At 39.9% G+C, this 144,179-nt stretch overlaps 2 protein-coding genes across 9 annotated transcripts; one reads left to right on the forward strand and one right to left on the reverse strand.

The window, feature by feature from the left end:
• Nucleotides 1–643: 643 nt before the first annotated feature.
• Nucleotides 644–64,151, forward strand: LOC139459552 (early estrogen-induced gene 1 protein-like). 7 transcript variants are annotated; one of them, XM_071241088.1, is made up of 9 exons: nucleotides 644–1,359; nucleotides 24,985–25,105; nucleotides 40,242–40,432; nucleotides 42,425–42,579; nucleotides 44,311–44,470; nucleotides 46,929–46,991; nucleotides 52,278–52,338; nucleotides 55,284–55,401; nucleotides 56,325–64,151. In XM_071241088.1, exons 1-9 carry the CDS (start codon nucleotides 1,211–1,213, stop codon nucleotides 56,378–56,380), a joined length of 1,074 nt encoding a protein of 357 aa, XP_071097189.1. In that variant the 5' UTR covers nucleotides 644–1,210; the 3' UTR covers nucleotides 56,381–64,151. The 7 variants fall into 7 exon arrangements, with proteins under 7 accessions (XP_071097189.1, XP_071097190.1, XP_071097192.1 ...); XM_071241089.1 differs by having other exon boundaries at nucleotides 52,278–52,326; XM_071241091.1 differs by having other exon boundaries at nucleotides 44,311–44,404.
• A 9,573-nt stretch (nucleotides 64,152–73,724) lies between these two features.
• On the reverse strand, nucleotides 73,725–110,570 carry LOC139459553 (cytosolic phospholipase A2-like). 2 transcript variants are annotated; one of them, XM_071241095.1, is made up of 17 exons: nucleotides 110,523–110,570; nucleotides 96,751–96,823; nucleotides 95,251–95,275; nucleotides 94,303–94,384; nucleotides 93,735–93,881; nucleotides 92,835–92,950; nucleotides 92,363–92,400; nucleotides 90,775–90,907; nucleotides 90,046–90,182; nucleotides 88,807–89,029; nucleotides 87,491–87,605; nucleotides 83,007–83,144; nucleotides 80,592–80,693; nucleotides 78,985–79,311; nucleotides 78,194–78,372; nucleotides 77,698–77,884; nucleotides 73,725–76,097 (listed from the first exon to the last, which is right to left on the reverse strand). In XM_071241095.1, exons 2-17 carry the CDS (start codon nucleotides 96,768–96,770, stop codon nucleotides 75,769–75,771), a joined length of 2,298 nt encoding a protein of 765 aa, XP_071097196.1. In that variant the 5' UTR covers nucleotides 96,771–96,823; nucleotides 110,523–110,570; the 3' UTR covers nucleotides 73,725–75,768. The 2 variants fall into 2 exon arrangements, 1 of the variants encoding a protein (XP_071097196.1); XR_011652695.1 differs by lacking the exons at nucleotides 92,835–92,950; nucleotides 93,735–93,881; nucleotides 94,303–94,384; ... (1 more) ...; nucleotides 96,751–96,823; nucleotides 110,523–110,570 and having other exon boundaries at nucleotides 73,725–74,180; nucleotides 74,420–76,097; nucleotides 92,363–92,394.
• Nucleotides 110,571–144,179: the final 33,609 nt, after the last annotated feature.

A 144,179-nucleotide genomic window follows, 5' to 3' on the forward strand; every position in this document is an offset into this window, starting at 1 on the left:
TGATATTGGTGGAATATTGCTAAAAGCGGCGTAAAATCCAACTCACTCACATATGACAGGCATTTAAAGTGTGTCTCAGTGGGATACAGAAAAGCACCAAATGTCAAGTTGCCTGTTGCCCCTAAAGCTTCAAATACTTTATTAGTAACGGGGACTCAGAAATTGGAATAAAATAATAAAACAGATAGTATAATATAAAATTTTCCTAGTTTAGAATACATGCCTCTTATGATACATCCAGATTATTTGCACTCATGTGCGCGAGGATATATATTCTGGTTCGTGCTAGTTTTGCGCGACGTCACGTTTATCACGTTTGCCATTCTCTTTGCAAACTACTAAAAAAATCCTTTACCTTCTGTTTACGCCTGGTGAAATTAAATATTAAACACTCGATTTATATCTGACATTGATCTAGATGAACGCTTCTATCATTTCTCTGATATTTGGGAATAATCTTCCAAATATGTTATACCAAGTATGACAAGTTCGTATTACCAGCATATAGGTCACGAGATATTCCTGATATAATATCAGGTATTTTGTTCCAGTACTAAGAAGTGCGTAGATACATTGGCTCTGCTGTAAAAGATACACAGGAAGCGGAAACTAAAACAAGCAAGAACGCATGCGCGGTAGTCAATTGACCAACGTATCGATTTGTGTGTTTCGCACTGGGATGCACCTTCAAGATAAGATTTAGTAGTCAATTCTGCAATAATCTGATAACCATTGAGGGGACATCAAAACGGATACGACACAAACATATCAGGCCTTTGGCAACTTGGATTTACCCTTCAGACAGTGGCAAAACAGTGTTCTTCGAACAGGTGCCCGCTTGTGAGGCGGATTTGACAGCAGCTGACAGTGAAGAATTTGTGAAACGTGGGCAATTCAGCCGTGTAGTCTTTTCAAGTGACGCGCGCCCTTGGACATTTTGCCCTCCGAAATGGTTAGGCAGCCAACACGGAATGATTCATACTAATTTTGAGGAATTGGATCACCTTAGAACCATGGGCAACGGCTGAGTCTTTGAGGAGGGCTTCTGTATATTTGACAGTTGTAACGGTTGTAACAGGTGGCTGGCAGTGTATACAGTCCACTATTGTTTACAGTGGGTGACCCCCGCTAGGGTCAGCCCTTCCGCTGTAGTACTGCTGTCACCGTGTAGATTGTAGTTTATTCGTTACATTATGGTCCTGGTGTCAACATGATGTCCTTCATGTCTAAGAAAAAGAAGTATAAATTTCAAGTTACCCTAGTAGTAGAAGAACTATCATCAATGACATTCCCAAATGGAATATTCTTTGCCAAAGTCAGACTGCATGAAGGAGGGAATTTCTTGGATCACTCTTCTCGGTAAGACTTGAGTTTCTTCTCACACATTTTGTGAGCATAAAGAATTTGTGATAGATATCAGTACAGGATGTTTACCTGGGAAGACATATTAGATCTGGATCTACCTGTTTGTTATTGGGTTTCAGTATCTTCTATCATGTCTAGCTTGAGACAGATCTACACATTAAGAGACATGTGATTTTTATACATGCAGATAATCACATTGTGAGAGAGTTATTTTTTTTTATATGCCATTATCATGATCATTTTGTTAGGATATAGCTAATGATATTTTCTACTAACAACTGGCTTGTCTGATCCATCCTCAAGGACAGTGATGTGGCAGTCATTCATTTTGCTGCTCACTCACTCATGAACTTCAGTTGTTGTTGACACGACAAATGAAGATCGGCTCAATGGCTACTTTGCTAGCTCATCACACAGAAGGCTGGAGTTTGATTCTTGACAACATTCTTTAAGCACTCACACACTCACCCACTCACTTCCCACCCATCCAGCCACTATGTCACTCACTCACTCGCCCACTCACTTCCCACCCACCCACCCACCCACCCAGCCACTATGTCAGTCACTCACTCGCCCACTCACTCACTTCCCACCCACTATGTCACTCACTAACTCGCCCACTCACTCACTTCCCTACCACCCACCCACTATGTCACTCACTCACTTCCAACCCACCAAGCCACTATGTCACTCACTCACTCACTCACTCACCCACTCACTCACTTCCCACCCACTCATGATTAATAATATGTGGACCAGCTGTAGTTTTTCATCGAAGTTTGTATATTGCAGCCAATCAAGTTGATGGCCAAGATAATTACACAAGGTGTAATTGATTGGATCTGTTTAATGTAGTTACATGCCACAAACACTGCAAATACCACCTAACGTGTTTGTTGTTAGTTACAAATTGCTAAATGACACTTTATTGTTGCTTCTGAACAAGCTTGTGTGGCTGGAGTAATGAGATGCCACTGAGTGTTCTCCTTGTCTTTTACTGATCAACACTCACACTAGGGAGTTTCAACATGAAAGTGCAATGTTAAGTCACATTTTTAGGCTGTTAGAGAAACATAGAATGACTTATGAAAGTCAAGGGAATAAACTAAATGTTTTATGAGCATGATAAGGAAGAGAATATGGATGTCAACTTCTATATTATGAGGAACACAAGGTTTCGGAGTACATGCTTACTCCTTCATGTCCTCCGAAACGTTGTTTTCCTCATATATAATAAACATGATAAAGAAGTTGACATCCATAAATTCTTTTCCTTATGTGTATCACTTCTAAATGCCTTTTAAATTGAAGACTTTGTTTTATGTTGACAAATAAAGATTTAGGATTGCTTTGAAAACAAATCCTGATACAGTAAACTATGGTAATAACAAACTCAAAGTGACCACTAAATTTAGTTATTATAGTTTGTTTTAAGCATATATACAGCAAATGGATGGGACAAAAAAAACCAGTTTGTTATATCTGTCAGTTCGTTAAACATTTGTTAAAGCATGTTCGTTGTAAACATAATTTACTGCATATTAAATGTTTTAAAGCAGAAAATCTCAAGGACACCAGATTCCCTCTTGTTTCTAAGCAACTACAACTGTATCTCTTATTGTTATCATGTTGACATTAATGCATCATTAATTAACAGCATAAACAAATAAATGCTTAGATCATTGTAGATTCCAGTTTCCTGGGTTTAGTACACATATGTAATAATTTTGTCAGAATACTGAAAATGCAGAGAAATAGCCTGATACTATATACCATAATCATCATAATCTCTGAGTCCTCAGAAAATGACTGGTGGGGGGGGCTCAAACCGTACACCACAAACTTAATTTGTTTTCAGAAATCAAACAGTAGTGAACAAATTTCATTCAAAAGTTGATGGAACTAAACCTTTTTTGATAGTAATTACTAGGCAATTATATATCTCACCTGCACTGCTGTTTTCTGTAAGAAGTATATGATATACACAAGGAAATATGAACTGTTATATCCTGGGAGGGACCGCTTTTAAAGATTACTTACAGACTGGTCTACAAGTTGGTCGCTTTTGAGAGAACGGAGCTTAATACGGCAAATATGGTAGGCTGACTAACAGTAAGAAATATTCTCTGGGACAGACCTCATTCTGTGTGGTGACATTATTTGGGGTGAGTGGGAGAGTAATGATTATTCTCCCTCGTTTTGTTATACATGTAATGAAATTCACTTTAAGGTTTATGAAGCCTTTCAACCATCCACTGTTTCATTACAGTAACTTAGCTGCAAACTGCCATCTCATATTTTACCCGGCGAGCCAATATTCATCACATGACAGGTCAACACTGAATACCGATCAGGGGACTTATCAATATTCGATGTCAGTGTCAGTCACGTGATTTGGGGGTCTACATTGAAATGTGTTGTTTTGTCATGTGGCACAGATACACATTTTTTATTTTCATGAGCCTGACGCCTCTACTGAAAGTTAGTGAAAAGCACCTGGAAAAGAAATAAATTACATGAATTAAGCATAAAACAATTTATTTTTGTTATGTTTCACTCTTGTAATATAGACCCTCGTATGCTATATAAAATGTTATAGAGAAATTCCATGTCTACATCACTTTTAATGATTCAAGAAGCCAGCTGCACATGCTGTAGTTTTAACTCCATTACAGAATGAATTTCATATTTACCTTGTCAAGAGTAATCATTCATTTTGTTATACCGAAATTCGCTTTAGTTTTTATGAAGTCTTTAAAATGTCCTCTATTCATTACAGTAACTTAGCTGTGGACCGTGAAGTGTTCGTACAAGACATCATCTTAATTTCTGTCAGATGAGTCAATATTCATCACGTGACAGATTAAAACTGAATACTGATCATGTGACAAGTCAATATTTGAAGTCAGTGTCAGCACATGATTTGGGGTTCTACATTAAAATGTATTGTTTTGTCACATGGTACGGATTAATCAATGGAATTGGAGATTCTTTATCATGTTTATAGAGGTTTAACAACATATATTCTTAAAGCATTGTTAGTGAAAGATACGGGAACTAAATTATCACTCTTCAAGAATAGACAGAGAAGCATGTACTACATTGTTTTATGCATGCATTTTGAATCATTGTCCACAATAAGTGTTAGGCTAAAAAATAATAGTCTTGGTTCTCAGGCACCGCCCGCATCATCATAAAGTTCGCCACACGTTTTGTTTTTATTTCCATTTTTTTTAAAAAACCCACAAAATCCTTAAATATTCCAAGTCCAACGGTAGACAAATACTGTATTCCATTATTTTACTCATCAAGCAATACATTTATGTAGGGAGGCCCTTTGCCAGGTTGATTGTACACAATTTATTGATTAAACAACTGTTTATTGGTTTGAACAAAAAAAAAAAAAAAAATGTCCCCTGCCTCTGTGAAATAATTATGTTCTATTCACTACCATCATTACGTAATGTGCTGAACATCAGCAATGAATATCTGTATAACGCTCTTTCCTAGAATGGGGGTCCGGATCTTGGATCCCGATGACAGCGGTATCTCGAGGAATCACTGTATTTAAGCATGCTTCAGTTGAGTTATGCCTCAAACATATTGCTAAACGATACAAGTGTTTAACTTAATATATGTGTGATGCCATTAAGAACTATAGGTACACAAGTTTAAAAGGTTACCAGGGGTAATTATGCTGACTGTTGTTATACATTTGGGTTTTTAATTTTTCATGCATATTTGTAAGCAAGCAAGTTGCGGGAGTCCCAAGATTCAAACACTACAGAAACCACAAGACCCACTTTAACTTCTGACACTGTATGCATGGTGTGAAATTTGATAGTTTCGTTTGTCATTGTTAAGTTATTTGACCCAGGGTTACGAAATATGTTTTGTTTGGTGTCTCCCTTTGCTGAATAAGGAGAGCTACTTAACCTAGTCAGTGTCAAGTTTATTGTGTTTCCATATGTGTAATCAGGGGGCAGGGCTCGATTTAGCAACATATTATTGAAAAATGATCAATAAAATCTAATATTGATGTCTACATGCACCAAGTGCATGTAAAAATGTCCGACAAACCCAATACCTGTAAAGTTTATTCACCATACTACATCACTAATCCCTGATACGTGTAATTTGCTATGCTGTCTTACTTAGGATTGATGTCATCCAACTGTGGTTACTTCAAGATTATGTGCACTGTTATCATGGTTACATTTTACAGCAATTCGTCATTAATTTATGTGAAACGGGCAGCAGACCAGATGGTTTAAACTTTGATAATTTTTTGGGACCACGGAGCAACCTGTGATTTTCAGAGCAACTTGGTTTTCATGTCAGCCAGCACCTGGTGCAGGTTAGATCAAGTTTTTAATCGAGCCCTGCTACCATATTTGCCGTATAAACTTACCAAGCACCCTGGTCCAAATAGCCTGAATGACCAATCTGTAAGTATATTTTAGAAACATCCCCTACCAAGACCAAAATTTACATGACAGTCCATATTTTCTTGTGTATGTTATAGATAGTTTTAAAGAAAACAGCAGTGGACATGTGGAGAAGGGGTACATGTTTGCCTTGTAACCATGGTAACAATTAAATAGTTTTAGTTTCAATGAACATGATGAAGTGGTTCACTACCGCTTGATCATGTCAACCTGTACCTCATGCAAGTTAAATCAAGTTCCTTAAATCAAGCATTTTTAGAGCATACTAATTATGCTAACATATGAAAACATGTGATTTGACCAATTGGTGAAATTGTTTCACAAAAATTACAATTATTTGACTAAATTTTGGCTTAGAAACACAACTTGCTTCCCTAACGAATTATTTCATCATTCATTTTTTTTATTTCAAGTGTAGCCCCTACCTCCCTGTTTTTTTTCAAAAGTTGTGTTGAGCTTGGTGTTGTACACTGACCGATCTGCAATTTGTATAGTGACACTGCCTGGGCCTACATGGTGACCCCATACACTGAAACAGCAGGCTAACATAGCCATTACTTACAGTTTAGTGCTAACCATATAAGACTGGATTTATTTAGTTCAGCCAGAATTAGATGCCCAAGCACTTAGCTGTAGCTGTTTTGGACAGCATTGAATTTGCAAGCTATCGATCCCAGTGTTGTTACATAGACCAGTGTGTGGTGACTCACGACCAGCTGTTTGTTGGCGAGTGAATACGTATGTGTGTTATTCTAACTTACATATACTTGGTACCTATACCTCAGGGTAATCTGTCTACCAGTTTGTTTGTTGTTTGACGCCACACTCAGCAATATTCCAGCTATAGTATATGGTCTGTAAATAATCAAGTCTGGACCAGACAATCCAGTGATTGACAACATGAGCATCGGTCCACGCAATTTGGATACATTGACATGCATCAACCAAATCAGCAAGCCTGACCACCCGATCCCGTTTGTCGCCTCTCACGACAATCTAGTGGCCTTTTACAACAAGCATTGGTTGCTGAAGACCTATTCTACCCCAGCTCTTCAGGAGCACTAGCTGCCAGACCCTAAAGAACGCATTAAACAAGGAGTCCAACTCAAGTCTAGATTGCCTCAGTTCTAGGAATTAATCTGAAATTAAGGATTGTTCTGGGCTCTGTTTGGATTTTATTATTTTTATTTTGTACCTATAAAGTTTTTAAAAAGATGTAGAGGTTATCAAATGAGTGTCTTTGGGGATGATAAATACATTTATCATATAATGGGTAGGTTTCTCGGCAGGATAAAGCCAACGGATAAAAACGATATCCGTTGGGGTCATATGCGGATAGAGATGGTCAAGTAGGGACTACTTTCACTGTTTACAAACAACATTGCGTCGCCCTTGTCATTCGGCGATCGAGTCAGAATTAACCATCTGAAATCTGGATAAACTAAAGGGATAACTGCTATCATTATCAAAAGAACAGTCTAATATACTGAAAATCAGTGTCTAACTGTGATGTAGCTAAGGCATTTTATAACTTTTGGCAACTTTGGAGATATAAATTTCGAAACAATTTTGCGAGGGCACTAGGCCCAGCCAAGCAGGATCAGTAGCCATATCTGTGCTTGTCGACCTCTGCGGCTTGAAACCTTTTCCACAAATTGAAATAGTTGGATTTGGCCTAAATATGTTCGAATTGTTACCTTGTTTCGTTTTGTCGCTCTGTGTACATCTGACTGTACTTGACGTTATGATAGGACAGACCGACTGTCAACAAAGTCTGAACGTGGCCGTGACGTCTCAAAGACTAGGGTTTGAGTAGCTTCCCTTTGGCAAAGGGCAGTTACTCTAGCGGACAGACTGATGGATTGCCGCGAAATGCAAGTGCAATTGTTGTTTTGCGTATATGTTGCTTTCCCACTGTATAAGAATCAGATTTTAGTTGGAGCTATATTGGCTACTGTCACAGTCCGACTGACACATCACTTACCCTGTGACGTAATAAATATTAATGCGCACATTCCAGGAAAACTCGCAATGTTTCGGTAATGTTTGTGAGAGAGGGAGAGCTATTTTCAAGCACAGAATTAAAGAATGACATTATATGATAAAGAGGTTATCACGCTTGTGTGTTTGGGGATGGTAAATATCCTGTATTAGGAATAAACACTATGTATTTAGCTCGCCAAGGCTTGCTAAATACAATGTTTATTCCTAATGCAGGATATTAACCATCCCCACCCACACTCGCGTGATAACCTCTATATATCCTGTTTTAGGAATAAACATTGAATTTAGCGAGGCTTTGATACAGGATATTTACCATCCCTTAACACACAAGCGTGATAATCTCTGTATCATATTATGTCATTCTTCAATTGTTCTCGAAAAATCTCTTCTCATCTCTCACAAACATTATCTAAACATTTCAAATCTTCCTGGATTGTGCGCATTATTATATATTATGTCAAAAGGTTTGTAATGGGTCAGTCAGACAGTGACAACAGTCAATATAGTTCTAACTAAAACCTGTTTCTTATAGTATACAGTGCATAACTAACTAATCGCATACAACAATTGCCTACACAAATTGTTTCTACTTGCCATGCTTGCCTTTTGCATAAATCCATCAGTCTATCGGCTAGAGTAACTGCCCTTTATCAAAAGGAAACTACTCTACTCTAACCCTAGTCTTTGAGATGTGACGTTTGTTTAGAGTCTGCCTGTCCTGTCATAACGTTATGAAGTGCAGCAGTCAGATGTACACATTTCGACAAAATGAAACAATTTGGATATATTTCGGCCAAATCCAATTGTTTTAATTTTTGGAAAAGGTTCCAAATCGCAAGAGGTCCACAGATATGGAAACTGATCACGCTAAACATGCTAAGCTAGTGTCCTCGCTATATTGTTTTGCAATTTATATCTCCAAAGTTTCCAAAACTTGTAAAATGCCTTAGCTACGTCACAGTTGGACACTGATGAATGAATAATTTGGAAAATACTGGTATTCTGTGTTTTCCAAAATCTGCACATTTTCAAACTCTTGGAATTTGCTGATCATGTTTTATGTCTACATTTCCATGTCACTGTCATGTAACCTCAGCTCTGTTTGTACCCTCTCATAAACATTAAGTTAGTCCTGTTGTTATGCCATCTAGTTTTAAAACATGTTCATTGTATTGCAGGATTTGTGTTGACATCTGTTACATTAACTTTCATAAAAATTTAATGAAATATTGTTTACATTAATTTTTGCAAAAGGGAACTGGTTGGCAAATCGCACCAACTCACTGTTATTTGCAGCAATCACAATCAGATTACCATGATTACCGCTATTGATGCCTTGAAATGAACCTTTGTTGTCCGAGAATGGATACATGTATCTTAAATGTCATACTTTGACTTGTACATGTTGTAATAAAAATAAGCAAAGTTGTCATTTGACAATTGTATATCAATGATTCTGTATACACTAGAAATAGCAAATTGCAGGATTCCTTCATGTAGTGATTCCTGATTGGTTGATCTTAAACATTGACTCGTCACTCGTGTTTCCCAAACAGGTTAAATCTTGTAATTGGGGAAGGTACAGCATCTCAGATTTTATATATGAAGTCCAAGGGATTGTATGATATTTAAACCTGCATCCCTGGAATATGACCTCGGGATAGACACTGGAGATGTATAAGACATGTCTTTTCTTGACTGCATAGTCTTGTCATTCAAACCCTGAAACAAATATATACAATACAGCCATGCAAGTTTAATATTTGTCAAGTGTATATTACTGAAGCATCTGAAAATGAAGAGAGTCTCTGGGCTCCTTTTTAATATATTCATAACTATAATTAAACAGCTGTTTGTATCCGTAACATATGTCCATTTCAGAGATTGGATGTTAGTCAAAGGTAGGCCAGGAATTGAATATTGACAAATGTTCAGCAGTCTATTGAAATATTGATATCCAGACCACAGCTTTCCAGAGGTTACTGGTAAAATTAGGAATGCATGAAAGGCCACCATCTCCATGGTGTATGACAACCATAACAATGTCCTTATTAAACATGTTAAACATCAAGTCATGTATATTTTGTGTAATATTGTTGGTTGTCTCTCAGTGCTCTTATGTCAAGCAAACTTGTGCTCCAAACCCACATAAATCTCACCTTTTGAAAAATTCAAAACCTGTTTTTGAAATTCCTGCTTTTTTAAGAAGTATGTACATAGCCAAGCAAGAGGTAAACAATGGTGAAAAGGACAAATTATTACCTCAACTTGACATGAGCTTATGTCTAGGATCTGAAAGATGTCCATTAGGCTTGCTAGAACTGAATTTTCCTCCTCAGAGCCACTGAACTGTGAAAGAAGGAACAAATACAACATTGAACAGGTCAATATCCTTTTTCAAAGACCTCGCTACAGCACAGAGTTTTCAGTGTAAAAACTTCTAAAGGACTGCACCTAAGCATATTTTGGCATATGCAGCTCTCTTGCCATAGTCTTTTTGCTTAAAACCATTGGACATATGTTCAAATTCTCAGGGTTTGATATAGATTCTTTTCCTCTATAATATTCTATACACTCAGGGTTCGAAATTCCATATGTTACACTGGTGAAATCACAATAGCACTGTTAATATCTGGTCCTTGTGCCTGGAGGGCACACTTAGAAATTATACTTTATTAGCCCAAATCTTTAATATATTGAGTGATAATTGTTCTTTGCAACATCACCCAGTCTGAGGATTTTAAAACAGACAAGGGTTTCTCAATTTTACTGGAAAGGAAGGGCAGGCTACCTCATGGTGAAATGACATTTGCCAAATTTGAAGATGGACTAAAAAGATTCTTCTCATTGGCACACTGACATTCTAAAGGGCACATCTATACATGGTTATGAGTGCCTGTGGCACAAATCCCATTTCTATCCCTGAATTTTAACAAGCATGGAAATGATAAATGGGATAATGTAAAGGGCAAAAGGAGATTTTCTGAAGTTCCAACTGACCATGGTAACGCTTGACAGATTTCTGGGAATGTTTAAGATGAATCAGAAGTTTCTAAAAGTTTTTAAAGTATTATAAAAAGGCCAGTATGAACATGTTTAGGAGAGCTAGAAGAGTACATGTGTATTGTGTTTTGTTTCCACGAGGGTGTTTGAAATGAGTAGACCTGTACACCATGACAAGTGAACACTTTAGCTACTGGGCAACCCTGCAGGCACGGTAATGGGTTATTTTTTCAGACAAACAGTCTGATATCGAGGACTTCCTTTAAACCAAGCTAATTAGATCTTTGGATCATGACAAGCTGTCTAATGTATTTTATATTTGTTTGTTTGTTATTTAACAATATTCCAGCTATATAACAGGACCTGTAAATAATCGAGTCAACACCAGACAAATTCAATATAGTGATCGATATTGTGAGCAACTATCCGCGCCCTCAAGGTACAAGGACGCACTAACAAACAAGTCGCCAATCCTGACCACCCGATCCAATTGGTCACCTCTTGCAGTGGGATTTACTGACCCAGAATCCCCATGAGAGTATTTGATGTTGATGTAGTCAAAAACTGAAACAGATTCATATTGTATACTACTTAAAAGAAGTAGAAAACCACCAGATTCTTTCATATTTCTGTCATTAAATGACAGATTAACTATGGTAATTTGAAAGAATCGGGTGTTCTTTAACTTCTTTTGAGTAGTATATCGTCTATTCTTTCACTGATGGATAAGATTTAGTAGATTGTTGTGATGCACATTGAGAAAACAGACTATTCCTGTTGCTGGGTGTACCTGGATTGTATGTAAGAGATTACGCCTTCTGTCAGGTCACCGCGACCTGGATTACCTGAAGATTTCACTGTCAAAGTGTCATTTGTCAGGTTTGCAACATTTACCTGGGGTTTAACAAGGTTTTCTCTCAGAGGCTGATCGTTGTCCCATGGGCCGTCATTATGAACATTCCAGTGTATGTTGCCACATCAGTTTCGAGAATATTACTTTAATTTAATGGATTGTTTTACATTAGCATGATTAGTAGATTTGATGTATTGACAGCCTCTGAATTTAACAAAATAGGGGTTAAAAAAATCATTGTTTTGGACAAACAAACCACTGCATCGCTAATGCTTATGTCCCAAATTCCCTACCAGGGACTATTGTTTGAAAATCCTAGATAATTTCCTGTATCAAGAGCAACTGGGAATTACATTCCCCATGGGCTGATATTTGGTAAGTACTGTAAAACGTGCAAAAAGATTTTGAGAAATGCTAATTTATATATTGGTACTTCAGGGGGTAGATTTAATATCAAATTTGTACGTAGCCAGCAGGGCTTGCTCCTTTTAAAAGTTACTGGCCCTTCTCCAAACTTACTGGCCTACAACTAAATAATGGAGGCTGCAAAGCGGCCAAACCTCAAGTCGTGTAGCCACCTAGAGGGGCGCCAGAAATGTTTAGGACTCCTCACCCCTAAAACTCCTTTGAGAAACGCCCGCACTCTGAGATTAAATCTTGACGTCCATTTGCTAATATGGACCGGACTATGGACTATTACAAACATCCTGGAGGACCCAAGAACACCCTGGACATGTGTACACTGCTTATCTTCTGCATCATGTGCATATGGCCAGTCATCTGTGTAACAACAGGAAAAACCTGCGCTGCGTTCGTGTCTCAGCACTCGGCATTGTTAAGTTTGGTCGTTTATTCAGTAGATGTAATATGTTATGAAAAAAGATTCTATCTTTGAGGAAAATTTCTACAAATCATATTGCCACAGGCATTATGTCAGATTCCTGCATACATTTCAAGGCTGAGAGGTAATCATTTCTCTTGTTCACATGTTGTTGGGCTGCTAGGGTGAAGCATGTGAAGTGAAGCACAAGGAAGCAGGGTAAAGTGTACTGTAAAGAGATGCTTACAAGAAATGAGAGTTTACAAAATGTCCAATCATCTAGAGAGCATATGATAAAAGCCAAGGTCAGACTAGGAACAACGGTTATTGTTATCATCCTAATATTGAAGAGGTCAAGTATTTTGTTATGCAATCCACCGACTCTCCTCAGGAAGGAAGCAGATGTCCAGAAGAATTCCTTGAAGCCTGGACATCTGGCATAGTATTGCTAGTGTCCCCAGTCTAGTTGCGAAGACGGTGATGGTACTTGACAATGGGGATATGGCCTCAAGGAGCCCACGACTACCTATAACTTCCATCTTCCCCTGGGGATTCAGAGAATAGAACTGGTTCCCCAGTAACCTCTGCCTGTTGTCAGCCAACTAGGCCTGGTGGCTTGGTTGATTCTGTATCATTGCATCCCAACTCATCTTCCTGAGACAAGGGAGTTACCTCACTATAAAAGTCCAGTTTCCACCCTTGCCGAACTAGGCTGGTATTATGGAGTTACATTTTGGCTGGACTAACAAGTCAATGCATAGTCCAATCAAAATCGCGCACTGAAATCGAAATCCGGTTCGTAAACTGTTGTGCAGATTTCGGTCGATTGCAGGATTTGCAAAGCATGTGCACCGCAAACTCGTTGTCAGCAGATATTTTCCAAATCTTTTCATGTTTTTAATCAAGGTGCTCACGTGATTTGATGCATTTCGCGATGTAGGACTCGTTTTTATCACAATATAGATCTTGATTAACGATCAGATCGTTCTGATCGTGCGCAACCATTTTGTGTGAAGCAAACGCAAGTGATACGAGAGGCTTAGAAGGGACATAACTGGTAATAGTCACTGGTAGCGCTACGATTGAGCCCAGTAATTCCAGCCTAGTTCGGCAAGGGTGGAAACTGGACTTTTAAAGTCAGTTAACTCTCTTGCCTCGGGAAGATGATCCAACTAGGCCTGGTGACTTTGTTGATTGTGTATCATCACACCCCTACTAGACTTGGTTTTTTCTGTCTCATGGCTTGGCGACTTGCTTGATTGCATGTTATAAGGGATGTTGTTCATGCTTGTCATAACCCATTAATATGCTGAGATAAGGATGTGTGGTTTCAGTGTGTGGCCTGGCACGCTAAGTTGTGCAATTGTGATTTAAGTTAGTGTTAACTCTACATGGAAATACATGACATGTCCATGATAGCTACAAGAGATCCCAATTCCTAAGGGCACACACCTAGACATCCTTATTAGTGCCCGGTGACAGAAAATACATCCTTTCTCATTATGAGCTAAGCTGAATCTAAAGTTTTGGCAGATGCATTTTTTTCGGAATAGCATGATTTACCTGAATAATGGCTGACATAGTCTTTTCATTTTTTTAACACAATAAATCTAAACCGTGTCAATAAACATGGTGATAAAACATCAATATGACTTTCCAGATGTGTGTTAACAAGGATAGTGGTTATGTGATACCACTGGTGTATATGACTCATAACATCTGTCAGTGTCAGCATATCACACAAGCTGCTGGTTGGGATTGGTGCATTTCATATATATTTCATACGGTCAGCGTGGTAATATTTCATTTGACATTTAATATTTCAGTTGGGATGAAAAGACACTGCAGGGAAATCTCTTTTATTGGAACCCCATTAACTCGGGTGATGGGTTATCATATAAGTCTGTCATACAGACCCTGAAACAAATATGTCCAATACAACCCATGTGAGTCTATAATATTTAGCAAGTCAGAGACAGACAGGGAGTGTGAGGCAGACTAGTTAGATGTCTCAGGGTCTCTAGTTACAGAGTGAGTGAATGATGTTTGATGACAGTGTGAACATAATTCCAGAGCTACATCAGGCTGGTAGGTATGGGCAAGGCAAACCAGTGATTGACAGCATGAAGGTATGGTCCAAACTGTACAGGTACAATAACACAGAGTCTGACTGCAAGACGACACATTGTTACCACATGTAGCTCATTTGGTCAGGCAGACTGGAGTAGTGGATAGAGCATCTGCCCCGAGAGTGGAAGGTTAATGGTTTGATCCCTGGCCCCAGACGTTTAAAGATGGTACTTCTTGTTACCCTGCCTGGATCAAGGCATTAAGAGGATAAAACATGGAGTCATTATGATGTGTCTGAAGGGTATCCATGTTAAACTGAGACAAGGTATCCCAGTTGGCTGGCCCATGTAAAACCGACATTAATCCGCACGCACGCACTCACGCACCCTGCATGTCGCTATATAAGTGCAAGCATGTCACCTCATTTGACTGGCTCTTACCACAAGTTTGGTGGGGTCCAGAGAACGTCTGATAAGCAGTTGTTTGCTCAGACCCACCCACTCACACATTCAACAAGCAGTGTGTCTCTGTGGGACAAGCCTTATACGCCTTATACCACATGCGCAGGCACTGATTGATCGATCAGCAATCAATGATTAATCCTATCAAGAGGTCAAGAAATCAGCTTGGATTAGTTGTTGTTGTCTATCTCTCTCTGATGGTTGCTGTGCTTGGAGAACTCATTCAGGAGATTTGCAGCAGGTACTGTCACCTTGCCCTGCACTTTTATGCAGGAGAGCTGCTGAAATATGGTGCTTGTTGTAGCCCTGCCTGACACTCTGCTTTAAGGGAATCAGACATGGATTGGTTGGTTTGTAGTCAATATGACACCACCAACACACGCACACCACCAACACACGCACACCACCAACACACACACACACACCAACAAACACACACCACCAACACACACACACACCAACCAACACACACACACCAACACACACCACCAACACACACACACACACACACACACACACACACACACACACACACACACACACACACACCACCACCACCACCACCACACACACACACACACACACACACACACACACACACCACCACCACCACCACCACCACACACACACACACACACACACACACACACACACACACACACACACACACACACACACACACACACACACACACCACCACCAGCACACCACACACACGTTCATGTACATCACTATATAAGTGCAATAATCTTGAACACTGAACCCCGCTTTATCACTCGAGTCACACACCGACTCCAACCCCAAACCCACAACACGTTTTCCAAATAAAATCCCATGTCCACAGCCCTGCTCGGGCCAGATGTCATATCCAGGGTTAACTGCCTGCCCATTATCTCTGGCCATTAGTATTCTCCACAGACTGGTCTTTCAAGTCCCTATCTCATCTGTTATGAAGCAACCTCCCAGCTTTGAACTCTGAGTAGTAGAGACGGCAGAGGATAGGCAACATATTTCTTCCTAAACTGACTGACTCCTTGACCAGTCCCCCTGATGAGGGACACGTCTATCTGGCATGCTGCAAGCTCGAGCTGCCAAGAGTATCTCCAGCCACAGCATGGCTATAGAAGTTAAAGAGGGGTTACATGCTTGGAAAATAGCCAGCCAGTCAGATTAATTCCAGGAGTCTAACACCACTTTGTTTGTTTACTCAAATACATTTATCAGTTTTACAGTTAGACTGCTTTAATTACATCAATACAGTTTCCAGCTTCAGTTTCCACAAAGCTCTAATGACTGTCTGGACCTACACTGTGTATGAGTGCCCGAGCTTGGACCCCTGAAGATCCGGAGTAGAATAGGTCTTCAGCAACCCATGCTTGCTGTAAAAGGCGACTATGCTTGTCGTAAGAGGCGACAAATGGGATTGGGTGGTCATTGTTGGCTGACTTGGTTGAAGCATGTCATCGATCCCAATTGTGTAGATTGATGCTAATGATGTCAATCACTGGATTATCTGGTCCAGACCAGAGGCCCCTCTGTAATTGGTGCTGTTCTAACATGTCTAATATGCCATTTGTGGGACTGATGGTCCTTTCTTGATTTCAACATGTATATCTTCATTCTGTTATGGGGGGCACGGGTGGCCCAGTCGTCTAAGGCGCCGCGATTCGCTGTGCAGAGTTGCGTCCCTTAGGCACGCCAGAAACCTATGATTGTGGGTACGAATCCCGGTTCGCCCCGATTATGTTTCTAGGTTTGTCAGCACCATACTCGTGCTCGTGGGTTTCACCGAAGTGGTAAACGTCTGAGACCTGCATCACTTCGGGCTTTCCTCCCACATTAAGCTGACACGCCGTGATATAACTGGAATACTGTTAAAAGCGGCGTTAAACCAAACTCACTCACTCACTCACTCATTCTGTTATGATAAATATGAATATGTTAAATACCCTCGACTTATTACTTTGTATAAGCTAACAAAGCTCAGTTTGGAAAGTGAAAGAACTCTCACCATCTCTTGTATCATCAGGCACAGCATTACTCTCCCACCTGTGTATATTTTGATTGGGTGTCATTTGTATCAGACTTAATATGGTCATGTCAGTGAATTAGTGCAGGGCTGTTCTTAATTTCCTCCATTAGTGTTTGAATCGAGGGACCCTTTAAATATCTAGCTTTCAAAGGGGGCCCAGTCGTCTAAGGTGGTGTAATTCACTGTGCAGAGCTGCGTGGATAAGGCGTGCTAGATCATGGGTTTGAATCATGGTTCGCCCGTAGGTTTCTCAGCACCATGCATGGTCATGCTCGTGGATTTCACCAAAGTGGTAAACGTCAGACCTGCATCACTTGGGGCTTACCTCCCAAGGCTGACAGACCGTGATATAACTGGAATACTGTTCAAAGCGACTTTAAACCCGACTGACACTCACCCACTCACTTAATCTCGAACATATTTTCATCTGTTTCTGTCAGAAACTATTTTCTGTTCCACCACTCTCTTTTAGCACTGATATTGATCACAACACAGCCCCTGTTTTGAAAAGCAATTTGTTAGCGTTATCTCAAATGTCTTCCATTTTAGAATAAAACCTCTGGAAGAAATCCGAACCAATTCCCTCCAGTATTGTTAGTTTTGATTAGAGCTATTTCTGAATGTTGACACAAACATAATTGCAAAAATATTGACCAAGCAGTAATGGTGGTAATAGGGTGGTTGTGTTTGTAATCATGGTAATAGTGTCTGGGTAAATTGTATGCGTGTTGGATGTACTGTGCATGGAACATTGTGTGCAGCACTGAAAGTCAACAGACAAAAGCACAAAGTTTGGACGAAGATGCCTCCATTATAACACTATCAAGAAAGCTTATAAGCCATTTGAAATGATGTTTTCCTGTCAACTAAAAAGTGGCACATCAGCATTTGAGGAGAAATTGAAATGATAAGTGGAAATGTAAATGATAGTTATATTTATGAAGAGCCTGTGTGAATAGAAAAATGTCTTTTGATGAGAAAAATTCATGAAGACGTCCATTAACTCTTTTTAAGAATGGTACAAAACATGGTTGATGTTTGTATGTTTTGGATAAAGGACTAATGTTATGTAGTTTGGACTACGATCAGTCCAGTTTGCAATCCTTGTCAAGTCCCTCAAACACCACTTTGTCTGCGAACTCAAATTATATGATGAAGAACAATCTTGCTGTAACTCTCATTACGTAGATACAGTGTGTTATTGTCACACATCAAGTACAACGTCTAGACTTGGCTTGAGATGGGCACAGGAGCATGAGGGCCTTGTAAGTAATACGAAGTCTCACATGGGTTAGGAACTGTTAGGGGAGAAAGAGGTAATGTTTATTTGAGCGTCAGACTGCAGTAAATGTAATACAAGACAAAGACAAGCCAACAAGCAGCGCTTATGAGACACTGTATCTACTGCTATAAAGTACACATGCACGCACGCACACACGCACACACACACACACAAACACCAGAAATACATAAATATTAATGTAATTAGTATTTTATTTTAGTTGATAGTTTATTGGATAAGCAAGGATATACTGATATAATCTAGTAACATAAATTGCATCATTGTTCAAGTCACAAATAACAAGTACAGTACAGTACAGTTTCCACTATTATACAATTTAAAGACTAGTGCTATTACTTATACATGTAATAGTTTTTTGATAAAAGATAATTTCAAATGCTTTTGGCTACCAACACTTTTGGCTTGACTTATTAATTTCACCACTAGCTACCTAGAAAAAGATTCTTGGAGCCATATGGCACTTGGTAAAAATTTAAAATTTGAGGCCTGTAGTATTGATTACTCTCATTCATTGTTCTTTTTAGGTTAATACTGGTGATTAACATACACCCCATCCCCACCCACCATCTACATGCTTGCACACAGTCCCACCGCAAAGCAACACACACATATACACAGACTGATTATCTCTCTCTCTCTCTCTCTCTCTCTCTCTCTCTCTCTCTCTCTCTCTCTCTCTCTCTCTCTCTCTCTTTCAACAGTTTGGTTAGGCCAAACTGCCACTCAGCTAATCAGTTCGGGGGTTTATCTACATTTCTTTACTAAGTGCCCCTGACTAGTAATTCGTGCAAATGAATCGTTATTTGGGTCCAATATTGGCCTCTGAGCAGGTCTAGATAATCCCTGCAGTTACCGTTTCTTATCACGACATGGCTGCATGTAAGTGGGAGAGACAGACAGGCCAGGAATACCACAGTGTCCATGGAGTACAACATGCCAGCAGGGGAAGGGTGTTCAGTTAACAATTTCACCTTGCGTTGTTGTATATGTTTTTTTATCTGGTTTGTCTTCTGTCAAAGAGAATATTGTGCTTAATCAGTGATCGTTACAAGAGGTGTGGGGGTCCAACATTAATGAACCCGAGATTCGTAGCTTTGTTTTATTCCAGTTAAAGTGTTCAGTGTACCTGGTTACACAAAACATTGCCCATGATTCTGGTTAGAATTGGGGGCACGGGTGTCCCAGTCGTCTAAGGCGCCGCGATTCGCTGTGCAGAGTTGCGTCCCTTGGTCACGCCAGAAACCTATGATTGTGGGTTCGAATCCCGGTTCGCCCCGATTATGTTTCTAGGTTTGTCAGCACCATACCCATGCTCGTGGGTTTCACCGAAGTGGTAAACGTCTGAGACCTGCATCACTTAGAGCTTTCCTCCAAAATTAAGCTGACACACCGTGATATAACTGGAATACTGTTAAAAGCGGCGTTAAACCCAACTCACTCACTCTGGTTAGAATTTGTTTTCAGCAACCAATGTTTGTCGTAAGAGGCTCCCCCACAACACCCCATCACAACCACACCACCACCCCCTCCTCCCTCCTTCTTCCACACCCCCTCAACACACCCACACCCACACCCACACCCACACACACACACACACACACACACACACACATGAAAAAGATGTGGGTTAGAACTGGTCTTCAGCAACCCATGAGTGTCATAAGAGGCTCCACCCCGTCCCACCACACTGTACCCCTCCTAAGCCCTCCACACATCCCAACCACCCTCCCCTTTCATTAATGTGACCTTGATTTACTAGTATTTGTCTGGTTGTCCAGCACATTTGTTGAACCCTGAGCACTGTATACTCTGATACGACCCCCCCCCCCCCCCCCGTGGCAGTGGGGTAGTCTAGTGGTTAAAGTATTTCCTCTTCACACTGAGGCCTGGGTTCGATTTCCCACATGGGTCCAAAATGAGCTACTAGGTGGATACGACCAATGGTGAAATATTTAACTAGACATGTTGCTGGCTTCTAACAAATCTAATACTGCTTGCGAGTTAAGTGATATCAATTGTATTTAACAGACAAAATCCATTCATTCTATATCTGCTTGAATAGCTTTGCAAGATAACCAACAAAACCTTCCTAAAATGCATAGCATAATGCTATCCTCTAGGGGAGAATGGGATTTATTGTTTAGTTGTGGTATAATATGATATGGTGGGGCATATTGTCGACAGATCAATAGTTATGAATGCATGTGTGCTGGCTGTGTGGCAGGACGATTAGATTGACATTGTACATGGTCGAGCGTCAACATGGTCAATTTTCTATTTGTGATTGAAGGTCAAGGTCCCCAGTATCCCATGCTTGTTATTTTAGCTGACTGACATAAGGATATATGGTTAGTACAGTGTTTGGCCTCACAGTGCCAATGTGACAGTCTTTGTTGTTCGTGCTGTCAATCATAGGTTTGCCTACTTGAGACTTAACTATTTACAGGTCACTGTGATGGCCAATGTTGCTCATGCTGTCAACCACTGGTTAGCCTGGTCAAGACTGTTAACGGAGAAGAGGGCTGGGATTTTTGTTTGAGACATATGTATATTCAGTCAAAGCTTCCAAATAATTCAAATGGTTGCCTCCTTCATTTGTCCTTGGACATATTGGAGCTTTTGTTGCTTTTTTAGAGCCTTTTTAATGAGTTGGTCTTATTACATTTTTGTTTTTATTTTTTTAAAAAGAAGTGTGATCAGAAGAACAAGTCTGTTATTTCCTCTGGCCTAATGTGGTTAGCACAGTAAATGCCACTTGATATATAAACTGTAATCAATCCGTGAGTTACTGGAAGGGTCAGGCTAGTTATGGAGGCTGCAGCCAGCAGGTGACCTGTGTGCAGTTCTATGTTCATACAAATATCAAGTACTGCAATCAAATGAAAATATGGAAGTAAAAGATTGCTTGATTTAAGCTGTAATAGTCTCTGAAACGCAATACTATTCAGTTATAACTTATATTAATAGTTGTTTATGAATCTTGTTGTAAGCAAATGTATTTGAAATAGAAATAATGACAAACATGCCCTTGATCTTGTTAAATGTACACTGGCTTCCATCCAAAACAGAATATACTTCAAAGTGATGTCTTTCACTTATCAAAGCGTGAATGGCATATCATCTGGTTCTTCATGTGACCTTGTGAAAGAGTACCGCCAGCAATAGCTCTAGGTCAAGTTCTCCACACAAGCTTGAAGTTCACGAGTCCCAATTGAAAACGCTTGTATGTCAGTCATGTTCGCTCAAGTAGCTGAACATCATAGAAATACTCGTCTGTGGAGCTGAAGTCATCTTCCCAGATGCATGGGTGGCCAAGTCATCTAAGGTGCCGCAATTAGCTGTGCCGAGTTGCGTCCCTTGGGCACACCAGAAACTTGATGATCGTGGGTTTGAATCCTGGTTCGCCTCGATTATGTTTCTAGGTTTGTCAGCACCATACCCATGTGCATGGGTTTCACAAAGTGGTAAACGTTTAAGACCTGCATCACTCCCACATCAAGCTGGGATACTGTTCAAACTCGAAGTGGCCTTAAACCCAATTAACCCACTCATCCACTCCTCACCTTCACCTGTACAGGTCAAGTACCAGCTCAGACCCATCTCTTCATCTGACTCATGCTGTCTGTTGAGCAAACGTTTGAATGGATAACATTTACACATTTGTGCATGGAGTGTTTGTTATGCAGACGTCATCCTTTATTATTATATGCTTCCGTTGCTACATGGTGGAGATCTTGCTGATGTGCCTCTAATTTTTAACTCACTCAATCAAGAGTTGCTGATGCACCTCTAATTTTTAATTCATTCAATCAAGAGTTGCTCATGTGCCCATAATTTTTAACTTACTCAATCAAGAGTTGATGATTCACCTCTAATTTTTAATTCATTCAATCAAGAGTTGCTGATGTGCCCATAATTTTTAACTTACTCAATCAAGAGTTGATGATTCACCTCTAATTTTTAATTCATTCAATCAAGAGTTGCTGATGTGCCTCTGATTGTTAACTCACTCAATCAAGGGTTGCTGATGTGCCTCTAATGTTTAACTCACTCAATCAAGGATTGCTGATGTGCCTCTAATCAAGCTAATGTTTATCTCACTCAATCAAGAGTTGCTGATGTGCCTCTAATGTTTAACTCACTCAATCAAGGGTTGCTGATGTGCCTCTAATGTTTAACTCACTCAATCAAGGGTTGCTGATGTGCCTCTAATGTTTAACTCACTCAATCAAGAGTTGCTGATGTGCCTCTAATGTTTAACTTACTCAATCAAGGGTTGCTGATGTGCCTCTAATTTTTAACTTACTCAATCAAGGGTTGCTGATGTGCCTCTAATTCTTAACTCACTCAATCAAGAGTTGCTGATGTGCCTCTAATTCTTAACTCACTCAATCACTCACACTCTCTTGGTTAGCACCACCATGCTTGTGGGTTCCACTACCATGATTGCATCTGACCGACAATGATTGAAATACTGTTCAAGTGGAGTTTACCAATATGCTCACAGCATGTTCAAGATTAGTGTGTGAATGTTTCATGAACCTGAATAGCAGATTTATCTGAAATATCTGTGATTGTTATCTATGACCCCAGTTCTCATTGTTTTATTTGATCTCATTCATCCAACAGTCACATCACAAGTTTTCGTTGTCACAATGATGAGCTACTTGAACTTTGATCAAGTATCTCAAAACTTGTTACAACATGGTGGCAGTGCAGAATTTGTCAAATGTGAACAAAGTTGTTATGTTATTGAATACTATGTAGATCACTCAGTCATACGAGCAGTTCCTGACGTCTTGTACTTGTAAATTGTATTTTTGTACTATGTAGTAACGATCATTGATTATTAATACATACTGCAGTTATTGATGATGTTTGTGTAAACATGGTAAACATGGTAACGAAGGTTACTATCTTTTTTAAAAGTCAGCAGTAGTAACTTAGTTATGATTGTGATGAAGATAATAAAGATTATTACCATAACTGCTGTAGTTACCAATAGTGATGACGACAGTGATTATTATGATGAGAATATACATGATCAGGGTGTGTATTGGCAAAAAAATATTGTATAGCGACTCATGGTCGTTGGTTAGGGTACAATAAAACACTGCAGGTTGGTTTATTCTCCCTGCAGTGTTTTATTGTATGATAATTTGTCAAAATATGTATTGAAGCAAGGTCGCCAGTTTGAAGCTGGTATTGTAATTATGGTAAAGCATGAGAAAGCTGCCTTCTGATTGGCTAATGTCTACTTCTTGTCAGTCATTGGTTGGTCAAAGTTCATGAAAGGTCGTCTGACATGACCCGTAATGGTATGTCCATAGATGTATTTGTAGCCGTTGCAAGAACTTTCTTTACACGTTGATAGGTCTAGTTGTGAACTGGTCTCATTTGATTTTTGGGGATTTTATAGATACCTATTTTTTTAGTTTCCATGGCAACAAGTTTCATATATTTTTCTTGACTAGTATTTACCATTGTGGGGGATATTGATGACTTTGTCCACTTGTTAGTAATAGTGATGATCATGATGATGACAAGGATTATGATGATGATAACATAAATGATAGTAATAGTCTTAATCATGTTAACGATTCCTGATTTTGTTGCAGGCTGTCATCAAACTAATGTGACATTACATCAATGCTGTCACTGATGCATCTCAGTCTATATATTTGTATTTCAGAAGTTTTGTGTTCCTGTCTGACATTAGTTAACAACTGTTAAACCATGGCTCCTTTGTCTTTGACCGTGGTCTAACTAACTGAATTGTTAGTTAAATACCACTTGGCAATAACGGAACTTCTTTTTCCCCCTATCATATTGTCTTGATGATAGAACAATTTCATGAAAAACGTTTGTCGCCAGCGGGATTCGACCGCGAAGCCTGCACTGAAGGCTAACGAATGTAGTCTTCTGCCACGGCGACACGGGAGAAAGGGTGTGAAATTAACGACAAAATATTTACTTATATCACTAATAATATCAGTACCAATTGCTTATCCCTTTATGAACCGTGAAATGTGTTTTATGCAATTTTTATACAGTATGTTACTCTATGCATTCTAGTATTTGTACAGTACTTGTGATTTTGTAACTTTTCGTTCAACAAAACGAACATATAGAAAATAAATTACTATTATCTTGATCAGGGCTATATTTGCTCATAATAGGCCCATCAACATGAGCAAGTAATATTTAGTTGTTTGATAAATGTGCTAGAGTTGGTCCAAAATGAATGGTATACTTGCGCTGTGAGCCTTGTGGTTTAATTAACCATTTCAACGATTAGACACTGGGTCCTCGTGGTCTAACGTATACCTCTCTAATGTCAGACAGGAACACAACTGGAACATGGTGAAGATCCGGGGTAGAAACGGTCTTCAGCAACCCATGCTTGCCGTAAGAGGCGACTAATGGGATCGGGTGGTCAGGCTCGCTGACTTGGTTGATGCATGTCATCGTATCCCAATTGCTGGCTTGATGCTCATGATATCAATCAATGGATTTTTTGGTTCAGACTTGATTATTTACAGACAGCGGTCACATAGCTGGAATATTGCTCAGTGAGGCATTAAACAACAAACAAACAAACATAACAACTGTTCTGTTGTTTCAGGGAGACTGTTCGGAACAACAGTGTCAAGTGGAACTCCAAGTTCCCCTTCACTTGCAAGATGATGGCCAACGCTACAACGGGGCTGCTGGAGTCTTGTATATGTCGGGTGTCTGTACGCATGGTGAGTAGCCATAGATCCACTGCCAAGTTCCCCTTCACACACAAGGATTGCTAATGTCAAAACACGACTGCTAAAACCTTTCATATAGTGTCGAGACAAAAAAAAAAGGGACCATGAATAATGTTGAGATTTTGTTCACAATTTCATAAAAATATCCCCCAAAATATTTTTATTTAGTATATAATGATTCTGATTCATAAAATTATCAGTTGCGATAAATATGTTTTCAGATTTGTGGATTTTCTTGAGCATTTGTTGAGCATTTGAGACTGAAAATAATCAATAACATCTTTAAATCTGAAAACACATAAATTCGACATTGTAAAATATGAATGTTATTAGTAATTTACAGTAGCACTCTCCTGCTAAGTGAGTGAGTTGGGTTTAACACCATTTTTAACAGTATTCCAGTTATATCACAGCGTGTCAGCTACTGTGAGAGGAAAGCCCGAAGTGATGCAGGTCTCAGACGTTTACTACTTCGTTGAAACCGATGAGCACGGGGATGGTACTGACAAACCTAGAAACACTATTGGGGCAACCAGGATTCAAACACACCGTCATAGGTTTTTGGTGTGCCCTGCACCTCAGACGACTGAGCCACCCATGCCCCCTCCTACTATGTTCACAGTTGTGCACTAGACATGACTCTCTAGGATGCTATGATGTCATGATGCTATGGATGACATCACATGCTTAAAAAACTGAACCCACCTGGTTTGAGAATGCCAAGGAAAAACACTAAATCAAAGTTCTAAGAAATATTGATGAAGCTAAAATATATGACAAATGCAGTATCCATTTCACCAAGTCAAACAGCATGGTTTTCCTATTTGTGATCGAGAAAAACTTTTCACGTGCATTGAAAAGTCCAGAATATTTCAGGTTTCAAATCTCCATTTTACAATATATTTCAACCAATCAGATTGCAGCACATATTTCAACCAATCAGATGGATTGCAGCACATATTTCAACCAATCAGATTGCAGCACATATTTCAACCAATCAGATTGCTGCACACATTACCATTTCTTTTAAAAGAAATACACAACACTTTATTCTGTACTGAGCTAAAGCCCATTGATTCTCACATTGTTATAAATAAATATTTGTATTTCAGAATCTCTTCAAAATGATTTTACCTGGTATGAGGTCCTTTAGACCAGGCCCGTGAAGATCCGGGGTAGAATAGGTCTTCAGCAACCCATGCTTGCCGTAAAAGGCAACTATGCTTGTCGTAAGAGGCGACTAACGGGATTGGGTGGTCAGGCTTGGTGACTTGGAAAATGCATGTCATTGATCCCAATTGCGTGGATCAATGCTCATGATGTCAATCACTGGATTGTCTGGTCCAGACTCGTTTATTTACAGACCACTGTTATATAGTTGGAATTTTGCTGAGTGAGGCATTAAACAACAAACCAACCAACCAACCTTTAGACCAGTTTTAAAAAGACCTGTAGCTACCACATCCATTCTAGCCTTGTGCCAAGGCTGTACTGAAGGATTAGTCCAAGTCTGTAGTAATTATATCCTTGTAATAGGCAAGTCTAGATTACCTGAAGGACACCAGTCTGTTATAGGGACAACTTGTTTTTATTATTTCTATAATCTAGGAATTATGATTTAAACTAATGATCATTTCCTTAGAGACTTATGCAAGTCTACATCCAGTCTTCTGTACTTCAAAGTAGACCATGGTGACATGTGTAAACGCTTTTGAACAGATCATATATCCGGAGCTTTGTAGGCAGCAAATGCCTGTGAACTATGGTAATGGTTTTATGAAAAAACAACAAGTGCTGCATGTGTCCCCATAGACTTGCACACGTCTTCAAAGCAATGATTATTGGTTTAATTCATAACTTCAGAGCTCCAGATAACGTTTTGAGCAATTGAGTTTTTACTTTAGCATGTTTAGGGTTTCTATTTTAATTTGGTTATTACATTTTTCATTGGGTAGCCAATATTTTTTCACTCATCTATTCATCACTCTAGTGGGGTTTTCCCAAAATTAGTGAACATTTTAAGATTTAAAAAAAATTGAAATAATGTTTTAGATGCATGTAACTGTTCTTAATATATAGCTTGACTCGGAAAGTAAATTAGCTCGTAATTGTGTTTCAGAAATTAGCTCCTTTGTACTCATGCTGAAAAAGCTTCATTGGGTTACTCACGCGAGGTGTTTTTATACATTTGAGTTTTTTATTTAATGCATGCGTTTCTGTACGCAAGTTAATTAAAAGTACCGTATTCGACGTAATAAGCGCCCGGGGCGCTCTCAAAATTAGAAATAAGGAGCTCTTATTAGAATATTATATTGGTAAATGGTGAACAAGTGCGTATAATACACTAATGAATAAGTCTTGTGTACATTGGTCAATCGGAAGGGGTGCTAATTGGGATTGTTCACTAGCCAATATATTAGCAAATATCGCCGTGGGCGCTTATTACGTTGAATATGGTAATTGGGTTTTGAATAGTTTTGGGGGAATTTTACGCAAATACGCTGCTTATCTGTAACTTCTAAATGATATAAATGATAAGAACAAGCTGTCCCTATAAAAGACTTGTGTCCTTACCCATTATAAGGATATAATTACTATACATCCATGGACATTCAGTACAGACTTGGAGCAAGGCTAGTGGACCCAGTGCAACAACTTAAAGTGGCTGAGTGTAGGAGTATGTGGAGAGGAATAGCAAGCCCAAATATTTACATGCATGGGTTTCATTCACACTACATATTCTGGAAACTGGTTAAGCACACATATTTTTTCAATAAATGTCTTGGTAGGGCTTAGTCATTTAAATACAGCCTATTCAAATTCAGTCATGCAATCAATACTATAGGCCATTGAGAAAACAGTTTGGGTGTAGGGTCGTGAGAATTTTTTGCCATTTTGCACATGGAGTACTATCAATTACTTGACCATGTTGACAGGATCTTCTTGTATAGCAATTAATTTATAACAACTGTGAGCAAGTTTTGCTTGGGAAATGTAAAGCCTTTAATTGTTTATTAGTTTGCTTACAATATGTTTGACCTAAATTTCAATGTAGGTGATCAAATCATTATTTAAAAAAAATTCTTCTTCCAGATTAGTCCTGCTACAAATGAATGACTCATCATGTCAGTCATAGTATTGTTGGTCCAAAATTGATTATTTAGGTTACACTATCATGGACGGAAGACTGCAAAAAAATACTGAATGTAATTGATCTTGTGTTTTTTATGTGGGAGTAAAGATTTTTATTCACCAATTATGAAAAACAATGGTAATAAAATCTTTTTCACCTAATCATGCTAATGGTCAACCAATTTCTTTTCATTAAAAGTCCTTTTATGTATTTTTGCAAATTTCATTTTTGTTGTTGTTGTTGGTCTTGTGACATGTGTGAACCACCTAAAAAATATAAGGCCTATCCATGTTTGTAGAAGTTTGTTACTATGGCTACTGGACAATTCCTTTCTATGAATGGGTGTTGGCTTGTCACTGGTCTCTAGTGCAACCAGCTGTGGAGAGTTGCATCGCCAGTTGTCACAAGCATCTGCTGGTCACTGGTCTTTGTAGTGCAACCAGCTGTGGAGAGTTGCATCGCCAGTTGTCACCAGAAGCTGGTCGCTGGTCTTTGTAGTGCAACCAGCTATGGAGAGTTGTATCGCCAGTTGTCACCAGAAGCTGGTCGCTGATCTTTGTAGTGCAACCAGCTGTGGAGAGTTGCATTGCCAGTTGTCACCAGGATCCGCTGGTCACTGGTCTCTAGTGCAACCAACTGTGGACAGTTGAATCACTAGTCACAAGCATCTGCTGATCATTGGTCCCTAGAGCAACCAACTGTGGAGAGTTGCATCGCCAGTTGTCACCAGGACCTGCTGGTCACTGGTCTTTGTAGTGCAACCAGCTGTGGAGAGTTGCATCGCTTGTTGTCACCAGGATCTGATGCTTGTGAGTTTCAGCTTGTGGTACCTCAGATTCTTGGCCTGTCAGTGTCAGTCTGCATCACATTCAACTTTCCCGCCTTGTTGTAAAATAAATTGTATCTGGCCGTGTCTGAATGTCTGTTGCACTGTGTCCATAACAACAGGCTTGAGCTTATGGGGAGCTAAGTTTAGCAATAGTCTCTCATACAGCTGTTAAAAAAAATATCCGTAACACCTACCAAGCAAGTCGTCAGTTCTTTGGCAAGACTATAAGAGGAAGAGAATCTTGGGTCTCCTTTCTGTAATATATTAAAGACAATTAAACAAAAAGAAAAACTCATAATATTTTTAATTCAGAGCCAATCCTACTTATTGAAAGTATCCAATACTCATGTCCTGACTCACCACCCTTGCTGTGAGGTTCAAGGTCATGCAGACAGAGTGAGGCCTGTCCCACACAATACGCATCTCCCTACTGACATGGTGACAATAGAGATGGAGATTCCGAGGATGTTTCCACACCATCTATCACCTAGTAGCTGACACTGACCAGTCACCTACTTATCTGGGGACAATAACATGACAGAAGGTCAAATTTATGGGATTTTGTAACATATACATGTACATTCCTTGTTGGGACTTGAAAAGTTTTGAATCTTTAGATGGGATTGTTTGTCTTATACAGATGGCAAAGGGATGCTGAGGCAGATTAACCTCTTGATGCAGTGTGTAGTCATGAGTAGTGTTTAAAAGTGGAATTGTTTGGTTATTCAAATCTTCACTGTTCCCTAAATAGGTATTTTTAGTGCATATATTCCCCAGAATAGGTCTGAAAACCTTAACTTGGTGTATCTTTTTAACTGTCGTACTGTCGGGATTTTTATGCAGATATTCCCCACAATAGGCCCTGAGTCCATACTTGTCTCCCTGTGGGTATTCTAGGGTAGAATAGGTCACCATGTCTTGGATTGGTTGGTTACAATGTGTGACCTGGAGAATTGGTTGTTTACAATGTGTGACCTGGAGAATTGGTTGGTTACAGTGTGTGACCTGGAAGATTGGTTGGTTACAGTGTGTGACCTGGATGATTGGTTGGATACAGTGTGTGACCTAGAGGATTGGTTGATTACAATGTGTGACCTAGAGGATTGGTTGGTTCCAGTGTGTGACCTGGATGATTGGTTGATTACAGTGTGTGACCTGGATAATTGGTTGGTTACAGTGTGTGACCTGGATAATTGGTTGGTTACAGTGTGTGACCTAGAGGATTGGTTGGTTCCAGTGTGTGACCTGGATGATTGGTTGATTACAGTGTGTGACCTGGATAATTGGTTGGTTACAGTGTGTGATCTGGAAGATCGGTTGGTTACAGTGTGTGTGACCTGGATGATTGGTTGATTACAGTGTGTGACCTGAATAATTGGTTGGTTACAGTGTGTGATCTGGAAGATTGGTTGGTTACAGTGTGTGTGACCTGGATGATTGGTTGATTACAGTGTGTGACCTGGATAATTGGTCGGTTACAATGTGTGTGATCTAGAAGATTGGTTGATTACAGTGTGTGACCTGGATAATTGGTTGGTTACAGTGTGTGATCTGGAAGATTGGTTGGTTACAGCGTGTGTGACATAGAGGATTGGTTGGTTACAGTGTGTGATCTGGATAATTGGTTGGTAACAATGTGTGTGATCTAGAAGATTGGTTGATTACAGTGTGTGACCTGGATAATTGGTTGGTTACAGTGTGTGACCTGGAGGATTGGTTGGTTACAGTGTGTGACCTGGATAATTGGTTGGTTACAATGTGTGACCTAGAGGATTGGTTGGTTCCAGTGTGTGACCTGGAGGATTGGTTGGTTACAGTGTGTGACCTGGATAATTGGTTGGTTACAGTGTGTGACCTAGAGGATTGGTTGGTTACAGTGTGTGACCTGGATGATTGGTCGGTTACAGTGTGTGACCTAGAGGATTGGTTGGTTCCAGTGTGTGACCTGGATGATTGGTTGATTACAGTGTGTGACCTGGAGGATTGGTTGGTTCCAGTGTGTGACCTGGATAATTGGTCGGTTACAGTGTGTGACCTGGAGGATTGGTTGGTTACAGTGTGTGACCTGGATAATTGGTTGGTTACAATGTGTGACCTAGAGGATTGGTTGGTTCCAGTGTGTGACCTGGATAATTGGTCGGTTACAGTGTGTGACCTGGAGGATTGGTTGGTTACAGTGTGTGACCTGGATAATTGGTCGGTTCCAGTGTGTGACCTGGATAACTGGTTGGTTACAATGTGTGACCTAGAGGATTGGTTTGTTACAATGTGTGACCTGGAGGATTGGTTGGTTTCAGTGTGTGTGACCTAGAGGATTGGTTGGTTTCAGTGTGTGACCTGGATAATTGATTGGTTACAATGTGTGACCTAGAGGATTGGTTGGTTACAGTGTGTGACTTAGATAATTGGTTGGTTACAATGTGTGACCTAGAAGATTGGTTTGTTACAATGTGTGACCTGGAGGATTTGTTGGTTACAATGTATGACCTGGAGGATTGGTTGGTTACAATGTGTGACCTAGAGGATTGGTTGGTTACAATGTGTGACCTGGAGGATTGGTTGGTTCCAGTGTGTGACCTGAATAATTGGTTGGTTACAGTGTGTGACCTGGAGGATTGGCTGGTTACAATATGTGACCTAGAGGATTGGTTGGTTACAATGTGTGACCTAGAGGATTGGTTGGTTCCAGTGTGTGACCTGAATAATTGGTTGATTACAGTGTGTGACCTGGAGGATTGGTTGATTACAATGTGTGACCTAGAGGATTGGTTGGTTCCAGTGTGTGACCTGAATAATTGGTTGATTACAGTGTGTGACCTGGAGGATTGGTTGGTTACAGTGTGTGACCTGGATGATTGGTTGTTTACAGTGTGTGATCTAGAAGATTGGTTGGTTACAGTGTGTGACCTGGAGGATTGGTTGGTTACAGTGTGTGATCTAGAGGATTGGTTGGTTACAGTGTGTGACTTGGAGGATTGGTTGGTTACAGTGTGTGATCTAGAAGATTGGTTGGTTACAGTGTGTGACCTGGAGGATTGGTTGGTTATAGTGTGTGATCTAGAGGATTGGTTGGTTACAGTGTGTGTGACCTGGTTCATGTTGATCCCTGCTGTGTTATCAACCACTGGTCTGCCTGTTGTATCTGAGATGATTTGACTGTGGCTTAAAACACTACTCACTCATAAAATCAAGTGTACATGAGAGCAGGCCTAAGGCACAGCGACATATGCACAGTCTGTTTATCAGCCAATTTTAGTTACAGTTGGTCTCAGTCAACAGCAAACTGAATAAAAATAGATCTCAATATCTGCCAAAATATCATGGTAACATGGTAGCTGACACCACAAAACTGAGGTATTCAGTGGCTACAGTGTACTTGTCACAGCAAGCAGCTTGGACTGATCTGGTGGTCCGGTTTGGGTGTGAGGAGGGGAGGGGAGGTCAGCTGACAAACAGCAGTGCTACCGCCCCCTCCTTCCCAGCCTCCTTCCAAGCCTCCTGTGACTGTATAGGCAGCTGCTGCTCTTCAGTGTTCTTGGGTGTGTCCTTTGTGATTTTGAATTCAAATGTAACATGACTCACAGATTGTGATATTGTATAGATTTCAAAAGAATCAAAATGGCGCCACTGTTGCAGATTTGATTATTATTTAATAGTGCATTTTGTATGTGAAGCCTGCATACCTTTTCCAAATATGGGATATGCCTATGTGCAGATCGCTGACACAACAAGAAGTGATATGCTTTGACAGTCTATATACAGTATGCAAAAACAATTGTGTGAAAATAGCCAAGCTTGCATGAGGAAGCAGTGAGGGTATTTTGTGAGTGTAGTTTCTGAGAGTCCTGTAGTTTTCTAGCAGGTAGTCTGACAGGTGTGTGGTTGTAGAAACAATGCAGGTTACTGATTCCTGGTTCAAACATTTGCTCATCACCCCAAGGGGGCCCTGCGATTTGCTGTGTAGAGTTGCGTCCCTTGGGCACGCCAGAAACCTATGATTGTGGGTTTGAATCCTGGTTTGCCGTGATTATGTTTCGAGGTTTGTCAGCACCATACCCGCGCCCGTGGGTTTCACCGAAGTGGTTAACGTCTGAGACCTGCATCACTTCGGGCTTTCATCCCACATTAAGCTGACATGCCGTGATATAACTGGAATACTGTTAAAAGCGGCGTTAAACCCAACTCACTCACTCACTCACTCATCACCCCAAAGAGTCAACAACCGCAATGATTATTGTCTGTTTTTGTTTAACGCCTCACTCAGCAATGTCCTAGCTGTATGACGGCGGTCTAAAAATAATCGAGTCTGGACCAGACAATCCAGTGATTGACATCATGAGCATTGATCCACACAATTGGAATACAATGAGTGAGTGTTGGAGTGAGTGAGTGAGTGTTGGACTTGGTGAGTTAGTGTTGGAGTGAGTGAGTGTTGGAGTGAGTGAGTGAGTGTTGGAGTGAGTATTGAGGTGAGTGATCAAGTGAGTGAGTGAGTGAGTGAGTGTTGGAGTGAGTGTTGGAGGGAGTGAGTGAGTGTTGGAGTGAGTAAGTGAGTGAGTGTTTGACTGAGTGAGTGAGTGTTTGAGTGAGTGAGTGAGTGTTGGAGTGAGTGTTGGAGGGAGTGAGTGAGTGTTGGAGTGAGTGAGTGAGTGAGTGTTTGACTGAGTGAGTGAGTGTTGGAGTGAGTGAGTGAGTGAGTGTTGGAGTGAGTGGTGTTGGAGTGAGTGAGTGTTGGAGTGAGTGTTGTTGGAGTGAGTGGGTGTTGGAGTGAGTGGTGTTGGAGTGAGTGTTTGACTGAGTGAGTGAGTGTTGGAGTGAGTGAGTGAGTGTTGGAGTGAGTATTGAGGTGAGTGTTGGAGTGAGTGTTTGACTGAGTGAGTGAGTGTTGGAGTGAGTGAGTGTTGGAGTGAGTGAGTGTTGAGGTGAGTGTTTGAGTGAGTGGTGTTTGAGTGAGTGGTGTTGGAGTGAGTGGTGTTGGAGTGAGTGGGTGTTGGAGTGAGTGTTGTTGGAGTGAGTGGGTGTTGGAGTGAGTGTTGTTGGAGTGAGTGGGTGTTGGAGTGAGTGTTGGAGTGAGTGGGTGTTGGAGTGAGTGATTGAGACACCAGAAGTAGGCTTCACACATTGTGTCCATGTTGGGAATAGAACTGGTGCCTTGAGCGTGATGAGCAAACACTTTAGCCACTGGGTAACCTCACTGCCCACTTGTATGCGGAAACCGTTCCTGTCGACAGAATGTTAATTATGAGTAAGGAAATGGGTCTAATTAGTTAAGACGAAGCTTTAGCAATAGGTACAGACGTTGTTATTGCCCCTGTGATGATCTGAGTGATGTGGAGTGACCTCCTCTGACCCTGACTGACGTGTGGGCAGATCAAAGAGAACAGCGCAACAAGACATCGTTGTTAAGATGCTATTTCAATAACTGCTACGCCTACAATTTTTAAATTGTTCACTCATAATCTCTGAGCAAGTATTTCCTTCAGCATGTTCAGGGAAGCTATTTCCAGAACAGTGGAGTCTCTTTGTTATTAACTTGTAAAGACATGTAACAATATTGTACCTAAGTGAGTTAGTGAGTGAGTTTGGTTTTACTCCTATTTTAGCAATATTCCAGCAATATCACGGCGGGGGACACCAGAAATGGGCTTCACACATTGTACCCATGTCGGGATTCGATCCCGGGTCTTCAGCGTGACGAGCGGACGCTTTAACCCCCTTGCACCTAACACTATACAATGCTGAGGAATTATGGTACTCAATTGATCAAGCAAGTTATGGCAAGATTACTGGCTGCCAGTGTTCAGCAGTGACTGCAGACTGCAATGATACAGTTTTAAGATTGCTGGTTGCACAGTAAAACAGGTCTTTCCCTTGTCCTGTGTGAGTGTCATGTATGTGGCCCAAGAGGCGTGTTTCACAAGCAGCTCTCACACTGACTGTTAAATGCCGCAACAATCAACAAAGTGCCAGACATTTTGTTCACCCTCTGCCAAACCCATGTTTACAATAGGCTTTGTCCAATCCTAGCGGTGTGACGGTGGGTCAGTCGCTGTGATGCTTGTAATACTAACACACTCTGTTAGCAATGACTGTAGCACTAGGATAACTTTGAAGAACAAGCACCTGCTAGATGCCTGAAGAAATTCATTTATTTACAAAATACCTGTATACCGGTAATACCATGCAGACCTTGCTGACAAGAATGAATGTCAGGGGCTCCATGAGATATCCTGAGGTTGAGACTACCAGTCTAACACAGTCACTAGTCCTTGTGAATGTTTGACTTTGTTTCAGGACTTGTGAATGTTATCAGATCAACACCTTCTTTCGAACACAAAGCCTTTACACTTGGGTCTCAGTGTTCTGCCTGTGAACCTTGCAGGAAACAATTACCTCATTGACATACAATCTATACAGCCATACTTGGTTTGCTCTGTGTAGAACATTGCAGGGGGATTAAGTACAGTGTTTCCGCTATAGCCTAATGAAGGAACTATTTAGGAGGGAAGTTCAACTGTTTACAGAAATAATAAAATGGGTCACATGACCTCTTAGCATGTTTCCCACGGTATTGTATCATTAAGTCTTTGAATGGCATTTAGAAGTGATACACATGAGAGACAGAGTGTGTGGATGTCAGCTTCTTTATTGTGAGGAACACAATGTTTAGGAGTATTAAGGCTTACACCATCATTCACCTGATGAAGGAGTAAGCAATTTGAAAGGTTGTGTTCCTCATAATTAAGAAGTTGACATCCATAAATTCTTTCTAGTATTGTACCAGTTGGTGTCAGAAGTAGAAGACATTTCATCTGTCACAGCAATGCACATAATTGTCGGGTGTTCTTGTAGTATTGTGTAGGCACATTGGAAGTCAGGGAAGTCCTCCCAGGATGTGTTCTTGTAGTATTGTGTAGGCACATTGGAAGTCAGGGAAGTCCTCCCAGGATGTGTTCTTGTAGTATTGTGTAGGCACATTGGAAGTCAGGGAAGTCCTCCCAGGATGTGTTCTTTCTGTTGACATCCACTTGGGAATTGGTTCCAACACCTCATGCGTGTGTCCTCCTGGGGATTCCGAACAGCTCAGTAGTAATCCATGCTTGTCTCCCCTTTGTGGTTTCAGATTGAACCCCAATAGCTCTTGCTTGTCTCTTCCTGGGGATTTCAAGGCAGAATAGGTCCCCAATACCCAATGATTGTCTCTTCCTGGGGATTTCAAGGCAGAATAGGTCCCTGTACCCAATGATTGTCTCCCTGTGGGGATTTGGGGATTCTAGGGCAGACTAGGTCCCTGTACCAAATGATTGTCTCCCTGTTGGGATTCTAGGGCAGAGTAGGTCCCAGTACCAAATGATTGTCTCCCTGTGGAGATTCTAGGGCAGACTAGGTCCCAGTACCAAATGATTGTCTCCCTGTTGGGATTCTAGGGCAGAGTAGGTCCCAGTACTCAATGATTGTATCCCTGTGGAGATTCTAGAGCAGACTAGGTCCCAGTACCCAATGATTGTATCCCTGTGGAGATTCTAGAGCAGACTAGGTCCCAGTACCAATTGATTGTCTCCCTGTTTGGATTCTAGGGCAGAGTAGGTCTGAGTACCAAATGATTGTCTCCCTGTTGGGATTCTAGGGCAGAAGAGGTCCCAAGTACCCAATGATTGTCTCCCTGTGGGGGTTCTAGGGCAGAGTAGGTCCCAGTACCCAATGATTGTCTCCCTGTGGGGGTTCTAGGGCAGAGTAAGTCCCAGTACCCAATGATTGTCTCCCTGTGGGGATTCAAGGGCAGAACAGGTTCCCAGGTTCCAGCCAAGTATGCCTCCACTCCACTTTCTCACACACCTATGATCAGGTCTTGTTTGATGAGGTGTCATCATCATGGTGCTATGGGATATTGCTTATAATATCAATGACTGGTTTGTCTGGTGCAAACATGATTAAACACCAAACATAATAATGTGATCCAGATAATGTATGGCTAACTGTGGAGATTCCCTGTGGACCATACACATGATGCAGCTGTGGTCATGTGTTGTGTCAGTCATATAATGAGCCGCAGATAAATAGTCTTCAGGGAGGTAGCTTTGTCAAGGCCATCTTCCACACAGTGTTAATACTAAGACCTTATCAATGTTTATGGATTTACACAAAGCTGTTTGTGGGGGTAAGATGAGCTCTTCATCATAATTGATTTACTTGCTCAACTGAACAGCCATTATGGTGTTCTAGCAGTTTAGATATATGTCATCGATGATTCACAGACAGATTGCAGTGGTAGACAGATACGCGTCATATCAACATGATCAACTAAGTGGTGATCTGTAGGGCTCTGATATAGGTATGTTAGCAACAATGTAAAGTGTTTAACAGTGATTAACACAGATTTTTCAAACTAAGGTAAATATTACTCAGCATGGTCAGTTGTTGCCATTTTGCCAATCAATATCGAAGGGGAAAATTATTTGTGAATGAGTTTCTGTGTAGATTGTAAGGTTAAACGATACAAATGATAACCAAACGTATTATATATGTTTTACCCAATATAACATGATATAACAGAACATGCCAAAGAAAATATTGAAATACATATCGTTTGAAAAGCATATAACAGTTGACCGGTATACTGGTAATTTCATCCAGTCCCTGTCATGTGGCTTGTTGAGGGGGCACTTTTTGGAGAATAGAGGGGGACCAGGGTTGGGCGATTACGCTTTGAAACATATTTTGACAAATTCTCGATTACAAATTTGAAACCTGAAAAAAAAAACATTCTTGAATGGCTAATAAATGGTCAAGATTGTAAGGATTCAGTCGTTAAACCCGTAACTATCGTTCTGAATACCCCATGTTAAAGTTTTTCGAGATTGCATGATTAGAAATCATATTCCGACTGTCATTTTCATAATCTGGTAAGCGACGCACTGATAGGTCGGATGAAAGGTCGTTCTGACGTGACCCGTAATGGGATGTCTTCAGATCTTTGTTTAGCGGTAGCGAGAACTAAGGTCTGATTTTTATTAGATTGGTTGAGTGCACAATTTCAAATTTTAAATTTTTTCAAATGCATATTTGTAAACTTCCCCTCCTACTCAAATTGTCTGACTGAGGGAGCTGAACATAATGTTTTGTTTATTATATCAATAGTCATTAACATGATTTAATAGTACTGTTAGTTTTTTTCTCTCAGTACTTATGCGGTATGCAGAAAATATTTGAATATCAGTAGGTGTTTTACATAAAATAAATTAGTTCAGTAGTGTTGTGTTTGTTTTTCTTTCATTAATGTAATTGAGTGAGAGAAAAATTCAGTTTGAAGTAAACATGGTAAAAATATTGATCTTATTTTGGAAATAGTTAAAGTTAAGTTTTATCTCGGCAGTTTGTTATCATTGATTCGCTAATAAATTCTGTGGGCAATGAGAATATTGACAGTACAAAGTTAAGATCGGGTGTAAGCATGTTAAGACACGATGGGTTTCCCATAGGGGACATTGATTTGTGTTGTCGGTCAACAAAACAATGAACACTCATCACGTACCTGCATTGATCGAGAATCAGTAGATAGAGCACAGGCAAATCGAAACCAACATGTCATAAGAACTTTCAGCAGTTTCCTCCCCTTGTGAGATTAAAATGGAAGGCAGGTGGCCAGGTTTTGTCCAACTAAGCCATCTTAGCGATATGATTGTCATAAGTCTGTTTTTCAAAATTATAGTGACACATGTCTTAGTGCTAAGATCACTTTGTGAAATGGGTCTGGTTTATGTTGTGATTGCGTGAAGCAAAAGATGCAGGATTGACGTTTTCTATGGAATGTATGTACATAGCCAAAATTCAAAATAATGAATATTTTGATAAATATTTTTTTGTAGTGAAGACGTGAGCACACAATTTTCGTAAAAATATCCCCAAAAATATTCATGATCCCCAACTGTTTTGGTTCATTTTGTCAATCTCTCTAAGCATCAAACTATTGCCTCTTTTTTGACAAATCATCGAAGAAAAAAAGCATATATGTTTTAATGAAACGTTTACCAAGGTTTCTCCAGTTGTGTGTGAGTGAGTTTATGCATGTGTCTGCACCTGTGCCTGCACCTGTGCCTGCACCAGTGTGATCTGGGTAGGGCTGGCCTAAAATGATGGATAATCGGAGTTATCGTAGATGGGAAGAAATATTACCAATTATCGGTAAAAAAATTGGGTCATTGGTAACATCTTACCGATTTACCGAAGCAGACTTGTTTTTGACCATTGTGGAAGATGGCAAGCAACTGATTTTGGTAATTGTCCACAATGTGTCACCACTCACCAGTGACGTGAAATATGATGTTTTGTCTCTGAGTTTTTCGCATAATTGCTCGAAGTTACTTCTCCTATAGTTATCGATAATTGATAATTATTCAGCGAATGATTATCGATCTCTAAGATTTATGTTGATAGCCAGCCCTAGTTTTGGGTGTTGCATTATAGGCGTGGTTGTATTACAGATGACAATATATTGTGAAGAGCATTACAGTCTATGAATATTGTATGTTTTACTTAGAAATGTCCCTTTCATTGTTTACACGCATTGATAATAAACTACTAACCCAATCCTTTCATATTGCTATAGTTGATCTGTCATGGTGTTCCTGAATGTGTTTTAGTGGTATATATTCATTCCAGCATGCAAATTATTAATGATTATGTAAAATAATCAAGACAAGGACATTTTGTCTGTTTATACTTTTAACTCCTACACAGCAAACTGAAGGCCTAGTGTTGAGGTGAGGTGAAATGGGGTTTAACGTCACGTCCAAGATTATTGCACGTGTATGTGTGTGTGTGTGGCTGCTTGTACTAGTCCGGACTGATGACGATTTATAGTGCTAGCACACTGAGATACCATGCCGCAGTTTAACATGAATACCCCACTCAGACACAGTATACTGACTCCGAGCCGACCAGTCCTTGTTTTAGCCCCTTGATGCCTGGCGCCAGACAGGGTAACAACAAGTACCATCTTTTAACGTCTTTTGGTATGACGCGGCTGGGACTCGAACCCCGGACCTTCCGCTCTCCGGGCGGACGCTCTACCATTAGACCAAGGAGGCGTTCTCCTAGTGTTGAGAGTTTGATAGCCCCTATGTATCTGATTATCAACTTGACAATAATGTTGTCTTTGTTTCCAGGAGGTCCGAGGCGGCAGATCCCATCAGAAGCTGGGCTTCGTGGATCTGAATCTAGCTGAGTTTGCGGGGTCTGGGCAGCAAACCCGACGCTTCCTGTTGGAAGGCTACGATGACAAGCACAGGGTAGACAACTCTACGCTGACTGTCTCCATCGAGATGCTGCTTATATCCGGCGATCCTGTCTTTAAAGTGTAAGGAATATTCACCTATGTACATATTACAATATTCAGCATGCTATCGATTTATTGAAATATATCCATTTAGAATTTTTGTGGATCCGTAAATCTATTTCAGAATCTAAGTTATATTAAAAATTCTTAAACATTAACTCCATACAATCATGATATGTTTTTATAAAAGTACTGAAAAGTAAGGTTTTAACTTTCTTTCTTATATTTTGCTGTAATCACCATGAATAGTATGCTTTACAGACTTGTGTTACAATTTTCTTTTGTTCTAATGGACTTATTAGATAGTCTTGTTCATTTGTTCAGTTGTGTGCATGGATTTATATAAGCCAGTCCAGAGGCCGATATGCGTCCCAAGTCTGCAGCAAGTGTCAATAAAAATTCCCAAACTTGAATGAAAACCTTCTCAATTACATGTAATGTTAATACAGTTAGAACGAATAAAGGAATCACACCACTACGATGATTGTAAGCCTGAGAATGAAAAGCTGAGAATACACTGGTAAAATACCTCTGAATTTAAGAACCCCGAGAAACCCCTGTATTTTCCCCCCAATTTGCCAACTCACTGAACCTAAGGAAGAGTTGGGAAGTCTAATGGTGGATGTGTTTGTCATAAGCATAGGTTCAACGCCTGTACAATTGTAAATACCATGCTTTGGAACTTACTTTGGAATAGAGCTTTATGGGAGTACACAGGTAATTCTGCTAAATTTAGTTCCAGGTCTAGCAGATTAAAGGATGTAGCACATTATTGGATTTACACTAGTTTTGGGACCAGCAAATTAGGTGATTTACACTAGTCCAAAGACAAGCAAATTAGGTGATTTACACTAGTCCAAAGACAAACAGATTATGGGATTCAGACTAGTCTGAAGACTAGCAGATTAGTAAATTCAGACTAGTCCCAAGACAAGCAGATTGGTGGATTCATACTTGTTCAAAGACTAGCAGATTAGGGGATTCAGACTAGTCCCAAGACTAGCAGATTAGTCTTAGACTAGTTTAGACTAGTGAACTAACGTATGAGTGGTCTAGCAGAGTATGGCACTGATATACAACAGTCCAATAAATTGAAGCAGAAAAACAACCCCATATAATTGTTCATGATTTTACGAATGCTTCAAACCTTTACTCCTGATAGTGGTATATTGAATGCTGTGTTATATTTTATGACTGCTTCAGTAAATTCATTGCTTAACAAGAAAACAAGCTATATTATGATAGAGAAATAGATAGTAGGCACTAGTGTCAGTTTGTCTGATGTTTAAGGTAAAGATTTCAGGCTTTTTGGGAGTTATCCTTATAAATCTCCAGATACAAATATTACAGTAGCAAGCCTCAAGCATACTGTTAAAACTGGTGTCAAACCAAACTCACTCACCTACTCCATTGCTCAAGCTGCTCATAATATCAACAGACCCATTAAGATCCGGGGTAGGATAGATCTTCAGCAACCCATGCTTGCCGTAAAAGGTGACTATGTTTGTCGTAAGAGGAGACTAACAGAATCGAATGATCAGGCTCGCTGATTTAGTTTATGATGCATGTCACCGTATCCGAATTGCTTGGATCGATGTTCACGCCATCAATCACTGTATTGTCTGGTCCAGACTCGATTATTTACAGACCGCCATCATATAGCTGGAATATTGCTGAGTGCGGCGTTAATCAACAAACAAACAAACATCATAATGTCAACAAATGATTCAGTCTGCAACCATGGCAACTATAGCCACCAGTCCATAGCATGAAGCTGGAAACATTATTTTGGGCTGGTAAGCTTTGCTTATAATTATGATAATAGTCCATATGTTGACTGAATTCTACTGAACAAAAGTATGAAATACATGTTTTGGCCATGGCTGACTGGTTTGTCTGGCCCAAACTGAATAACTCACGTACTGCCAGGATAGAGCTGGAATAGTGCAGACTCTAGCATGAAACAAGCAATGCCACACAGAACCACCCCTCATGCTGTCAATGCTTTGTCAGGCCTATCAAAGAAAGCCTTAACGTGCCCGAGAGCAAGGAGGGACAGTCGGCGGAGTGCCGCCTCGGGGACGAGTGCAGCGAGGGCAGCCTGGCCTCCAACAGCAGTGGCTTTGGGAGTCTACCGCGGAAAGAAAAGTCCAGTACAATTACCAGAGGTATATTTGCTGAAATCATCCAATCCTCACAACCCATGCAACCTTCCCAAACATACCCACCCATACAACCTACCCAAACATACCCACCCAAACATACCCACACAACATACCCACACAACATACCCACACAACATACCCACACAAACATACCCACCCAAACATACCCACACAACATACCCACACAAGCAACCTACCCAAAAATACCCACCCAAACATACCCACCCAACATTCCCACCCAACGTACCCACCCAACGTACCCACCCAACTTACCCACCCAACATACCTACACAACATACCCACACAAGCAACCTACCCAAACATACCCACACAACATACCCACCCATGCAACCTACCCAAACATACCCACAAAACATACCCACACAAGCAACCTACCCAAACATACCCACCCAAACATACCCACCCAACATTCCCACCCAACGTACCCACCCAACATACCTACACAACAAACCCACACAAGCAACCTACCCAAACATACCCCCACAACATACCCACCCATGCAACCCACCCAAACATACCCACCCAAACATACCCACCCAAACATACCCACCCAGCATACCCACCCAAACATACCCACCCAGCATACCCACCCAAGCAACCTACCCAAACATACCCACCCAAGCAACCTACCCAAACATACCCACCCAAACATACCCACCCAACATACCCACACAACATACCCACACAAGCAACCTACCCAAACATACCCACCCAAACATACCCACCCAAACATACCCACCCAACATTCCCACCCAACGTACCCACACAAATTACCCACCCAACATACCTACACAACATACCCACCCAAGCAACCTAACCAAACATACCCACCCAAGCAACCTACCCAAACATACCCACCCAAACATACCCCCACAACATACCCACCCATGCAACCCACCCAAACATACCCACACAGCATACCCACCCAAGCAACCTACCCAAACATACCCGCCTTAGTCATATTGATGACTATTTTTTTAATTACATTTTTTGTACCTTTATTCACAGTAGAATAACCCCAATTTATACAATCCTATCTACACCCACTAATATTGATGTCAGATGTTTGCTGGAACTTTTGTGAATACATTTTTGATAATCGAAGCTAACCAGTTGATGTTCTCCCTGTGCAGAGTCTGTTTTAGAACTGTCAATAGCAACCAATACTTTCATGGGAAAGCCTGTTGGTTAAGCGTTAACTCATCATGCCTAAGGCCTGGGTTCAATTTCCCAGATGGGCACAATGTGTGAAACTTACTTCTGGTGTCCCCTGCCGTGATATTGCTGGAATATTGCTAAAAGCGGCACTCGTTCACTCACTCACTCACTCACTGGGGGTGGTCAGGTAGCCTACTAAAGCATTCGCTCGTCACGCCGAAGACCCGGGTTTGATTCCCGACATGGGTACAATGTGTGAAGCCCATTTCTGGTGTCCCCTGCCGTGATATTGCTGGAATATTGCTAAAAACGGCATAAAACCATACTCACTCACTCACTCATTCAATGAATGGGTCGATGGTTGGACTTTTTTGGGTTGCGTCCTCATAGTATCAATCCCTGGATTGTCTGGTCCAGACTCAATGATTTCTTTATTTGGCCGCCATCATTGCTGGAACAATTAAAATGTATTGTATTTGAATAAAGAACTATACCAATCCATATGTAGCATGTGTGACATGACAGGTAATTCTTAACACACAAATATATTTACAGATCAATCCGACCCCGAATTTGTTCGCGAGAAGGAGTTTGAGAAGGGCCACTCGCGGAGTTCTAGTTATGCAAGCCAGCATTCCCGGGGTTCAGGGTACGGCTCTCTCACGCACAGTAGGCAGTCGAGCGCCGGCAACGAGATATCTAGCACTCACGTCAGGTGCGTAGTGTGCTTGTAGCGCTCTCTGTTGTCAGTCTGTGAGTGCTGGCACCCATACAAGGCTGATAAATTAGGAATAAGTGAAGTCATTTCATGAACAATCTTTGTGGGTACTGAGAAACAAATGAAAATATAACAGACATATTATTTTGGTTTTGGCGATAAAAATGTATCTGTAAGTCTCATTATGTGTGTTTTTTGTCAAGTTGGTGGTGTCAGGCTATTTTTGATGTTCACGATCTTTTGATGGTGAACACGTTGGTCTGCGTTTAGCAGGATATAGAAAATAATCCTTTTTAAAATATACTACTCAAATTGTGCTAGGGATGATCAGGTATGTCATTATATTTAAATATAAACCTGACACATTATGACAATCAGTTTTGTGTATCACGGAAAGATAAAAATATCCCAGAAGATGAGCAGTACATTAAGATGTTCTACATTTCATATTACTTGTTTAAAAATATCCCTATCATAATTTGAGCAGCATATAAAGATGTTCCATGTTTCATATTTCTTGGGTAAAATATCCCTATCAAAAGTTCAGCATTTTATATTTCTTGGGTAAAAAAGAATCCCTATCAAAAGTTGAGCAGTATATAACAATGTTCCACATTTCATATTTCTTGGGTCAGCAAATCCATAAACAATTTTCAGTGTTCCCGTTTACCAGTAATTGCCAGTTTTTTACTGTTAAAATTAGGCCTTGACCGGTAATTCATGTGACTGTCAGCCCCTGTGGACCGGCAAATAAAGTACTTATAAGTCTTTGTTGTTGAACAAAACATCGGTGGTGTTCATATAAGTACATTTTTCGAAGAGCATCAGCTTGTCTGTTACCATCAGGGTTTCCCCTTGTCTCTTTCTAGGTTAAATATCCATTTGTAGTGTCTTCGTCTCAAAATATTAAAAAACAAAGAGAAAAATGTTACTGTGTGAATGACGTATAGATCTAACTAAGTTACTACAGAGATGACATCTTTGCACAACATGAAGTTGAAAGAATTAAAACCAAATAATTTTCATACGTTTTGTTATTTGTTGAAAAAATTAGGGGGACTGGTAATTTTTAGAGTTGCCGGTCCACAAGGACTGGCAGTTTCAAAAGCCAGCAGGAACACTGCATTTTTCTTTAAAATATCACGTTACAGGAAAATTTAACTAGCTGCAATAAATTACACGTCTGTATACACAAGCATATGAACTTAGTACTGACAGGCTTAGTAGATGATCAATTATTCTACCCTTTGACTTGTCAAATGTCCCTCAGCAATGTTGGGATGAAGAAGATGTCATATACCGTATTTGACGTAATAAGCGCCCACAGTGATATTTGCTAATATATTGGCTAGTGAACAATCCCAATTAGCACCCCTTCCGATTGATTAATGTACACAAGACTTATTTATTTCGCTCAAATACGCACTCGTGTGTTATATAAACCCTAAATTATGGGCAATTAAATTCTGGAAAAATATATTTGTTGTACATAAACATTTCAGACTGTCAGCATAACCCACAAAATTTATCTTTCAACTCTGTTTTTTTCACAAAAATAATATTCTAATGAGAGCCCCCCTATTTCTAATTTTGAGAGCGCCCTGGGCGCTTATTACGTCGAATACGGTAGGTTTAAGGACAGATATGAAATTTGATAATCCCATCCCATTGGTTAATATGACAACAATGTCCCAAGTGTATCAACCTTGTGGGACCTGAATGGGGGACACTTGGCATGGATTAGACAATCAGCATGAAGCAAAAAGTAGAATCTTCAGTGAGATTTACGTGAAAATATTTTCACCAATATCCTGTCCCTATGGGTGATGTTTCCACATTTGTAACTGTTAGGAAACAGAAATATTAGTAGGTTATAGTTTTCCTTCATAGAAAGTGGATTGGGGATCACAATGGCAGCTGAACCCGGACGGTACTTGAATTGTGACTGCAGGTTAACAGTAGTGTGGAACATTGGAGTGATAATTTATCAGCCTTGTTGCCTTAGTAACAGCAAGTAGATGCCTGTAGCCGATCACAGCAGTCTTGTGACAATTGCTCACATTTTCGTTTCATATTTTGTAGTCGGAGATTTCGAAATATGGATCTCTTTTGTTTAGAAATGTGACCATGTGAAGGATTTTATGATGTGGCTAGTCTTAGATCTATGTATAAATATATCAAACATTTGACAATATCAGACAGAATTTTGATTTTGTATCAAATTAATTTGTATTTTTTTAATTTTTATTACCTGATTACGGTAAGAAGCAATCACATACAACTTTTAACATGTTGAAACATTTAAGCTAATTTATGTTAATTTATTTATTATTGTTCGGTATTTTTGTTCATGTTTTATGTCTGTAACTCCAGTCTATTTATTTGAGTATGTTTAATTTTATTTAATCAGTAACCATGGTAATAGTTACGTCAAATGTGCTATATTCCTCTTCAGCCTGCCAACAATGCATCTTCCAGATACAGCGTCTACTCCGAAATTTCAGCGTTGTAACTTCCTGTAATTTTGTTTCTTTTGTATATTTACGGCAAATTCTTGCCATGCCTTAGCCTCTCCTGCACTGGTGATGGTTTTATTCTGCTTGTCAGTTATATGTATGCTGTGGAATCATACATCATGATCATCAGAATAATTCTTCCAAAATCATTTGCATAACAATACTAAATTTTCATTTTCTTCAGTTTGAACTCTGTCATTAATGATATTCTTTCCATGTGAAGGTATGCTGTAGGTGAATACCCCATAGAGATCTGATTTTAATGAGATGAGTCAATTCCTTGAATCAGCTATATATTACCAGAACCCAAGGCACAATATCTTGAAGTGGCGTATTTGAAGCTGTAGTGTCCGTGAAGACATCGTTGACATGGATTCTGTTCTTCAGTGTTTCAGTACACATGTTCGCACAAAAGAAGGGCCTGTGAGAGCCCAGGTGTAGAAGTAGCACCCATGGGGATATTTGTGAAGAGATAGGGTTATGGCCCAAATGAAGGACATGTTAGGGCCATGGTATAGAGGTAGCACTTATGGGGATATTTGTGAAGAGATAGGGTTATGGCCCAAATGAAGGACGAGTTAGGGCCATGGTATAGAGGTAGCACCCATAGGGATATTTGTGAAGAGATAGGATTATGACCCAAAAGAAGGGTCATTAAGCATGATTATTTTTGTGATGTGATTGATAGTAAATACAAATTTTAGGTTTGTGATAAGCATCCAATTAATTTTTTATTGAATGTTTTCCAGCTTTGTCAGGAAATATGAAAATGATCTTTTAGTGTCATTTCTACATACCATCCCAAAGTATCTTTTCCTTGCTTACGTGTTTTCATATATTCTCAAAACATATTCACCTTGTAGTCGCCAAGCCCAGTAACCCTCTCAACCAATAGCAGTAGTTGTTTTGCTGTTTCTATTTCCTTTGGAGCAAGAAATCATTAAGGATTCATTCGAACCATCTAAAGCCACCATGTTCACGTCTGTAGACCATAGGGCGGTCGGGTAGCCTAGTGGTTAAAGCGTTTGCTCGTCACGCCGAAGACCCGGGTTCGATTCCCGACATGGGTACAATATGTGAAGCCCATTTCTGGTGTCCCCCGCTGTGATATTGCTGGATTATTGCTAAAAGTGGCGTAAAACCATACTCACTCACTCTGTAGACCATATAGTGACTTTAGATAGAAGTTTATTTCTGTAATAAGGCCATAGGCCATTGTGACAAATCGTCAATATACTAACAGTGTTTTCTTAGCTAGTGCTTTTCTAAATTAAGCAGAACTCCCACAGAAGATATTCTTACCATTATACAAACGTAACTGATTTCATTTAAGCTTATTTGGGCAATTAGTGTAATAGAATAGCAGACATGTTTTCCAAGAGAGGTAAAATATGGACAGATTAACAGAAAATGATAGTCATCATCAATTGCATTGAGGTTACAGGTACATGACATATATCCCGTCACATGTTTTCAAGCCTCGCCCCTAAACAATACTAGGCTAGTTCTTAATGATGTAATCAAGGTAGACGCTTCAAAGCCCACTGACGACATCAAAGTGTCACTCGCCACTTGCAGCTGGAGTTGTGTTATGAATTAATCTACACGAAAGATGTTCAAGAAGTAATTAAAACTTCCCTCAAGACTTGCTTTTCCACTAATGCACATTTTAATCAAACTTGATCTGATGATAATTTTGCATCAGAACCATCGTATGCACTGATGATGTATCAGCTGCTGTTTGTAAACTCACAGTCCCCGAACCATGTTATTTTCCCTTTCACCCAGCCTTTTCTGTAATGCAAAAGAAAGTCTAAATTTTCACCTCACTGGGGCTCCTTTTCAATTTAAATCAGGTTATTTGTTTCTATCAAAAGTACATAATTTCAGAGACTAAGTGATTATCTAGTAAACTTCCTGTCTGTTATGTCATGTGACTGACCATGTTGTGTATCTATTTTTAACTTGACTGTAATGAAGGGGCTTGAAATTATGTGATGGTAACAAGATGGCACCTGATTGACTTGTCTCGCTTGGCAAGGCATTTTTGCTATAAAATTAACAAGACATGGTAATTTGACCATTCAAGTGTTAACAGAAATGAATTTTCTCCAAGGTAAGACGTAATTGCAGTGGAATTGTTATTAGACATTTTATCAGAAATACTTCGAAGTGTCTCGAAAACCAGTAACACAAGGATATAACCTTTTAGTTGCCATCTACCTTATGGCACAAGCGGTAGTCCACAAGGAAATGCCACAAGCCCATGGTGAATTTTGCTAGTCTCAGACTCTGACCTGTCTGTATCTTCCTAACGTCTTACGGGGCGGTCGGTGTAGCCTAGTGGTTAAAGCGTTCGCCCGTCACGCCGAAGACCCAGGTTCGATTCCCGACATGGGTACAATGTGTGAAGCCCATTTCTGGTGTTCTCCGGTGTGATATTGCTGGAATATTGCTAAAAGCGGCGTAAAACCATACTCACTCACTCACTCCTAATGTGTTTCACTATGGTGCTGCATAACATCATTCAGAAACTCCTGACATCACGTGTGATGTTTCTGCACCTCTTTTGTGTGATGTGTTCACAACAATTAACAGTACACATACTTGCATAAATTAGTGACATTGGTTCAGAAATCTTAAAAAATGCTGACTTTGCACAAGACGCTGTGGAGAATGATGTGTTCCAAACTTATGCTGATGTCCAATAACTGTAGTCCTAGCTCCATCTGTGGGATGCGGATGCAATTCACTTTGCAGAGTTGCTTCCCTTGTGCACGCAAGAAACCTAAAATCGTGGGTTTGAATCCTGGTTCGCCCTAATATGTTTCTAGGTTTGTCAGCACCATACCTTTGCTTGAGGGTTTCCCCAAAGTGCTGTAAGGAGGGACTAGCCCAGAATTTTGTAGAAGAAAATAACCAAAAGAACAATTATTCAACCATGTTAAATAGGGCATTGTGTTCTATTGATTGCTTGCTTACATCACACCCCTCCTAGTTAGACTTTCATTTTTCATATCCTGATTAACGTTGTCCTTCATCCTAGACAAGGGTAGTACCAGTATTTATAGCAATAGATATGACAGGTAAGCTACTCAGCATTGAATAGTTTCATAGTACTGTCATAAAGATGGAACATTGCTGAGTGGGGCTTTAAACAATAAACAAACAAACATTGTAACTCACCTCAGGGTATCCATGGTAACATTAAAAATCTGTTGACAAGATGGCATTTGATGTTTGTAAAACATGGCTTTGGTATGGTAGTATGGCGTTCACTCGTCAGAGTCAAGGCCTGGTTTTGATTCCCGACAAGGGTACAATGTGTGAAGCCAATTTGTGGTGTCCCCCGCTGTGATATTTGCTGAAATATTGCTGAAACCTCACTCACTGTATTGACAGATGTATCCTGATATAATATACTGGGACTGTAGGTTCGAATTCCAGATTCAACCGATAATGTTTCTGGATTTGTCAGCTCATGGGTTTCGCCAAGTGGTAAACATCTAGGACCTGCATCACTAAGGCGCCTTTGTTCACTGTGCAGAGTTGTGTCCCTTAGGCATGCTAGGAATCTATGATCATGGTTTCAAGTTCCAGTTCACCCTGATTATGTTTCTAGGTTTGTCAGCACCATACCCATAGTGGTAAACATCCTAGACCGACATCATTGCAGGCTTTCCTTTAACATCAAGCTGACACGCCGTGATATAACTGAAATACTGTTAAGTGGTGTTAAACACAACTCACTCACTCACAGGACTGACATGACATGGAGTTTAATGTAGGCCCAGAACTGGTTCTTAGGGAAGTACACTGATTGCTGTCTTCTATGCTCCCATCATATGAAGGGGGTATACAGCTCATTGAAGATAAGGGCAGCCAAAACATCATCACGCCAGTGCACTGACCTGTAACTTGTTCATACAAAAACATCTCCATCATCGGAATGCACTTGCATTGTGGGAGAAGATGATGCATGCTCGGTTTCCATGGCAACTGTTTAACATGATTTTTCATATGTCATGAAGTATCAAAGACATGAATAACCTTATTAAAGGAATGCATTGCCAAGTTGGAGCATGACAATAGTCGAAGGTTTACTTGGTATGGAGTAAAGTAATGTAAATAATGCACAGTAAAGTAAACAAATGGCAGGCCTGTTGTTACTGTGTTGCCGTATGTATGGAATGTGGCTTGTTTATTGGTGATGAGTCGTTGAGTCATCTTGAATTCATAATGAAGTACCCCTTGCAGCCTATGCTGGTTGTAAGAGGCGACCAAATGGATCAGGGGGTCAGACTCGGTAACTTCGATGATTGTCATCGTACCCTGATGGCATGGCTCATAATATAAGTCACTGGATTGTCTGGACAAGTTCCATTATTTACAGACGGCTGTCATATAGCTTGAATATAATTATATCAAAGTTTTCAATGAATTGTTTCAAGATGTTGCAATATCTTTGTTAGGCCAGGCGTTTTATGTTTTTCGGATTACGGACCCACCGACTCTAATTTTTTAGAAAATGTGAAAAATATATAACAGATTTCCATATTTTTCCCCCAGCCGATAGCCACGTAGTCAGTTATTTTATTTGTTATCATCACCTTTTAATAAAAAACATATGAATTTACCGTTGTAAACTAGAAAAGAGATACATAATCAAAGCCAAACATGAATAGCCTCCCTTGACAATTGTCCATGTTCGTAAGTGGTAGAATGTTTATTGTTACAGTGGGCTTTATCGTCACAAATGGCGATCTTTTGAGCACAGAATATGTTCATAAAGTATGCGAGAGGCATTCTGCATTAAAAAAAATGCATCTGGCTTCTTTTTTTTTTCTTTTTTTTTCTTTTTTTCTTTTCCTTCCTCCAACCCTGTACTGAAAAATCCGTAATCTTAAAAATAAAAAAAAGCCTGGCCTTTATATCCTTTTTTTGACATATATGTGTTCATTGATGAAGGAATAGCTTGAATTAGTGCAGTCATAAATTTGATCTGTACAGTTGACAAAAAATGTGGGGCTTATATTGAGTGAGTTAATAGGGAAATAAATTACTATAGAAGAAAACATAGTACCTAACACAGTCCACAGTGGTAATGAACTTGACTGTAAACTGTACGAAACGAGGAACACATTTACACAGAATTACCTGGGTTGTGTACATTAATCTTTGTTAATACTCGGCATGATTAGGGCATAGTGGTGATTGATTACTACTATATTGTGACTGAGTTGGGCATATCCGACTATGTGTATGATTGTGATGTTTGACTGTTTCAGAACTCCGAGCACGGGGTCATCGCTAGAGTGGAAAGCGGAGCGGCGGAGAGTGAGTCAGCATGTAATACCACTTTCTTCTCTCTCTGTGCTACTTACACCTGGAATGGGTTGGGGTCACCATCGGGTGGGGTCATGGTATTGGGGGTCACCATCGGGTGGGGTCATGGTATTGGGGGTCACCATCGGGTGTGGTCATGGTTAGGTGTCACCATCGGGTGGGGTCATGGTATTGGGGGTCACCATCGGGTGGGGTCATGGTATTGGGGGTCAACATCAGTTTGGGTCATGGTATCGGGGGGTCGCAGTGGGATGGGATCATGATATAAGCGGTCACAATAGGGTGGGGGTCATGATATTGGGGGGTCGCAGTGGGATGGGATCTTGATATACGGGGTTGCAATAGGGTGGGGTCATGACAGAGGGGGTCATGATATTGGGGGTCACAATGGGATGGGATCTTGATATATGGGGTTGCAATGGGATGGGGTCATGATATTTGGGGTTGCAATGGGGTTGGGTCATGATATAGGGGGTCATGGTATCGGGGGGTTGCAGTGGGATGGGATCGTGATATGGGATCGTGATACAGGTGGTCACAATGGGATGGGGTCATGATATAGGGGATCATGATATTGGGGGGGTCGCAGTGGGATGGGATCATGATATAGGGGGTCGCAATGGTGTAGGGTCATGATATAGGGGGTCATGATATTGGGGGGTCGCAGTGGGATGGGATCATGATATAGGGGGTCACAATGGGGTGGGGTCATGATATAGGGGTCATGATATTGGGGGTCACAGTCAGGGTGGGGAGTTATGACATGGGAGTCAGCAAGGGGATGGGGGTTATGGGATGTGACCTTCAGGGTCCTCACCCTCTGGTGGAGGTTTTATACTTTGCTTCTCGGTGTTGTTGATCATGGGCGTCTCTATTTATTGTTCTGCTTAATCTGATGTGACACTCTCTCTATATGTATATAGCACTCTTTTTTCTATGTAACCATGGTAACAGGCCATATATATATTTATAATCACAGTAATAATGGTCAGTAATTAACATAAGCGTGTTGCACTGAGACCAGTAAAACAGAAGACCAGTATATGGCGGCCATTTAGCCAAACAATACATCTATTGAAATAAAGGTCACCAGTACGCAATAATTGTCAAATGTTACCAATAAAGTATTATATGTTACTATGAACACAGTAAGAGTCAAATATTTTTAAAAAAGTATTAAATGGTACTAATAACAGTCATTATTTGCAAATGAATGATTAAACTCGATTGTGTGCCATCATAATCCAAATGTGGATTGCTGCTCCGATATCAATCCCTGGATTTTCTGGTCCAGACTTGATTATTTAATGGCTTCTGTTGTACGGCTGGAATATTGCTGAGGAGTGAAACAACAAACAAACAAACAACCAAACCAACAAACCCATTATTCATATGCAAATTTTGACCTTTAATTTAACTTTTAACTATTAATTCCCTATTTGTAACATTTGACTATTATTGCATACTACTGACCTTTAGTTAAATTCATGTATTTTTTGTATACCAGTAATCCTAGAAAATTCTACCTTACTAATTGGTATTGGGACTATTCTAGACTACCTTAGTTTTGGCAGCTAGGTAACCAAATTATGTTTCTGATGGTCACAGTACAGTGTCCTTTAGCCTCATATAGTAATATTAACCCTATATCACCCTATTATTTTGGCTTTGTTGTAGCTACCTATACTCAATGTTAATGACCATGTATAGCCTCCGCATCATCATAAATTGCAGCCCTCATGATGTGGTGCTCCCACTATCGACCACTGATACTGACTTAAATATGTGCTAATTGCTTCAAAGTTTCCATATTGCTTATTCCCTAACACTTGCTGAACAAGTCTTAAGTTTGCAGATCAAGATAATATAGCACTCATATTTATATGGTCAGTTCTGAAGAAAAGGGAATGTTTGCTTCATATGTTTTCTGTCAGATGACTTGTTAAAATTTCTGCACCAGTTTAGCTCTGGAGTATATGTTTGTTGAGTGCTTGATATACGCAGCTACATTACGTTATTTTTACACTCTTTTGTCTCATAGAAGATGTTTTTCACTGTTTCTTTAAAGCACAATATTTTCTTTTTTGAATTTAGTATATTTATTTCATGCATTAGTTCAAAGCTGTAAATGATGAATCTTCTTTTTCATGCCATTTGAAGAAAGTATTTAGATTATTCTTATCAATTCATCTACTGATTTGTAAATGTGTTGAGGGCTCTATAATTCTAAACGGACAAATATCCAAATATTTCTACCATATGTTTAGATTGCGACTTAGTTACAGATTAGAAAGTTTATAATGAATTATTGATTCTTTCTAATTCGGGGGCATGAGTGGCCCAGTTGTCTAAGGTACAGCGATTTGCTGTGCAGAGTTGTTTCCCTTGGGCACTCCCCAAACCTGTGATTGTGGGTTTGAATCCAGGTTCGCCCCGATCATGTTTCTAGGTTTGTCAGCACCATACCCGTGCTCGTGGGTTTCACCGAAGTGGTAAACGTCTGAGACCTGCATCACTTTGGACTTTCCTCCAACATTAAGCTGACACGCCGCGATATAACTGTTATACTGTTAACAGCGACGTTAAACCCAACTCACTCACTCACTCACTCTTTACAATTAAAAAGATAAAACTTCTAGATTCAGTGTTAATATTAGGGTTATTCATGCCTTGAGTAACACCGCCTCTGTGATCTTGTAGTAGAGCGTCCACCCAGAGAGCGGAAGGTTTGGGGTTCTATCCCTGGCCGCGTCATACCAACATAGGTTTAAAGATGGTACTTGTTGTTACCCTGTCTGGCATGGTAATCCAGTAATCTAGTCACAACATTAAACTCCATTTGTGTAATGCTATAAATGTCACATCAGAATAAAGGTAAAAAATGGTTTTTTTTAAAATCTGTTGTCATCAAACAGTATCTAAGTCTCATCTCTGATTGGTCCGTACAGAAACTAGAGGAGTCTGGGAAGGAGCTGCGGGTTGACCAGACGCGAGTGAATGCCGAAGCGCTGGTGGATGAACTTCTCGAGGGGACAGATCTCGGACCGGTGGAAAAGGATGAAGAATGTAGGATATCCAGGCAGTTTTTGTTTCGTTACGTAAGAGATCCACGCCAGCAGCAGGGCGTAACTTCCGAATCAGAATTGCTTGTCGTAAGAGGCAGCTGAGTTAAGTGTGAAGTCAAGCTGGGTGACTTGGTGGATGTCATCGTACACATCGTATATAGATCGATGCTCATGATATTAATCACTGGATTGTCTGGTCCAGACTCGAGGCTGTCATATAGCTGGAATATTTATTGGTGAGATGTACCAAACTCACTTTGTACACACTTCGTGTTTGAGTACTGATTTGGTAAACGTTCAACGCTAGCAGTGTGTGAAATGTTGTTCTGGTGGTATTATGATATTGCCGGAATGATGGTTAAAGTGGTGTACAGCCCTACTCACTGACTTAGGAAGGGGCACCATGAAGGGGTACCCAGTTGTCTAAGGCCTACAATTCACTGTGCAGAGTTGCTTCCCTCATTTGTACCGGAGACGTATCATGGTGGATTCAAATCCAAGATTCTCCCTCATTACGTCTCAAGACCCGTGAAGATCCGGGGTAGAATAGGTCTTCAGCAACCCATGCTTGCCGTAAAAGGCGACTATGCTTGTCGAAAAAGGCGGCTAACGGGATCGGGTGGTCAGGCTCGCTGACTTGGTTGATGCATGTCATCGTATCCCAGTTGCGTGGATCGATGTACATGATGTAAATCACTGGATTGTCTGGTCCAGACTCGATTATTTACAGACCGCCGTCATATAGCTGGAATATTGCTGAGTGCGGCATTAAACAAAAAACAAACAATCAAAAACATTACGTCTCAAGGTGTGTCAGCACCATGCATGTGAAGTTCATTGATGCGGTAAGCGTCTAGGACCTGCATCACTACTGTTCAGAGTAGATGTGGCCCAAACTCAACCCCTTGTTTTTCCCACTTTCAGCTTCACAAGGTCTTCAGCTGATAGTTGGTAAAGATGGAACCACTGCCCTCTGGTGACAAAACTCCCCATTTGAATTGTCTCCCTTCTCGCCAGATTGGTAACTTCATGCATTGACCTTCAAGCAACGATATCGCTGCCATTGTGAAGACCTCATCCCCATCCAGATGGCATTTTAACACTTCAGACTTTGTATATACCGGGGAACAAGCTAGGAAGATGGCATTTTACAATGTGGATATTTTTTACAACTGTCTTATTTTATAACTGAAATCCATCTCTGTATGAGGGTGTTCTGTGATTTTTTCATGTCAGCGTATGTTCTCTCATCGTGGATGCTTCAATACCCATGGATGCCGAAATGCAGGGTAGTAGAGATGTGGGTCTAGTTCACGTTGAGCAATGAAATAGAGACTTGTGTCACTGTAACCCATTGAAGTCAAACAAGCTCTTTGTACACTGAATTTTGTGAGAACCGTCACCTGATATTGACACCAGCGTTAGAAATTGGCACTAGTCTTATTGTCCTTGCCAAAGTGCCCAGGAGTTAGGGTATCATAAGGACTAGTAGAAATTTGCCATTTTTAAGGGGTTTGCTTTATGTTAACATTATAAGGACTTGGGTACTGAAACTGTTAGTTTCTAATGCTGTTGACACAGTTCATGGCTGCATGGCTGTAGTGCTTGTTTCATGAGAAATATTGCCGTTGTTATCTGAGCTCTCATTGGTCAGGGCATTGGTTTTCCTATCATTGGAGCCAGATCATGGCTTGATTAATGGTTAAAAATAGCAACTACAGTTCAAAGCGGCCATTGTTTTTGAAGGTGATGGAGGAACGTATGTATGCAGAACCGTGAAGTGTTGACGATGTTTATATCTGTTACTGTCTGCTGCATATGCAAGAGCCGATGGTCTTTGATCCGTTAGTTCGCCATGTTCCATATTCAGTTTGATTTTTTTAACAATAACATTGAAATGCGATTGAGAAAATAATTTTTTCTCCAATGGTATACTTTGTCAGACAACATCCAGGCGTTTCAGATGTCCAACCCGGCCTACTTCAAATAAGTAGTTGAATTAAGGTTAAATTTCCCAACTTGGAATTAAATATAATTCAGGTTAGCATAATTATGACTAGTGCTATATCTCTTGTGTGACTTGTATGCTGATACAGAGGAAGATGCTTTACATTATTGGATTCAATGCATTGCTAAAATTTAAGAAAATAAGAGCTTAAAAATATCTCAATTTTAACAATGCCTTTTCCCCTTTGCCTGCCACGGGCAGTTGATTGAAATCCTAGATTAACCTCTTGATGAGTCAAACCTCATTAGATCTAACCCTTAAACTCCTTATATAAAACAATGTAATTATTTCATCCGGGAGCAATCTCAATAATATGGTGTAGTAGCGATACTCTACTGTCTTGGCTCACCCGTGATGTAAAACATATGGAGCAAAAATTCTTTTAGAATTTCAGGAACGGAATATTTTTTAAAAACCATCTCAACCCCTTAGCCTAAAATAAGGTGTGTGTCAGCCACCGAGGCCTGACCAAGACACAGTCGGAGCATGGCACTAATGTGGTCAGGGGCCACGGGTGGCCAAGTTGTCTTAGGCGCCGCGATTCATTGTGCAGAGTTGCGTCCCTTGGGCATGCCAGAAACCTATTATTGTGGGTTCGAATCCCGGTTTGCCCCAATTATGTTTCTAGGTTTGTCATCACCATACCCATGCTCGTTGGTTTCACCGAAGTGGTAAACGTCTGAGACCTGCATCACTTCGGGCTTTCCTCCCACATTAAGCTGACACACCGCAATATAACTGGAATACCGTTCAAAGTGGTGTTAAACCCAACTCACTCACTCACACTAATGTGGTCAAGTATGTAAGATCCAATGTTTCAGAGTCCAACAAGTACATATGGGGCAGACAGTTTCAAGTTGGATGACATTTTGTTCGTGTAACTTCGCTTGTGTCATTTGCTATGTCAATGTGTTCTGTTTCGGAGCAATATGTCACATACTGTGAAAAGATCGCAAGAATATGCTTTTTCACAAAAGTTTTTTCATGTCGTTTACATTAACTCTAAAGTTGACTACCTTAACTGCTGTCGAGATATAGCACCAAAGAGTGATGACTGTGATATGGGGTGTATTCACTGTTTCCGATACAGCAATCACCATAACAACAATAGTTGCCATTAAACACTAACAGAACAAGTCTTCTCATGTTCCCTACTAACTGACACTGTGACTGTGTTAACAGTATATTTCCTGAAGTGCCTGAGACTGTTGACTGGTAAGAAATGGCATTATCACAGAGCTTTAGATAGCACTTTGGTTTTATAGCAGAGATGGTAGTGTTCTACTGTGTCAACATTGTTCTAGTTTATGTTCTACTGTACAACAGTGTTCTACTTTATGTTCTACTGTACAACAGTGTTCTACTTTATGTTCTACTGTACAACAGTGTTCTACTTTGACATTGCTTCTTAAGGATGGCTGCTGGTGTGTTCTTGCCATTCCGGCACAACTCTCTCGTGTTTTGGTTCCAATCAACCTATCATCAACAATAATAATAATAATAATAATTGAAATGTGTAAAGTGCCGAATCCGCCCACTACCCTCTCATATTTCTCGGCTCATCACAGTGTTCTGTTGCTATGGAAGGTCGGGGGTTCGATCCCCGGCCGCGTCATACCAAATGACGTTAAAAGATGGTACTTGTTGTTACCCTGCCTCGCACTTGGCATTAAGGGGCTGAAACAAGGACTGGTCGGCTCGGAGTCAGTATGCTGTGTCTAAGTGAGGTATTCATGTTAAACTACAACATGGTATCTCTCAGTCAGGCATTAGTCCGGACTAGCACAAGCAGCCACACACACACATGCATGCACGTCACTATGTAAGTGCAATAACCTTGAACGCGGGGTATGACCTCATAGTATTTAATGACAATTGACCATCACTTCATGCTTAAAACTGAAATACGTTGATGTGCACATTTTTCTCCATGAGCGTATTATGATGTTTCCTTGAAGATGAAAAATGTACCTGAAAAAAATATCCATGAAAGTGAAGTATTATTAATGATGCTGATGTAGCAGGGCGTGGAGTCATCCCACAGATGACATCCTTACCTTGTCAGCTTGCTGACGGGGTGAACCTCTTTGGTCATGTGGACTAGGCGTTCGACGTCCGATTAGAAGGTCCGTGGTTTGAATCCCATCATGGGACTCGGAAATTTTATGGCCTCTACACTGACATGGTGGGTAATTATCATTTTTATTGCGTCAGTAGCAGGGCATGTTGTTATCATGCTGGGTCATAAATGTGCCTTGATCAAAATCATTCACAGCAACCAGGTAATTTTCCTTTCAAAATTTTGAAAACATACCTCTCAGGAAACGTTGGACACAACACACCAGCCTACATCTTTAATACCACTGTTCTATAGGGACATTGTTTGGTAGTAGAACATAAAGACATTGTTCTCCAGTAACCATAGTTACAGTGAACTAGTTAACGTCTAGAAAGTATATATATTTTCATATAGTCACCAGCTTACATGCTTTGAAGCAACAGCAATATTATGTTATGAGTGTTGTGTTAGTTCAGTTAGTTCAGTTCAGTTGGAAAGCAATAACTATACTTTGTTGCATGTTTTCTGAAGATATTTGACATCTTTTTTTGTTTGTAGTACGAAGCTTCTACTACACTTGTAATTTCTTTCATTGAACATTCAAGTCTTGTTGCCTGAATCCCTCAGTTCATTTCTCCATGTTTTGTGATACTGCGTGATAGCTCCATGTTGTGTACATGTTCTGACCTTTGTGCTGCTTACCTTGACCTTGCTGCTGGCCATTTCATTTTTTGTCGAAGTGTTTTAGCAACAGCCAGTCGGCCCCCTTTCTCGGCTGTCTATACTTACATCTTTACATTGTCCATTGTGTAAAGAAACTCTGTCAGATCGCACTTACTCTTTGTCTAGTAATTTCAGATATGTTAGGCTTAAAAAAATAAAAGAATTGGTTCTCAGGCAATGTTTTACGAAAATACAGTGCAAGACGTGTGGTGTCTTTTTTTTCTTTTTTTTGGGGGTGTGTTCAAACTAGTGTTTAACCAATAAACAGTTGTGTAATCAGTAAACAACCTGGGAAAGGGCCTCCCTACATAAATGTATTCCTTGATGAGTGAAATACTGGAAGACAGTACGATATAGAATATTTAAGGATTTTTTATTTATTTTAAATGGAAATAAAAATGAAACGTGCAGCGAACTTTATGATGATGCGGGCTGTGCCTGAGAACCAAGACTTCTTTTTTTTTTTTATCTTAATATTTGATCAAATGTTTCTTCATTTTTGTGTGATGAAAACTACAAGAATGTATAGTTATTATAGTGTCATGGAAAACAGATATATTTATTATAATATCATTGAATTCTCCTCTCTCTGGGAGAAAAAAAAGGTTGAAGACTTCAAACTGAATTTGTGTTATTTACCTTGTAGATAAGAATAATGTCATCTCAGGTCTTATAATTTACTGATACCTTGTGTAGTATCACAAAATCCTGTCCAATCACATATTCACTTAGTGTTCAACCTAGCTCAAACTTCTATAAAATTATATTATTGTTGGTTGTAGATATTATATAAAGTACCTTGACATTTGTGTGTTGACATATATATGCGTCGATACAATGTAATTAATTAGAAGGATGAGGGTTGACTTAGACAAATATGAAACAAGATGTGGGGTGCTAGTCCTTAGGTCATTGGTCATTTTCTGAAAATAGGTTTCTATCACTGGCGCGATGTGTGTTCATCAAGAGTTACCCCCCTTCGTTCTTACTCTATGGCAGTGTTTGCTGTCTATAGATCCCTCTTTAAATTACATCGCTGAACATGCTGACACTTTCCTCTTAGATGCTCTTATTTTTAGTTATACTGCTATCGTTCACAGCCTCAAGACCTCATCGACAGAGACAAAACACTTGCCATGCTGATCATACTCGTATCAACCTAGTCATTGTATATATTCCTGAATATTTACAACTCTTTGCTTGGTATGAAGATCGGTGTTTGAAATTATGCTCGAAAGTCAAGGGGTTTTCTGTCATTGGTAGATTTGAAGATTAGGGGGCCTAGATGTGAATACGATGGTGCAAAATTAACCTCGGTCCCCAGATATATATGAGTTTTGTTTTACCATGTTTTGTGTTTCGGTAACTGCAAAGAATACCACATTGTTTGGTAGTGGAACGATATAGTGACAGCACAGAGGTGCCCCAGTGCATAATAGTTGTATTAGTGCTTTACCTGTGTGATGCTTATAGCATGTTATGCCTGGATCTTTCAAAAGGTGTAACAGTGTTGTCTTCATATGCAATATGATGCTTGACAATGTAGCACAAGGCTGTGTTCATATCCAGGGTCTAGACAATGTAACACAATGTTGAGTTCATATCCAGGGTCTAGACAATGTAACACAATGTTGAGTTCATATCCAGGGTCTAGACAATGTAACACAATGTTGAGTTCATATCTAGGGTCTAGACAATGTAACACAATGTTGTGTTCATATCCAGGGTCTAGACAATGTAACACAATGTTGTGTTCATATCCAGGGTCTAGACAATGTAACACAATGTTGTGTTCATATACAACAAGGTCATGGTGTAACACAGTCAGTGTTTAGTTCGGAGATAGGCCCTGGTTATTATTACAGTATTACATATACTGGCCACTTAGAAATATGACAAAAACCTTTCCCAACTATGTCAATTTGTTTTCAGAAATATACCCCTTCTTTGTTACTGTCTTCAGTAAAAATACACGAGAAAATATGTCATGTAAGTTTTAGGTGCTTATAATATGATAACGATTACTTACAGATTAGTTTAGAATTTGAGGGTGGATGGCACTTTTTATGGTGGATACGGTATGTTGGATCAATTAGGATTTCTAAAGGGAAGGTTTCAATATCCTTGAGTTTGACCAGTACTGGGAACATTAGAATACTTCACATGAGTTTTTATCTTGTCGCGGTGAATTAAGATTTTGTATGTCCCAGGAATTTAGTTTTATTGCGAATTGTAGATGATGTAATATGTTCAAATAGTCTTAAAAAATACATTTCATCCTTATGTTGCCATGGAAACTAGACTAGAACTGCTATTACATTTAATGCATGTATTATGGTGTACAGTTATTTGCATGAAACTGCTGTTCACAAGGTTGCGATGTGGTCACACATACATAACGGTACCCCTCACACATCAGTCTCATTTCCTCAAGTACAGGAAGTCTTTCATGCTGTCCACTTCCATGTTGCTTGCTTTTATGGCCTCCCAACCTTATATTCATGTCCATTTGTACTGGAGAATGATTTTGTTGATTTTAAATAAATAAAAATCAATATTTCATGACATATCCATTTTAAAGGTATTTTGGTGCTCATGAGAAAACAACACGAAAAGGTTTGTCTCATTTTATGCTCAACGCCTTGTGGTTAGTGCTGCTCCTCTCTCCAACTCCAAGGCTTACAAAATGATTTCCTGTCGAGTTATAATGTTTTCATGACAACTAGTTATACTAATGACTAGTTAAGATACTATTGTGATGACGAGTGATGACTTCTCTGGCTTGGTCCATCCCATTATGTTATGAACATAGGATGTAATGCATTTGGTGAAATTTGTCCCTTTCTCTTTGAAACCACCAGATTTTTTCCATGTGTAAATGCTGAAGATGTGACTGTAAAACATTCCTTGCATTAGACTCGTTCTTTCATTCTGTTTTCTGCATCTTGTCTGGCCATGGCTTGTTTCAGAGTAGTGATGAGAAACTTCAGCTTCGTGCAGTCCATGACTTCTAGTGCCAAATGTGTGATTAGGGACTTGGCAATTATTATAGGGGTGGGTGAAGTTATGACACAATGAAAGAGGGGAGGGCACCAAAATATATCAGCTATATGGGTGGGTATTGGGGTGTGGTGGAATGAAAATATGTTACATGCAGTCCTGTGACCAATTCTTCTCGCCCACCCTACCTTAATATGAATGGGGGGCACAGGTGGCCCAGTCGTCTAAGGCGCCACAATTTGCTATACAGAGTTGCTCCCCTTGTGCACGCCAGAACCCTATGATTGTGGGTTTGAATCCTGGGTCGCCCAATCAAGTTTCTAGGTTTGTTAGCACCATACCCATGCTCGTGGGTTTTACCAAAGTGGTAAACGTCTGAGACCTGCATTACTTCAGGCTTTCCTCCCACATTAAGCTGACATGCCGCGATATAACTGGAATACTGTTAAAAGCGGCGTTAAACCCAACTCACGCACTCACTCACTTAATATGAATGACCAGTCCCTAAGGAGAATCGTTGTGCACACACACCCTACACAATCCCTATAGACCGTTGTTGCTGATGTCTAGTTGCTCTGTTCAATATCAAGTTGGATATAAATCTTACATTTGTCTTTGTTCTTGCACTCTTTGCAATATGTCTACAGGATAACTTGCTCATATTGATGTTCTTGTCTTGTGTTCATTGGATGACATGATTGTGATATCTTTGTAAAAAACATATATTTTTAAAAAACGCTTAAGTATACATGTAACAAGGGTTTCACATAACAAATTCCCTTTTAAATAATTACATATTTTACTAACTCTGAAGCCAAATGAAAGAAAACTTTGCTTGCAGGGTTTGTGTTAGACTAAAACACTTAGTCTCTGAAAATATATGATTTTGATAGAAACAGTTGGGAGATCCTGAGCCAGTGGAAAATCTGGATTAGTTTCATTTAGGGCTTTGGCATTACAATAAGGGGTGGGTGGGTGGGAAGATGCTCATGTCCGGGAATAGTTCTGTGTTAAACTACCAGAAGATACAGAGTTTCAACTTGATCAAGTCACTCCTGGGGGCGGTCGGGTAGCCTAGTGGTTAAAGTGTTAGCTCGTCACTCCGAAGACCCGGGTTCGATTCCCTACATGGGTACAATGTGTGAAGCCCATTTCTGGTGTCCCCTGCCGTGATATTGCTGGAATATTGCTAAAAGCGGCATAAAACCGTACACACTCACTCAAGTGTTTAATCATGTACCAGTACATGGAACCAACAACGGGAATACAACACTGACACTTATACATGAGGTGTAGTGTTATAAACGTTTAACTAGATTTTTGCATGAGCACACAGTGACGTGGACATTGTGAATCACGGGATTCCGGGACCACAAGACTCGGGGTTGTTGTCGAGGCACACGGCTGTAATAACCGGGGCAGGACAATTTTTAAATATGTTTTAACACATTTGTTAGACTAATGCAAAACGTAAGAAACAGAAGTTTGCTTTGTCTGGAGTCTAATAAGGGTTAAAATTATATAATGGTGTGAAGCTTCAGATAATTATGTTTATAATGAGATATTCTTGTGTTATTTCGCTTTAGAATATATTTTCAATTAACATGAATATTAATGTCATGAAGACCACAATACTGAAAAAGTGAAATCTGTTCACTAAATATCTTGTTTTTAACACTTGTTAAAGTCAGGCTAGACTCTTGTAAAACAAAAACTAAACTGTCTGGCTTTAGAACATGACTAAGCTTTATGCATATTTACTTTTTAACTGGTGTGTGATTATTGTTGTTGATTTTGTAGCATTCATTTATTTTATCATTTGTTCAAGCTAAATACTTCGGCAGAAAGCTAGCTTTGTGAGTTAGTGGCTGTGCTCCCTCCTCCCTGATGGATGTTGTTCCAGGAGACAACACAGGTACTGTTTGGCTTAGTGCTATGCTGGGACATGTTTTACTCTTATTTCCCTTTTATTTTATTGTTATACAGTTGACCAACCCTTAAATAATTTCAAGTGGGCAAAAAATATCTGAAAAGCACTAATGTTTGTATTCTGCCAAACACAAACTTACATGTTCAGGAAAGAGCAGTTTTGCACACAATATATGAAACTGTATGACTAATGAGACTAATACTGCCTACATGACAACTATTAAGATAATATTTGGAAGAACAAAAAACCCTGAAATGTCTTCATGTCACTTTATGCAAAACAGTCTGGCATTTAACAATGTCCAGGGCTCATTGCTCAGAGCAATTTTTGGCCTTCAGTCGTCATTAGACTTTATCATGACACTAAGATTACTTTGTGAAACGCGGCTCTGAGACAGCTATTTGGGGACGGTGCTAGGGCGGTAACTCGGGTACCCGGGTCGAGTGGGTACTGAGTAGGACCTGGGTACCCATAGGACTACCTGGACCCGTGGTTAGTCGCGTGATATATTGTTTAATGACAAAAATTATCTGGAACTCTATGGTTACACTACAAGTCACTAATGTTCGCATTTCTTTCCGACTATGCACCCACTCCTTCTGACTTTTCATATGGTTATGGGGGGGTACCGGGGTAGTAAATTTGGACTCATTCCAGCCCTAGATGGTGCTGTACTTGATAACTCACTTTAAAAAAGATGAAATATTTTATTACTCATGTTTTATCATTTAGAAACTCCCAGTGATATGAGGTCATACAGAGTTGCCATTATCCCACGATCTTGTGAATAGAGGAGACAATGGCTGATGTGGCGCTCGTCAAGATTCACTTACATTTCATGAAAAATTATTTCCAGAACCAAATGATTTCATGTTGTTTGTTATGATCTCTGTTGTGTTTCTGTTTTTGAAGAACTCTGTATGTTAGAAACAGAATATTCCATGCAGGACTGACAGACTCATGATGTGTGTAAATATGCCGTATACTGCTCTACCCAGCTTTAGCTTGAAGAATTATAATTTGTACTGATTGTCTGGTCCCTATTTTAAAGAGTGATGCCACAACCTTAACACCCCAAACAGACCTGAAGAGAATCACCTAAAAATAGGACAGACAAGGAGAAAAATGTATCGGTTTGTTTTTCATACAAACTTCTTTCATATACTACTCAACATTTGCTAAGGACATTTGTCTACAGAAGACTATTATGGTCCTTAGCATATGTTGAGTTGAGTTATATATTGATTATTAAGTTCCTTATTTAGGACTGCTTTTTTGATTCGATGATATTGTGATGGGACTGGTGGACTAGCTCGTTTCCTCCCCGACTATCAAGTTATTGAAGGACCTGTGCTTTTCTTCTATACCAGACATTTTTGTTAACTTTTATCTTCGTTTTGACTTTTCATAATTTGAGACCAGCTGTGTGTTGTAATATTTGAACTATGATTGTTTTCACTGATGGAATGGCTGCAGAGGTTGTGATCTAGAGGATATTGAGAGAATAACTAGTGAGTTCAGAGGAATTACGGAATATATGTCCCAGGTGGAGAAATGGTGCGAGTCCCGGCCCTTGTTCGAGTAGGTTATTACTCTATATTACTCATAGAAAATTTCGTGAGAAAATGAAGATAAAGCGTATAAAATAATGATCCTTCAAATAAACTTCACTGACTGCAGCCTCGTGGTCAGATGACATATTTTACACAATTTTAACGTCATGAACAGTGGATGACGATCACATCATACTTTTGTCAACAATGAAAAACTAACTTATGCCTTCTTTCTGACCAACCAGCATTAAAAATCAGTAAGATACACACGTGCAAATATCGAAAGTTATTACAAACGATCATTCTACCTATTTGGGATTATATTTGTACTTGTCAAATAACATGTCTGTCTCATCAAGTAACCTACAAAACTGACATTTACATCCGTGATTCAGCTGAGAGTGAAAACTTCATAGATCACAAGATGAGATAAACATGTTATTTGACAAGAGAAAAAATATTTAAATTTGGTTTATTGTGAATTTTCTCCTATTCTCTTCATCTTGCTCTGGTAATCATAGAGGTAGAGAGAAAGTAGCATAAGGATTTTGTTTCACTTAAGGGAAACTATATAATAAATACAAAAATAAAGGATGTCTTTTGGCCACTCAAACGCCTCATGCATTAGACAGCATTAATCGTCCTAATTCTACCTAATGGTGTTCAATGTTGATAGGAAGCATTATGAAAATTCATCTTTCAGAAATACTTAGTCATATTTTTTAGTCCATATCAGTGAAGTTTCATTATCATAAAAGTTTAAGTCTACAAACCTTTCAACATTTCCAACCCATTATTTACTTAAGCATTTGTACATACATGATAAACTACTAAAAACAGTTCAGGGCCCACTTTCACAAAGCGATCTTAGTGCTAAGATGATTGTAACTCCCATACTTTAACATAGGCAAAGAATAGTCTTAGCGCTAAGATTGCTTTGTGCAAGTGGGCCAAGGTCCACTCAATTCAAGCATATTACTATGGTTAATCTTTCAGGCCATGACAGATTAACTCCAGTATTATGAAAGAAATTGGGTGGTCTTTTTTTTTTAGTAGAATAATTCATGGATGTCAAACTGCGCCTACAGTTGTACACTCGTTGCCTGGGGTAGATGCGTTCCCCTACACTGGTGTTACAGTGAAGAGGGCCACATGAGCCAGGGGTAGTTTCTCTCGCTGTGAGAGGTATGTGTATATTGTTGTGTTGGTGTTATTTATTTAGTGCAAGTTGTAACCAAACCAAGTCATATTTTGCTATGTTTTTTATGCCGATATCTCTGTAAACCATGCTGAATACAATCTTGTAGAAGACATACATTTTAATAAAAACATGTTTCTGTATGGAAAAGCGTTTTTGTCATGAGAAAAATACACCAGGATAAATATTCCTTAAAGCAAGAAATTGTATACTCAAGATAGATCTTTTACTTAGCGGTCCAAGGGTTTGTCTAGTTCAGAGTTGTCCACCCGAGGTAGAATGGGTCTTCAGCAACCCATGCTTGTCATAAGAAGCGACTAACGGGATCGGGTGGTCAGGCTCGCTGACTTGATTCATGTCATCGATCGCAATTGAGTGGATCGATGCTCATGACGTCAATCACTGGCTTGTCTGGTCCAGACTCGATTACCGTCATATAGCTGGAATATTGCTGAGTGAGGCGTTAAACAACACAATAAATATCCAGCACCATACCCAAGCTTGTGTTTCACTATTGTCAACTGCCATATTTACTGTGGGCTTCCACATGAGCTGATAAGTGGAGACTAAACGTAGTGTTAAACCCTGCTTCTAGGTTAACCTGAGGGACTGATGGAATTTGATTTAGAATCAATATTCCAGATAATAAGCCTGATGTAATGGACTGCATCGCCTTGGTCGGGCCATGCTTGTACTATTCGGGACTAATGCAGGTCTTATACTGCATTTGTATCATAACGACTGCAATTTTGTATTTCTCCGCATATTTACCATAATTAACAAAATGAAATAGATTTAAGGCGAATAACTCTTTATTTAGTGTGGTCTGCTGTAAATGCCTGACTGTTATTCTTACCGATTTGGACCAAACCATCCATGGATAAGACATACCTTCCACTGGTGGAAAATGTACCTGTAGTTCGATATTCCTGATTACAGCAGGTTACTGAAAGAGAATGGGAGTCAAGCCTTGTGCAGATACTTTGTGGGATGGCATATCCAACATCAATTGTTACAACAAGGTTGACTGTTACTTTTGAAACGGACAAAGTAACGGCACATTCCTGTAAAGAAAAACAAATTGTTTGACCCATCAATGGAAAGTTTATTCATAATGATATTTCTCAATACAGTACTTAAATCACGTTTGGATGACAAGTAATTGACCAAGCACCTGTAAGCATGCACCTGTCTGGAAAACGTCTCACTCACACCAACCTCACCTATACTCAGAATCTGGAAATTAATCATTCAAATTATATTTGTCATGCTATGAAAATATGTAGTCACATTCACTAAAATATATGATATATGTTACACTCTTGTATTACCTTGTTTACAGGTCATAATTTCAAAACCATAGGATCGGTGGTCATGGAAAATTTGAAAATCTATGAAAAATTAACAAGTTTTCAATAAATAGTTGTCGAAGCTACAGACATCTTAGCACAAGCTGTGAAGAAAGTAATTTTATTTGATCATTTTTGTCGCATGGTAGATGAACATAAACATATATAATTGCATTCTATAGAAATGGAACCATACAATCATATCACAGGAAACTTAATAACTACATGTATACATGATGACTATGAGTAAAGCACATTTAATCAAAACGGATCACAATGTTGTAGAGAATCACAGAGGTACCTGTTTGTCAGGGCAAAACTTGTGTTACCATCTTCCCGAGGCAAGTGAGTTAACTGACTATAAAAGTCCAGTTTCCACCCTTGCCGAACTAGGCTGGTATTATGGAAAATCTGGTTTGTAAAGTGTCATGCAGATTTCGGTCGACTGCAGGATTTGCAAAGCATGTGCACCGCTAACTCGTCAACAGATATTTTCTAAATCTTTTCATGCTTTTAATCAAGGTGCTCACGTGATTTGATGCACTTTGCGATGTAAGACTCGTTTTATCACAATATAGATCTTGATTATCAATCAGATCTTCTTGACTGGGCGCCACCGTTTTGTTTGAAGCAAATGCAAGTGATACAAGAGGTTGAGTCTGATTGGTCAATTGGAGAGGCATAGAAAGGACATAACTCATAATAGCCACTGGTGGCGCTACGATCGAGCCCAGGAATTCCAGCCGAGTTTGGCAAGGGTGGAAACTGGACTTTTAAAGTCAGTTATCTCTCTTGCCTCCGGAAGATGGACGTCAGCCTACAGGAAAAGAACATGGTATAAATAGATTCAAGTATGTATGTTCTGTATCATTTGAGGTTATCCTTCAAAGGCAACACATGACTACTTTCTGACATTACCTGATTAATCCATGACGTCACATGACCAATCCATGACATGTACCTAATCCATGCCATCACATGACCAACTACTTCCTGACGTCAAGTGACCATATGTAACGTCCAGCAATGCCAATTGGAATGTATGTCTGATGATTGTGAAATGAATACAGTAAAACCTTGTTTATCTGTACAGTTTCCCTGGAATTAATCCATTTTAACAAGTGTCTTGATAAGAATAAGGAACCAATCATTTGATAAGGGGGGGGGGGGGGGGAATAAATTGTCCCTGAAACGTCCTGAAAAATGATAATTATGCTTCAGACTGATGGGGGAAAAAATAAATTGCCTGCCACAATAATAACATTGTTGCAAGGTATTTTTCTTTAAAAAATTATTCAGGCTCATAGTCTTAAATAAAAAAATATCAGGTTTTGTTGCTGCAGCCAAAAACAAATCTAATCTCGATACAAAATCCCAGCCCCCTCCCCTCCAGAATGTCAAATGGTCAGCCCCTAAACACTGTATACAAACATCTACCCCCAACAGAATCTCCTGGACAGACAGCTCGGGTCCAGACTGAAGGGGAGCATACTGAGGTTTCCCTTTGTACATATATTCTTCATCCTTTAATTGGGACATTGTCTATTATTCGGTAATAATCAGATGCTACACCACAGGTTGTCATCTATACTACTCAAAAAAAGGTTTAGGACCACCTGATTCTTGTATATCACTATAGTTAATCTGTCATGAGAATAGAGTGGTTCTCAACTTATTTTTAGTAGTATATTACTTATCGACTTCTACCAAGGCACTTGTGGCAACTCACAAACACACAACAATCTACATCCTCGTCACTTCCTGTGCGGATTCCAGGTAAGAATAAACATAAATCCTTATCTGGGGCAGTGCTACAACCAATCATTTACATTAAGCCCTGAGCAGTCAAAACTTATACTAGTATATACAACATCTAGTAGAAAAATGTAAAATTGGTAAAAATCAACATGGACACTGTTTCCGAAGCAGATGAAATACATGTGTCTGATATATATTACATTCAATAAGGTCTACGGTAACCATAGAAACACAAGTGATCATGTTATACATGTACAATGTACAATCTCATCAAAATCAGATCTTTGTTCTCGCTACCACGAAACAAAGATCTGAGGACATCTTATTACTGGTCACGTCAGTATGACCTTTCGCAAACTTAAACTGACAAATGAAATGACTAACAAGAGTGAGTGAGTTGGGTTTAATGCCGCTTTTAACAGTATTACAGTTATATCGAGGCGTGTCAGCTTAATGTGCGAGGATAGCCCAAAGTGATGCAGGTTACCAGCATGGGTATGGTGCTGACAAAACTAGAAACATAATCAGGGCAAACCGAGATTCGAACCCACAATTATAGGTTTCTGGCAACTCTGCACAGTGAATTGCAGCGCCTTAGATGACTTTGCCAACCGTGCGCCACCAACAAAAGGTCGACATTAGTTATTAGAAAATACCGTAGTTCTCTCGAGCTATATGGCACGAGTTTCAAACTGGTGACTTCCATTCCAGGCTTTGCTTTAAAAAATATTTTGATAAAGTTCTTGATTCAAGATCTGAAAACTGAACAAAAGAACATTCTCTAATAAACAAACTAGATTGTATCGCAGTACTTCCCACAGGCTATGCGAAGTTTCATCTGTTTTAACCTGATAGAAGCGACATACGGATGATGATTTAATTGTACAGCCCCTAAGTGTAGTTCAAAATACCCCTTGTTAACGTTTTCAAGGTTGCATGGTTAGAACACACATTCATTCCGACTGTCATTTTTCTGATCTGAGATGTTCCGATTGGTCAGATGAAAGGTCATTAAAATCAGACATCCAATTAGGGGTCACATCAAAACGACCTTTCATCCGACCAGAGCATCGCTTACCAGATTATGAAATTTAAAGTCGGAATGTGATTTCTAATCATGCAGCCTCGAAAACTTTAACATGGGGTATTCCGAACGATAGTTACGGGTTTAACGACTGAATCCATGCAATCTAAAACCATCTATTAGCTATTCCAGAATGTTGTTTTTTTAAATTAGTGCCGTAAAGCACTAGAAAGCTGCCTTCTGATTGGTTATTCCATTGGTCTGTCGAAGTTCGAGCAAGGTCGGTCTGACGTGACCCATAATGGGATGTCCTCAGATCTTTGTTTAGCGGTAGCGAGAACTAAGATCTGATTTTAATGAGACTGGTTCTGACTTGACCCGTGATGGGACGTTCTCAGATCACTGTTTCGCAGTAGCAAGAATTAAGATCTGATTTTAATGAGACTGAACTATGTGTGATGAAATCAATAGTAAATGAAAAATGTTCATACATATAACAGTTTTACAATGTTTACAACAGTTGCTGGACAAGCATCATATATGAGAGTACCAATATCTGATGTCATAAACATGGTTCCATTGAAGGAATATAAGAGCAGCCAAGAGAAGCGATACATATATATACACACTACCAAAACAAACGTGAATACCATACATGTTGCTTAATATTTGAAAACTTACTCATATTCAAGCAATATAAGATTGGATCGATGCACAAACGAACATACTGGTATGTTGTGTGAACTGACGCTCATGAACACATCACATGTGACTTCATAGATTCATGACTCAAGATGCACTATTTGTCTCGTGCAGGATAAGTGTGAAGTTTGGAAATCACATGCATATTGTGATAAGAAAAAATACACTGTGTGGTAACACTTGACTGATGATCGTAAGTTGTCATTAATTGGTACCCATTGGAAGCATCCTTTCTTTACGTACATACTTCTCTGTGTCTCTATGGTCCTTTTTTATTTTGGTTTATTGTTTAACGCCACACTCAGCAATATTCCAGCTATTCCGGCGGTCTGTAAAATAATTGAGTCAGGACCTGACAATCCAGTGATTGATGTCATGAGCATCGATCCACGCAATTGGGATTGATGACATGCATCAACCAAGTCAGTGAGCCTGACCACCCGATCCTGTTAGTCGCCTCTTATGACCTGTATAGTCTCCTTTTACAGCGAGCATGGGTTGCTGAAGACCTATTCTACCCTGGATCTTCACGGGTCGTTTATTTTGGTGGTGAGTATAGAATGTAGGGTCTGGAATGCCTATATCCATGGCGATGTATAAAAAGAATTAACCCTTTCAGTGGCTTGAATGACAAGGCTGGTCATGCATCAGGTATCATAGTCAAGATTCATATATACAGGAAGCTCGTGATACCCAAATACTACCTTGATAGGTGACTTTTACATAGATATTCAAAAAAGAAGAAACATTAGAAAGAAACAAATTATGTCTTGATGATTTCTTACTGTTGGTTTCACGACACAGCTGGCAGCTGGGGATACAGCCGTGAGATCAGTCTCCTACCCTGTTCCATGCGGCCAGCCTAGTACCTCTGCCACACACAGCTCGTCAACTTGTCACATCTTACAGAGTCTATTCGGGGCGGCCAGGTAGCCTAGTGGTTAAAACGTTAACTCGTCACGCGGAAGACCCGGGTTCAATTCCCGACATGGGTACAATGTGTGAAGCCCATTTCTGGTGTCCCCTGCGTGATATTGCTGGAATATTGCTAAAAAAGGCGTAAAACCAATCTCACTCACTCACTACACAGTCTATTCAACAGATTGCAAATGTTTTTCAGCTGTTTCTTTTTTTACAAGTCTACCCATGTTGATAAACATGTCATGAATGGTTAACTTTGATTGCGAAAATCCTAAACGTTAAAAACTATTTCCTGTGTAATCATCCTTCGTTTAAATTGGTTGTATCATTCTCCATGCTGTCATCGAAGCCCTAAGGAGAGCTAGCGTTACTTGGATGTATAGAGATATATTGTCATGCACCTCACTATCGCAGTTGTAGTAGTATATCTATATAATTATGCAAAACAATATGGAAAGCGCACAGAAAGGCATGCATTCGTCTGTTCTGATGTCAGATAATGTGTGTTTGTTCACAAACAAGAAAAAAGTCTGGTCACGTGAATTGCAAATAAGCCTGTGGCAGTGTTCATCAATGCACCAGAACATGCAGTGAGAGTAACTGGAGGGTATTTGTTTCAAAATTGTGAGTGAGTGAGGAATCGAGTTTGGTCTGACACCGCTTTGAACATCACTTCAGTTGTGAAACACCCCTTAAAGACATTAGGAGGAAGTATGAGTGCAAGAGTGAGTAAGGTTTTACACTGCTTTTAGCAATATTCCAGCAATATTCCAGCAATATCACAGCAGGAACACCAGAAATGGAGTTCACACATTGTACCCATGGGGAATCTAGCCCGGGTCTTCAGTGCGACGAGTGAACCACTTAATCTATCAGTGAAACATCCCATGTAGAGGATGAAAACCCTTCGATTCTCATGCACAAAAAGAGACAAGTAAACTCACTGCCTTTATAAGAACTTCCTGACATATTATGACATTAACAACAGTAATAAGAGTGAGTGAGTGAGTGAGTGAGTTAGTTTGGTTTTAGACCGCTTTTAGCAATATTCCAGCAATATCACGGCGGGGGACACCAGAAATGGGCTTCACACATTGTACCCATGTCGAGATTCCAACCCGGATCTTCGGCGTGACGAGCGAACGCTTTAACCACTGGGCTACCCGACCGCCCAAAACAGTAATAAGAAAAAATATATATTGATGCTGAATTCCAATCATGTCCTGGTACTCCATTTACTAAACCAAAGTTGCACCTAGTATCCCCAAAGATATTTTTCAGATTTAATATGGTCCCCAACCTGTGCCAGCCTTAATCATGTTTTTTATCCATACAACATAATTAGACAGGGGAAGCCTGATTTATTGTGTTTATCTATACAACACAATTACATTGGAGTTGCCAGATATACTTCATTTATCCATACAACACTATTAGACAGGAGAAGCCGAATTAATTTTGTTTATCCATTTCACACAATTACACACTTGGGTTGTCAGATGTACCTCATTTATCCATACAACACAATTAGAGAGGGGAAACCTGATTCATCTTGCTTATCCATACAACACAATTACACAGGGGTTGTCAGATGCACCTCATTTATCCATACATTGCAGTCAGAGAGGGACAGCCTGATTCATCCTGTTTATCCATACAACACATTTTGGATGGAGACAAACTAATCCCTAAGGCTTAACTCCAGTGTAAACAGGAGCATACACATTCACATGAGTAAGTCATTGTTAGTTGGCGCTCTTCGATCTTAATGAGGAATGTTTTATAATTAAATAGAAATGTCATCATATATTTTTCTGCTCTCAAATCAAGACTCTGCAAGGCAGGGTCTTTAAAAAAGGCAAAACAAATTACAAAATATACCACGGCTCCAAAACATGCAGCCACAATAGGGAGATAACTCCTGTCTTGGTAAATGCAGAAACTAAAGGGAGATAACTCTCATCTTAGTAAATGCGGCCGCAAACCTCTGTTTTTGGTAAATCAATGTGCCTGTAGAGGCCTGGATTGCCTTTATTACATTACTGATACTAGTTTGTCAGCAGCTATCAGCTTAAATACAATCTGATCCTTGTATAAAATCTATTGCCAAGAACGAGAAAAGATGGCTATAACTACATCCCCCTCAACATATCGGTGGTTCTTCTTGATCCAGAGACCGAATAAATGCCTCCAGCTTCTCAACCTTATGTTTGTCCTTCAGACCAAGTTTCTTAATGTCCTTCAATTTGATTGGTCGACGGATGCTATGTCTCCGCCTCACTTTGATGCAGTGCTTGACCTGCTCCAGAATCAGATCCTTGTACATCAGGGTGTTGAATTCTGTAAGCTTCGTAAGACGGTCAAATGATTTGTTTGTATACTTGAAATTGAATGTCGAGTAAGGTCGTTCAGGGTCATCGAACAGGTCAAAGTCAGCAAAGTCTTTCTCCTCCTCTGTTTCTCGAGGAATTCCTGGAGGAGAAAATCAAATCAATATGAAGAACATAGGAATTACCTGCTCTGAGGGCGATATTCAGCTTCATGTCTCCTATTCATGTTAATCATGTCAACATATAGTTAATATTAACATATGTTGATGCTTTGTAGAGGTTACTTATATTTCACTGATAACAGGACCAATACAAAGTAAGAGGCATTAATGTAATGGATACAATGTTGTAATTCCTCTGAATATAAAAATAAGGGATTTTAAGATTCCCCAACCTTGAAGGTGATGTTAACAACCTACCTGGCATCTCATCACTAAAGGTGATGCTAGCGACCTACCTGGCATCTCATCACTGAAGGTGATGTTAACGACCTGGCATCTCATCACTGAAGGTGATGTTAATGACCTACCTGGCATCTCATCACTGAAGGTGATGTTAGCGACCTGGCATCTCATCACTGAAGGTGATGCTAGCGACCTGGCATCTCATCACTGAAGGTGATGTTAGCGACCTACCTGGCATCTCATCACTGAAGGTGATGTTAGCGACCTGGCATCTCATCACTGAAGGTGATGTTAATGACCTACCTGGCATCTCATCACTGAAGGTGATGTTAGCGACCTGGCATCTCATCACTGAAGGTGATATTAGCGACCTACCTGGCATCTCAGCACTGAAGGTGATGTTAGCGACCTGGCATCTCATCACTGAAGGTGATGTTAGCGACCTACCTGGCATCTCATCACTGAAGGTGATGTTAGCGACCTGGCATCTCATCACTGAAGGGGATGTTAGGGACCTGGCATCTCATCACTGAAGGTGATGTTAGCGACCTACCTGGCATCTCATCACTGAAGGTGATGTTAACGTCCTACCTGGCATCTCATCACTGAAGGTGATGTAAATGACCTACCTGGCATCTCATCCCTGAAGGTAATGTAAACGACCTGTCTGGCATCTTTTCATTCCTGAAGGTGACGTTAACGACCTACCTAGTATCATTTCATTCCTGAAGGTGATGTTAACAACCTACCTGGCATCTTTTCATTCCTGAAGGTGATGTTAGCGACCTACCTGGCACCTTTTCATCCCTGAAGGTGATGTTAGCGACCTACCTGGCATCTCATCACTGAAGGTGATGTTAACGACCTACCTGGCACCTTTTCATCCCTGAAGGTGATGTCAAAGACCTACCTGGCACCCTTTCATCCCTGAAGGTGATGTTAACGACCTACCTGGCACCTTTTCATCCCTGAAGGTGATGTTAATGACCTACCTGGCACCTTTTCATCCCTGAAGGTGATGTTAATGACCTACCTGGCACCTTTTCATCCCTGAAGGTGATGTTAACGACCTACCTGGCACCTTTTCAACCCTGAAGGTGATTTTAACGACCTACCTGGCACCTTTTCAACCCTGAAGGTGATGTTAACGACCTACCTGGCACCTTTTCATCCCTGAAGGTGATGTTAACGACCTACCTGGCACCTTTTCATCCCTGAAGGTGATGTACACGACCTACCTGGCATCCTTTCATCCCTGAAGGTGATGTTAACGACCTGTCTGGTGTTAACGGCCTACCTGCCATCTTTTCATCACTGAAGGTGATGTTGACGACCTACCTGGCATCTTTTCATCCCTGAAGGTGATGTTAACGAGACAGAAGTGCAGCACCACTGGGCAGTGGGGGTCCTTGGGGTCCTTGAACAAATAGCACTCCTTCAGCCCCTCCCGGTCCACCACTGACGGGTCGATCGGGGGGAATGGGACTTGATTCAGCCGTGCCCATTTCTCTGCCAGCAGCAGTTCCTGCCAAGTAAACATGGTAAATGTGAAAAATGTAGTCGATGAATGTAATTGTGAAGGCTGGTGTACAGAGGGTGCCCAGGTATTAAATTTGGAGTCGTCCCAGCCCTAGCAACAAAAGCTTCATTTGAACCATATTGAAAGAACCATGAGAGAGAGAGAAATCCTGTGCTAAGATAGTGATAAGCCTGATGGAGAAGGTGATGCAACTTCTGAAATGAAACTTGGATGGAAAATGGGATCATGGAATTTTTATTCTAGAATGGAAGTACACCAGGTAATCGAGGTTGCCATATGGCCAGGTGGGTGTACCTTGAATGGTGGCGTGGTGTCGCTGGGTCTGGCACTGAAGTCGAATGACAGCAGGAGATCCACCCCTCTCTGAGGTCGCAACATCGGGGGGAATGGGGAGTTGAATGTCAGCCCCCCATCAACAACGTACAACTTCTTGATGTGGGTTGGATACATCTCAAAAATACCATCGAACTGGTCTGTGGAGAAAAATACCAGAGACTTTGAGAATCAGTGTATGTGCATAGGTCTGTAATATTGCCAGCCGTGGGTACAAGGACATAGTGTAATGGGCCTACTTGTAACAGCATGTACACTTCAGGCAGACAATTTGATATTCTGAACTTGTGAAGATCGGGGTTAGAATTGGTCTTCAGCAACCAATGCTTGTTGTAAGAGGTGACTAATGGGATCGGGTGGTCAGGCTTGCTGACTTGGTTGATGCAAGCATGGACCAGGCTACAAGGAACCTAGTTCTGTCATGGTTGGTTGGTTTGTTGTTTAATGCCGCACTCAGCAATATTCCAGCTATATGACGGTGGTCTGTAAATAATCAATTCTGGACCAGACAATCCAGTGATTAAAATCATGAGCATCGATCTATGCAATTGGGATCGATGACATGCATCAACCAAGTCAGCGAGACTGACCACCCAATCCCGTTAGTCGCCTTTTACGGCAAGCATGGGTTGCTGAAGACCTATTCTACCCGGGATCGGGTGGTCAGGCTTGCTGACTTGGTTGATGCAAGCATGGACCAGGCTACAAGGAAACTCGTTCTGTCATGGACTCCTTTATGGTATCACACTGACCTTTGGAGTGCTCGGCAGTGGATGCATCAAACGGGGAATATGGGTAGACATTGGACAGGGACAGCCCTCTCATGAAGTTGTGAACCATGGCCGCCCGACCCTCGATGGACTGGAACAACGCTGAGTCAAACAAGCTCTCCAACATCCCCGACCAGAATGATTTCTGACTCTTCTCGCCTGATTTTGTTTTGCGTAGAGAGGGTTTCCTAAGAGGCTTCTTGTTGGTCTTTGTGTTTGACTTAGCTGGTGGGTCCATCTCGGCCTCTGGATCACTCGTGTCACTGTCCTCATCTGACTGGTCGTCAATATCTTGCTGGAGTTCCTTTTCTGCAACCGTTGGTGGGACGTATAAAACCAAATAATACACTTTTCTTTTTCTTACTTTAAATGCATATTTATTAGCCTATCTGATCAATTTATGGAATTAACAATAAGAACCAACCAAAAACGAAGCAAAAGAAATGTTAACTTTATAAACAACTGATAAAATGCATACCGGTAGTCTTGTTCTAGAGACCATAAATTAAACATAACCCTTCTCCAACAGAGTCAAATGCCTATTGGTGAAATAATAGACAGTGTACATTTATTCCTAACATACAAGTGTGTGCTTCAGCTAAAAAAAGATCTGAGGACATCCCATTACTGGTCACATGAGAACATCTTTCATCCGACCAATCAAGAGTGTCGCTTACCAGTGACAGTAAGAATGTATTTCCTAATCATGCTGCTACCTTGAAAAGGTTAAAACAGATATTCCAAACAACAAGCAATATCATCATCTATCTCTTGCTTCCACGAGACTTGCACACCATCTATAAGACCTTTCAGAATTTTCTTTGGTTCATTTGTGAAATTTTGAATCAATATTTTTCAAAGCATCGTCTGATTCGAAACTGATTCGCCAGTCTGAAGCTCTTGCCGAAAAGCTTGAGCAAGCTGCTGTCTAATTGGCTAACGTCAACTTCTTGTTAGTCATTTTATTTGAAAGTTTGCAAGTTGTGGTTCTGACCTGTAATGGGAGGTCTTCAGATCTTTGGGCGTTGAGACTGAGTGATGTGATGAATGCAAATAGACTTCATTTTTGGTCCAAATTCACACAAAATCTAACAACTACTACTACTACTACTACTAAGCGGCGTCAAACCCAACTCACTCACTACTACCACAACTACTACTACTACTACTACACTGTTCATAACAAAAGCCTAAACTTTCACTGCTAACACTGTTTAATCACCTTTGTTTTGTTTGTTTGTTTGTTGTTTAACGCGGTACTTAGCAATATTCCAGCTCTATGACGGCGGTTTGAAAATAATAAAGTGTGGACCAGACAATCTAGTGATTGAAATGTGCATCGATTAACGCAACTGGGATACAATGACATGCTTCAACCAAGTCAGCGAGCCTGACCACCCGATCCCATTAGTTGCCTCTTACAACAAGCATAGTCACCTTTTATGTCAAGCATGGGTTGCTGAAGACCTATTCTACCCCGTATCTTCAAGGGTCTTAGTGAACTTTGAATCTGTTTTGTAATGAGCCTAACAATTACCGTCCTGAAGTTGTAATGTGTAGAGAGTACAATAAAGGGAGACAACTCTTACCCAGCTCCTCCCTCTCCCGCCTCATGAGTTCCACTGCATCCACCTGCTTGTCATCTTGCAGGAGACGCTTGAACTGAATACAGAAGGCACTGCCCCAGATACCTGCAGGGGAGACAATCCACAGGTGTTACATAAACAAATACCACATATGCGAATTGTCAAATTTGATAATAAATTGTATATGCATATACTTATCCCATCTCACATTTCTGCTTTTCAGTCCAATCCTTGAATGGAAACGATCTTTGAACCCATTTCCAAGCTTCAAAAACACCTCATCAAAACACATCCCAGACCATGGTCACCACTATCACCACTATCTGTTGTAAAGCAAGGACTCTTTCTCTTTCTCTTTCCTAGAGTGTTAACGGGCTTGCGTAACTGTAATGCGAGGTGGATTGGGTGGGAGTTTTCCGTGTGAGATAGGATAAGTAAATAAATATACAATTTATAATAAAATAATTTTTTTTTTACTTTGTCCCATCTCACTCTTTGCAGTCATCCACTGTTGGAAGGAGGGGCACGGATACCCAAGCCTTGAAACTAGAAGTCTCTACGGAAGAATATCATCCTCCATTGGATGTTCAAGTCTGGTTAATCTGACTAACCGAACAAATAAACAAACAAGTCTAACAAACTTCATTATGTACAAGACACGACAACATGATCCAGCCGGATGGTCTAGTATCAATGAGGATGCCTTCCTCATCAGAACTGACGGGCTGCAACCAGTTGTTGAGCCAGTACAAGGGGTTCAAGCTGGTGCCGACCCTGAACATCCAAAACCGAGATGTCTCTCAGATAGTATGACACTGTGTCCAATCTCCAAAACCTTCCATAATGGTTAAGGAACAGTTGCTATGCAGAGCCATGGTGGACGCCACTGCCCTTGTATCATACGGGTTGGATGCCTTTGGAGGCAGTAATCCTGCATTAGTGAAAGCTTTTAGGATGACAGGTTGAAAGTGTAGAATCTCTCAGCCTTTGAACTTCTCAAGTACTGAAGATATTTGGCTATCTGCTGTGGTGATGCTGTAGTGGGGAATGAAATGTCTCGAGTATTGTAAATATTCTTTGAACGCTTGTCAATTATGATCGTGAAGAGTCTTTGTTGAAGTGTGACGTGCAGCTGTGATTGATCGAGCCACTCTCCTTCAGCAATTTAGGATTTTTGCAAATGCGCGAAATGCAGAGCCTCGGTTTGGATATGCTTATCAATACTCATATAACAATCTTCCCGAGGCAACGGAGTTAACTGACTACAAAAATCCAGTTTCAACCCTTGCCAAACTAGGCTGGTATTATATGGAGTTACATTTTGGCTGGACTAATGAGTCTCTGCATAGTCCAATCAAAATCACGCAACGAAATCGAAATCCGGTTTGTGAACTGTCATGCAGGATTTGTAAAACATGTGCACTGCCAACTTGTTGTCCACAGATATTTTCCTAATCTTTTCGTGTTTTTAATAAAGGTGCTCACGTGATTTGATGCACCTGTTTTATCACAATATAGATCTTGATTATCAATCAGATCGTCTTGACTGGGCGCTGTCATTTTGTTTGAAGCAAATGCAAGTGATACAAGAGGTGGAATCTGTTTGGTCCATAGGAGAGGCATAGAAGGGACATAACTCGTAATAGCCACTGGTGGCGCTACGATCGAGCCCAGTAATTCCAGCCTAGTTCGGCAAGGGAGGCAACTAGTCAGTTTACTCTCTTGTCTTGGGAAGATGTCATATAACATACTTTCTGGGCCTTCATTTATGGAACAAACAAACAGAGATAATACTAATTTAAATTTGTCTCAATTTAATTTCTTTTCCTAAAAGGACAAAATAATTACTGAGTCAAGCTGTTGCATGAGATTTGTATCTAACTACTTTTTTAGATCTAACATCCTGATCGCTCAATGACATTGTCAGTTAACAATGTCAGGTAATTAAAGATTAACTTCATTAACCCACAGGAATACGTAGCTGTACACACATAAAGTAATTTGTTTTGACCATCGCCGGTTGTCCCGTTTTTTTGTCGCAAGGTAAGCAGTGAATGCATTAAGGTGTAATGCAGGATAAGCAAAAAATATAGTGCTTTTCTGTCTGTGGTAGTCTGTTAATGGCTTAATACTTGAAATGTTCATGTCATTCAATTTCCAAGAAATGAATGATTTTATTGGAAAAATATAATTGCTTGAAAAACATACTTTTGCCTCGAACTGTTGAAAACAAAAGAAACTGTTTGCCACAAAAATACATTGTTGCAAGATGTTGTTTTTATTTAGACTCATACTTTAAAATTAAAAAATATATACATGGTTTTGCATGTGTAGCTGAAAAAGTATGTAGTTTTTATACAAAATTGCTAACATTAAATTAAATAGAAAATGAAAATCAGTGCTAAACCAGTCACCCACCTTGTAGAAAGTGCAGCGGGGGTTCTGGGTATTGCTTTACAAGCTGACCCATAAAAAACTTGCTTCCGAACAACTGTGGCTGCATAAACGTTGCATACTTTGGCATCCCGATCTCATACGGACTGAACTCCATCCACTCTGAAAACACACATCTTCAACATCAACAAATCACGAATCACTACAAAACTATACATCAACATCTGCCTACCCCCAACGATGATGTTTTTTCAAGATATTGAAGTCTTTAGATGGAGTTTCATTTGTCTTTATCAATCTTTATCTCACTCATTCACTTACAAATGTACAAAAACGTTTCCTTTTCCTTTAAAAACTGTAAGGTATATAAACACATAAACACGCCCACCCTAAGTCAGATGACTTTCACTCAGGCAAAACCGACCTTCAGAGTAAGTGAGTTTCATCTTAACACCATTTTGAAGAGTATTACTCTCTTATCACAATGTGTCTGCTTAATAAGGGAGGAAAATCAGGCTTCACACATCATACCCATACAGGGATTTGAACAGAGGACATAAAGCCACTAGGCTGAATCTAGAATGAACAGATTGTGATCGCTGCATGGGTGTTAGTCATTCATCACTCTACTAATACATAGATACAACACAAGCAGGTGAGGCCTACAGATGGCCTTATTTCTATAGTTAAGTCCATACATGCTTGATCTATATGTTCACTCAGTATAAGGTCTCTGGTTCAGTATGATTGTGGCATCAAAATTATCTCCCCTGATGTGACAAGGGAGATAACAAAATATGAAGTTCTCGGAAAGGTTAACTTTATTGATAAAAATTATTGGAATCTTGATTTGTTGCATTCAAATATTGTGCATCCAAAGAATGAGTGTTAATTTGATACTTCATGTATAAAATATGTCCTCACACAACTGCTTGTACTCCAGCTGTGAAAGACAATCCTCATAAGAGAGTGAATGTTGTTGTAAGCCACATTTAGCAATATTCCAGCTCTACCACAGTGGCCTGGTAATAATTGAGTCTCAGCCAGGCAAACCCGTGAATGCGAGCAATGATCCATGCACAGAGACACACATTCAGCCAAATTACAGTGTTATGCGTACATAGGCCTAATGTTAGTGGCGATAGAATCCTTTGTTATTATATTTGCAATAATTGTCCGAAGCAGCAAATCACTGAACTGATGATAAAAAAACATCAAGTGTGGCCATATTTGAACAACACCCAATAGTGAGTAGAGCTTTCAAGATGGTTTTGTATGGGAGTTATCTGCCCTTGGTTGTATACATGGCCATGGCAGGCTTGATCATTCAAGAAGTTTCTGGACGGGACAGATTCAAGAATGCTGGCATTATCTATGAAATGGTGCAATTCGAGGGCTTTTGGACTGAACTTGTTTCTAATGCACTTGGAAATCTACCTATTTGGAAATCACCTCATAACATTAGACACTGACAAACAAATCCCTTTGGGTGTGGCAACCTAGGAACTCATTCTAGTCTGGGATCTCACGGAAGATATGACCGACCACAAGATCCCGTTGACACAAGCCGACCCATCCAGGTAATTACAAGCAGTCAAGCACTAAGTTCTCGGCTTGGCCTACCAGCCCAACATCATCATGAACATCATCAGTACTCAGCCTCATAATCAAAGTCCAAGTGAAACAGGAGAGTGACTTTGGGAGCCACGCGGTGTTGACATGGAGCTAGCTGTCTTACGATGGAAAATCATGGCCGACACATGCTTCTTGACATGACCTAGCTCACAGTCTTACTGTGGAAGATCATGGCCGACACATGCTTCTTGACAGGGACCTAGCTCACAGTCTTACTGTGGAAGATCATGGCCGACACATGCTTCTTGACAGGACCTAGCTCACAGTCTTACCGTGGAAGATCATGGCCGACACATGCTTCTTGACATGACCTAGCTCACAGTCTTACTGTGGAAATCATGGCCGACACATGCTTCTTGACATGACCTAGCTCACAGTCTTACTGTGGAAGATCATGGCCGACACATGCTTCTTGACATGACCTAGCTCACAGTCTTACTGTGGAAGATCATGGCCAACACATGCTTCTTGACAGGGACCTAGCTCACAGTCTTACTGTGGAAGGTCGTGGCCGACACATGCTTCTTGACAGGGACCTAGCTCACAGTCTTACTGTGGAAGATCGTGGCCGACACATGCTTCTTGAGGGGACCTAGCTCGCAGTCTTACCGTGGGAGATCATGGACGATACATGCTTCTTGACAGGACCTAGCTCACATGCTTTCTGTGGAAGATCATGGCCGACACATGCTTCTTGACAGGACCTAGCTCACAGTCTTACTGTGGAAGATCATGGCTGACACATGCTTCTTGTCAGGACCTAGCTCACAGTCTTACTGTGGAAGATCATGGCTGACACATGCTTCTTGTCAGGACCTAGCTCACAGTCTTACTGTGGAAGATCATGGCCGACACATGCTTCTTGTCAGGACCTAGCTCACAGTCTTACTGTGGAAGATCATGGCCGACACATGCTTCTTGTCAGGACCTAGCTCACAGTCTTACCGTGGAAGATCATGGCCGACACATGCTTCTTGACAGGACCTAGCTCACAGTCTTACTGTGGAAGATCATGGTCGACACATGCTTCTTGTCAGGACCTAGCTCGCAGTCTTACCGTGGGAGATCATGGACGATACATGCTTCTTGACAGGACCTAGCTCACATGCTTTCTGTGGAAGATCATGGCCGACACATGCTTCTTGACAGGGACCTAGCTCACAGTCTTACCGTGGGAGATCATGGCCGACACATGCTTCTTGACAGGACCTAGCTCACATGCTTTCTGTGGAAGATCATGGCCGACACATGCTTCTTGACAGGGACCTAGCTCACAGTCTTACCATGGGAGATCATGGCCGACTCATGCTTCTTGTCAGGACCTAGCTCACAGTCTTACCGTGGAAGATCATGGCCGACACATGCTTCTTGACAGGACCTAGCTCACAGTCTTACCATGGAAGATCATGGCCTACACATGCCTACTTGACAGGACCTAGCTCACAGTCTTACCGTGGAAGATCATGGCTGACACATGCTTCTTGACATGGAGGCAGGTATAGAGAGGCTGGGAGCTAGCTCACAGTCTTACCATGGAAGATCATGGCTGACACATGCTTCTTGACAGGACCTAGCTCACAGTCTTACCGTGGAAGATCATGGCTGACACATGCTTCTTGACAGGGACCTAGCTCACAGTCTTACCGTGGAAGATCATGGCTGACACATGCTTCTTGACAGGACCTAGCTCACAGTCTTACCGTGGAAGATCATGGCTGACACATGCTTCTTGACAGGACCTAGCTCACAGTCTTACCGTGGAAGATCATGGCTGACACATGCTTCTTGTCAGGACCTAGCTCACAGTCTTACCGTGGAAGATCATGGCTGACACATGCTTCTTGACAGGACCTAGCTCACAGTCTTACCGTGGAAGATCATGGCTGACACATGCTTCTTGACAGGACCTAGCTCACAGTCTTACCGTGGAAGATCATGGCTGACACATGCTTCTTGACAGGACCTAGCTCGCAGTCTTACCGTGGAAGATCATGGCTGACACATGCTTCTTGACAGGGACCTAGCTTGCAGTCTTACCGTGGGAGATCATGGCCGACACATGCTTCTTGACAGGGACCTAGCTCACAGTCTTACCGTGGAAGATCATGGCTGACACATGCTTCTTGACAGGGACCTAGCTCACAGTCTTACCGTGGAAGATCATGGCCGACACATGCTTCTTGTCAGGACCTAGCTCACAGTCTTACCGTGGAAGATCATGGCTGACACATGCTTCTTGACATGGAGGCAGGTATAGAGAGGCTGGGAGCTAGCTGGTCTTACCGTGGAAGATCATGGCTGACACATGCTTCTTGACATGGAGGCAGGTATAGAGAGGCTGGGAGCTAGCTGGTCTTACCGTGGAAGATCATGGCCGACACATGCTTCTTGTCAGGACCTAGCTCGCTGTCTTACCGTGGAAGATCATGGCTGACACATGCTTCTTGTCAGGACCTAGCTCACAATCTTACCGTGGAAGATCATGGCTGACACATGCTTCTTGACATGGAGGCAGGTATAGAGAGGCTGGGAGCTAGCTGGTCTTACCGTGGAAGATCATGGCTGACACATGCTTCTTGACATGGAGGCAGGTGTAAAGAGGCATTGACAGGGAGCTATCTGGTCTCACCGTGGGAGATCATGGTCGACACATGCTTCTTGACAGGACCTAGCTCACAGTCTTACCGTGGAAGATCATGGCTGACACATGCTTCTTGACAGGACCTAGCTCACAATCTTACCGTGGAAGATCATGGCTGACACATGCTTCTTGACATGGAGGCAGGTATAGAGAGGCTGGGAGCTAGCTGGTCTTACCGTGGAAGATTATGGCTGACACATGCTTCTTGACATGACCTAGCTCACAGTCTTACCGTGGAAGATCATGGCTGACACATGCTTCTTGACATGGAGGCAGGTGTAGAGGGGCATGGGGATCTCACCAGACTGGAGCCTCTGCTGTTGGTCTGTTAACCTGGTGTCCAGTCTCTGTACACAGACAGTCACACACATTGCAGGGGCTCACACCCATTACAGGGGGTCAAACATGTTACAGGGAGTCAAATATGTTACAGGGAGAAACAGTTGTTACAGGGAAACACACAATGTTATGTAGTGAAAGACTACAGTCAAAGGAGTTACATACATTACAGGGAGTCATATGTTGCAGGAAAGGACAATATTAGTGAGTGTCACAATGTTACAGGGAGTTACATAATGCAAGAGGGTTACTGTTACAGGGTTACATTTTACAGGGAGTAACATATGGTTACACAGTTACACAATTAGAAAATATTAGACAAGTAATCCATCATACATTACAGAGTCACACAATGTTACTGTTTGTCAAACATTTGGTCACACAATGTTACTATTTGTCACTTAACATTACAAAAACAATGTTACAGTGTCACACAATGTTACTGTTTGTCACAAAATGTAACAGTTTGTCACTCAACATTACAAAGTCACATGTTACAGTATCACATATGTTACAGTTTGTCACACAACATTAAGCTCCCGTGACACTATCAAAAACTTTGATAAAAAACTTGGTCAAAGAAATCTTTGACCAAGTTTTCTTGGTCCAAGTTGGACTGTTTACACTCATCAAAGTTTTGGACAGGCCGTCAAAGTTTTGGACAGACCGTCAAAGTTTTGGTGGGAATTATCTTGCCAAGATGGATGCTACTGACGAAGAATTGTTTGCCGTTGCCATATGTATTTTGTGTATTGCCATGTTGAGAAGGCGGCATCGGGTAGGCAAAGGCATATTTGGTTCTGAGAATGGCTGCTCTTTTTTAATTCTTCCAACATCTTGTCAGTCCAAAATAGTTGAATCATTTTGACTTGACTATATGCACTTCCGGTTGAAAAGGGGTAAATGTTCCTTGCAGTCTGATTGGCTAAATTAAATCAACATCATCAAACTTTGATCAAAGTTTGACGAGAAATAGGATCGGTCTCTATTCCATCAAAGTCCTGTAAAAAAACTTTGTCAAAATTTTGACGGCATGTTACACTGTCAGAACCTTGGTCAAAATGGACTTTGACCAAGTTTTTTTATCAAAGTTTTTGACAGTGTAACGGGGGCTTTACAAAGTCACACAATGTTCCTGTGTCACACAATGTTACAGTCTTGCAATGCTTCAGGCAGTCTACTGTCCATCAAGCACACTGCAGCACCTACCCCCTTGAGCAACGTCTCTCCCACAAGATGGCCGAAGAAGTCGGTGAATGACACAGGCTGTCCATGCTGTCTCTTTTCCATGATGCGTCGGATGTAGCGGTACATACTCTGTGGGTTGAGCAGCCAGAACGGACTCGACTGGATATTCTCTTTTAGTTCCTCTTTCATCTGATTGGGTGTTTTTCTTGGCCAATCAGGGTGGGAGTAGAGCTGGGAGATGTACCTGGCAACAGAGATGTCGTGTAGAAAATTAACAGGGAGATACAGGTATATAAAGGACAGCACCGTTCACTATTTTATCCAGTGTATAATATCTCCATTTTATTAAGGGAAACAACCTGGTCCCATTTGCAACAACATCTTTGGGAAATACATCACTATCTCCATTGCAATGTTCTAAAACTGCTCAAAGAATATTGTAAGAGTAATTTCCCTGGACAGCTACTTTCGGCATCATGCTACTCGTAACAGGCTTAAAGCAAAGCCATGGTTGCAAATCGTCCAGGGTATTTATCATAACAGAATGGAGATATAATACCCTTGATAATAGAGGATGAATTTACTCTTACTGCTAAATAATCCATAAGTATAGTTTCTTCACAGTAATCATGAGAACATGTATTAATATACTAAAAGCAACTCTGATCATGTTCTTTTTATCATGTTGCAATTCTTTAAAACCACACAACACAAATCCCCTTTCATCTTCAACCTTTTGGTCCCCAGCAACTTTTGCTGGTTGTGAAAGGTGACTTTATGAATCGACTGGTCAGTGACATGGTTGATTGCTTGTCATGGTACCCCAACAGCATGGGGGTTGGTCTGGTAGCCTAGTGGTTAAAGCGTTCGCTCGTCATGCCGAAGACACAGGTTCGATTCCCAACATTGTTACAACGTGTGAAGCCCATTTATGGTGTCCCCCGCCGTGATAATGCTGGAATATTGCTAAAAGTGGTGTAAAACAATAGTCACTCACTCCCAACAGCAAGGATTGTTGCTCATAATATCAATCACTGGATCAGAATTGATTATTTATGATTCATCATCACATAGCTGGAATACTGCTGACTGTGGCATAAACCAACCAACTAACAAAATGCATCAACCAAGTCTGTGAGCCTGACCACCCGATCCCTTTAGTCGTCTCTTACGATAAGCATGTGTTGGCGGTATTAACAGGTGATGGCTCAACAGGGGATGAGGTAAAGGGTAATATGCTAGTTATCATGCATTACTCACCAGGCTGATCCAGAGAGGCCTGCGACGTAGGAGACCATGTCAAGCACCTTGCTGTCGACTAGAGCACCCATCACCCCGCACATTGCGGACATCGCACGGAAACCTCCCCCAGAACCAAGCACTGCTATGGTGGGTACCTGGGACACAAATATCAAAGTGAAACGTTGATAATTTTTCTATCCTTGACAAACAAAAAAAGCACATGCCAAATGAAAAGATATTTTTATTTTGTTTTGGCTTGTAGCTTTGTGCCTTTGTAATGTACCTCCAACTAATACAAAATCCACAGTGCCACTTAAGCTGCATGTACCTCAAGCTCAATTATTTACAGGCTGAGGCTCTAGGCATCCTAGAGAAGGTACAGACCAAATTTTTATGAGAAAAGCAAGAATACTTTTTGAAAGAGTGTATCCACAAACTGTCTGAGATTTTTCTATTTCATGACCTTGACCTTTGACCTTCTCAAGGGATACGCCAAAAGAAATCCCAAGTTCCGTTTGCTAAGAAGTCCATGGAAGAATAATCTCTTATCATTGTGTAGTTGGCCTTAGAAAACTTACTTGGGCAATGTCAAGTTCCAGCAAAACATTCAAGCATTCTTGTACCACAGGGCTGATAACTACGCCTGAGCCTTACCTTGTCCTTTGTCATGACAAGTGTACCTTGATATCAGGACACACTACAGTCCCAAGTCATCCGTGTTTTACAGGATATGGATCAGAGTCCTACCTCTCTGAGATTCCGGGGTCCGTTCTCTTTGAGTTTGTCCCTCATGGAATCAAAGATCCTCCGCTTCCTTGTCTCCATGAACTGTTTCTCCTCATCACACAGCGCCAGGCTGTAGTTCAACTTGGGGTCGTAGCTGCAAAACGGAATGGCAGAGTGAGTCAGTGAATAACAGGATTGAATAGGTCTTCAGCACCCCATTCTGAGAGCTGACTATACTTGATGTAAGAAGCGAAAAACGGGATCGGGTTGTCAGACCCGCTGTCTTGGTTGATGCATGTCATCGTATCAGAATGTGTAGAAGGATGCTCATGATGTGAATCACTGGATTGTCTGGTCCAGACTTGATTATTGACAGATGGCTGTCATATAGCTGGAATATTGCTTAATGTGGCTTAAACAACAAACAAACAAGCAGAGAATAACACTGCAGTTATCAATATTCTTGCTATATCACATGCCTGTAAATAATTGAGTCTCGATCAGCCAAACCAGTGGTTGATGGCATCACACCCTGACAAAGCATCATACCAAACAACATTAAAAGGAGGTTCTTGTTTCCCTGCCTGGTCCTTGGCATTAAGGGCATAAAACAAAGACTGGTTGGCACGGAGTCAGTCATCTTCATGAGGCAAGAGAGTAAACTGACTTTAAAAGTCCAGTTTCCACCCTTGCCGAACTAGGCCGGAATTCCTGGACTTGATTGTAGCGCCATCAGTGGCTATTACTATTATGTCCCTTCTAAGCCTCTCCTACTGACCAATCAGATTCCACCTCTCGTATCACTTGCATTTGCTTCAAACAAAATGGTGGCGCCCATTCAGGACGATCTGATTGATAATCAAGATCTATAGTGATAAAACGGGGCTTACATTGCGAAATGCATCAAATCACGTGAGCTTCTTGATTAAAAACCTGAAAAGATTTGGAAAATATCTGCCGACAACGAGTTGGCGGTGCACATGCTTTGCAAATCCTGCAATCCACCGAAATCTACATGACAGTTTATGAACCGGATTTCGATTTCGTTGCATGATTTTGATTGGACTATACATAGACTCGTTAATCCAGCCAAAATGTAACTCCATATAATACCAGCCTATTTTGGCAAGGGTGGAAACTGGACTTTTATAGTCAGTTAACTCTCTTGCCTCAGGAAGATGGGAGTCAGTATACTGTGTCTGTGTGGGGTATCCATGTTAAACTGTGGCATGGTATCTCAGTGGGCTAGCACTATAAAACCAGACTAGTAAAGCAGCCATACACACACATATGCATGCACGTCAGTCTATAAGTAAAATAATCTTGAATGTGATGCTAAACCGTCTCACCATAAGACCAAGCAAGAGAATATGACCTATGTTGCCAAGGAATATGCCCTAGCATTCAAAGCAGCCACATGTTATAGAATGCCTATTTCACTCACTTAAACAGCTGAGACCGATTTTGCCTGGAAATAGGCCTACATCATTCAATGTATTCAGCTCATTATGAAGACAACATTATGGAACCAAAATACCAATTTCAAAAAATGAAAAATAGAAAAGAACAAAAAGACAAATATTTATTTTCAGCTGCCTTGAATACTCACTCCACACTGGCCTCCATCTGGATCTCCACTTCAGATGTCTGTAGAACAAGATGAGATACTGAGATGAGCGGACATTTTTAGACTAGCTGATAAATAGTAAGAAACATGTCCTCCATGGTGACAGCCATGAACTGCCAGATCAGCATACATCACAACATTAGATTTCACAGACACACAACATAGATGTTGAATAACTTAAATTCTACCATGACACTGAAGGGTGATCTAATTTGATTGGTTATTTTTATTAAATTTCAAGTGTCTATGAGCGATAACCACTTTCGTTTTACAGCCGTTTTACACATTTCACAGGAATAATTTGCACATGATTTTGTCCAAATTTGCCTGCCATGAAATCCTAAATATATGGCAGTATCGGATATGTTGCCACAGGGTAATGATGACATTGATATTTTGCAACCTGTTTTCCCCTATGAACCAGACATGACACATCAACAACTCATGTACTTACGTCATTGAACCTGATTCGGTGTCTGATAGTCTTGTCCAGGGGGAGAGGCTTGAGAGGCAGGTGCTTGGTACACAGGTGCTCGTCTACCATGTAGTTGGCATCCATTAAACTGATTTCTGAAGATGAAGGTCAAGATTAATATATACCCAATCACCTTGGAAACATAATACCTATAATAGGTGCGGTCGGGTAGTCTAGTGGTTAAAGCGTTCGCTCGTCATGCCGAGGACCCGGGTTCGATTCCCAACATGGGTACAATGTGTGAAGCCCATGTCTGGTGTCCCCCGCCGTGATATTGCTAAATATTGCTAAAAGCAGCGTAAAATCAAAATCACTCACTCACTAATGCCTATAATAAACCATGTAAAAATTGTAATTTTATTCTACTTATGTCCATTTAATATCAGGTATATATTCTGAATCACAAAGAAAATGCCATTCCTTCAACAAAATAGTTAAAAAATATATACAATCACAACTGAAATCTGCATTAACCAGTTCACTCTACACCCACCAGTGCATGGGGATTCCGGGTAAGAACAAACAATGCTTGTCCCAAGAGGCAACTAGATTGACTGTACCACTACTACAATTACTACACCCTAGAGAAGATTTTGTTTAGAATTGGTATTAAACAACCCATGCTTATACTCCCATGACGATCCGGGTTGGAATTGGTCTTCAACAAACCTGCTTCTAGTAAGAGACGACTAATGGGATGGGGTGGTCAGGCTTGCTGACTTTGTTGATGTATGTCATCTGACATTTGTGTAAATCGATAATCATGATGTCAATCACTGGATTGTCTGGTCCAGATTTGATTATTTACAGACTGCCCTCACATAGCTGGAATACTGCTGAGTATGGTGTTAAACAAACAAACAAACAAATGACACGTACCGAGTTCATTCTCCAGCGAGGGGTCCAGGAAGAAGGTGAACGTTTCATTCCAGACTGGGTTGACGTTGTTGTCCTTCACTGTAGTCTTCTGCCAGCCCGAGGGGGACGTCTTGATTGACAGGACGACATACGGATCAGGCGTGTCGACTGCAGAGGAAGACACACTTTCAATACTTGGTTCTTCAATAACTTCACAAACAATGTATATACAATGGGTTTCAGTATTACGCTTACTGACATTGATTTCAGGATTTTACCCTTCCAAATTTTATTTGTTTGTTTGTTGTTTGACGCCTCACTCGGGGTAGAATAGGTCTTCAGTAACCTATGCTTGATGTAAAAGGCAGCTATGCTTGTTGTGTTAAAGAGGCGACTAACGGGATCAGGTGGTCAGGCTTGCTGACTTGGTTGATGCATGTCATCAGATCCAAATTGAGTGGATCGATGCTAATGCTGTCAATCACTGGATTGTCTGGCCCAAACTGGATTATTTACAGACCCCCATCATATAGCTGGAATATTGCCGAGTGTGGCATCAAACAAAACAAACCAACAAACTGTGACTGACCAAGATCTTTAGCCCATCCTTTGGTGATGTTGAATCCCTGGTTCACCTGGATGACGAGGATGGTGCAGGGCTTGTGGTGAACCTGTCGACACAGACATCCCAGTGGAAGTGAAATTGACTATCACTGCAGTACTTTCATATCATCCTTTATGATCACTGAACTAGTCCAGAGGCAAAAACTAGAAAATTCATATTTCATGACACTCCCTTGAACTTGACATGTGCATATTGGCAGATATATCCCTGATTGTTTCCACCTTGTCACAAATAATACACAGCTGACATGACACTTCTTTCTTATTATTTTTTAAGATTTCAAAGCAGCAACTAACAGAAATACAGCAAAACACATATATACCATACTAATGGTCATAACAAACTATTTTCTTTACTATATATTTTCATAAAAAATTATCACAATGACAAATTATGTTTATCATCCAAAACTGGCTCCCACAGGAGATATCGCTTGTGTGAGATCAATGAAATTGCATCACAAGGCTTTGCAAACCATTGTGACATCTTTGGTTACCATGACGTCACAATCAAATGACATCACTAATGGCTCTGCTACTGAAGCTGTTAGCAGTACTTTTTACACTTAAGACACTGTTAAGTACTGTCTACAAACTGAAAAAGTTGGAAGAATTATGCTGGATGATAAATTAATAAAATCTCACCAAGCCTTTTTCAACTCGTGTTGATATATTTGATATCAAAATTTTCTATGTAATAAATTAATGGCTACAGCAAATTGATTGTTTACCTCAAACAGACCTAAAAGAATTATTATTGTACAGTACCAAACTAGTCAAATTCAGGAGGTGAATCAAACAATGCTCATGTCATTACGTAACTATCACTACATTACGCAGATCAGTGAACCTTACTTAAGAGTCAGTTACAATCAGAGGTGAATCAATGACAGTTTGAAACCTCTGAACTTACCTCAAATACTTTAAAGGGATCAAACCTGGAATGAGAAAACAAACAATTTATTAAACATCCCTGTTGAGGAAGAAAGAGAGAATGAGTGAGTTGACACTGATTTGTGCATGTTAATCAAGTGCCAAATCTATACCCTAAAGCATGATCAAAGCACTACATTATTACTTCAGTGTGGACTCAATTTTCATTCTCCCATTTCTGTCGATCAATATGACCAAAGAAATAAGGCCCCCAAAATCTGTAATATACATAATAATATAAATAATGCAAGGTGAAATGTATAGTACAGCTTCTGCCAACATAAAGATGTAATAAAGGGAAGAAAACCTGATTAGCAGTTACTGAGCGAGTGAGTTTGGCTTCGAACCGGTTTGAACAGTACGGTATTCATGTTTCTTTGAGGGAGACAGTCTGAAGTGACGCAGGTCTCAGACATTTACCACTTTGGTGACACCCACGAGCATGGGTATTGTGCTGACAAACCTAGAAACATAATCAGGGCGAACAGGAATTTGTATCTATAATCATAGGTTTCTGACAACTCTACACACCAAATGACGGCACTTTAGACTACTGGGCCACCAGTGCCCTCTGCATAATATAGAGAACTATGCTTCTCTGTGAGACAATACACATCCTAGTTACTGTAAATAGTCCACAGCCTCTGACTTAACCTGACTTACCATTGTTTCCACCCCAATAAACATACCATTGTTTACTAAAAAAACAACATACCATTGTTTACTCCCCAATAAACATACCATTGTTTACTCAAAAAACAAAAACAAAAAAAACCCAAACATACCATTGTTTGCTTCCCAATAAACATACAATTGTTTACTTCCAATTACACAAACTCAAACAACTTTATGTTTTTTAAACTTTAAAACTTTACTTCTTTTAATTACATATTTTAATATTGCCAAGTTAATTTGCTTTCACACAATCAGTAAAAAGCTAAACAATATTGTTTGGACTAAGAGTCTGAGATAAGAGTTGCTAATTAAGGGTGTACTGTATATCAGTATAACGGTAAATTGAGGTTAATTTTTTCCACGATACGTATCACAATATATTATGTTTTCATGCTTGATATATCGTATGATTTCAAATAGTGTTTTTTTATGATGTGTTTAATGTTATATACTTGCCAAATGCCTTCGCTGTCCAAGATGGCTGTGTATTTATTGACTGAGTAAACATTATGTTGTACCAGAATCTTGTTTTGTTCCATTTAGGTGAGTGAGTGAGTTAATGCTTTACGTCACATCGGCAATATTTCAGCCACATCGTGACGAGTGTTCCATTTAGGAACTTAAATTCATACCTTGATGTATTAGATTGCTTCGGAAATCAAAATTTACAATTATACAATATATCGTGATACGTATCACAATACATTATGCTTTGCAAAACATAGTGATACACTTTAAACCTCCTAAACCCATCCCTGCTGCTAATATTCCAGAATGACCCAGCAGATGCTGGTGGTGTACAAACCTGTTGGACTTGAAGGACATTGTGAGGTTCTGGAGAACAGTCTGTCTGAGGTCATCTGCTCTGCTTCATGTTACTGGAATCATGGAAAAAAACACATCAGAAAACTCAGGATTCTACCGTCACTACATCCTTGCATACCCAGTCACATCACCATTCTAGTAGAACATATCACCATTCTAGTAGAAGATATCACCATTCTAGTAGAACATATCACCATTCTAGTAGAACATATCACCATTCTAGTAGAAAATATCACCATTCTAGTTGTACATATCACCAATCAAGATGCACATACCTCCATTCTAGTTGCACAAACTTCCATTCTGGTTGTAAATTCCTCCACTCTTATTTTAATAAACACCCTTGGACTGCTACTCTATAGTTCCTCTGTCTACCTCAGTGCATGTCTCGCACTTATGAGAGAAATTTGAATGGACAGCTGTTTACTGCGTTGTGTCATACTAATCCTGATGGTGGTGAATGCGTCAAGTATTTATGTAACAGATTAGTGATGTAATATACAGGATAATGCCCTCATTTTGATAAAACAAGATGAATAAAGACACCGTGGAAATGAAAGCTCTCTGGCATTCTGCCATGAACGTGGACATTATTCAATTCTGATAGGTCAATCACCTCTGATTGAAACTTGAAACCTTTGATCATAGCAGCAGCTAATATACTGAACTGCAAAAGAAACATCAACATTGCATGAAAAGTTGTCATTTAAATATCTGGGTAATTTTTTTGTCAGAGTTTCTAAAATTTAACATTACCTTATCAGGAAAAATGAAATTTGATGATAAAAAACCAGAGCAGATGACAATAAAACCGATTGCCCAAAATGCATCACGGCAACGGCCTTGGTAACCCGATGCACGTGAGTTGAAATGCACATATGTTTCCCCCATTTCTTGCCCTATAAAAATCCACCCAGATGGTGTAACATTAATTCGTTATTGAAGTGGTACCACATGCCAAGATTGACAAGAAATCAGAGACACCAAGCACTTGGATGATTGCAAGCTAGACAAACAGCCCGGCAAGTAGTCAATGTATTTCAAGTCCACGTAAGGACCATATACAGGCTCCAGCAATTGCATGAGACCACCAACACTACTGATGACAGACCACGTAGTGAAAGACAAAGGGTGACCAACCGACGTCAGGATTGTCAGATTGTGCGACAGCATCTTCAAGATCTCTTTGTTATTGCTGTGGAAACTGCTCAACAGACCATAGGGACACACCAGCGACACATAAGTGCAGACACTGTGCATCGACGATTGACGAGCAGACACCTTCACAGTCACAGGCCACACCGAGGACCCATTCTGACACCATGTCATCCCCGGGACCATCTTCAGTGGGCAACACAGCCCCAGCATTAGTGCCACCAGCAGTGGAGAAGAGTCCTCTTCTCAGACGAGAGCAGTTACTGTATCTCAACAGCAGATGGCAGAGAGAGAGTCTGGAAACGCCGTGGGGAACGTTATTCGGATGCTTGTGTTGTTGAGAGAGACTCGTGGGGTGGTCCGCATCATGGTGTAGGGTGGAATTGGTCTTGCACAGAGGGTCGGCCCTGTGGTCTTCCAGAACATCGGTCCAGGGAGAGGCAATGGTGTCACACCAGCTCGGTACATTGATCAAGTCTTGAGACCACACGCCATATCTCATTTGGCACATTGCCGCAAACACTAGTTTCAGCATAACGCCCGTGCCCACACTGCGAGAGCAACAAGAGACTCCCTCCAGCAGAATGGCATCAGAACCATACAGTGGCCTGCCCTCAGTCCCGATTTAAATCCCATTGAGCCACCTGTGGGACGAGATTCAAAGATGGCCTAATGATGTCTGACCCAGGCCGACAACTGCAGCTGAACTGCAGCAGGCGTTCTTCGGAGTTTGGGCTCAAGTGCCTATGGCCTTCATCAACCTCATCCATTCAATGTATCGACAATGCACATGGCAGACACACGAGATACTGACTTGTGATGCCATTTTCTCAGACTAGTGTTGTGTTTCACTTTAAGAACATTTGACACTTTAATTTCAACCTTGATGATCAGTTTTGTAAAGTTTTATCTTTTTAATATGTCTCAATGTATGTTTACAGTGTTTAGAAAAATACAGTTTCTCATAAATGTATATATGGTGATGTTTCTTTTGTGGTTCAGTATATTTAAATACAAGTATTTCTTTCTCAGTCCCAGTCAGTGAATATTTCTAAATAATAATATTCTCCAATTTCAATGCCAAGTCAACCAATAAAGTTCTGGGGTAGAACAGGTCTTCAACCCATGCTTGCTGTAAAAGGCGACTTTGCTTGTCGTAAGAGGCGACTAACAGGATCAGGTGGTCAGGCTCACGGAGCTAGTTGATGTATGTCATTGTATCCCAATTGTGTTGATTGATGCTCATGATGTCAATCACTGGGTTGTCTGGTCCAGATTTGATTATTTACAGACCGTTGTCATATATAGGCGGAATATTGCTGAGTGCAGCATCAAACAATAAACAAACAAACAAAATAAAAAAACAAACAATGCCAAGTCATACATGCTAGCAAAGTATGATAATGTGACAAAAACTAAATGTTTGAGCATTTACAGTGCCATACTTTGTTTAAAAGCTGTTATCTGGGTTTTCTCAATTCACACTGAAAACCCACTCAAACTTTCGCCCTAGCATGCTGCTGCACTAAATATCTTCCTGATCATCAAAGAGTTGGAGTTTGATTTTGTCATGGTAGAATGGAGATAAACCTACTGGTTTTGAAAGAGATTTAATAATCTTTTCCATTACTGAATGCCCCAATTTGAATGATACTGTGAATGATGCTGCGAATGATGCTGCGAATGATGCTGCGAAAGATGCTGCGAATGATGCTGCGAATGATGCTGCGAATGATGCTGCGAATGATGCTGTGAATGATACTGTGAATGATACTGTGCATGATACTGTGAATGATACTGTGAATGATACTGTGCATGATACTGTGAATGATACTGTGCAGTAAGCTCGGTCGCATGTTCATCATTGTGTTACTGTAAATCTTGAATTTAACGCAAGCATGCATTAAATGCGAAAAATGCATGTGGTCTTTGCTCTCATTTCTAAACATCGCAATATATCAGCAATAAGACATTTTGGACAGCAAAAATACCAACTTAGATATACACTGATGTATTCCACACCACTGTTTATTGAGCAGCACTTGTATATGAAGTATATAAACAATGTCATTCAAACACTAATTACGTCCTGTGAATTGTCACTGCTGGGGTCAAGACAAGAGTTCTACTCACTTATGTCTTCACTGATCACACGTGCAAGTCGAGACAGATGCCACCCTTTGTTCTTTGCGACTGCGTCAAAGGCCGACAGGAGCCAGCGTGCGTGAATTGTTTTCGCGGAAGTACTTTACTCAGCGCTAATAACCGGTTCTATTTGGTGTGTGATTGGATTAATGTAAGGTTGGATTAAGGTGAGTATTCTAAACCTGCCTGAGGACATCTTCAGACAGAAATCCACTGATGCTTGAGAGGAGGGGATGTCGCGTTCATATTGAGTCACATTTTTGGCTAGGGTCCAGTGGTTGCATTCTTTTGGAGGCACATTAATTTCACAATTTACAGTATTTAGTCTCATGTACAGTCAAACCTTGATGTGTCAAACCTTGATGTGTCAAACCTTGATGTGTCAAACCTTGATGTGTCAAACCTTGACTTACGGTTGTCCTGAAGTAAAAGCTTGGTCCTGTTGTTTGTCACATATGTTTCGATTTATTCATTCTTCATGTCAGTCGATGGATGTATGCCAAGTTATTTTTCGGTTGTGTCGAACCTCAGATAACATGGAAACAAACATTGCCACAAGATAGTGTTATTAATATTTTGCCAAGTGTGCACTTCAGCCGCACCAGGAACACATTTTAACTGACTGATACAATTTGATTTCAGTATCTCAAAAACAAATATTAACGAGGAAAACCTAATTCGAAAAGAAAATGCTGCGCATTATATTGTGGTGGATATGCAATGCATCCTGTTTGTGAGCGCTATGGTTTCTACATTCAAAAGGGTTACTATGGAAGGTATAGTTGTGTTTTGTGGTAGGTTTCTTGGCAGATACCAAAATCAAGGTGGGAAAGAAATGAAGCTGAATTGTTTTCGAATGGCGACATGTCATCGGCTCAAGGACCCATCATTCAATTTTGACTGGACATATTTTTTTGTATGATTGCAAAATGATACTAAAAAATAATTGACTGTCCAGTCAAAATTGAATGATGGGTTCTTGAGCCAATGACATGTCGCCTTTTGAAAACAATTGGTTGGTATCATTTCGCAATCCTACTTCTATGATCGTGTGACCTTCGTTTGTTTTTCATTCATTAATAGCTGAACTAATCTAGACTAATTTTGGGGTAAATTTGCGACCTCATACATTGAATGTTAGGCCAAACATCTTGTAACCCAGCTGAGAAACAATGACAGGCCTTAGTGGGCTGTGTAACTACAGTACTATGTAGTCACCATCGCAACGTGGCATGTAAATAGTTATGCTTTATACCCCTTCACTAGCTTCTGTGCATAAGTATGTTGACATTGGCAATCTGCTTTATTACCTACGAGGGCAAACATATCGGGGTTCATAAAAATTAAATGTGCCCTTTAGGGCTGGGGCGGGTAACTCGGGTACCCGTGTCGGATGGGTCCTCAGTAGGACCTGGGTACCCACAGGACTACCCGGACCCGTGGTTAGTCATGTGATGTATTGTTTAATGACAAAAACTCACTATAGCTCTTGCATATTGTTTGAGTAAAGATAAAACATCAGTCAACATCAGTGAACACATGATTTGATTGTTTGACTCATGTATCTAAATAGTTTTAGCCAGGGGTGCAGTAAAACAATTACCAATCAGACATTTTGTTCTCTACTCTTGAGACTTGGAGTGGGTGCCCGGTTACGGTCAGATAATAGGGGGTTGGGTACCCAGGTAGTAAATTTGGACATGTCCCAGCCCTAGTGCCCTTGTATTGTTTCTGTCATCTGGACCGCATGGTTGACGTCATTCAATCTTATTTTGACGTTAGGTCAGAATGATGTAACACTAGAAACGACGTCATAGCCAAAGATTGTTGACGTCATTTGACAAATAGTGGTTCCACTGCTGTTGCAACTTGCTGTCCTTATAGGTAAACAGTAAAATTCATCCCTGTATGTAGACATCTTCTTCGGTAATAAATATGACATTATATTCGTGTTCATGTCGTACTATGTTTACAATACTCGTGCCTAATTACGGTATTTCCCTTCCTCTTGCTCAGGAAAATACTGGAATCATAAACATGTCATAAACATAGTAAGACATGAACACTCATATAATATCCTTTACTTTCATGATGGCTAACCAACCTGTGGGTAAATCTACCAATGACTATACAACTGTACTCACCACATCACAGCAGAGATGTAGCTGGTGGGGAGATATTAACTGATATATCCTGGCTGGAGTAGATCTCAGCATCCATCACCCTATATATGTAGTGATCACCCTAGACGTTCAGCAGGCTGTTATTGTCTCAGTTAAAAGTGGTGTTAAAGCTTGTGATATTCTACCAGTCAGTGTCATGGGAGTGGTGACATCTCTCATGCAGTTTATCGCTTATGAGCCAGGGTTTCAGTAAATCATTGGGTAATCTTCCAATCAGGGAAGTTCCCTATCAAGCTGCATGGTCAGATAGCAATTGTCACAAGACAGATTAAATTCTTATTTTTCAGCTTCTAGTCTTAAACTGCAGTCACAGCTATATCACATCAGTCTGTAAATAACCAAGCCTGGCCCAGACACCATAAAATAAATCATTCTATGGTCTTTGCTGGGCCAGACAAACCAGGAACTAATCTGAAGAGCAATATCTAATTGCATTGTGGTAGGGTGACACCTAAACCAGCCTAAACCATCTCTGATGACCAGCAACTGTTTATTCTAACCCAGGTTCCCATGGTAGGCGAGCAACAGAGCCTGTGTGTAGGGGACCGATTCTAACCCTGGTACCCATGGAAGGCGAGCAACAGCCTGTGTGTTAGGGACAGATTCTAACCCTGGTACTATGGTGGGACAAGCAACAGTCTATATGCTCTGGAGCTATTCTAACCCTGGTCCCCATGGTAGGACAAGCAACAGTCTATGTGTTGGGGACCTCTTCTAACCCTGGTCCTATGGTGACAAACAACAGTCTATGTGTTGGGGACCGATTCTAACCCTGGTCCTATGGTGACAAACAACAGTCTATGTGTTGGGGACCTATTCTAACCCTGGTCCTATGGTGACAAACAACAGTCTATATGTTGGGGACCTATTCTAACCCTGGTCCTATGATGACAAGCAACAGTCTGTATGGTTTGTTTGGACTAATTCTAACCCTGTTCTCCGCTGTTGGACAAGCAACAGTCTTTGTGTTGGTCTGTGTGAAGGTGTGTGCATGGATATGTACTAGTATGGACATGTGGCGTTTTAGTGGTACAAGTTGACTGAGATACCATGCCCCACACTTTACTGACTCTGGGCGGGCCAGTCCCCATTTTGTCAATACCCAGGCATTGAACGCGATGTCAAATGCAGAAGAAAAGAATAAATTTTAAATCCATGTCAACTCATGTCTTAAAAAGAATGCATGCTGCAGCAAAAGATTAAAAACCTACCTTGAATTTCTGAGAATGTGGTCTTTACCAAACCAGTGTGGACTAATTCTGTAGATTCTACTAGAATTTGCAACTAGACTCTGAGTTCCCTGCATGATGCATACATTGCTGGTCTCGGTCATAAATCACCAACCAATATCCAACTTACATTTGTTGAGGCAGTATGTCATCAAAGTAGGCTTGTTGTAATTTATCAGTTTAGTCAAGACCAACATTACTTCTAGTATCACAGATTTACTTGGTCTGTGAACCAAGGTGGCTGGAGGCAATATTTCTGGAGGTTTCCCAATGTAAGGCAAGAACAATTTTTGTTTGTTATTTCAGATTGTTTGGACCAAATGGGTTGAATGGAAGAGGGAGGGAGGTGATTAGATTGGGAAGGATGACGAAGTGATCCAATGAAGCTGATGATAGCAAGTGACAATTCCAGAACAGTTTGCTTCCCTACCACTGAGAAATCGGTCATTATTTTAGTGTTGTCAGTGAATTGTATAAATTAAAAAATACATCATTTTTCATCTTTATTTGATATCAGGGGAAAATCTGTTATGCTAGAAAACTAACGGGTCTGGCCTAAGTATTGATTTGATGTGAATTTTGTAAACAAATCGTTTTAATAAAAATACAAACAAAACAAATAAATGTTCAATCATAAGCAGTATTTAAAAGAAAAAAGTGTAAAATTACTTCTGAAAACAATTATGGAAGGGTCATTCATGTAAGGGACCAGTAAGTTATCAAGGGGGCTTGGGGTGTCTGAGGTTTTTTATAACTTTGAAGATCTTGTTTAGAATTGGTCTTCAGCAACCGATACTTGTCGCAAGAGGCGACTAAAGGGATCGGATGGTTAGGCTTGCTGACTTGGTTGATGCATGTCATAGTATCCCAATAGCATGTATAGATGCTCATGTCAATCACTGGATTGTCCGGTCCAGGTTCGATTTTTTACAGAGTGCTGTCATATAGCTGGAGTGAGTGAGTGAGTGAGTGTATGAGTGAGTGAGGCTCAACGCTGCTTTTAACAGTATTCCAGTTATATCCCGGTGTGTCAGCTTAATATGGGAGGAAAGCCCCAAGTGATGCAGGTCACCACTTCGGTGAAACCCACGAGCACGGGTATGGTGCTGACAAACCCAGAAACATGATCGGGGCAAACCTAGATTTGAACCCAAGATCGTAGGTTTCCCTCCCCTTGAGATTGTCATATTTTTTTTATTTGAGGATGACCCTCCCCTGATTTCCTCTGCTGCCAAACAAGAAACAAATATGATGGTGGCTATTATTTTCTGCAGCATATATACTAAACCGCAAAAGAAACATCACCATGGATAGATATATGAGAAACCTTATGTGTCCAAACAGTGTAAATATACTTTGAGACATATTAAGAAGATGAAACTTGGCAAATCTGATCATCAAGGTTGAAATTGAAGTGTCAAGTATTCTTAAAGTGAAACACAAAGCTAGTCTCTGAGAAAATGTCATCACAAGTCAGTATCTTGTGTGTCCGCCATGTGCATTGATGACTGCCGTGCAATGTCAATGCATGGAATGACAGAGGCGGTTCATGAAGGCCATAGGTACTTGAGCCCACACTCTGAGGAATGCCTGCCGCAGTTCAGCTGCAGTTGTCGGCCTTGGTCGGACGTCATTCAGCTGTCTTTGAATCTCGTCCCACAGGTGCTCAATGTGATGTAAATCGGGACTGAGGGCAGGCCACTGCATGGTTCTGATGTAATTCTGCTGGAGGAAGTCTCTTGATGCTCTTGCAGTGTGGGCACGGACATTAATTATCATGCTGAAACTCATGGTTGCGGCAACGTGCCAAATGAGGTATGGCATGTGGTCTTAACTTGATCAATGTACCCAGCTGGTGTGACACCATTGCCTCTCCCAGGACACCATGATGCTCGGACCACCCCACGAGTCTCAAGAACACAAGCATCCGAATAACGTTCTCCACTGCGTCGCCAGACTCTCTCTCTGCCATCTGCTGTTGAGATACAGTAACAGCTCTCGTCTGAGAAGAGGACTCTTCTCCACTGCTGTTCATGTGCATTTCAATTTGCACGGAACTCACGTACATCGGGTTACCATGTATGGCCGTTGCCGTGATGCGTTTGGGCAGTCAGTTTTATTGCCTTCTGCTTTGGTTTTTTAACAACAAATTTCATTTTTCCGGACAAGATAATGTTAAATTTTAGAAACTTTGACAAAAATTACCCAGATATGTAAATGACAACTTTTCATGCAATGTTACTATGGGTGACGTTTCTTTTGCAGTTCAGTTTATTTTTCTAGTTGTTGGATAACAAGGTCATCAACTTGACTTGACTTTATACTAGTTTCCGGTGGCAATCGTTTTATAACATTCAAGTTGATAGCTTCCTCCAGGGACATGTCGAGTTTCTGATAAGACATAGTGAATAAATATCAAGGTCACCTGGTTGGGGCCTAAATTCTGTATTCTTTTTTCACTTTGCAAATATAATGACCGAATTAAATAGCTATTCGTAAGGTTATGCTTTAATCATGGAAAGAAAGCAGAAACTTATCGAAGACTCTTAAACAAGTGCTCCAAGCAGGCAAATTGGGAAAAACACTTTTTTTTGTTAAAAATTGGTATGGCTTAAAAGTTCAAATATTCTTAAATTCAGAGGTACTTTGATATTGCATTTAATGCAATACTATGAAATGACAGCATTAAAACATGTTCCTAATTGTTGGTCTTGTTATAAATGAATAGAGGTTATTTCTACAAAGCCATAAATTAGTTATCAGTCATATATATTAATACCACATTCGACGTAATAAGCGCCCCACTCTAATAAGCGCCCACGGTGATATTTGCTGATATATTGGCTGGTGAATAATCCCAATTAGCACCCTTCCCATTGATCAATGTACACAAGACTTATTTATTCGTGTAAAATACGTGCTCGTGTGTTACATGCACTATTAATTAAATTCTGGAAAAATATGTCTGTCGTGTATAATATGCACAGACCTTTCTTTGGCATCATTTCAGGCTGTCAGAATAAACCACAAAATTTACGATCTTTCAACTCTTTCACCAAAATTGTATTCTAATAGGAGCCCCCTATTTCTAAGTTTGAAAGCGCCCTGGGCACTTATTACATCGAATACGGAACATTGCAACATGCACTGGGAAATGTTTTGTTCCAAGTTAGGTCTTTGTTGGCATTAGCTGGAGACTTGGGGCTCAATTTCGGCCTCTGAGCAGGTCTAGAAAAATCCCTGAGAAAGTAAAAATACAATAACTGTATAGGATGCAATCTAACAGCTATGACCCATCATAAAATTCAGTTCATGATGTGAGGTGAAATGAGTTTTAACATTACATTAAACATGATTGAAATTTCATAGCAATGTACTGCTTGTGCTAGCTGGGAAATAGGCTGTTTTCACAGTGCCAACTCACTAACATACCGTTACGCTGTTTAACCCTCTGGATGCCGAGACACTTCTGAGTGTTGCTCGAGAATTTATTCTGCGTTGAAAAAAGTAAATGTCTCCGCTTTTTATCTTACAACGATAAAAGTATTGTGTGATGATTTTTTTTATTTAGAAGCTTTGCGGAAACTTTTCGCTAACAAAATACTGCCTAATATCTGAACGACATAACTATATATCAAATAGAGTTATATGCGTATGTATAACAACATAATTCAATGCCCAAAATAGCATGCCGTGAATGATGAAAACTGATTTTTCTCTATGACGTCAGAAGGTGACAGAGAGGTTACACACATACAAAGAAAAGGGGCCATAACTCCGTTTTGTTTAAGTAATATATTCAGTTTCAGTTGTAAAATAAAATGAAACTGCTATTCATGGACATTGGTTATAATATTTACTATTATACATCCCAAGAAATACATATATGCTGCAGTTACATTTACATAACATCGTATTTGACGCTATAAACCGATCAATTCTCATCTAAACAATGTTCAAACAAACAGGAGATTATCAAAGGTTCGTACATACATGTTTTGGCCTATATTTACGCATGATATCATTTTGAACATTGACAAATATCCAAAGTGATATTAATTGTGCGAAAAAATGTATAAAAGATATGCAAAATCTACATCATAACTGAAACTGTAAACAGCATGGTACAATGATTGTGTGCACTCTCATTCAAGGACCTTCACCTCAAAGAAATAACGAAATATGTACAACAATGTTGACGTATGACATCACTACCAGTGACCGGCTTTTACAAAATGGCGTGTTCACTGTCAACAGTACGCAGGATTTTATGAAGGGTTTATACATAAATGTGACATTCAGAAACATCATGACAATAATACTGTTGTCGTTGTGTGTGATTTTGCGTCAGTCATGCCATCACACAGGACTGTAACTTTGACAATGTCTGTTGAAAATATCAAATCACTGCAATGTATCTATTTTAAATTCCCTAATTCTTCCTACGATTCTCTTCCCATACATATTCTGAAAATGTTGAGCTAATATGGATAGCTCAAAATAGGAGAAAATGCTACACTGTGTAACCACTAGGCTACCCGACCCACCCATTTTTTATGAAACAACATAGATACAGTGAGACATCCTTATTCTGGAAACCCCATATTCCAGGCAATTCTGTTAAGATTGTTGGCACACTATATGTAAGTGAGTGAGTGAGTATGGTTTTACGCTGCTTTTAGCAATATTCCAGCATTATCAAGAAATGGGCTTCACACATTGTACCCATGAGGGGAATCAACCCAGGGTCTTCAGTGTGACGAGCGAACACTTTAACCACTAGGCTACCCCACGTCCCCTAGAAAACTTATGAAGGGTTAGTTGTGCTTATTGAAAGCTTATTTGTATCATTTCAGGCTGTCAGCATAAACCACGAAATTTACCATCTGTTTTTTTTTTCACCAAAATTTTATTCTAATAAGAGCCCCTTATTTCTAATTTTAAGAGCTGTGATTCAAAGATTCTGTGAAACAAATGAAAAACTATTTCTGCACCACTGGCCCTGGATCCTCTTTTGGTTATATTTCATAAATACAACATACGATGTCTTCATAAAAAAGAACTTGTATGCAAGTTTCAGCTGCATCACTTAAGCAGTATCAGAGGTAAAAATATTTTAGAGAATGGTAAAAGTGCAAAGGTCATCAACTGCAAAGGTCATCAACTGCAAAGGTCAGTGTTGGGGTGACAGTGGTCACATGGTCATGTACCTTTTTAAGTTGTAAGTCACAAGAAAGAGAAGCCTCTTATAAGAGTTGTAGGACCCTACATACTTGACAACTGAAGCAATGGCTGTTTTGGCTTTGACCTGCCAAGAGGCAACCGAACGGTCCTAAAATAGAATGGGGTGGTGGGGAAGCCTTGTGGTTAAAGCGTTTGCTTGTCATGCTGAATGGCTGGGTTTGATTCTCCACATGGGTTCAATGTGTGAAACCCATTTCTTGTGTCACTTGCCATGATATTGCTGGAATATTGCTACAAGGGAATACTGAACAAGCAGGAATTATAGCAATAAGATGTTCACATACATTGTGATTTAAGTTAAAATGTATCCAAAATTATAACTCAAAAGAATATTAGAATTTAATCTGAAGTTATTTCTCTCCCAGGGTTATTATATATTTTAATATCATGTTATTTTAGTTACTGCTTTCACCTTTTGTTTATCAGAAGTAAAAATAATCCTGCGTGTAATACTTTGCATCCCACTATTTTAATTGTGAAATCAATATGTTGACATGCAATAGTCAAATATCAACAACTATGACTTAGTTATTGTGGTATCAATAGCAGTAATGTGATCGTGGTGGCTGTAAACAATGGTGAGTGGGTGCGATGTGCAGATCAGTTTCCCCACATGATTGGCTGTAAGTTATGTAAATCATATTGAGTGAAAAAACACACCTGAATGCAACCATGAACGTGCAATACCTACATGACAAGTAACAGTCGCTGTGGGCATCAAATGGTTCATAAATTCGACCTTTCTTGAATACTTTCATCTCTTATTACTCAATATTGACACAAGTTTAGCATGAATGAGACTATTTCTTTATATTAATAGCAAGGAAAAGTTTATTTAGCCCTGTTAGCAGGTCCACACAATCAGTAGATGGTAGAGCAATGCAATATGTAGTGGCCATAAAATTTCCAAGTCCTGGGGTGGGATTCGAACAACGGACCTTCTGATCAGAGGCCAGAAGCCTTGTCCACATAACCAAAGAGGTTAACCCTGTCAGCAAGCTGACAAGGTAAGGATGTCATCTGTGGGATGACTCCACACCCTGCTACATACTCACTCGTAAACAGAAGGTGCGTCCCGGGCCTCATAGTAGGGTAATGAGGCTTATTTTGCTCAAATTTAATATGAACATGCTCAGCCCCTCACGTGGGCGCCAATGTAGTCGCCATAAAATTTCCAAGTCCCGTGATGGGATTCGAACCACGGACCTTCTGACCGAGGTCGGACACCTTGTCAACATAACCAAAGAGGTTAACCCCGTTAGCAAACTGACAAGGTAAGGATGTCATCTGTGGGATGACTCCACGCCCTGCTACATATACATATGCTGGATGAGAGGGATTATCCAGTGAACACAGCTAGGTTTCAGTCGGAGTGAGAGACTGTCACAGGTAGGACAAGTCTTACACAACAGTCAACGTTATGAAATAAACCACAACCCAAACTCCCACCCGATAAACTACAGAAATACTGATCTCCTACAATGGCACTATGAGATAAAAACAAATCTTATTAATGAGTGCAGGTCTCCCAATTTGATCTGGTAATCAACAATAAACCTTTCGATTCACCTACCCAGGGTAATCTTGTGTTACACGCCTATCCACACACGTCAGTCATCATTGATACTTGATAGATACGAGCATTGAGTGAGGACAGACAGACAGACAGACAGTTATTTATTAATGTTTCACCTCAGTGACAGAAATATGTATAATTAAAATATTAATACTATCTAGCCTGTGTAGAGTTTTCTGCCCCTCCAGTTCAAATTGGAGCAAAACAAAGCATCTCTTACCTGTGCCAGGTGTGTGGAGGTATTCCCTCGTCAGACACAGGTATGCACAATAGTGAGGGTAGGTGTTAAAGGAGACAGTTACCCGTGGGTGACAAATGTGACCTAGTTGAGTATGAATTATAATATGGGGGTTGACTCTTATCCTGGTCGAGATAATTAAATCAACAATGGAGATGTGGAGATAAGGATGAGGTAAAATGAACATTTATAATCATATCCGTATTCAGGAAGAAAATTGCACAAGCATAGTTTATGTTAAACATAGAGATACAGTTAGGGTCTAAGCAGTCCTGAAGTTGTCGGGTTATCGGTTCATACTTTAAAGATAGACTCGTAACTTCAAAAATTAAATTTCAAAATTTGTCATTTGTCACTCAATGTGCACACTTAGTACTAAATTCATTGCATTGTCTGGGCTAACTCAGATTAGGGTTATTCTTGGGACCAGCCTTCCATTAAACATATGTAGATTGCAGGTCACTATTAAGAAATGAACAGCAAGGCAGTTTTCAGCATTTCAGAGTTTTGAGGTCAGAATAGGATTATTGTTTTTCTGGGGCATACCGCCCACAGTATATGGGCAAGACATGGGAAGACCACCCATTGTACTTAAAAGGGTAGACTTGCACAAGTCTCTGAAACAGTTATTAGTTTAAATCATAATTTCTACATTACATAAATAATAAGAACAAGGTGTCCCTATAAGAGACTGGAGTCTTTGTACTGTCTGCTTATCTAGACTTGCCTATTATAAGGATAGAATTACTATACACACAAGGAGTTATCATTCAGTACAGCCTTGGAGCAAGGCTATTGAAAGGGCAAAGTTCCCGAAGTGTACCGTTTGAGTTGCTCGGCAAACTCGACTCCAGATTTCAAATTTCTTTATGCGCAATATTTGCTGGATGTTCAACTTGAACTTTTTGTGACATTTGCCCTCATTGTTCAGCACTGAATTCAACGATCCTTGTAGGTCATACTTGTTGAATCTGTACAGAGTGAAGACACAATGTCTTTTAGAAAGTGGTCAATGTAACAAATGTTATATTGGGTATTACACTTTCTAAGAATAGAAAAAATTCTAGTGCTCTTTTGTGATGTTTGTTGTTTAACACTGCACTCAGTACTTAATATTCCAGCTGTATGATGGCGGTCTAGAAAATCCAGTAATTGACATCATGAGCATCAATCTATGCAGTTGGGATATGATGACATGCATCAACCAAATCAGCGAGCCTAACCACCCGATCCCGTTAGATGCCTCTTACGACACGCATAGTTGCCTTTTGCAGCAAGCTTGAGTTGCTGAAGACCTATTCTATCCTGGATCTTCATGGTGAGTGAGGCACCTAATTGCCAGCACACAAAGTCAGTGACCTAACCCACTCAACCACCGAGGCTTCCACAAAAATGGAAGTGTGACAACTGTGCAAATATCTCACTTCTCATTAATAACTGATATCTGTGTCAGCTGACCTTAGCTATATAAACCTTGGTCCAGAGATGAAGAGAGGGAAGTCTCACCCTCAGCCTTGCTTGGGTTTGGCTAGGTTCTCCATGGCACCACCATTACTACTAGGGGTGAAACAATACAGCAAGGTCACGATACAATAGGTATCATGATACATAGGTCATGATACAATACGTATCATGGTACATAGGTCATGATACAATACGTATCTTGTTATATAGGTCATGATACAATACGAATCATGATACATAGGTCATGATACAATACGTATCATGATACCTGGATCATGATACAGTACGTATCTTGTTATATAGGTCATGCTACAATACGTATCATGGTACATAGGTCATGATACAATACATATCATGATACATAGGTCACGATACAATACATATCATGATACATAGGTCACGATACAATACATATCATGATACATAGGTCACGATACAATACATATCATGATACATAGGTCATGATACAATACATATCATGATACATAGGTCACGATACAATACATATCATGATACATAGGTCACGATACAATACATATCATGATACATAGGTCACGATACAATACGTATCAGGATACATAGGTCACGATACAATACATATCATGATACATAGGTCACGATACAATACGTATCATGATACATAGGTCACGATACAATACGTATGATATATAGGTCACGATACAATACGTATCATGATACATAGGTCACGATACAATACATATCACGATACATAGGTCACGATACAATACATATCATGATACATAGGTCACGATACAATACGTATCATGATACATAGGTCACGATACAATACGTATCATGGTACATAGGTCACGATACAATACTTATCATGGTACATAGGTCACGATACAATACGTATCATGATACATAGGTCACGATACAATACATATCATGATACATAGGTCACGATACAATACATATCATGATACATAGGTCATGATACAATACGTATCATGTTACATAGGTCATGATACAGTACGTATCTTGTTACATAGGTCATGATACAATACCTTTTATGGTACATAGGTCACGATACAATACATATCATGATACATAGGTCACGATACAATACATATCATGATACAATACATATCATGATACATAGGTCATGATACAATACGTATCAGGATACATAGGTCACGATACAATACATATCATGATACATAGGTCACGATACAATACGTATCATGATACATAGGTCACGATGCAATACGTATGATATATAGGTCACGATACAATACGTATCATGATACATAGGTCACGATACAATACATATCACGATACATAGGTCACGATACAATACATATCATGATACATAGGTCACGATACAATACGTATCATGATACATAGGTCACGATACAATACGTATCATGGTACATAGGTCACGATACAATACTTATCATGGTACATAGGTCACGATACAATACGTATCATGATACATAGGTCACGATACAATACGTATCATGATACATAGGTCACGATACAATACGTATCATGATACATAGGTCACGATACAATACGTATCATGATACATAGGTCACGATACAATACACATCATACATAGGTCATGATACAATATGTATCACGATCCATAGGTCATGATACAATATGTATCACGATATATAAGCGTGATATGCATATTTACGTCAAATCACAAGAAAACTTCTTGATTCTAAATATTTCAGAGCAGGTTCTAGAGGAACTGCAAGTATTTACTATACACAACAAACTAATGACTTGATTGATTCATTTCCGATTGAGAACCATACACCGATCCCTTACAGCAGGCATAATGCAAATCTAACCCCACATGTTTGTTGTTTAACACCCCACTCAGCAACATTCCAGCTATAGGACAGCGGTCTGTGGATAATTGAGTCTGGACTAGACAATCCAGTGATTGATATCATGAGCAGCAATTAACGCTATCAGAATACGATGACATGCATCAACCAAGTAAGCAAGCCTGACCCCCCAATCATGTTCATAAGTCGCCTCTTACAACAAGTATAGGTTGCCAATTAACAGAATTATACCAACTCTTCTGGATCTTCACGAGTGAGCCTCACATGCAGCCAACACTGTTACAAGCATGGATAAAGATGTACAAGGGTTGGGCCTAAATGTTAGCTGTACCCTTATCAAGAATTACATTATCAGCGTTAGAAATTGGCACTAGTCCTATAGTCCTTGCCAAACTGCCCAATAGTCAAGGTATCCTAAGGACCAGCAGAAATCTGCCTTTTTTAAGGGTTTTGCTATTTTATCATTATTAGTGGACTAAAACTGTTAGTTTCTACTGCTGATTATTGTGTGTTTACTTTTAAAATTTAATTAAGATTCATTCATGCATGATACCATTGAAATATTTATGGAGCTGTGAATATTTGTGAATATCAACAAAAACTAATATTATGCAGTTCATTATTGTAACTTTTCATATGTTCTTATGTTAGCTGAGAAATTGTCTAACAGTAAAAGTCTAACTCACGCACCAACTTGTATCCTACTGTATTGACATATGACCTCTCAATATGTTCTAGTATTGGGTGAGTGAGTTAAAATTTATTGTCGCATCAGCATTATTTCACCCATAGAGCGACACTAGTATTGGAATCAGGGCCAAATATGCTTCCTTTAACCTTCATATAAAATAGTTTGTAAATCAAACACATATGTTCTGCAGTTACATCATCATCATCAGGTAAGAGTGAGTGAGTGAGTATGGTTTTACGCCGCTTTTAGCAATATTCCAGCAATATCACGGCGGGGACACCACAAATGGGCTTCACACATTGTACCCATGTGGGCAATCGAACCTGGGTCTTTGGCGTGATGAGCGAACGCTTTAACCACTAGGCTACCTGACCGCCCCTCATCATCAGGTAAGAGAGTTGTCTACCTTTGGTCACCGATGCAGCAATAAATTGTATATACATGTATATATATAGGGTCAATATATGTACATACATGTATATTGATGTCAATATTTTGTGGGAGTTGAGAAAATTACTTTCTAAAACAAAAAACAACCCATTTATAGCTGAGGACTTACAAGAAGGAGAGAACAAGTTGCCATCGAGACCTCTCTTGTTCTTCCACTTTTTTTCTCCGCACAGCAAATTAATCTGTGTGACCTTTAACCTCTTTACTAACTCATTGAGGACTCTGGTACGTAGCTCCAGCCAGCGGGTCTATATTTGTAGTATACACACATGGTATGTGCTGTATTCCCAACTTGGACACATCAGCCCTGTCATCTATCATCAAAAGATTTATTGATGAGTATATAATCTGTGTCGTGTAGTAGACACCTAACAACCAAATATTGACTGTCCGCAACTCGGGGTCTCCGGGGCCTGGAGATAGGTCTCGCCATTGACACTCGCTGATCAATGAAATGGCCAACATATTGAAGCTTTGCTTGAAGAGTGTTTGTTAAATACACACCTAAACTGACAGCATGTGAAATTAAAAAAAGTGACTACATATTTGCCAATTGGATTTCATGGGTGATATTTCATCTTGAAGTGGCATTTTACATTTAGATCATCCATAGGTCGGTGAATATACCACTAGTCAAGGTTTTATCTCACTTACTTGCTTGCTTACTATGGTTATTTATTTATTTATTTATCTATCTGGATTATTTTCAGATTGTTGTAATATAGCTGGAATTCACTCACCCTTCAAGTACAACTTAAATTAAAAACAAGAACATTAAAATCCTGATCTTGCAATGCTGTCTGATTTATTTATTTATATATTTATTTATATATTTATTTATATATTTATTTATACATTTATTTATATATTTATTTATTAGGGTTATTTACAGATTGCTATAATGTAGCTTGAATTCACGGACTCACCCTTTAAGTGAACATTTATAAAATCCCGATCTTGTAATGCGGTTCGAGTGTAATAAAGAAAGGTTCTGTTCTACACGTTTAAGTTGATCCGTCATCAGAAGGGTTAAGTTTTTGTCCAATGTGAAGGGGTCAGATTATGTGCCTGTTTCGGTGAGTGCTCACTCTTGACCTTCGATCTTCCTTCCTCCGCCCTGTACAGGACACAACTGAATGCTACACACATTCAGCAACCAACACAGCCAGGCGTGGAAAATTTATAAAAAATGTAACTGGACCAAGGGCAAGGATGACCAACATTCTTAAAATGCCCTATTTTAAAATGTACTTGCCCAAAAATCAAGCCAATAAATTCATTAAAATGTTACATCTACGGAACTGAGAATCAGAGATACAGTGTCCTGCTATTATGCCCCTCAATATAGCGCTAACTTGGTTATAGCACACGGTAATGCATGGCTCCCAAAGTTTACTAGCATATTTAACTAGAAAGTGCTTTTACTCGTAAAAACATATGTCTCCCCCCAATCCCCTAACCCCCATTCATTCGTTTACTTCATGTTAAACCCCATCTCTTCATTCCCACCCTCCATTACTAAATAACAGAGACAAAAATAGAACTCCTAGAAATTTCAAACAACTAATGGGCAGCACTTCAGTGCTGGGTTAATGTGTATACAAAGTTTCGCGAAAAAATATGAAACGGTTTCTGAGTTATGGTCAGGAAACAAAGCTTACCCCCATTCAGAGCCTATGTTCAACTTATCTCCATGGAAACGAGAAAAAATAAAAATGTCAAAAATCTCTAAATAGCAAAAGGCACCACTTCAGTGCTGGGTTAATGTGTATTCAAAGTTTCGCGAAAAAATATTAAACGGTTTCTGAGTTATGGTCCGGAAACAAAGCTTACCCCCATTCAGAGTCTATGTTCAACTTATCTCCATGGAAACGAGAAAAAATAAAAATGTCAAAAATCTCTAAATAGTAAAAGGCACCACTTCAGTGCTGGGTTAATGTGTATACAAAGTTTCGCGAAAAAATATGAAACGGTTTCTGAGTTATGGTCCGGAAACAAAGCTTACCCCCATTCAGAGTCTATGTTCAACTTATCTCCATGGAAACGAGAAAAAATAAAAATGTCAAAAATCTCTAAATAGCAAAAGGCACCACTTCAGTGCTGGGTTAATGTGTATACAAAGTTTTGCGAAAAAATATGAAACGGTTTCCGAGTTATGGTCCGGAAACAAAGCTTACCCCCATTCAGAGTCTATGTTCAACTTATCTCCATGGAAACGAGAAAAAATAAAAATGTCAAAAATCTCTAAATAGCAAAAGGCACCACTTCAGTGCTGGGTTAATGTGTATACAAAGTTTCGCGAAAAAATATTAAACGGTTTCTGAGTTATGGTCCGGAAACGGTGGGAACGCCGACGCCGACGGGAACCATGCCAAAAACAATATGTCTCCCTCCATTCTGGGGGAGACATAATAAACTCAAGTTTTACACTGACACAATGTTTTTCCCCCCATCTAAAAAAACATTATCAGCTGATCACTGTGAGCACATAAAAGCGGAAATACCAGTCAACAAATCCGAACTAAAGTATGCAATTTAATCCCATTATTTATATATATATAATATGTGTATATATGGTTTTAAAAATGTGTTCATTGTATTTGGACTTATGTTTGAATATATTTTATTTATTTAACTCAAAATTTCATTTAATAATGTTTACATTCATTTCTGCGAAATCATGTGTGAAGTGATCAGTAGATCATACAACTCATCGTTATTTACAGCAACCACGGTCAGATTACTGCAATTGATGCCTTGAGCTGCCAGAGAATGGATAATATATCATAAATGCTATACTCTGACTCGTTACAAGCCATATTTGTGGTAGTTTGACTTATGTGTAACAAAGTTTTTGCAATCCAGTGCGTGTGAGCCTTGACGGTGACTGGTGTATTCAAATTAATTATTTCATCTATTTAGGCCTAACGAAACCTCAAAAGTCGCCAATAGAAGAACCTTGTATTACGAATTCGAAGAAATGTAGTCAACTGTCAGTTATTCAATTTCCAAGAAGCATGTGCTTTATGGAAGTGTTACTACAATTTATCAATGAAACAATCCTGGTTCCTATTGTTGATCAGCCTGACATCAAAGTGTATTAATTCCTGGTGTAACTGTATGCAAATTAGATTGCCAGTCTGGGACACTTTGAAAATATTAGCCAATGAAATATCGTAACATGATCACATGATTATATACTCGTTACACTTGACCCAGTTCATTTTGTGTGCTCTACTTGTCCATGGGCATGCTAGAAAACCTATATTACTCGCCTGACATCTAAACCTTACTTGGCACCGGCGTCGGGCAATGGTATTTTGTAACCCCTGACAGCAATGACATCAGTCCCCATGGCAGTTAGGTGTAGGATGTGATGGGACATCTCTATCAGGTGAAGGAAGAACCTACTGAGCTCAACCTGTTGAGGGCTGAGGGCGTCTCATTCCAACACCAATAAAGGTGTACCTCCCTCCCTATCTCTCAGACATATACACCTGAAACACCCATCTCACTTCAACCATGCCCCAACTGACATATCCACTCCTGTCGGGCTATTCACCCAACCCAAACTTCCAACACCCTTACCCTAACTCCTAACTCCTCACCCCTACTACACCATCTAACAACACACCCCTCTACTGACACTCCAGCCCAAACTCATCACTATGCCATGGCCCGAACTTGTGACACTCATACACAAATTCATACTTATACACCAAAATACTCACAAAACACCCACACAAACTCACAACACCCCGCCAAAAACAAAACAAACATGACCACACACCCCACACCCCCGCCCCTGACTCACAAACCCCCCCCCAAAACTCATGACACTCCCCCAAATTCATGACACCCCCAAACTCATGACACCTCCCCCCAACTCATGACACGCCCCAAACTCATGATACCCCCCAAACTCACGACACCCCCCGAAACTCATGACACCCCCACAAACTGACAACATCCCCCAGAAACTCATGACACCCCCACAAACTGACAACATCCCCCAGAAACTCATGACACCCCCACAAACTGACAACATCCCCCAGAAACTCATGACACCCCCACAAACTGACAACATCCCCCAGAAACTCATGACACCCCCACAAACTGACATCCCCCACAACACCAACCCAACACACAACACCCACACAGAAACTTACGACACCCCACACAGAAACTCACGACACCTCACACAAGGATTTGAAAATCTTACTTTGATTGCTGGAAGTAAAACAAACCGGTGAAATACTTACAAGTATGAAAATACTACTTTCTGAAAACTGCTTCTAACCTGTTTATAATAGAAAAGTTCATCCTGATCTCACAATAACCGATCTTCAACGAGTGCATCCCTCACACTTGATAAATGCACACCAAGGACAGATATGCACAAGTCGGCATGTCGGGGATGTGATATAATGTAGCTGGGTGTGACTAGTTCCCAGACAGACAGAAGATGGAGGACACAGTGTTTGTATTGGCTGGTGATTTATCTGGGTGGGGCGCCACAACCGAACCGGCAATATTCTGGTGCTCTGTAAATACCGTGTATCGTGGTCTGTAATATGACCTGCTTATGATGTGACACCTCCTGTTAAAACCTACATCATATATAACCTCTACACTGTGATCTGGATCTAGGTACCAAAGTCTTGCATTATAGAGGGTGAAATACGGTAATTGAGTCTGGGCCAGTGACTGACTATCAACATCATGAGGATAAGTCTGACATACCAAGTCACCAAGAGTGAGTGAGTGAGTGAGTGAGTGAGTGAGCGAGCTTGTTTGTTGTTTAACGCCGCACTCAGCAATATTCCAGCTATATGACGGCGGTCTGTAAATAATCGAGTCTGGACCAGACAGTCCAGTGACTGACATCATGAACATCGATCCACACAATTGGGATCCATGACATGCATCAACCAAGTCAGCGAGCCTGACCACCCGATCCTGTTAGTTGCCTTTTACGACAAGCATGGGTTGCTGAAGACCTATTCTATCCCGGATCTTCACGGGCGGAATGAAAGAGTGAGTGAGTGAGTGAGTGAGTGTGAAACCATGTGTATATTACCATGCAACCACTTGTATAGTTTGTATGTAAGGTGAGGACCCTGTGAGTGAATCACTTTTGTCCAATACTTTTGACAGTCAATACGTGTAAATAGAATCTTCAAACGATGGTAACAATGATAATAATAATGTGCCAAATTCATGCCCTAAAGCATGCTCAAGACGCTGCATTACTACCTCAGTCAACGGATCAGTGTGCACTCGATTTTCAGTCTCAGCTTCCTGGGGAGTATACAACACAAGCTGCCTGTGAGATGCTCGAAGGTTAACAGACAATTACCATCTCATCCTACCGGGTACCCATTGACTGCTGGGTGAACAAAGGCACATTTCAAACAAATTCTCTTGCCTAAGGGGACACCATGTGTGGCCTGTGTTTCAGTGTGGGGCAGGACCAAAGCCCTAGAAACTCTGAGTCAAGCTGCTGAATGCAGTCTCCTAAACGACTTAACTTTCCGAGAGCGATGTTGCTTCACTGGATTTGGTGCACAGGACCATGTGCCACCTACTTTAAACTTCGAAGTGGCAATAATGTGAAATTATGAATTAGCTGTACATTTAGTCATCATAATGATGCGGCACCTGTCATGACACGCTGTGCAACACAAACACCAACTTGTCTTGTGGAAAACAAATCCAAAAAATATACACCGTCAACAGCAGAGAAGAACCAGCTTCTATTATCCCCCGAAACAGATTCTATTGGGTGTAAAAGGCAAACTAGCGGTGAATCTAGAATGGATCACTGAAATTCAGCGATGACAGTGACTACTGTGTTTGTGAAAAGGGCAAGCATGTCCTGCCCTACTGGTAGCAACCGCCACTGACATAATTTGTGTTAAAAAAATGTAAGCGTTTGTTGCCTGTCGCCGCACAGCAGTATTCTTGCTATGCCTGTAAACAAACCAGACAATCAAGTGATTGTCCAGAAAATCCAGTGACACAATAGCACATTTACTGATTTCATTGAAACTACAAACGATTAGAATTACGCCTGCCCTTAGATCTGTGCAGTGTCAAGTCAATATATAAAAAAAACAATTACAGAGAGCAATACAGATATGGTTACCGTAGCTACATACAACGCATGTCACTAAATGCCTTCTTGTCGTCATGGTGACAAGTACCCTTTAACAAAGAATATTTCTGATGCACATGTCGTCATCCTGAAATATTACTCACGTCACGACCATCACGAAATAATGTATACTGAACCCTATGTAACTCGATACATTGTAATGGCTGTTTAACTTTTAGATTTAATGGCATGTACATAGTGACAGTGTGAATTTCTTTGTTACCCTGTCAAAGGATATGACAGATTTTATTTTTAATATTTTTTTATTTTATGAGAAATGAATATTATTGATGTTCATTATAAACTGAGAGCTCTATTTATATCATGTTAAAATTCTCTGTGCTAGATGGAAACATATGACTGATACTTAAGATTCATGTGCCAAACACCCTGTGACAATTTATCACATGCTTGATAATGTACCAGTCAGCTGGAATGTATAGTGTGTGTGTGAGAGGGAGAGAGGGAGAAAATCAAATAAAAAAACGAGTGAGTGTCAATAAATACTTGGTAGACAGAGTTTCTTTGAAAAACAACAATGTCTGTTGGTCCTCCAAAACTAACTGCTGACATATGACTGCAGTATAACGTGAGTGAGTGAGTGAGTGAGTGGTAATACCGCTTTGAACAGTACTTCAAGTGTATAACATGTCAGTTTGATGTGGAAGGGAAAAGATAGTGATACCCACCATAACTTATATAAGTATCAAGCTGACAATCGATTCCACCCAAAAAAATCTTTGAAAGATGGAAATATACAAGAAGCGATAAGAGATTTACTCACTTACTTTTAAATGTGATACTTATTTTGTTATACATTTATGTTGATTTTATCCATAACTTTTTATCTCTGGGTACAAAGTTTAACAAGAAAGTCAAAGGCTGGTTGTCATAGCCAATATGGTAAAATAAAAGACTTTGGAGTTCCCAAGCCCAGGATCCCTTTAGTTTAAAATTCATATATCAAATTCAACAACACAGATCACCATGTTGCAAACATCAACAAATATTTTCAAAAGAAACGAAAGTTAAAACAGTGAAACATAAGCCATAACAGCCTATTGTGAAAACTGGCTGCCGTACATACCCGTGTGTGAACCGTCTCCTCTCTTCTGTGAATGCAGGTAATCAAAAAGATCATGTTTCTTATAAAGGTGTCCGACTCATTCATGGCGACACCTACACACGAGACGACACCTTGTACTGATTAACTGAAGGTGGGACCCCAGTTTGGGGGCTAGTAAACTAAAGTGCTGATATTCCCTGGACAGTGTTGTGCTTTCTGAGTACATGTTTATTTATAGCTCGGTGGGAAGTGTCGCCCTTTACACATCCACCTGCCGACACACTGACACACACACACCAGCATCATCTGGCCTGTCTAACCCCTCACAGGATCACTTGATTATACACCACAGAACGTGTTGCTGTCCACGCGTATTTAAATACTTGAGAATCTACAAAATTAAAAACTCATCTTTTGTTTGAAAGCATCACAAAGATGGTTCTGGTGGACAAAGATGGTTGTCATGAAATCACTCAATGTTTCACATGTAATACGACCGAGGTAGAATAGCCTCACTTATATGTACACAACTAGGAGAAATCTGAATCTCCCCAGGCTTGGGACACTACTACAGGGATGCTTCTATCATGACATCTCAGATGTGTCTTGATTATGTTTGTCATCATCCCCCCTGTGCTCGTGGGTTTCACCAGAGTGGTAAATGTCTTGAGACCTGCATCACTACGGGGCTCTTCTCTCCCATCAAACTGACATGCCATGATATAACTGAAATACAGTTCAAAATATTAATTCAGTCTCACTCACTCTTACATGAGACAGATGTTTCTTACACAAGATGGGGCGGTGAGGTAGCTTAAACTTAGTGGTTCATCATGGGTTCAATTCCCCACATGGACAATGTGTGGAGCTCATTTCTGGTGTGCCCAATTCTGGAATTTGCTAAAAGCGGCATAAATCCCAACTCACTCACACAAAACACTCTTCCAACAGACATTTCTTACACAAATCACTTCTTCCATGAGACGTTTCTTACACAAAACATTTCTTCATTTAGACATTTCTTATGCTTTTATACAAAACACTTTTTCCACGAGATGTTTCTTACACAAGACACTTCCCCCACTTACAGAGTGAGGACCCAATTTCCTCCTTGCTATCCTAATGCTTAAACTACTGAATCAGTTATATGCTAATGACGATGAGTGATTCTTCCGCTCAGTAACATCACAAAAACAAACGAGGAAGTTGACATATCATCAATGCAGGCTCCTGTACACCAACTCCTGTTTAGATATCTGGAGTAAATTTAGCACGATCTTAAATAGAATCCTACATTTAAAGCGTGTGAATATTGCACAATCCACATTCTAGCTAATGCTGTCAGTTCCAAATTAAATTCCCGGGCATCAAATACTCATTAAAACTGGCAAATTTGAATACACATTAGTTTATGTCCTTAATGAGGGAAGTCCCTGACATGTTTGTTTGTTGTTTAACACCGCACTCAGCAATATTCCAGCTATATGAAGGTGGTCTGTAAATAATCGAGTCTGGACCAGACAATCTAGTGATTGACACCATGAGCATCGTTCCACGCAATTGGGATACGATGACATGCATCAACCAAGTCAGCGAGCCTGACCACCCGATCCCGTTAGTCGCCTTTTACGACAAGCATAATCACCTTTTACTGCAAGCATGGGTTGCTGAAGACCTATTCTACCCCGGAATCTTCACGGGTCGTGAGGAGGTTGTGAAAAGAAGTTAAACATTGTGTTCTCTTGAGAGAAAAACATGAAGTGATGCAGGTTTGAGACAATTACCACTTTCAGCCTTTGAAATTCTTTGCTTTTAAAGACGTCCAGAGTATTAGTGGAAACCTTATTTCACTAGTCTTCCAAAGCATGTAGATAGTTCTGCTTGAACGACACAAGATGGTTTACTTCTGTAAGTTATATTCAGTTCCAATTTGTAATAAAATTGAAGCATTGAGAACTGGTTCAGAATCAGCCCTCAAATGCTACTGGTCAATTAGATGTACCATCATGGGTTTTACTTGACCTTACCCAATTTTTTTAGTCTCTGACTATCAAACTAGGGTGAATTTCAGAGGCCGACTTTGAAGAAACCCGTGAGCTGAGGTAGAGTGTTGACAAAACTTAGGAACATGATCAAGATAAACTGGGATTTAGTTCATGTCTATGAGATGCACCACAAAGTCTGGCACCTTAGACAACTCAGGGCCAACAATGACCCCTGTTTTCTTTCGAGACACAATGAACAATCATATTTTGTTTCATTTTTCTTATAATTGCACATGTTGCTGAAAGTGAAGCCACCTCACAGCTAATGGAAAAAGACAACAAGACATCCTGCTACCACGGAAATACAGGAAACAGAGTTGTAAATATCATACCACACTATTTACAGATTCAATAAAAAAAGATCAGTTCCAAATTAAACTTGAAAATATCATACCACACAAATTAATTATACAAAATGTCCAAATTCTGATTAAAGGTTAGTTTATTTTTATATGAGATTACAGGAGGGAGGAAATATAAATCACCTTGAAATACAATATTATCAAACAGTACCTGACACTTTAAATCCTTAACGAAAAAGAAATATTTTTTCAGAAATATTTTTTAAGCCATTTATTTACATACAGCAATGACTACACAGGACATGAAGCAGTATCGAAGTGAGGTGTATCTTAACTATCAAATATCAAAGTATAACGTAATGATGCTGACTCCCATCCAAACAAATATTACCCAATAGTGTGCGGGTGTTGAGAGGCCATGATAAGTATTTCATATCAACTGGTAGCATTTTATGTCAATACTCACATGCTACAGCTCCTATTGAACAAATACTACAACTTTTGTGGAACATATTTGCAGAGGGGGATATCGAAACTGATAGGTGATAATGAGTATTTGCGGATTGTGCAAAGGTGTTATAGAACCAGTTTTCAGGAGAGTAGCACATCAACATAGGCATAAACTGAGAAAAGTATGGCACACTTGTCAACTTGGAAAGAAATAACAAAATCTTTTGTTGATATAAAACTACACCTAGGTGGAGTTTGATGTGAAGACATGTTATGGTGCAGAGCTTTTAAAGGGATCATGAATAATGTCTGGGGATAAAATGGCATATTTCAACATTTGTTGTTCTATCTTTGGACATATCACGTCTTGTCTTGCTGTGTTGTGGGCTGCGAATCCACCCATCTCATACCCCACCCATATCTCATACCCTGCTTATACATGACCGTATATCGCCCTCTGTGAAGTGACTGCCCTGTATAAACCTTCAAAATCTATGCTAATTTAAATATACCTCTCCTATAATGCAATCTGGAATGAAGCACATCACCAGTGCGTACACAATCTCTACATTTGCAATAAAAACGTGTTTGTCTTCCTTTGTTGAGGTAAACAATTAGCTGGATGATAAAAAACTTGGTCAATATAAATTTGAAATTTGAGGTAAAATATCACTAGACATGATGATTTACCATTTAAATTGTATTTCCTGTTCTGCTAGGCATTGTTTTATATGCAGAGATTAAGATTAATGTGTGTATTTTCTCATAAACTAAGCCAGAAACATCAAAACCCCAAAAATATTATGTTAAAGAATTTTGATGCAATGATCGGAAAAATTGTTTCCTTCAACTATTATTTCATCAAGAATAATATTTTTCAATATGTTATTTTAGTTGCAGCTTTATTCAGAAATTTAAAATAGTGATAACCATAATTATAGTACAGCACTATTGCTGGATATTTTTGACTTATGGAACAATTTGACCAATCACCGTCAAGGCTCTCGCACTCGCACTCTCAAAAAACTTAACGTTGACATGTATTAGTCAAACTTGAATTGTATACTGAGATATCCTGTAGATACCACCCATATTTCAGACAAGGGGCACAGGTGGTCCAGTCTTCTAAGGAACCATAATTTGTTGTGCATGCGCAGTTGCATGCCTTGGGCATGCCAGAAACCTGTGATGGTGGGTTCGTCCTGATTACGTCTCTAGGTTTGTCAGCACTATGTCCTTGCTTGTGGGTTTTACTAAGGTGGTAAACGTCTGGCCCAGCATCACTTCGGGCTTTCCTCCCACATTGAGCTGACCCACCGTGATATTACTGGAATGCTGTTCAAAGTGTCATTTAAGTTAACTCACTTAACTCACCGCCCACATCTCAGACATCGCCCACATCTCAGACATCGCCCACATCTCAGACATCGCCCACATCTCAGACATCGCCCACATCTCAGACATCGCCCACATCTCAGACACCGCCCACATCTCAGACACCGCCCAAGTCTAAGACACCGCCCAAGTCTAAGACACCGCCCACATCTCAGACACCGCCCACATCTCAGACACCGCCCACATCTCAGACACCGCCCACATCTCAGACACCGCCCACATCTCAGACACCGCCCACATCTCAGACACCGCCCATATCTCAGACACCGCCCATATCTCAGACACCACCCACATCTCAGACACCGCCCATACATCATCCTATCAAGTAGTCTTCAGAAGATTCTGGGTGGAGGTGCACTGTATTAAGTGAAAAACTACGATCACAATACATTTGAAAAATACCAGTATATTGCCTTTAAAGTTAAGCATATTTTCATCTTGTTTGCAAAATTAACATCAGTTGCAAAGTTGAATTTGAAATTTTAGAAATTCAGAAATTAGCAACTTATTACTATGACACAAAAAGTGAAACTTGTCATGGCCAGCTTTCTGTATATAATGTGTCTGTTACGCATGCAACGAACAGAACATCCAACAAAATGGCAGAAGACTAAGAAGTTGTCAAAAGCGTGTGGGGGAAGTCTTTCATATAGGTCCATTTCAGACAAAGTCATTTGGGTTATTCATATTCAGGTTCATGACAAATTACAGATTAAAAACCACACGCCGTATATTGTGTTAAATATCACAATACATAAAATCTTTCCTGCAATAAATTTCAATACGAAAGTCAGGCCAATACCCATCACTAATTCTAGGGGAAATGGGGCCATATACCACGTCCTCGAAAATCAGGCTATTACATTTCCAATACTGTTATGCTAACTACCCTGGACCCTTCACTACCATAGCTTCGTTTTGAGGCCGATGACACAACACTAAAATAACTCTCCACTAAATCTACACCATGAAGTTGAGAAATTCTTAGTCCTGCACCATGACAGTAGAATATATTTATTTTATGATTTTTTTTTTTTATCTTGGAACACATACAAAAGCAAGTCTAGCCAGCAAGTCTGTCCAACTTTTGCGAAAACCCAAGAAAGAGAGCACATGGCTTAATAGCCCTTGCCCTGCTCCCTGTTTGACTTTTAATTACAAGTACTTGACAGTGATGTCACCTCAACAAATCTACGATGGCTAATGTTTGTTGTTTAACGCCGCTTTCAGCAATATTCCAGCTATATGACAGCAGTCTGTAAATAATCGCGTCTGGACCAGACAATCCAGTGATTGATATCATGAGCATCGAGGCCTGTTAGTTGCCTCTTATGACAAGCATAGTCGCCTCTTACAGCAAGCATGGGTTGCTGAAGACCAATTCTACCCTGGATCTTCACGGGTACGATGGCAGTACAGTGTACACATATAGGAGAAAATACACCTCCTAGGTCAAGGTTGACAAGTATTTGTCACAGAGTGACGAAATATCCCCCGCCTGTACACCATAGTACCAAATATGAAGACAATCCAGCGATTAGTTCTTGAGATATTGTGGCAACACCGTTTTCCAACTCCAAAAACAGATTTGCCTGCTGTGACCTTGAAAATGGGGTCAAGGTCACCAAATCTGACAGGTGTATGCGGTGTCTGTATATACACTATAGTTCCAAATATGAAGACAATCCAGCGATTAGTTCTTGAGATATCGCGGCAACACTGTTTTCTAACTCCAAAAGCAGATTTGCCTGCTGTGACCTTGAAAATGGGATCAAGGTGACCAAAACCGACTGGTGTCTGCGGAGTCTGTATATACACCATAGTTCCAAATATGAAGACAATCCAGTGTTTAGTTCTGGAGATATCGCGGCAACACCGTTTTCCAACTCTAAAAGCAGATTTGTCTGCTGTGACCTTGAAAATGGGATCAAGGTCACCAAAACCGACTGGTGTCTGCGGAGTCTGTATATACACCATAGTTCCAAATATGAAGACAATCCAGTGTTTAGTTCTGGAGATATCGCGGCAACACCGTTTTCCAACTCCAAAAGCAGATATGCCTGCTGTGACCTTGAAAATGGGGTCAAGGTCACCAAAACCGACTGGTGTCTGCGGAGTCTGTATATACACCATAGTTCCAAATATGAAGACATTCCAGAGATTAGTTCTTGAGATATTGCGGCAACACCGTTTTCCAACTCCAAAAGCAGATATGCCTGCTGTGACCTTGAAAATGGGGTCAAGGTCACCAAAACCGACTGGTGTCTGCGGAGTCTGTATATACACCATAGTTCCAAATATGAAGACAATCCAGTGTTTAGTTCTTGAGATATCGCGGCAACAAACAGGTGGGATGTACGGACGGACGTACGGACGGTCGTGAATACTATATCCCCCGCTTCGCGCTTTCGTGCGGCGGGGGATAAAAATAGAAACCCAATGGGGAGAGCTATTCCGACCCGGATGGTTTACATTTTCAACATTTTTAGGAGAAAAGATTTCTCTGACTTAAATACCGCTGAAACAACATTTATTAATATTTGACACCAATTGTCAACCAGTCCTGTGGTCTAATGGTTACAGTGCCTGACTACTGATCAGAAGTCCTTCTGACTTTTATATGTTTGAATAAAGATTATGGATCAGTCAATGTGTATGCATGATAAATGTCGGGTCGTTTCGGGTCGTTTCTTGTCGGGTCGGGTCGGGTCATATGGGGTCAGGTATCCGGGTCGTAAAATTGCTAGAGATGTAAAACAAACACTAAACCTAAATATTTCACAAGTGTCAGTTCACCCTTGAAACACTCAAGATTTTCCTGAATACGCAAAAGTCAACTGTGATGACATCATTCAATACCTTGGCAGATCAAAAAGAGGCACTGTCATGAATGCAGTCAGCAAAATAAGGCCAGATCGAAATCACCGTCTACATACATCTTCCCGTATGTAAATTGTGAAATGCAAAATACATATTTAATAAACAATTTAATGTTATTAATTGAATCATATGAAATCTTATTAATTGAATGCTATGAAGTGATCCCTGCTAATACAAGTCAATTCTGCAAAAATGTGTATTGTGTTTTGTTTTATCCAAGATGGCAGACGTTTCTGATCGAAAACGTATATTATGAACACCGAACATATAACAAACTGATTTCTCCGGTCTCTTGTAGTTGGTTGTATCGGCATGTTCTACTGTATACTCAGCGAGAAGAGCACTTACCTTTATCTTTGTTTGAGGCTTATTCCAACAGTCTACAGGTAAATCCAGTACTTCTGCAAAAGAACACAGACATTAGACATTTAAGTTTAAAATGTAATTAAATATCAATTTGGTGTCATCAATGTAGGACTCATAAGTCACTGACAGAAGTGAAGGGAAACCACAGCACTGCATGGATCATGTCACTATTTGAGAAAAGGCAAAAAGGGAAAGCTATAAAAAAGTACATAATTTTGTATTTTCAATGTTTGCGACTATGTTTTTCAAATATGTCAGATTCGTTATTACTGATTTTGTGATACACCATTAGCTGGAGGTATCAGATGACACCATTAGCTGGAGGTATCAGATGACACCATTAGCTGGAGGTATCAGATGACACCATTAGCTGGAGGTATCAGATGACACCATTAGCTGGAGGTATCAGATGACACCATTATCTGGAGGTATCAGATGACACCATTAGCTGGAGGTATCAGATGACACCATTAGCTGGAGTTATCAAGTGAAACCATTAGCTGGAGGCATCAAATGACACCATTAGCTGTAGAAATCAAGTGAGTTTTCAGGATGAAATACAAGACATCACAGCAATTAACATGTCCACCTCTCAAGTTGTAAAGAGTGCTGCAAGTAGCTGTCAGAGGCCTCACTATCAAGTATCTAAGTAAACAAGATAATATCATGTACATCATACATTTTCCTGTACAAATATTACATGGAAGCTGTGAGTATTTTGATGAAATTGAAAGATATGTTTAGAAACAGATTCAGTGAGTGCTTGTGAATAGATTTAGTAAACATTTATGGACAGATTCAATGAATGTATGAATAAGTGGCTATGAACAGATTCAATGAATTCAACAGTTTTAAAAAGTGTTCCTGAACAGATTCAGTTAGTTCAACAGATTCCAGAAGTGTTCCTGAACAGATTCAATAAACATTAATGAATACATTCAAAGAGTGTTTATGGTTTGCTTCCATTAGTGGTTATGAACAAATTAATGGAGTTCAACAGATTCAAAAAGTGTTTATGAACAGATTCATTTCCAGAAGTGTTCATGAACAGATTCAATGAGTTCAACATATACAGTGAATGTATGTTCATCTGTCTGAATATTTACAAACTGGATGCTGACATTATTAATAAAGCTTGTCATTTGGGTGTTGATGCTTGTCATTTGGGTGTCGATAAGATGACATCCTGCTGTACAAAAAGTAAAGGTGAAGGTATATTCAAGTTACCATGGAAACCATTCAATGGAAAATTAGGGAAACTCGACCATAGTTTAAACAAATGTCATTTGAAACAGAAGCAAGAACATTGAAGAAGTCGGTCAAACACAGACTATTGTGTGTATCTCTTAGAATAAAAACGTGAAATTCCTCACACAACTGTACATGATAAATGAGAAGGTGTTGGGACAAACGACATACCTGTTATCCCACATGGGAGCCACGTGGTTTTAAAAACGCCTCCTGCGGCGGTAATCAATTCACAAGATGTGTGGTCGGGTGGAGACCGGGTGGAGTGGGTGTGTGACAAGCTTGTCACAGGGTGGACAGAATAATCTGCACTGTGAGGAGCTTATCATGGATTGTCGACAAGGAAATAGCAGATACGATCAGAATGTTCAAAGCCTAGGCCCAGCAGTAGCAGTGACCTTTATTCCCCTGACCTCCATTGTTTTTGAATTTAGTCAATGTGAATAAACATGGATTGGTTTTTATTGTTTTATTAGCCCGGAAAGTGGGTTGCTTTCGCCTACTGCATCGTGATGGTCGTGGGGAAAGTATGAAAGACATACATGGAATTGTTTGTGCACGTTATACCAATCCTAATGGCATGGAATGCTTTGAAATACTGCACAAGTCTTACTCAGCTTGAAGCCACCATATGTGTTGTCATGGTAACATGGTGTGGTTAATGTGGGAGGGAGACCTAGAGAACCCACTTGTAAGGTGAGTGAGTGAGTGAGTGAGTGAGTGAGTGAGTGAGTGAGTGAGTTGGGTTTAACGCAGCTTTGAACAGTATTGAAAGATTGATGTCAGAGGAACGAAGTGATGTGGAAAGCCTTAAGTGATGCAGGTCTCACATGTTTACCACTTTGGTGAAACCCACGATCACAGTATGGTGCTGACAAACCTAGAAACATGACCAAGAAGAACCCAGATTCAAACCCACAGTTTTCTGGTGTATCGAAGGGACACAACTCTGTATAGCGACTAGCAGTGCCTTAGAAGACTTGCCCCTAACAGACATAGAATATCTGTTAGGTGAGAATTAAGATTGGTCTCGCTTCGTACTTCTACGTTCACTGTCGGAGTACAAGCACACACCACTTGTTATGTCAATTATGATCTGCAGTGTGGGAAGCTCTCCTGCATGGGAAACTACCAACTGGAAATGAACAATGACGTTATTGTGACAACCCAAACCTTTTGAAAAAGCCTTTGTGAGGAGACATCGTGTGAGGAAGTGATTGCTCCCCACTGTCTACGTGACTGATCGGTAAATACATAATTATCATTCATGAAATATTGATGTTATCAGGACACAATGTTCACAGGACACGATGTTCACAGAACACAATCTGGAAGTCACGGCTAGACTATTGACAGAGTTGATTCAGTGCTTGTGAGTGAGTGAGTGAGTGAGTGAGTGGTTTTACACATCTCATATTGGAGTTTCCCCTTTGTTAAATACAAAAAAAAGATTTTTCACCCCATGAGTGAGTGAGTGAGTGAGTGAGTGAGGGAGTTGGGTTTAACATTGCTTTTAACAGTATTCCAGTTATATCACAGCTTGTCAGCTTGATGTGGGAGGAAAGCCCAAAGTGATGCAGGTCTCAGACGTTTATCACTTCGGTGCACGGGTATGGTGCTGACAAACCTAGAAACATAATTGGAGCGAACAGGATTCTAACCCACAATCATAGGTTTCTTGCATGCCTAAGGGATGCAACTCTGCACAGCAAATTGTGGCGCCTAAGACAACTGGGCCTACCGTGCCCTCTTCCCATAGGAAGTAGAAATGAAAAAACATCAAACATGTTGGTGATAATATTTAATATCAAGTTTTTGACTATAATCATCGTTGTAGAATCAAATATACATATAATTTTGTAACAAGATTATTTTCAACTAAAACACATTTTCACTTTGTGTTTAAAGACAAATAAACATCGCCTTGATACTATTAAGGGAAATGAAACACACTGATGTCGTCCTGTGATGTCTTCACACTTCTGCTCTAAGTAGTCTTCACATACACATGAAAGGCAGGGGAAAGTCATCTCACTTGTCTAAAACACTGGATATTCTTACAAGATTTACCTCCCTTGCCTAATCTAGCAAACTGGGCGGATCTTTTCAAAATGCACCAGGCTACTTGAAAAAACCTGGTAGGCTGTCACATGGCTATACCATCAACTCAAATTGAACCACCCGATGGCTGTTTTCACAAGCAAGTGCAATTTCGTTTACCAGATATTCAAAAAGATCATTGAAATGAGAAAATACTAACCTCCCATTACTTAAACAGTTTGTCTCGGTCATTCAGCCAAATTTCCATTTTCTATGAGCCCAGTTTGGCAATATAACTGTTGTTGACGTCAAAGAACTTTTTCTCACGGAAAAGAGGTGAAGGGACAGGGTGGCAGTGAGTTTGTTCACTCAGTGTAAACCTGTTCATGGTAATTTGGTTTAAAGAAGATTTATTTCCTAATTTTTAGCACCTCAGCAGATTTGTACTTGTGTGAAGAAGGTTTTGATACACAAGAGGCGGCGGTGTGGATGTTCTCGGGGAGTATGTAAATCTTCGGATGTCAATACTGTTGATGCTATTTTGTACCTGGATGTATTAACGTTACAAACCTTTTGTAATGGGTGAAGTGGTCATGGACTGTTTGACTCAGTCAAACATCCACCGTTCATTGACTCATATGCTTCTGTCTGGATATATGTTCATAATAGATTTATTTTGATCATATTTTACACTGGAAACTTTTAAAAAGGCAAAATACATGTGACTCATAATTCTGATTGGATTAACATATTGAAAAGTAACATAAACTGAGCTTTTTTCTTATCCTATAGAGATTGAGTTGGGTTTGACGCTGATTCAGAAGTGTATGATTGTATGATGGAGTGTATGGGGTCTCTTAATTTCAGATCCTTTTTCTGTGAGGAAACTTATGAGACGTCATTTTTTCATCCAAACATGACTCAATTAAAATTTTATTTGTATTCACAGATCCAATCCCTATAATCTTTCTTTTTCATGTCTAAGGCTTGGATTGTTGTTTTTTCAAATACAATAGTTTTGTTAAAAAGAAATAATCACAAACACTATATATCCTTGGAGTGATCTCTCAAACATGGGGCGTAGGATTAACTCTTTCAACACCCTAACCTGAGTCCCCGGACACCGCAGGCCGATAGACCTCCAGGGCGTAGCCATGTCAAAATAATACATATTTTTATGGATCTACTCGTCATATTATTCATTTATTAAATCTATCACTTTTCACAATTTCTGAAAATACATATTTCATTTCAAATAATCATATTTTATTAAAGGATTAAAAATGTATTAATTATTTCCCGCAATGTTATTGAAAAATAAATTCTGGGACACATACTTTGATAATGGGTTCAGATCAAACATGTCAAAAAGCAAAATAAAGGCAATTCAAGCAAGTCCTTAAATATATTACATAAAGAAATTAAAAAAATCTAAAAGTTTTCAAACTTGCATGTAACTTACTATTTCCATCTTTTTGTGTGATTGTGTGTAAGGTAAGTCTGTTTAATGCCACAATACATGCAGGGAAATCTTTGTTGTTCGTTAGTGGTTTAACGTTGCAATAGCCCAGCTATATGACGGCGGTCTGCAAATAATCGAGTTTGGACAAGACAATCCAGCGATTGACATCATGAGCATCGATTTACGCATTGGGATATAATGACATGACGTCCACAAAACCTTTCATTTAAATCTGAAATGTGATCATACACAAGGACAGAATCCATTGCCATAATTTGATTGGCTGCCTCTGGTCACATCCCTGAATTTGACCAATCACAATATTTTTAGCATATTACGGCAAAAAAAGCATCATTAGAAACAAATTTGTAACCATCAAAATCACATGTTACAACTATAAACTACTCAAGGGGAGGTTACAGTAATATATTTTACATTCATAGCTTTCTAACGACAACAAACATCAAACGAATCATCGCACGTGTTTGTCACACAAAGCATCAACAACAGGTGTATTTCCCGCTCTTTTCTCATGTTACTGGGCGAACAGCCACTGTTATTGGAAAATGGGTGATGACAGATATTTAAAATTCTTATTCAAAATAATTTTCCAATTTCGTAGACAAGGAAAATAAAAAAGAAAGAGGTAAAAGGATATGATAAAGTCTTACAATTACTGAAAATCTTCACAATTTGTGCTTCCTTAGTGCTAAATCTGGACATTATGAATGTGTTTGCTTACATTTGTTTTAAAACGAATTTATTAAGGTGTAAATGCATTATTTAAATAATGTGATAAACATAACTTTCATATTTATGTAGGATTAGACCTTTAAATGGTGAATAACATGTAGAAGCAAAGATGTTTTACAAGCAGATAATTTCCTTGATAAATGTAGGCTTCATCTATCACACAAGAGTCTCTGGGAACTCAGTGTCATAGAAATAAGTGGTTAAGTGGTGTTGAAAGAGTTAAATATAATGAAGCGTACAGTGCATTCCCTTTGAGATATTTAAAAAAAAATATGGTCTCTTTCCAAATCTAACTTTTTTGGAGTTTTTTTAGTTCAGAAAGTTTGTTAATAGACACAACAATTAGAAAAACACAATTTGCACAATCCTATTCATATTCCACAATTTATGACATTTGGATTGCCTATTCCATAAATAAATCTTAAAAAGAGCCTGTCTAAATAACAGTTATTTTTGTTGTAAATGATCTGTGTTGGATGTGCCACAAATATTTCCCAGACAACTCAGAGATGAATGTAACAGGTTTCTGTCTCGTCTCACGGAGTAGTTGGAATTCAGTTTATAGCCTGCCCTACTATCTTCCCCTCTGGGATTTAAACACACATCCGAACATCCCTGGATTAATGCAAGTTGTGAACACACACTGATAACCCTGTCAGTGTAGCCCCAAACAGATCCTTCTTGTCACCAATTGGGAGGGATTAGGAGACAATTACACAACCCAGTAGGGCTAGGACGGGTAACTCGGGTACTCAGGTCGGGTGGGTACTTAGGAGGACTCGGGTACCCATAGGACAACCAGTACCCATGGTTAGTCATGTGATATATATTGTTTGATGACAAAAATTATCTAAAACTCTATGGTTACACTATAAGTCACTAATTTCCAATTTCTTTCTGACAATGCACCCATTCCTTCTGACTTTTATTTGTTTGAATAAAAATAAAACTTCATGCAGTAAACTTCAGTGTATGCATGACCAGATCGCTTTACATGTGTATCTAAATACATTTTGCCAGGGCTACGGTCAAACTTTTCCAAATCGGACAGTTCGTACCCATCTCTAAATATCTACAGCGGGTCCCCGGGTAGGGTCAGGTAATAGGGTGGTGGGTACCTGAGTAGTAAATTTGGACCCGTCCCAGGCCTATTACCAAGTCTTAAGAATAAAAAGAATTTTTTTTAAAAATAGAAAAAAGGTTATCAAATATGCTCTCCAAGTAAACAATCATTGACTTATACAGTAACATTTTGAAATATATATTTGCATATTTCAGATGAATGACATAGGGAATGGTTTGGTAAGGAGGGGATAACTCATGCAGACCTGTCTTGAATTCTGTGGCAGCTACTGCTGTTGGTTTGAAAACTGGATATTATTACAAATAGGAAGGTTTTCCTACAACTAGATTCAATAATAATATGTCACTAAACTTATTAAATTTATTTAGCAGATCTACTGATTCAAAGCAGTGCCAATCTTGGGAGTATTTGTTTTGTCATGGGAATCCATGTTTTCCCAGCACAGATAGGAGCTCGGACTAAATATCGGCTGATCATTTCATAGATCGGCAGATTCTGCTTTCGGGGGGGAAAATAGTGGGTAAACAAATATGGCAAGCCAATATAATAGATTAAGTAGACACAATTTAGGGATAACAACTTCTTTAATACTGTAAAGGCGACGTTTCGGTATAGATCCATATACCGTTGTCAAACCTTGATACATTGAGCCTAGTGGTTAAAGTGTTCGCTTGTCAAGATTCCCGACATGGGTACAATGTGTGAAGCCCATTTCTGGTGTCCCCTGCTGTGACATTGCTAAAAACAGCGTAAAACCAAACTCACTCACACCCCGTAATTCATTGATGTTCAAGGCAACTTCCGGAATATCGTCCATCAAATATCCACAAAAGGTAACCAAACTAATTTTGAATGTGTCTTTCCACTCAAGAAAACAGAGTCCTTTTCAAATATTTAAATGAATGTCTCAAACTTGTACTCTGATTGGTTCTCAGGGGAGAATCATTACCACGCTCTCTCACCAAACATGCCCAATTACCGGGGGTAGGCATATATATACGTTGCCTTTTATCTCTACAATATATGCTATGGGAATAGTATTTGAGTGATTTTCAGATTATATGAATATTTGTTCACGTGATTTTGTATATGACCATGAGATCCAATCCAATATTTTCATCAATCTTTCAAAGAGGCAAAAAGGTTTATTTTTCGGTGTTTTTAGCTACACACACTAAATACATGCAGAGATTATTAAGCTGGTTTCCTATTGCACCTGGAAGCTTTAATCTATTACGTATACTATTCCAAATTTCATAGAAATATTTTGTCAAACAAAAAGGTTACATACACCACTTTGAACAATGTTCCAGAAACCCATCACAACACGAAGGGACAGTATTTCTCAAATTTATGCATACTAGGAAATGAAGGTGTAATCCGAGATCCATACGAACGTTTGAAATGAACTTATAATTTGGCTGCCAAATTTGCATATATTATGGGGTTCATGAAATAAAGCATACAAGTAAGTAAGAACACATATGACAGAGGTGGGTAAAATAGGTCATTGTTTTCATGTATTATCTGACGTATGCAATAATCGTAAATTCTGTTCATATGACACAGATTTCAATACACTTGACATCATGGATGATAAAGTTCAGATTTATCCGTTTCATATGCTCTTAAATGTTCGTTCATCTGTAAGTGTCGAATCCCGGTTCGCCACGATTATGTTTCTAGGTTTCTCAGCACCATACCTGTGCTCGTGGTTACCTCCCACATTAAGCTGACACTCTGTGATATAACTGGAATACTGTTAAAAGTGTGTTAAACCCAACTCACTCATCTGTAAGTGAATGTAATTAGTACTGTACACTCACGTATAACCGACCCCTAATTATAGGCAGTAAAATCCTGGAAAAAAATGTCTCTTGTGTATAATACTCACAAACTTTTCTTTAGTATCATTTCAGGCTGTCATGATCTGTCCTTACAAAAAAGACACCAATAAACAAATACTGAATTATGTAAGTTAATCTTATCTGGTAATAAAAACGTGTTCACTGTATATCTGACCTTATGTTTGTCATCTGTTTTATCAATTTTATTTATATGGCGAGGGGATCCACTTTAGCACAGACCTCTGAAGTTTAGTGTGCACGGAGTATTTGTTAACCCTACTTCATAAAAGCTCAGCATTGAATTGCTATCAGGTTTTTAACTTAATGACCTTGAGGGAGTACCATGTAAAGGTAATAGGACAAGAGGCCCATAGGGCCTGTATCGCTTACCTAGATATTTACACAATCATGACAAAATATACATTTGCATTGTACATGGATATAATACTGCAAATATTTCGTAATTTTGACTTTAAAATGGGTAAATTTGCAAATGTCAAATCTGACAGCATGAACATGTTTCTCTAAATACAAATGTAGCATAGAGATCTGAACCGTTTCCATGTTATGATCTAGGATACATCATATTAAAGGTATTATTCTCTTCATAACAAACAAATGTATACAATGTATCTGTTTATTATAGGGTGGGGATAATATCGGTTTGCATGTTATGGTCAAGGTTGTAACTCTTTTTGGAGTGCTGGACATATGAACAGATGGGCCAGTCCTGGTAGCATATGTCAATTATTCTCATTTGTACATATGGTTATACCGTAGGGATCTTAACTGTGTCCAAATTATGATCTCTTTTTGGCCCCGCCTCGCAGCCCCTGGGGCGCGGGATCAGACCCTCCATTTGTACAATTGTGAATTCCCACCACTTGAGAATACTTCCAACCAAATATGTTTGATGTCCATCTCTTAGTTCCAGAGAAAAAGTCATTTAAAGCAATATTGCCAAATATACTTTTTAGCCCCACCCCTCAGTCCCCAGGGGTGGTGATCGACCCCTCCATTTCTCCAATTTGAACCCTCACCACTGGAGAATGCTTCCAACCAAATATGGTTGATATCTATCTCTTAGTTCCAGAGAAGAAGTCATTTAAATCAATTTAGCCAAATTACCCCTATTTGGCCCCGCCCCTCAGCCCCTTGGGGGGCAGCCCCACCATTTGTACAATTTTGAATCCCCACCACCTAGGGATCCTTCCAGTCAAATGTCATTAATTAAAATTTATTACTTGCCCGTGAAGAGATCACCCGTTTAATAAACATACAGCTGTATAACACATTGTGTAATACCAAAACGTGTGCTTATGTACTCTCGGAACACGTTTCTAGAACAAATATTGAAAGCTCTCAACATCCCTTGGCTTATTCATGAACATTGCGTGTGGAGATGATAGATCACTGAGAGGAGCTTATGCACGCTTGATTCGTCACCATATGGCTGAAATATTGCCGATGTGACGTTAAACTTTAACTCACTCACTCACTATGCACACTTGATGACCCCAGCAACCTTGTTGCTAGGCTGACGTCACATGGCATTGTTTCGCCGAAGGATCTTGCCATAAAATTCCCTAATTTACGTCATCGGGTATTGTGACGTGATTGTAAACTTTGAGCTGCAAGGCACCGTTCCACAAGGCGATCGTACTGTAGCATGACAGTCGTTGGTCTAAGTTAAAGAATGTGAGTTGCGATAACCTTAACGCTACTATAATTTTGTGGAACGGACGCCTGAATTCTAAAGGTGGGCCGTTGTATGGTATTAAATTCATACGTTTAAACTTTTGACGTGTTTGGAGTATTATTGTGTTAAACACGATTGGATTATGCCGTGGATCGTGTAGGTGTCACTCTATTCATACTCAACAGTATAATTCTAATTACGTTATAAATGGAAAGTAATAAATAAAATACTAAACTCGCTCCCGTGTAAAACCAATTTTATGAAACTCGTGAATAGTTGTGGTATCTGACGAGCGAAAGCGAGTCAGATACCACAACCATTCATTGTTTCATAAATTTGGTATTACAGGAGAGCTCGTTTAGTATTCTATATGTCTTTAACCACTAGGCTATCCGACCGCCCCTTGGATTTGAATAAATCGCTGTGAACGATATAATAAAATGGTAATGGGTAATGTTTAGAATTAATGCATATGTAAACGACAGTCCTAAATTATATCGAATACTATGACAAGCCTGTAGAATTCATTTTATTTCATTCTATTCTTGCTCAGATGTTGTTTGATCATGGTTACAACACTCAAGGCCTCAGTGGGACCTTCAAAAGGTTTTATGGCAGACATGTGGGGGGGGACACTTCCAAATTTGATGCATCAGTGACAGTAGCTATGTCTGATCCATTTCCCTATTTTGACTTGCCTTTGCATGTTTGTGACGAGTGCCACCGGTGGGGCACGATCTGTTCATCTTTTCACAAACACTTGGTACATATAAGTCATCACTATTTGATAGTGATTCATAAACACATGCTCATGATATAGTCAAAATCGATATTTGTGACTGAACTGAAATATGTATTTAATGCTTCAGACTTTTCAGAATCTAAAAAAGCGGTTGGCATACTTGAGACATCAGTGACCAAAGGAGGTATAGTTGTGGTACCAGAATCCTTTAGAAAAAATCTAAGTAATTTCCAATAGTTGGAGTTATTTTCTTTGGATACAGTTGATAAAAAACCCATCTAAGTTACAATGGAAGTCCTCTTTTGCTTGTTTTCGGAGATTGTTAACATTATTTCTTTGCTTTTTGTACCTTAGAAAGTCATTTGGTTTACAGGATAATTTTGCCTTATTTCTGAGTCTTTCTCTGATACGGATTGCACGTCAAATTTCGCTGTTAAACCAAGGTTTATCCCTTGGCCTTATTATTACTTGTTTGGAGGGGTACGCACTCTTTTACATATTGATCCAGTGCTAATGTTAGGGCGTCACAAGCTTCATTTTTTCCCAATCTGTGGATACATAAGCTGGTTTAGGCGTTGATAATCACCTTGCTTGTAAAGTAAAACATCTCTAACAGAAGACTTGGTTAGAGTGACAAAAAAAAACTTGTGGTCACTGATATCAACGCTAAAGTCTAAAACGCCTGCTTCTACAGTTTCGTTGTCCTGGCTTATAACAATAGGGTCAATCAGAATAGCCGAGGTTTGTGTAATACGCATGGGCTGTTTAATGAGATTACGTAGATCTTTACTCATCATTATATCGTGAAGGTGGTGTACATTGTTATTTAAAAAATCTTCGTTAAGGTCTCCAACTAGTACTACATTTGATGAAATGTCCAGGGCTGTTTCCACTGAATGATCAAGACAATCCCAATATGATGTAGGGGTGTCGGGCAGGCGATAAGTAACACAAAATAAACTCTTTTGAGGCAGATATATTTGGAACCACATTATTTCATAATTAAGTAATTCTAAATCTATTCTATGTTTATCACTCAATGAATCACGATAATAGACCACAAGGCCACCCCCTAAACAATCTCTATCCCTTCTAACTGGGCCACCCCCTAAACAATCTCTATCCCTTCTAACTGGGCCACCCCCTAAACAATCTCTATCCCTTCTAACTGGGCCACCCCCTAAACAATCTCTATCCCTTCTAATGGGGGAACAATAACTATCCATTAGTAAATCCGATGATTTTACAGATGCATCTAAATGTGTTTCAGTGAAACATAGGACATCAAATTCGGAAATATCTTCAGCGATTTTGTTTAATTTGTGTCTCAGGCTTCTGATGTTTAAATGAAATATTGTAAGATCATTATTACCTGTGCTAGAATAAACTGGACCAGGATTTAGTTCAATGTCTCCAGACACTATGAGTAGCAATACTAAAATTACAACCACGTTCGTTGGTTTACACGCTGCTTGAACTATACATAAATTCAGATACAATACTGAACAATTAATGGATATTAGCATCAGTTCTTGGAGACTTTGGTGAATATTAATAAGGAAAACACATAGAGACATTTATACATTTTCCTGCTTTTAAGGTAAGTAGGACTTCATTTGCTATGAAACAAACCTATCGAAGCTCTGTATATCATTATATCGGTCATGAGTTGAGTTTGGAAACATCGAAGACAAGTACTAAAGCGGCGATAGGTTTACTGAGTCGGTGGTTTCGCTACATTGCAGAAAACAGTGACATTTTGTGGTAATTAAGCAGCAGGTACAGCAAGTGTTTCCTGAAGGAGATGCGTGAGATAATAGGGGCAGTTGGTTGAATATAAAACCACATTGCATGAGTAACGAAGGTGTGTACAAGTAGTGAACAAGTAAACAAACATATGTTCACACATTTTGAGACAAAATGCTGTATGCAGTGGATACTTTGTACAGTGAGACATATATTTATAATGTGAGGATATATGCATTCAAAAGAGTCTGTTTTATATGTGTTGTATTCCCATACATTGAGAGATCTCTGCATAGACTATGAGTTTCCATAAGACAAAGTTGACGAGATACATATGCATACAAATAAACAGCATATGTGCGTGTATATAGAAGCCATGGGAATGTCATCTCGGAGTCTCTGTTTTAACTGTTGGACACTGTCTGAGCAAGTAAGGTATTTACTTGCTGATCAGGTTTTCAATGTCTTTTTCGTTTTCGATCTTAAACCGGCTTTCCTATTCAAAGAATGTATGCAAATATTTTTAGTCCAGTTGACAATGGCATATACCGTATTCGACGTAATTAGCACCCAGGGCGCTCTCAAAATTAGAAATAGGGGGCCCATATTAGAATATTATTTTGGTGAGAGAAAAAAACAGAGTTAAAAGATAAATTTCGTGGTTTATGCTGACAGCCTGAAATGTTTATGTACGACAGATGTATTTTTGTAGAATTTAATTGCCCATAATTAAGGGTGCATATAACACACGAGTGTGTATTATATGCAAATAAATAAGTCTTGTGTACATTGATCAATCGGAACGGGTGCTAATTGGGGTTGTTCACTAGCCAATATGTTAGCAAATATCACCATGGGCGCTTATTAGAGCGGGGCGCTTATTACGTCGAATACGGTAGGTGTTTTCATTTTAATGAGTTTCCTTTATTATATAAAGTGGCACTAATCTCTGGCTTCTAGCTGGCTGTCCGACACTGTCTGCCCTAATTGGGCTTACTAGTTGCCATGAGTCGATTTGCTCGCTAACGCAACTCAGTGTGACTGGGCTACGTTTGTAAGGACAGCGTAAATGAACTTTGAGGCAATATCTATACGCATTTCTGAACACTGATTGGTTACCTGTGATCCATGAAGATTTCGATATTACAAAGCGTGCATGTCAATCAATTTCTTCAACCAAAACAAACAGACAAGAACAGTGGAAGCTCATTGGATGTCATCATATTTTATAAATACGTTTGACGGTTATAGTTTAATAAATATCCCCGCACTGAAAGCATTTTCAGATTTCGGATTGCGTGGATAATACAACGACTGAGATTGATTTGGATTCCTTTGCTGTGTTTCATAGCTTGATATTTAAACCATGAGTAATAGTTTTCTGTTTATGTTTTGTGATTTAAATTACAATACTCTTACATAGTATTGAATATACTTATTATAAAAAATGCATCTACAGTAGCAATTCGAATACGTCTCTGGAATGAATGAGATCTACATGTGGAATGGAATTTGAGCCTGCGACAATTTTACTGCTAGGTCACCTTTGGCACCGGGTAAGGTCTCTGAAAAACTTCCCCACTGATTCCAAAGAGTTGTTCTTTGAGACATACAAAATGGCCAACACAACCTTACTGCAGAGAGCACATGAGCAATGGCCATTTCTAGGTATAGGTTTCATATGATTTTTTGGTAAAATGTTTCCACTTAAATGCACTGAAGTATATAACTATTCTTAGTGACAATTCACAACACCTTTAAACATATATTGGAGATGAATAAATTACATCGTCAACTTGAACATAGATGCGCAGCGGACAACCTATAGAATCTTACATATTAGTCGTAAAAGGAATGTTTCGTTGTGACAACGATAGTCTCAAGTTGGGCTGGTACGGGAAACTCAGGTACCCGGGTCGGGTGGGTACT

The sequence above is a fragment of the Haliotis cracherodii genome, unplaced genomic scaffold (genome assembly GCF_022045235.1).
Source record: "Haliotis cracherodii isolate W230 unplaced genomic scaffold, xgHalCrac1.p SCAF_13, whole genome shotgun sequence".
Lineage (NCBI taxonomy): Eukaryota > Metazoa > Mollusca > Gastropoda > Lepetellida > Haliotidae > Haliotis > Haliotis cracherodii.

Coding starts and splice junctions, on each gene's coding strand:
- LOC139459552 (XM_071241088.1), top strand. CDS start 1,211: ATGATGTCCTTCATGTCTAAGAAAAAGAAGTATAAATTTCAAGTTACC. Junction 25,106..40,241: donor GTCGGGTGTCTGTACGCATG/GTGAGTAGCCAT, acceptor CTTTGTTTCCAG/GAGGTCCGAGGCGGCAGATC. Junction 42,580..44,310: donor GTCCAGTACAATTACCAGAG/GTATATTTGCTG, acceptor ATATATTTACAG/ATCAATCCGACCCCGAATTT.
- LOC139459553 (XM_071241095.1), bottom strand. CDS start 96,770: ATGTCCTTCAAGTCCAACAG. Junction 90,908..92,362: donor CAGATGGAGGCCAGTGTGGA/GTGAGTATTCAA, acceptor TCCGTTTTGCAG/CTACGACCCCAAGTTGAACT. Junction 80,694..83,006: donor CCCGCTGCACTTTCTACAAG/GTGGGTGACTGG, acceptor TCTCCCCTGCAG/GTATCTGGGGCAGTGCCTTC.